This window comes from Megascapheus bottae, chromosome 3 (genome assembly GCF_031878675.1).
Source record: "Megascapheus bottae isolate mThoBot1 chromosome 3, mThoBot2.hap1, whole genome shotgun sequence".
In the NCBI taxonomy this organism is placed as follows: Eukaryota; Metazoa; Chordata; class Mammalia; order Rodentia; family Geomyidae; genus Megascapheus; species Megascapheus bottae.
Window position 1 is genome coordinate 60580112 of NC_143511.1, and position 144179 is coordinate 60724290.

Consider the following 144179-nt stretch of genomic DNA (forward strand, 5'->3'; position numbering starts at 1 on the left):
CTAAAACCCCATCACATGGGATCTGTCCTCATTAGATCTACAAGAAGTTTTTGTAGTTCATAAACACAATGCATACTGGTAAAATAAACCAATGCTGATATAGGTACAGGAGGCTCATGCCTGTAATTCTAGCTACTCAGAAGGTTGGGGTCTGAGGTTTGAAGCCAATCCTAGTAGGAAAGTTCATGAGAATCTCCAATTAATCACTAAAAAATCACAAGTGGAGCAGAGGTCCAGGTGGTAGAGCAACATCTTTGAGTGAAAACACCAAAGGAAAGTGCCTGGGCTCTAAGTTCAAACCTCAGTACCCCCCCAAAAAAGTAGTAAACTAAAGACAAAAACCAACAATTGGAGTTCAAGCCCATGACCAGCAAAAACAAAAACAAAAAACGAATGCCACATCTAAATTATTGAGCCCCAGAAGCTTATGCCCATACTTTCTTTAATTCTCACAACATCCAGGGATATTAAATTATGTATTCATAGTAAAACAGAGGGAGGATAGCTTTTAATGTGAAGACATGTTCTCATAAGTATTTCTGTGTCTGCTGTCTGCTTCATTTCCTATAGGTTTGTAATGGAGTCATCTGCACTTTTTTTTTTTTGGCCAGTCCTGGGGCTGGAACGGCCTGAGCACTGTCTTTGGGCTTTCTCAAGACCAGTGCGCTACCACTTGAGTCTAGCACCACTTTTGTTTTTTTTTCTGTGTGTGGTATAGAGGAATGGAACCCAGGGCTTTGTGCATGCAAGGCAGGAGTCTACTACTAGGCCACACTCCTAGCCCCAGTTTCTCTGCTTTCTATCGCCACAGCTTCTTAAGTTCAGTCCAATTTATTGTTCTTGCCTCTTCCTACTTTGCTGTGATTTTGAGCCATGGTCTTCATGGCTTTCAACCAATTTCAGTTAATACAGTTTTTTTTCCCTCTTGTCCCTCAGATCCCAATATTTCCTCTCATACCCTGAGATCCATCCTACCTACTTCAGGAAGAATGCTTTAAGATTTTTTTTCTGTCAGTCATGGGACTTGAACTCAGGGTCCTGTCTGAGCTCTTCTGCTCAAGCTAGCTCTCTACCACCTTGAGTCACAGGAACACTTCTGGTTTTCTGGTGGTTAATTGGAGATATGAGTCTCATAGACTTTCCTGCCCTGTCTAGCTTTGAACCTTGATCCTCAGATCTCAGCTGTGTAGCTGGGATTATAGGAATGAGCCTCTGGCTCCTGGCCAAGAAGTTTCTTAAAAGAAACCATCTATTCTGTGCTCTGGGATTCACTCATATACTTCATTCCTGGTTTTATAGGAATACAGTGAAGGTCTTACACTTCACTGAAGGTTATCACAGTCCCCATTTTTCCTGTCCAATGACTAACTCCACCCTCTGTAATTTTCCATCCATTGACAGCTTTTGATGTCTTCCTCCTTGAAACACTGCCTTTGCGAGGCTTCCTCTGTGGTATCATCTCCACACGATGCCTTTCTCCTCTTATTGCCCTCATCATAGTGATGTGATACATGTTCAATTCACAAACCTCACCTTCATCTGTAATCTCTTCCTGTTCATTCCATCTGGTCCCAGAGATTAAATGAATACCTCATCTATGTCCTTAGTCCTCAAACTATCACCCGAGTTTGAGAATTTTAGATCAAGCTCTCTACCTCCCATCCCTTACCCCTACATAGAACCATCTGGGTTAATGGTGGCATAGAGACCCATTTGTTCCAGCAAAACAAACAAAATCAAATCCTGTGGTAATGTGCTCACCTAGCATGCACAAAGCCCTGGGTTTGATTCCCCGGAACCACATGGACAGAAAAAACAAGAAGGGGCACTGTGGTTCAAGTTGCAGAGCACTCGCCTTGAGCAAAAAAAGGTGTCCAAGGACAGTGCCCGGGCCCTAAGTTCAAGCCCCAGGACTGGCAAAAAACAAACAAACCAAACCAACCAACCAAACAAACAAAAACAAACCGAGGGCCAGGATTTGTCCTAATGGTAAAGTGCTTGCCTAGCATGCACGAAGCCCTGGGTTCAGTTCCTTGGTACTACATACACGGAAAATGTTGGAGGCTCTGTGACTCAAGTGGTAGAGCACTAGCTTTGAGAAAGCAAAAGGACAGTGACCAGGCCCTAAGTTCAAGCCCTAGAATTGGCAAAAAAAACCAAAGATAAACCAAACCCATGACTGGCATCAGTGGCTTGTGCCTGCAGTCCTAGCTACTCTGGAAGCTGGAATCTGAAGATTGCACTTTGAAGGTCCCTGGACTCTTCAATTATCTGTCAAAGATTTGGAAGTAGAACTGTGGCTCAAGTGGTAGAACTTTAACCTTGAGCACAAAGCTCAGGGATTGTACCCAGTCCCTGTGTTCAAGCACCAAGACTGGCACCATAAAAACAAACCAGACCAAACAAATAAAAAAGAAGTAACAAAAAAAAATAAAATAAAAATAACAACAAATCAACCTTAAATTTAATCACTGACTCTTATCTTCTCATTCTCCACAATTCAATGCCCACAAACCTTGCGGATTCTTCCTTCTCTGAACATCTTTTATCTTCTTGGTATTCATCAGTCCCCAAGGGGGCACCAATATGTATAAGCTTAGAGGCTGGTAATGTATATGCATATCGTTTCTACCCTACCCTAGGGCTCTTTTTTTCATATATTCTTATTGTAATTGTAATTAATAGAAGGGTTACATTATATTCACCAGATAGAAGGTACATTACTTCATAAACATTGATACCCTTTCTCATATCTTGGTCCCTCTTTTTTTTTTTTCAGCCCTGGAGCTTGAACTCAGGGCCTGAGCATTGTCTTTGGGTTTTCTCAAGGCTAGAGCTCTACTACTTGAGCCATAGCACCACTTCTGGCTTTTTCTATGTATATGGTACCGAGGAATCCACCCTGGGTCTTTGTGCATGCTCGGCAAACACCCTACCACTAGGCCAAACTCCAAGCCTCTTTCCCTAGGGCTCTTAAAGTAAAGACAAGTTCTCCATTATAAAACGGGATTCCCACTGCACTTCCCCTCTCAGTACTAGAGATTGAACCTTTGCATGTTAAGCAAACTTTCTATCACCAACCCATCCATCCCCCAGTTAACTTTTTACTTTGATAGAATTTGAAACCTTGGAAAACTGTAAAAATAGAGCAAGAATATCAATGTACTTTTTCTTTTTCAGATTCACTTTAATTACTTTTTTTTTTAAAGTGGCAGTACCAGAATATGAACTTGATGCTTCATACTTGCTAGGAAGGCACTATACCAGCTGAGCCACATCATTAACCCCTTTTTTGACTTTAATTTTTAATTAATTATTTTAGGGTATCAAGATTTTGCCTAGAAAGTCTTAGGATATGATCCTGTCTATGCTTCCTGAGCAGCTGGAATTACAGGTGCATGCCACCATGCCCAGATTAGAAAGACAAAGTCTCACTTTTTGCCTGAATTAATCTCAAATGTCAATCCTTCCAATCTCCATCTCCTGAGTATCTGGGGTTAATTCTGTCTGTCTATTTATCTATCTGACTGTCTGTTTTGTGTGTATTATATTTATGTGTACATTATATATGTGGAATATGTATATATACAGGTATAAACTATATTCTGAATTATTTGAAAATAGTTGGTGGACAATGTGTTTCTCCTGTGAAGAAGGACATTGCTCAAGGCTAATGCTCTATCACTTGAGCCACAGCTCCACATCTGGCTTTTTGGTATTTGAGGTAAGAGGCTCATGAATTTTGAACTACCATTCTCAGATCTCAGTCTCCTGATTAGCTAAGATTATAGGCATAAACCACTGGTGTCTACCCATGTTAGCTATTTTTGAGAGTGTCTCCTTTTATGTCTAGGCTGGTCTGGACAGTAATCCTCCTATATATACTTTTAGGTATATTTGCCCCATTTTAGAGTGACAGTTTTCATCTTGGGCACCCACAGGCTAGGTCCTGCTACAGTTGCCCGTTCCCACCCAAAAGTTCACATACCCTCAACCCCAACTATGTCACGCTCTGTACCTATTCCCGGTCACACACTATCTCTAGTGTCCAGATGCAAGGTGCCTGGACCTGACTATGTGTCCCAGTATAGAATATTTCCTAATGATAAGCCAGATATAGGATGTTCTGCCTTGGCTCAGAATGTATTGTCTCAGCTATGTGCTATATACAGGATGTTTTCCAGGAATAAGCCAGCTATAGGATGTTTGGCCCTGGTCAGCTGATATCTCCAGGGTCCTGTTGCAACTTCAAAGATTTCCTGCTTTCAGCCCCTTCTCTGGTCTCCAGCCCCCCAGCACCCTCCCTAAGAGCAATTTGCTCTTCTCTGTCTTGTGGGACATTAGATCTTGCTTTTTTCTATGTGATTTGTGTCCATGTGCTTTTCTGGGATGGTTCTTGCGTATTTCCTCCTATTACTGGTAATAGGCATGCACCATCAGGTCCAGCTATTGTGCTTTTCCTATAGTCATCACTTATGCATCCCTACCCAGCCACTGATGGAGAAATGGAATGTGGTGAATTTTTATGCCTGGACTGGCCTCATACCACAATCTCTGGCTTGTAGGTAGCTAGGAGTATGGGCTCCATGCCTAGTGCTTTATTGTCTCCCATTTTTTCCTTCCTCTCTCCCTCTCTTCCTTTTTTCTCTGTTTTAAAGCCATCTTTTTCTAGCAGGAAGGACTATGACCCAAAGCATATTTTTGCATGGCTTCCTACTTGTAGTTGGATTGGATGTGAAAATCAGGGCAGGTTTTATCATGTGAGGTCAACTAGCAGAGATTGCTGTAAGAGAAGCCTTCCAGGCTGGACTGCAGCCTACATTTCCTGTTTCAAGGATGACTCAGCTACACACAGTTTGAAAACCCATGGCCTCCATTCTGCCACCAGCCATGTACAGCTCTTCTCCTGACTTGGTAGGCCTGGTTTTGTCCTTTGCTGAAGGAGTGGCTGCTCTGACTTTATTCTGAAATGCAAATCCACTTATGCAAATCCTAATCAGCAGGTCCCAATTCTAGCTTGATACAAAAAATCTTTTCCACTGAGTCCCTGTATCCCAGCTCTTCCTTCCTTGTCACACTCCTCCCTATATCCTGTGCTCCATTCAACTTGCCTTTGTTCACTGAGAATTGTGCTTGTGTGTGTGTGTGTGTGTGTGTGTGTGTGTGTGTGTGTGTGTGTGTGTGTGTGTGATGTGTCCTTTCAATTTTCCCTGTGTGGGGAATATCTTCTATCATCAATTGTTTTTAAAGGCTAAGTTCTAGAATATTTCATTCCCCTGGTTAGAATGAATTTGCTTTCTCTTTTGAGCTATAAACTGCATGGCTGCCTGCACTTGTATATAGCACTCTGACTTTGGCCTTTATTAGGGTTGATTGTCTATGGGTTTGGCTTTTCTTATCTTTGAATCCCCTTGGCAAAAGCTATGTCTTTTCTTCCTTTCTCTGACATTGCCTTTAAAAGGGTCTGGAATAGTGTAGACACTGGTAACTGCTGGTAGAATGAATGGCATATTCTGCTGAGTGAGCAGAGTGGGCTTTGGGTATGGAGATGGTCTACTGGATTTATATTGGGTATAGAGATGATTACCTCTTGAACATTGTTACCCCTTCTCATGTTTTTCTCCCACTTGTCTCTGAGAGCTTTTGCTCAAGGCACTCTACCGCCTCAGCTTCACTTCCAGTTTTCTGGAGAACTGGAGATAAGAGGCTCATGGACTTTCCTGCCTGGGCTGGCTTTGAACTGTGATTCTCAGATCTCAGCCTCCCTAGTAGCACTGAGTAGTGCTCAGTGGCATCTAAACTTTTTAAAATCATAATTTAGAATTGTAAAGGATATAATTTCTGTGTCTGTGTATATATTTTCTTTCTTTCTTTCTTTCTTTCTTTTTTTCTTCTTCTTTTTTCTTTTTGATCAATCATGGGACTTGAACTTTGGACCTGGACGATGTCCCTGAGCTCTTCAGCTCAGGGCTAGTATTCTACATCTTTTTTTTTTTTGTGGGTCATGGCCTGTCCCTGAGTTCTTCAGCTCAAGGCTACCTCCCTACTCTTGAGCCAAGCCCCCCACTTCCCATTTTCTTGAGGTTAATTGGAGATAAGAGTCTCAGGTCCTTTTGTGCCCAAGCTGGCTTTGATCTTTGATCCTCAGATCTCAGCCCCTGAGTAGCTAGGATTACAGGTGTGAGCCACTGTGTCCGGCTAGTGTTCTACATTTTAAGCCACAGTACCACTTCTAGTTTTCTGGTGATTAATTAGAGATAAAAGTCTCATGGATTTTTATTATTTTATTTTATTTTTTTTTGTCAGTTGTGGGACTATCTCTGGGCCAGGGCATGTCCCTGAGCTCTTTAGCTCAAGGCTACCGTCCTACCCCTTGAATCACAGTTCCACTTCCTAATTATTATTATTTTTTTTTTGCCAGTCCTGGGGCTTGAACTCAGGGCCTGAGCACTGTCCTTGGGCTTTCTCAAGGGTATAGCTCTACCACTTGAGCCACAACACCACTTCTGGCTTTTTCTGTGTATGTGGTACTGAGGCATCAAACCTGGGTCTTCATGCATGCTAGGCAAGCACTTTACCACTAGGCCAAATTCCTGGCCCCTCTCATGGACTTCTGTGCCTAGGCTGGCTTTGAACCGTGATCCTTAGATCTCAGTCTCTTAAGTAGCTAGGATTGCAGGTGTGAGCCACCGGTGCTCAGCTATCTTTTCTTTCTTTTTAATTTTTTTATTAGAATATTTTATTAACACTGATTTTTTACATCATATTTCAAATATCATGTTTAGCAAACAAGTATTCAAGAAGGGAATCTGTATATGCAATCACTGGCACATAAATTTTAGAACATAATTAAAATTAAGCTGAGTTTGTATGTCATAGATACATATCGATCTACATAAAATTATGTCTATAGAATATATATCCCATCATAGATTTTTATGTCTATGTAGTTATATCTCCAAGATCGTGTCAATGACCTTGAGTACCCAATACTGAGTCATCACTCTTGTACTGTTTGGATCTAATATCCACATATCATGGAGACCATGAACCTTTTGATCTTGCCTTATCTCACTCAAAATGATTTGCTATCTTTTCTTCTTTTTTCTTTTTTTTCTTTAACCTTCTTTTTTCATATATTTTTTATTGTAATTAATAGAAGGGTTACATTATATTCACCAGATAGAAGGTGCATTATTTCACATACATTGATAGCCTTTCTCATGTCTTGGTCCCCATTTCCCTCTCCCCCTATCTTTTCTTTTCTTTTTTTTTTTACTATCTAGTTTCATTTTTATTTTATTTTACTTTTTTTATTGTCGGGGTATTAGAGAGGTTACAGTTATATTCGCCAGGAAGTAGGTGCATTACTTCTCATACACTGATACCCCTTCTCATGGTTTTTGTCCCCATTTCCCTCCCCCCACCTGCTATCTTTTCTTTCTTTCTTTCTTTCTTTCTTTCTTTCTTTTTTTTTTGTGTGTGGGTGATGGAGCTTAAACTCAGCCTGGGTGCTGTCCCTGAGCTCTTCAGCTCAAGGCTACCTTGAGTCAAGCCCGATATCTTTTCTTTTTAAAAATAAAATCTTGCTATACAACTCAGAGCTGATCTGTAACTTGCTACATAGCCCAGGCTGGCCTTGAATTTATAATCCTGCCACAGTCTCCCAAGTGCTGGGATTATAAGCAAGCACTCAGACAATGAATTTATAATCCATCCAGCTTGAATTGTATGTTTTTGTTCTTTTTTTTTTTTTTTTTTTTTGCCAGTCCTGGGCTTGAGCTTAGGGCCTGAGCACTCACTGTCCTTGGACTTTCTCAAGGCTAGAGCTCTACCGCTTGAGCCTCAGCACCACTTTCGGCTTTTTTCTATGTATGTGGTACCAAGGAATTGAACCTGGGTTTTCATGCATGCTAGGCAAGCAGTCTACCACTAGGTCAAACTCCTGGCCCTGTATGTATTTTTTTAAAGTGTGATTGTTGTAAACGTTTAAAAATAAATCAATAATATCACTGACTGGAACTATCAGGATGTTTTGGTATCTACCAGCATTTATTTCAAAATTATATAAATCAGGCAGCAGGTGTGTAATCCCAATACTCCTGTAATCCATCACTTTAGAAGTAGAACAGGAGGAATGTATGTTGGAGATGGGCTGTGCTATATAGTGAATTAATTCAAGGCCAGAATAATCTACATAATAAAATCTTGTGGAAATTTAAGGATGGTGAACTAGTTAATAGGGCAAATACTTCGTATGTGGAAAGCCATTGGTTCCATCTCTTAACACTGCAAAAATTTTCTTCAAAATAACCTTTTAAAATTAATTAATTTTGGGGGCCAGGAGCGTGGTCTAGTGGTAGAATGCTTCGCTAGCATTAATGAAATCCTGGGTTTGACTCCCGGGTACCACATACACAGAAAAAGCCAGAAGTGGTGCTGTGGCTCAAGTGGTAGAATGCCAGCCTTGATGCTGTTCCTGAGCTCTTCAGCTCAAGGTTACCACCCTATCACTGAGCCACAGCTCCACTTCTCTTATTTTTTTTTTTTTGTGATTAATTGGAGATAAGAGCCTCAGGTCTTTTTTTTTTTTTTTTTTTTTTTTTTTGCCAGTCCTGGGCTTGAGCTCAGGGCCTGAGCACCTTCCTTGGACTTTCTCAAGGTTAGCACTCTACCACTTGAGCCTCAGCACCACTTCTGGCTTTTTTTTTTTTTTTCTATGTATGTGGTACAGAGGAATCGAACCGGGGTCTTCATGCATGCTAGGCATGCACTCTACAACTAGGCCAAACTCCCTGCCCCTCAGGTCCTTTTGTGCCCGGGCTGGCTTTGAACCTGGACCCTCAGATCTCAGCCTCCTGAGTAACTAGGATTTCAGGCGTGAGCCATCGCGCCTGGCTTGAAAATATTTTAATCAGCATTTTATGTGTAAAATTTTGCTGTAGCTCTAAAAATGTCCTCTAGTTTGAACTATCACTATAAAATTGATCAAAATTACACGAATGACAGAATAATAAATATATCAGGAAACTTCTCTTGTGATGCAGGGCCAGTGTTAGAAGGCCTTGAATTAACTAATGAACAATTCATTTGGCCTTTTGGGGGTTTTATTTTTCGTGGCAACCTGTTTTAGTAAGATTCAGATTTCTGAAAGATTCTGTTTTCAGTAAATTCTCCGGTCTTTGTAGGGTGGGAAACCCACCATTGGGCAAGGGGAGAGCAAAATTAAGAACTTTGCCTACTAGAGACTTCTCTGAAAGATCGCTTTAAGAAAGCTTAAGAAAGCGGAGTATCTGTAAACTTTGCAAGTCTATCCACTCTGGAAAATCTTCACGTGTCCTCTGGAGAATGTATATGACAGTTGCTAGAGTGACATTAAGTTACCCCAGGGAAACCTGAGAGCCACCTACTGGGTGTGCCCCACCCTGCCAGAACTCACGGAGAGCCCCGCCCCCCGCCCCGCCCCCTCCTTGGGATTCTCTGTGCAGGCCCCGCCTCTTCCGGTTTGGGAGGTTTGATTCCTTTGGCGGGCGGAAGCGACCGGAGCCCGGCGACCAGCAAGATTCCCAAGTCTTTCCTCACACCTCATCTTCGCTTGGGACAGCTGGCCGAGTCTTCTGTCTTTCTGTCTGGCCCTCCCGTCTTTCCCCCGCCATCGCCCCTGCCCGCGCCCCTCAGGTCAGTTCTCCTTCAGCCGTCAGCGAGGGCCCGGTGGTGCGGGGCGCGAGCAGCAGCGCTTCATCCCAGGGCTCTGGGCTGCGGTGAGACGGAGTTCCCGGAGCCCCGCCCTGCCGGCCCCGTGCCCGGGGTGGGGTTCGGCAGTCTGTCCCACCCAGGTTTTCTTGTGTGTGGGGGAGATAAACAGTACCGGCCCAGGGGTACTTATGAGGTATACGGGCAGAGCATTTGCCAACCAGGGCTGCCAGCCGGGTGATTCCTGTTCCGTGACCCTCACTATGGGAGGAGGTCCTTCCTCAGAGCCCACATCCTGCCTCTCCCGCCACTTCTTCAAAGGAGCACAAGAGGCGTCTATTAAACTGCACAGAAGGCTATGCCAGTAAAAGGAGCAGCAAGGTTGCACCTACCTAGAAGCCTGTATGGTAGAGGAAAATTCCCCTGAGAAGTCATCCCAAGACAGCGATCCGCCCCGTGCACCTAAGATACCATTGGGTTTTCTCTATAGTCAGTTCAGTAAGCAGGCAGGGGGATTAAGATACTCAAAATGGCTAGAGTCTTACATTCCTAACTTTTCTAAAACGTTTTGTTTCCGCCTACCTATGAGGTGTGGAAGAAATCCGAAAATCCCTTATGGCACCACCATAGGTATTGGTGGATTTTCTCTTGCATTCAGCCATTGTAGAACAACTAGAGATGCAAATCAAGTACTTTGTGCCTTTAGGAATAAATGAGTATCTCTTTGTGGTGCCCCTAGAAACCTGAGTAAAAGGGCAGGGCAAGATGCCATTTAACTCCTTTATAAAGCTACATTATGAACCATTGTTGGTTTTTTTTTTTTTTTCGTGTGTGTGTGTGTGTGTGTGTGTGTTGTGTGTGTGTGTGTGTACATCTAGCTGTACTGGAGATTAGACTCGGGGCCTACCACTTGAACTACTTGTACCATCATCGACCCCTGCCCCCAGCCAGTATGTATTATTATTTGAAATTATGCTTGGCTCACATTTGTAGTCCTAGCTACTCAGGAGGCTGAGATCTGGGAGACTGAGGTTTGAAGCCATCATGGGTAGAATAGTCCATCTCCAAAACAACCAGTTGGTGTGGCTAAGTGGCAGAGTGCCAGCTAAGCAAGCTCAGTGTGAGGCCCTGAGTTTGAACCCTGGTACCAGCAAAGGAAAAGAAAATTTCTTGTAAGCCTTTATGTTCTGATCATTTTACTCAGATTTTTCTCCATCTGATTTAAGAAGATGACCTAGCTACATTATTGCAAGACCTACCTTATTACACTGTTTGCCTTTATGAGCTCACCATACTTCTGAGGTTATAATCTAGGTTTTCAAAATTCAAGACCATCATTAAGGTTTGGTAATATGCTGGTTATTCCACTCTGGAATAAGATAGGATGTACAGAGAACTTGAAGGTAGTGAATATTTTGATCTACCATTCATCAATTACAGAGGGTTTTTTTGTAAAAAAAAAAAAACAAAAAACAAAGCAACACATTATTGTACATATTAACTGTACAAAGGAGTTTGTTTCATTATAGTATTTCTATTCATGCATACAATATACTTTGATAGATTCATTCCCTATATATTAGTCTTTTTAATCCTCTTTTTTTTAAGAACATTTGTTTTAACTTTTACTCATTTTTTTGAACTTCAAAAATTGTACAAGGAATTACAGTTTTAACATCCATTTACATGTTAGTGCTACTTGATAAGTAACTTCCATTATTCTCCCTAACCCATCTGTTATTTTTCCTGAGACTCATTTCCCACTTCCTTAATCACATAGGTACTTTGAATTTTTGTTTTTTGATTCAAGACTGGGATTTGAACTTGCTACCTGACACTTTTTGTTTTTTTTGTTGGTCCTGGGGCTTGAACTCTGAGCCTGGGCATTGCCCTTGAGTTGAAGGCTAGTGCTTTACCACTTGAGCCACAGCACCATACAAGTTTTCTGGTAGTTAATTGGAGATAAGAGTTTCACAGACTTTTGTGCTCGGGCTGGCTTTGAACTGTAGTCCTCAGATCTCAGGCTCCTGAATAGCTAGGATTACAGGCATGAGCTAGGATTATAGGTGCCTGGCTGGTTTCTGATACTTTTGATCATTGGCTAGTGCTCTGCTCACTGGGCCATACCTTCAATCTCTGAATGTTTTTGCTATATTTACCCTGGTCATTCACCCTCTCCCATTTATTTTCAGTTTCCTGGTGCTCATTTTGCTAAATCGTTGTTTTACTCCTGCATATATTATACCTCAGTCAACTAAATTGTGTATATAAGCATGTGTGTGTTTACATGGGAGGTTGTATTTTTGTCTAAGATCCATATATGAGAAAAAATGCGCTTTTTGTCTTTCTGAGTCTGGTTTACTAAGCTTAGTATATTTTTCAGGTCCATCCATTTCCTAGCAAATGACATAATTTTATTCTTCTTGATGTCTGCATAAATTCATTATATATCTATATCTGTACTTGATCATCTCTATCCCTATGTTTACATACCTATGTATCTTTTTTATTATTTATTTATTTTTTTTAAATCAGTCGTGGGGATTGAACTCAGGGCCTAGGTGCTCTCCTTGAGCTTTTTTGCTAAAGGCTAGCACTCTACCACTTTGGGCTACTACACTACTTTTAATTTTCTGGTAGTTAATTGGAGATAAGAATTTCATGGACTTTTCTATGCAGACTAGCTTCTAACTGCAGTAATCAGATCTCAGCCTCCCAAGTAGCTAGGATTGCAGGCCAGAGCCACCAGTGCCTGACTGTGTACTGTGTGTGTGTGTGTGTGTGTGTGTGTGTGTGTGTGTGTGTGTGTGTGTGTGTGTGTGTGTGAATGAATGTGTGCTAGTACTGGGGCTTAAACTTGGTCTGGGCTCTGTCCCTGAGCTTTTTTTTTTTTTTTTTTTTGGTTGTGGAACTTGAATGCTGGGCTTAGGTGCTGTCCCTGAGCTCTTCAGCTCAAGGCTACCACCCTATCACTTGACTACCACTTGAGCTGCTGTGCCACTTTGCCCTGAGCTTTTGTGGTAGTTAATTGGAGGTAAGCATCTCATGGGATTTCCTGACAGGGCTGGCTTGAACCTTGATCTTCAGATCTGAGACCCTGGCACCTGACTTAAAACTGTAATAATAATAATAATAAATCAATAACAATGATTTATATTACCTTATTATGCTGTATTATTATTATTATTATTATTATTATTATTATTATTACCATTCCTGGGGCTTGAACTCTGAACCTGGGCTCTGTCCCTCACTTTCTTTTGCTCAAGGTGAGTACTCTACCACTTGAGCCACACAACCACTTCTGGCTTTTTCTGAGTAGTTTATTGGAGATAAGAATCTCACAGACTTTCCTGTCTAGGCTGGCTACTAGCCTCAATCCTCAGATCTTGGCCTCTTGAGTAACTAGGATTACAGACATGAACCCTTGGTGCCTGACTGTAATTGTTTTTGTATCTGATTATTATTGTTGTAACTCTTATTGGTGTGAGATAATAATTCTTATTGGTGTTGTTTTTACCATATGCTAACCAGTTGTCTCAGCTTCAAAAGTAGATTTTCAGGGCCAGGGGTTTGGCCTAGTGGTAGAGTGCTTGCCTAGCACGCACGAAGACCCGGATTCGGTTCCTTGGTATCACGTACACATAAAACGCTGGAAATGGTGCTGTGGCTCAGGTGAAAGTGGTACAGTGTTAGCCTCAAGAAAGACCAAGGACAGTGCCCAGGTCCAGAGTTCAAGCCCCATGATCAATGGGGGAAATATAAGACCTATGACTTCACAGCTGGTTTTTTAATTTGATACATGCTTAGAATATATAGTGCTAAACTGTATAACGTAGTAGTTGAGTATGCATTTCATACTTTTTTTTTTTGAGACAGGGTCTTTTTTTGTGGCCCAGGCTGGCTTCAAACACCCTGTCTTCCTGCCCCAGCCTCATTAGTGCTTGAATTATAGGCACATACCACCATATATGTATACATGTTTGTGTATATACATATATATGTCATTACAAGTTTTGTTTTGTTTTTGATTGGTACTAAGATTTGAACTCAGGGCTTGTGCACTGTCTCTTACCTTTATTTGTTCAAGGTGGGAACTCTGTCATTTCTGACTTTTTGGTGGTTAGAGATAAGAGTCTCATGGGCTTTTCTGCTTGGGCTGGCTTTGACCCTCTGACCTCAGCCTCTTGAGTAGCTAGAATTACAGACATTAGCCACTGGTTTCCTGTTTATCATTACAGTCTTAATATACCTTTCTTTGATGAACAAATGTTTTTTATATCTTTATTGATTTTGTCTATTGATTAGCTGTATTTGTTAAAAAAGCTTTTTGATATCATTTGCTCATATTATTGTTTTCTTCTTGTATCAGGATCTATTAATACAAACCCATTACTTAATTTATTTTATTTTACATTTTTGGTACTGGGGATTGAACCCAGGACATTCCACTTGCTAGACAAGTGCTTTGCAACTGAGCTACATCCCAGCCTATATTACTTATTTTCTAGTGTCTTCTCACATTAATGTTTTTCTTTTTTATTTATTTTCTTTTTTTGCCAGTCCTGGGGCTTAGACTCAGGACCCGAGCACTGTCCTTGGGCATTCCTCAAGACTGGCGTTCTACCACTTGAGCTGCAGCACCACTTCTGGCTTTTTCTGTGTATGTGGTACCCAGGATTGAACCTGGGTCTTCGTGCATGCTAGGCAAGCACTGTACCACTAGGCCACACTTGGCCCTGCTTTTCTTTTTCAATAGTATCTTTTAAATGTCTTAATTTTTTTTTTCCTGTCCTGGGGCCTGAACTCAGGGCCTGAGCACTGTCCTTGGGCATTCCTCAATGCTAGTGCTCTCCCACTTGAGCCACAGCACCACTTCTGGCTTTTCTATGTATGTAGTACTGAGAAATTGAACCTGGGTCTTCATGCATGCTAGGCAAGCACTCTACTACTAGGCCAAACTCTGAACCCTGAGAATGTCTTAATTTTAATATATATATATATATATATATATTAAAGATGAAAGTCTTTGGGGCTGGAAATGTGGCTTAGTGGTAGAGTGCTTGCCTAGTAACCATGAAGCCCTGTGTTCAACTCCTCAGTACCAAATATTAGAAAAAGCCAGAAGTGGCGCTGTGGCCCAAGTAGTAGAGAGCTAACCTTAAACAAAAGAAGCTCAAGAACAGGCCCTAGACCCTAAGTTCAAGCCCCAGGTCTGGCACAAAAAGGAGGGGAGGGAGGGGGAAGAGGAAAGGAGGAGATCTCCCTGTGTTGCCCAGGCTGGCCTTGAACTCTTGGGCTTACATGGTCCTTCTGCCTCAGTCTCTTAAGCCTCTGTGTCTATTTTTTCCCCCCATTCTTGGGGCTTACACTCAGTGCCTGAGTATTTTCCTTGGGCTTTCTTAAGGCTAGGGCTGTACCCCTTGAGCCACAGCACCACTTCTGGCTTTTTCTCTGTATGTGTTATGTTACTAAGGAATCAAACCCGGATCTTCATGCATGGTAGGCAAGCACTCTACCACTAGGTCATGCTCCTGGCCCCTATGCCTGTTTGTTTTTAATGATTAGCACTGTATTTAAAAGATTATCTCTTATTCTGAAATCATATTCTTTTAAAAGTTTTGAAAGTGTATTTTTTTGTGTTTAAGACTTTATCTGGAATTAATTGGTGTGTATGATGTGAGATAAGAACTCTTTCATTATGGCTAATCTGTTTTTGTAGCATCATTTTTATCATTTATTTGGTAGCGTTTGTATCTGTTACAAGTGGATGGGATAATCTGGATAATGTTCCTTGTTGATCATGTACTATTTCTGCCGTCCAGGTTTTTTCTATCATTTTGCATAAACTTCCAAGTGGACTATGAAAGATTATGATGAACTTCTCAAATACTATGAATTATATGAAACTATTGGAACAGGTAATTGTTATTTTTTTTTCTTCTTTGAGACAAAGGACAGATCAACTGTTTGATAATATAGTGTATTTGGGTTGTCATGAGCTCTTTGGTTAATATATGGTGTTTAAAATTTTTTCTCCTTTACTTGAGTAGGAAAAAGTAGCACAAAGATGAGAGAATAGTAGGAGAGCTTTGTAGGTCATTGCAAGGTCTTTGACTTTTATACTAAATTACTATCAGTAAATCTTTTTTTTTTTTTTTTTTCCTGGTCCTGGGGTTTAAACATAGGGCCTACAGGCCTAAGCCTCTGTGTTCAAGGCTAGTGCTCTAGCGCTTGAGCCACAGCACTATTTCTGACTTTTTCTGAGTAGTTTATTGGACATAAGAGGCTCATGTACTTTCCTGTCCAGGCTGGCTTTGAACTGTGATCCTTAGATCTCAGCCTTCTAAGTAGCCGGGATTGTAGGTGTGAGCTACTGGCACCCAACTTTATTAGTAATTTCTGAGCCAGAGTATTTGACCTTTTTTTTCCCTTTCATATGGTCACTCTGGCTGCTAAGTGGTGAAAAGATTGGGTGGCAGTTTAAAGGAGGGGGAGAGATATTAGCAAATCACAGCAATTTAGGTGGCTTGGATAAAAGATGGTTGTAAAAGTGCTATGATAGTTATTTATGGAGGTATACATAACATATACTAAAAGTATGCAAAGTAGACAGATCTCAACATAGACCATATATAAATGCTCAGATAAGACAAGCTATTTCTAGTCAGTACCTGCTTTATTTCCCCCATTGTAACTAATCACAGGTTTGTTGTGGTTCCAGGGTTTGGGGCTGGCATCTAGGAAAATAGAGTGGTTCTTTACAGAAATAAGGAAGTCCTCAGGAGAGACAACCAGGAGCTTCTTTTTTCTGGCATTGTTAAATTAAACATTTATATATCAATATATATTATTCAGCTTTGACCCAATTTTGAAATGTAATTCCTTATCTTCACAGTTTAAAAATTGGTGGAAGTTGTTTTATATATATATATATATATATATGATTTGTTTTTTATCTAAGCAACTTAATGTTGTGGCCTTTCATTGTTAATTAATAAGAAAGTTTAATTGCAGGGTTAATCATAGAGCATTACTTCTAAAGAGTGAATACTGCTTTTCTACTTTATTATAAAATTAGAGGCATTCTGTTGTGATTGGAAAAGTAATCTTCAGTTAGACATTGAATTAGAAGAGGATGGAGTCATGACTAATAGTTTGAGAGCAACAGAAGAATGTATGCAGACTTCTAGGAAAATGTGGTTCAGTAAAGCCTTTTTAGAAAATATGGATAGGTATCTATGCTTGGGTCATTGCTTGTATTTTTCATACATTTTTCTTTACTTAGGTGGCTTTGCAAAGGTCAAACTGGCCTGCCACATCCTCACTGGAGAAATGGTGGCTATAAAAATCATGGATAAAAGTGCACTAGGGGTAAGTCTGAAATTATGATTTTTTTTTTTTTGTGCTAGTGCTGGCACTTAGAACTCAAAGCCTTGGACTATTAGCTTTTTTTTTTTTTTTTTTTTTGCTCAAGGCTAGTGCACTACCATTCAAATCATGCTTTCACTTCTAGTTAATTAGAGCTCAGAGTCTCTTGGGTTTGTCTGCCTGGGCTGTCTTCAACCCATGATCTTCAGATTTCAGCCTACCATATAACTAAGATTACAGGCTTCAGTCACCAGTGCCAGGGCAAGTTTTTCCTTTTCCTTTTTTTTTTTTTTTTTTTCTGGTCCTGGGTCCTGGGCACTGTCCTTGGACACTTTTTGCTCAAGACTAGCGTTCTGCCATTTGAGCCACAGCACTACTTCTGGCTTCTTCTGAGTATGTTATACCAAGGAATCAAACCCAGGGCTTTGTGCATGCTAGGAGAGCACTCTACGACTAGGCTATGTTCCTGGCCTTTTTTTCTTTTTTTAAGACAGGGTTTCACTGTATGGCCTGAAAAAATTGATCTGCTGGGATTACAGGTGTGCACTGTCTGACTTTTTTTTTTTTTTACCAGTCCTGGGCTCACCTGGGCTCAGGTGAGCATTGTCTTTGGGCTTTCTCAAGGCTAGAGCTCTACCTTGAGCCACGGGACCACTTCTGGCTTTTGTCTGTGTGGTAGTGAGGAGCTGAACCCAGGTCTTCGTGCATACTATGCAAGCACTCTACCAGTAGGCCAAACTCCCAGCCCCCCTCTTTTTTGGGGGGAGAGGTTGGTCGTGGGGCTTGGACTCAGAGCCTGGGCACTGTCCTTGAGCTCTTTAGCTCGAGGCTACCACCCTACTCCTTGAACCTTAGTGCTCCTTCCTGTTTTCTAGTGGTTTATTGGAGATAAGAGTCTTATGGTCATTCGTGTGTGGGCTGGCTTTGAACTGTGATCCTCAGATCTCAGCCTCCTGAGTAGCTAGGTTTATGGGCCTTGAGCCACCGTGCCCGACTCTTAGTTTTAAATATTGAATATTTTTTCATTGTGACATTTTCATCTATGTATATTGTGACCTTGATTTTCCTTTCTTCCTTTCTTTCTTTTTTTCTTGCTAGTTCTGGGGCTTACATTCAGAGTCTGAGCACATCCTTGGGCTTTCTTAAGGCTGGAGCTCTATCACTTGAGCCACAGTACCACTTACAGCTCTTTTTTTTTTCTCTGTGTATGTGGTACAAGGAATTGAACCCAGGTCTTTTTTTTTTTTTTTGCCAGTCCTGGGGCTTAGCTCAGGCCTGGGTACTGTCCTTGGGCACTTTTTACTCAAGGCTAGCACTCTGTCACTTGAGCCACAGCACCACATCTGGCTTTTTCTGAGTATGTGGTACCGAGGAATTGAACCCAGGGTTGTGCATGCAAGGTGAGCACTCTACCACTAGGCTATGCTCCTGTCCTTCCTTGGGCACTTTTTGCTCAAGGCTAGTGCTCTGCCACTTTAGCCACTGTGCCACTTCTGGCTTTTTCTGAATATGTGGTACAGAGGAGTTGAGCCCAGGGCTTTAGCATGTTAGATGAGCACTGTACCACTAGGCCAGACTCTCGTCCCCGACGCATGTAAATCAGAGGAAACATTGGAGTTCTGTTAGTGCGGTATCCTTCACTTTTTATTGAGGTCTTTTCAAAATATATGCTAAAAATTCAGTGACCTTATTTATGAAAATGATAAAGCTTTTTTTTTTTTGCAGTTCTGGGGTTTGAACTCAGGACTTGGGCACTGTCCCTGACCTTCTTTTGCTCAAAGTTAGCACTCTACCACTTGAGCTATAGAGCCATTTCTGGCCTTTTCTGTTTATGTGGTAATGAGGAATTGAACCTGGAGCTTCATGCATGCTAGGCAAGCACTGTACCGCTAAGCCACATTCCCAGCCCTATAAATCCTTTTTAATTTAACAAATACCTCAGGTTTTTTCTTTCTTTCTTTTTTACTATTGTTAAATAACATTTATTATTCTAGTAAAAGTTAATAAAAAACCAGTTGCTGGTGGCTCATATTTTTTTTTTTGCATTGTTGGGATAATGTATAGAGGGGTAACAGTTACATTCGTCAGGTAGTAGGTACATACTTTAAACACATTACTACTCCTCATGTTCTTGTCCCCATTTCCCTATCCCCACTCCCTCCCAATCATCTTGTTTTCCTCCTTCCCTTTCCTATTTCAAATGACAAATACACGTATATACAATATACCAGGTGACAAAGTCAGATACAGTAACAATATGTGGTGGCTCATACTTGCAATCCTAACTACTCAGGAGGTTGAGATCCGAGGGTTATGGTTCAAAGCCAGCTTGGGCAAAACAGTCTGAGAGACTCTAATTCTAATTAACCACCCAAAAGAACAAAGTGGAGTCATGGCTCAAGTGGTAGAAAGCTCATTCCTTGAGTAAAAAAGCTAATGTACAACATTCAGACCCTGAGTTCCAGCCCAAATAGTGGTTAGAGTGTGCGTGCTCATGCACATACATGAATACACACAAACAAGAGAAGTAAATTTTGATGTATTTTTATATGTGTGTTTTTTTATTGTTGTTGTTTTGTTTTTTCCAGTCCTGGGGTTTGAACTCAGGGCCTAGGCACTGTCCTTGGGCTTTCTCAAGGCTAGTGTTCTACCACTTGAGCCACAGCACCACTTTTGGCTTTTCCTGTGTATGTGGTACTGAGGAATTGAACCCAGGACTTCATGTATGCTAGGCACGCACTCTACCCCTAGGCTATGCTCCCAGCCCCTGTATTTTTGTATGTTTTGAGTAATTTAAGAGGTTGTTGATAGCTTTTGCTGTTTACTCTTAAAGTTGTTGATATTGACACTTAGAAAGTTCCCAGTAAATTTATTGCTCATTTAAAATGCTCTTTTGTCACAGAGTGATTTGCCCAGGATCAAAACAGAGATTGATGCTTTAAAGAATCTTAGACATCAGCATATATGTCAACTCTACCATGTTCTGGAGACTGACAACAAAATATTCATGGTTCTTGAGGTTAGTAGTATGTTCCAGAGGACTAAAAGTGGTTGGTCATTTTATCAATAGCTAAGTGAAAATTATGTTTCATTTGGAAAGTTGGGAGTAATTTAAGTATTTTACTTGTTTGGATTCTGTTAAGATTTAGATCATAAAAGTAGACATATAATGCATTTTTGACTGATTACAAATGAAACTTTCTAATATCCTTCTAATATAGTGGTATAGTTTAGTGGATAGAATGTGTTAGAATTTGTTTTTAAGGGGAAATTCCATTTTGGTTTTACATCCTATTGTTAATTATTATTATTATTATTTTGGCCAGTCATGGGACCTGCACTCAGAGCCTGAGCACTGTCCTTGGACTTTCTCCAGGCTAGAGCCATAGCATAACTTCTGGCTTTTTCTATGTATGTGGTACTGAGGAATTGAACCCGAGTTTTCATGTTTGCTAGCCAAGCAGTCTACCACTAGGCCAAACTCCCAACCCCTGTTGCCAGTCCTGGGCTTAAGCTCAGGGGCTGAGCAATGTCCTTGGATTTTTCTCAAGGCTAGAGCTCTACCACTTGAGCCTCAGCACCATGTCCGGCTTTTTCTAAGTATGTGGTACCCAAGGAATCGAACCTGGGTCTTCGTGCATGCTAGGCAAGCACTCTACCACTAGGCCAAACTCCCGGCCCCACCCCTATTGTTAATTTTCTATGGCTAACAAATGACCAGTTTAAACACCAAAAAGTTACTCAGAGTTTTGGAAGCTAGAAGTCCTCCAGAATCAAGGCATGGGTAAAGTTGTTTCTACATTGTATAGGATAATCTGATGTGTACCTTTTTCTTAATCCTGGTGGCCGTTGAGCTTACATGCGTATCACTCTCGTTTCTGCTTCCATCTTGAAACAGCATTTTTCTCTCTATGTGTCTATTTCTTACTTCAATTTCTATTTTTTTCCCTAGTGCTGAAGATTATATGTGGGCATAGATATACTAGCCACCAGGACCCAGAGCAGTAATTTTTTGTTTTTTTGGTCAGTCATGAGACTTGAACTCTGGGCTGGTGCTGTCCCTGAGCTTTTCAGCTCAAGGCTACTGCCCTACCCCTTGAGCCACAGTGCTACTTCTGTTTTTCTGGTGATTAATTGGAGATAAGAGTCTTATGGACTTAGTTGCCCAGGCTGGCTTTGAACTGTGATCCTCAGATCTCAGCCTCCTGAGTAGCTAGGATTATAGGCATGAGCTACTGTGTCTGACCTTGTATTTTTTTTTTTTTTTTTTTGATGCCAGTCTTGAGTACTCTCCTTGGGCTTCCTCAGAGCTAGTGCTCTACCACTTGAGCCACAGCACCACTTCCAGCTTTTCTATGTTTGTATGTGATACCGAGGAATCGAACCTAGGTCTTCATGCATGCTAAGCAAGCACTGTAACACTAGGCCAAACTCCCGGCACCTAATTTTATTTTATTTTTTATCCTTTTAACATTTCCCAGTGTAAAGTATTTGTTACATAGCATCATGAACAGCTAAGATAATTGTTTCTAGTCTTTTGCTTTTTAAACAAGGCTCATCAGTGCATGACCTTTAATGTTCTCCTTTTCCATGTAAATAGTTCTACTTGTACTATTCCTAAATGTGGAACTATGAGGACATTTATAATTTTTCTACACTGACATAAAATTTGAAATGAAAACTTAGTTTACAGAGAGCATTATAGTATTGCTTGGACAAAGGATGGAAGCCTAGAGCTTTGTGCTCTGGTCTCTATTTTCCTCCCCACCATTGAGATACCTGTGTACATGAACCCCTGTGCAGATGGGAAATTGCTGGTCTTTGGATAATGACCAATAGTAATCACTGGAAGAATAATAATTATTGCTATTTTTTCTTTTTTAGTTGTAGGAAAATATATTACATGTGAGTATGTTAATTTGGTTTTTAGTGCTTTGCTATAAAACCCTGAGTGAGCGTTTTAAAATCACAGTGGTAGTAGGTTCGATTTCTGTTTTTTAGTTGTAAAACTGTTCAAGGAAAGAGTTACTGTTCTCATTCCTGGAATAATTATTGCCTTGTTTGATTCTGAGAGTATTTTTGTTGTTGTTGTTGCTCTAGTCCTGGGCATGGAACTCAGGACCTGGGAACTGTCCATTAGATTTTTTGCTCATGGCTAATTCTCTACCATTTGAATCAGAGCTCCATTTCTGGCTTTTTTAGTAATTAACTGGAGATAAGAGACTCATGGACTTTCCTGTCTGGGCTGGCTTAGAAATGCGATTCTCAGATTTCAGCCTCCTGAATGCTAGGTTTACAGATATGAGCCACTGGCGCCTGACCTAAGAATGAATATTCATGTATATATTATTTATTAATTTTCTTTATTGTAATTATAGAGATGATATACAGAGGTATTGCACTTATATGTGTCAGATAATAAGTACATTTCCTTGTGTACAGTGTCATCTGTTCATTCATTCTCTCTTGAGAATCTGTATATAGCTGGGCATGGTGGCTCGCACCTATAATCCTAGCTACTCAGGAGGCTGAGATCTGAGGATCTCGGTTCAAAGCCAGCCCTGGCACTAAAGACCATGAGACTCTTATCTTTAATTAACCACTAGAAAACCAGAAGTGGTGCTGTGGCTCAAGGGTAGGAAAGTAGCCTTGAGTGAAGAGGTCAGGGACAGTGTCCTGGCCTAGAGTTTAAACCCCATGACCCAGTGGGGGAAACGTGTATATACATGTATTTATTTATTGCTACTCTTGGGGTTTGAACTCAGGGCCTGGGCACTGTCTCTGAGCTTCTTTTGCTCAGGGCTAGCACTCTACCACTTGAGTCATACATAGTGCCACTTTGGGCTTTTTCTGTTTAAGTGGTACTTGAATCTGACCCAGAGCTTTGTGCATGCTAGGCAAGCACTCTAACATTAAGCCACATTCCCAGCCTGTAAGAGTATATTTTTTGATATACTTAGGCAATTTCTTTGCCTTTAAGTTTAGTGTGTATATCTCTGAGTTTGGTATAATTTTTTACTTTACATTTCATAGAAGTGATTTTGGTAAGATTTTGGTTAGATAACAATATCTGTGTGCCTGTTGTTGTTGAAGTACTGCCCTGGAGGAGAGTTGTTTGATTACATAATTTCCCATGATCGTCTGTCGGAAGAGGAGACCCGAGTTGTCTTTCGCCAGATAGTATCTGCAGTTGCTTATGTGCACAGTCAGGGCTATGCTCACAGAGACCTCAAACCAGTAAGTGACCATGCATGTTGTGCTTAGGATGTTTACCTAAGAGTTCAACAGCATTACTTGGTGTTTTCATTTTCACATGTGTTTACATATCTAGTGCTGTTGCTGCTGTTGCTCTTCCTCTTCTTCATCCTCCTTCCTCCTTCTTCCTTCCTTTTCCTGCTTCTTCAGCTTTTGCTTCCTTCTCTTCCCTTTTCCCATCTTCTATTTTTGTTCTAGTTAGAATATACCACATTTCTTTTTCTTTCCTTTTAACTTTGGTAGCTTTTTTGCATAGATTTACTAGCTGTCAATTGTATGTGATGTTATAGATGTCTTTGTAATCAGGATTTTATTTCTGAATCATTGAGTATTTTCCATTTAGCCCTTTTCCTACCCTATTTCCTTTTTTCTTGAACAGTGTCTCCTGTGTAACCTAGATAGTCTTGGAACTCATGATCTTCCTGCTTTACCTCCTAAGTGCTAGAATTATAGGCATGTCCTGATTTTAAATCTAGTACTCTTTAAGAGAACTGTCAATAGAATCTACAGATTCCACTTATTGAGGACTGAATACAAATTTGAATTTTTTTTTCAGTATGATACTAGGTTTGAACTCAGGGCCTTATATTTGCTAGGTGCAGTCCTTAAAAAGTGAATACTTTTTTAAGTCTGTAGGCTCTGACTATTGTGAATAATAATAAGTGCGGATTGATTGATTGTCACTATTGGGGCTTGAACTCAGGGTTTTATGCTTTCCCTTAGCTTTTTAACTTAAGGCTGTCAGTGTACTACTTGGACCACACCTCTGCTTTTGAATAGTTGAAAGGAAGAGTTATTATCCAAGTCCAACACCTAGAATTGTATGAGACTATAGGACAGTATTATCTCTCTGTCTGTTTTTTGATCCCTTGTGGGGCTTGAAGTCTGGGCATGAGCGCTGTCCTTGATCTCTTCAGTTCAAGGCTAGTGCTATACCATGTTGAGCCACAGTGCCTTCTGGTTTTGATGGTTAATTGGAGATAAGAGTATCACAGACTTTTGTGCTGGCTGGCTCGCCTGGTGTTCTCCCCCTGCCCCCATTCTCTCTCATCTGTTTATACCCAGCTTTTCAATTGGAGCCCACTTCTTAAAGTTAAACTTCTCTTTACAATTATAACAAATATAAGCAGACAAACTGTTTGCTTGCAGTTGGTAGTCAGAGTGCCAAGGACGAATGGTTTATGCTATTATGTCTCAAGGGTGAAATGCTATAGTTATCAGCATTCTTTTTTCCCCCTTTTTACTTTAGTATTTCTGCAGTACTGGGGATCAAACTCAGAGCCATATTCTTAGTAGGCAAGTCCTCTACCAATAAGCTATGTTCCTGTCTCCTTCCATTTCATTAGTTTTTAGTGATTTTTCATTCTTGACAGATCCAAGCTTTCAAATATAAACAACCTTAAATAATTTTTAGAAGTATCCATAGGTTAGATGTCATGATAGGAAGTCACAGTGTAGTTATCAAAAATGTCTTTGTTTTCCTAGGAAAATTTGTTGTTTGATGAATATCATAAATTAAAGCTGATTGACTTTGGTCTCTGTGCAAAACCCAAGGTAAGTGCAGATATTAAGATGCCTTCATTTCTTTATAGATGTACCTCTTAGTGTGTTATCTTGCATTGTTTCCACTTTTTTTTTTTAATTGTTGTCATTGGTCATGGGGCTTGAACTTAGGGTGTGGGCACTGCCCCTGAGCTTTTTTGCTCAAGGCTAATGCTTCACCATCTTGAGCCACTGTTCCACTCTTGCTTTTCTGGTGGTTAGATGGAGATGAGAATTTCATGGACTTTCCTGCCAGGGCTGGCTTTGGACTACAATCCTCAGACCTCAGCTTCCTGAGTAGCTAGGATTATAGGTACAAGCTACCAGCACCTGACCACCACCTTGTTTTCACTGAGCTTGGTTACATCCACTGGGAAGAATGTTAATTTTAATCTCTGGCATCAATTTTTGTACCTTCTCTAGATGGTTCTAATATGTAGCCAAAATTGAGAGCCATGTCTGTAGGTTTAATGTTGGTCATGTTCAAGACTCCCTGGTTCAGCTGTGAGAAAATTTGTAGTGTTGAGGCCCAGGATGCCAGTGCATGCAGTATGAATTGCATTGAATTGTCCTTGCAGTTTGAATATGGTGCCACTAGATGATGCCTTTGTACATTTAGATAGGGGTTGCAAATCAAGTACAATTCTATCCTTTAGTATCCAAATAGTTGTAGAACTAAAGTTACATTTTGTGAGATAATTTTTTTCCTTTTGAAGGAAGAAGGAAAACGTTCATCTACACTTCTAAATTTATACTGTTGGGCATCTTCCTAATTTGCATTCCAGTTAAGCACTGGTGTTCTCCAGCATAACTTCTCTGTGAGGTGACTTTGAACTTGCCAGCTTTGCTGTCTGTAGCAGTCTCCTGTGTGGCTGCTATTGGAAGCTTCCTCCTGAGTTCTCTAATGATGGTACTCAGAGTTTCTAAAATGAGCTGTCTACACTCATTAAGAATGTTGAAATTACAGACTTGTCTCAGCCTTTTGTAGTCCCCTGATTATTTCCTGCCCCCATCATGATCAGCTAGGTGCAAAGGGAAGCAGCTATTGCCTCTTCAGTGTCTGATTCTTTCTGATTCTCTTCCTTCCATAATTCTTCAGGTTGTCAGTGGATCTTTGTGTCTAAGAAGTATATGCTCTAAGGCAATTTTATCACTCCCAGATATATCAAAGCATAAAGATCATACTTTGAGCAGATGAACTGGCTTAAGTCACACAGGAGGCAGTGGAGGGAATGTTTGACAGTTTCCATTAGCTCAGATTAGATACCTTCTAAGAAAAGGGTGGCCTGTGAGAGGATTGCCTTAGCTCTGTATGGAGCTCGCTTTCAACATGTTTCATTTGTAAACAAAATTTTGTAGTTCTTCAAGTCCTTTGCTCATTATAGGGTTCTACATAGGAATTGGACAGAAACATCGTTTTCAGTATATCTTGTACTTCCGTGGGTGAGCAGAGAAGGATGAATAGATTTCTCATTTTATCAGATCTTGAAGCCACGGTAGTGATTTTTCTTAGAACTGAGTCTGGGAAATAGCTTGTCATGACATTGTTCTATGTACCATGTTGCTTTCATCCCACTAAGGAAAAAAGAAGCTATTCTGTATTTGTAAAGATTTGATATTAGAGAGTGTAACTTACAAAAAAAAATAATCTAGGCTTATTACTCTGCAATGGTTGTCTAGGGTAGTATGAACCTGGCTTTACTGAGCTGTGGGAAAAAAGGTTTTGTTCACATTCAGGTTATAGTTGGATTGGAAATGTGGACATGTGAAGTGCATATATCTAAGCAAAGAATGTATGTGGACAAGAGCATGCATGCATATAAGCATATAAGCAGAGATTATTGGGTTAGCTGCAGAAGTCTGATTATTTGGGGTATTGCTTTATTTACCTTCTCTTTATATTCATAAAATGTTTATCAAAGTTTACTACTCCTGAGGGCTATAATTGTTAAGTATTTCATTTTTATCTTATTGGCAGGGTAATAAGGATTACCATCTACAAACATGCTGTGGGAGTCTTGCTTATGCAGCCCCTGAATTAATACAAGGCAAATCATATCTTGGATCAGAGGTAATTATTCATTGATGTAGTCAACATTCATTTATTGGGGACCTATAATGAATCACTTACTGTATATTGGGTATATAACATTACAATAAATAATTTAGTTAATTAAAAAGTTTATGGGACCAGGGGTTTGGCCTAGTGGTAGAGGGTTTGCCTAGCATGGATGAAGACCCAGGTTTGATTCTGCAGTACCACATACATAGAAAAAAGCTGGAAGTGGTATTGAGGCTCAAGTGGTAGAGCTCTAGCCTTGAGAAAGTTCAAGGACAGTGCTCAGGCCCTGAGCTCAAGCCCAGCACTGGCAAAAAAAAAAAGAAAAAAGTTTATTTATAAACTAATAGGGTAAATCACTTGCATTAACAACTTGTTGTTGTTTTTGGTCTTGGGGCTTTAACTCAGGGCTTGGGCACTGTCTCTGAGTTTTTGTGCTCAAGGCTACTGCTCTACCACATTGAACCACAGCTCCATTTCCAGCTTTCTGTCGGTAAATTATCATGGACTTTCTTGCTTTGGCTGGCTTTGAAATGCAGTCCTCAGATCTCAGCTTCCTAAGTAGCTAGGATTATAGGCATGAGCCACCAGTGCCTGATATATAAAGATTTTTTGGGGGGTGGTGGTGGTGGGGGGGACTATAGGGTCTGCCTAAGATGTCCTCAAATTCCCAGTTGTCCTACCTCTGTCTCCTGAGTGCTAAAATCATAGGTTTGTACAACCATTGGCTAGATATGACACACATTTCGAAGAAGGAATGTCTTTTTTTTTAAATTTTTTTTATTTTTATTTTTTTACTGTATTTTTTTAATTGTAATTAGTAAAAGGGTTACATGATATTTGCCAGATAGAAGGTGCTTTAATTCACATATATTGATTCCCTTTCACATGTCTTGGTACCCATTACCCTCCCCTCCAAGGAATGTCTTTTTTTTTCCTCCCTCCTTCCCTCTCTCCCTTCCTTCCTTTTATTATTGGTTGGTCATTGGGCTTGCACTGTGGACCTGAGCACTGCCCATGAGCTCTTCAGCTTAAGGTTAGTGTTCTACCGCTTGAGCCACAGCACCATTTCCTGTTTCTCTGGTGGTTAATTAGGAATAAGAATGTCAGACTTTTGTGCCTGTGCTGGCTTTGAACCGGGATCTTCAGATCTCAACCTCCTGAGTAGCTAGGATTACCGGCTGGTGAGCCACAAGCACCTGGTGAGGAATATAGATATCTATATATAGATGTCTGCAAGCCCACTGTGTTATTTAGTTTAGACAGGTTAGCTGGATAGAGTGCACACCTTGGCCTGACATCTTTGGTGTTGATTAGCACAAACCTATCCTTTGTTCATAACTGGCTCTCTGAGGCTAGAAGTTCCATGTAAAAGTCTGTTCAGAAGGCGGAAGCTTACTCTATTTTCCACTACTCGTGGCTTCTAGTTGGCTAATTTCTTCGCTGGAGTACTAGTATTGCTGGTGTTAATGTCCTGAAGTAGACAAAACAAAACAAAAAATCCTCAAACCAGTGAATTGTCAAAGTGCAGGAAGTTCTGGGCTGAACAGTTTTCTTATTTTAGGACATTTCCAAATCTTTCATATGCTCTTGTACAGTATGACCTTTTGGGAGGGATATACCACAAGTAGAACTGGTCCTGATTTTGTCTTCCTATTTAGTCTACTTTTCATGAGGAATATCTTCTGAAACTAGTGCTATATGGGAGAGATTTTGAAAAGTATTAAGTTATATTCTTGGTGCCATGAAAACATAAGATTTAACTTGCTATTGGATAATAAGTAACCTTTAATTTTGACAGGATCTCATATTTAGAATGTAAAAATAGAATTAAGAATTTTGATGTATTTTTGTTTAAATTCATTTATTTATATTTTTCTCTTTGCTTTATTCTTTTTCTTGAATATCTACATATATATGCATTTTTTTGGGGGGGGATCATGGGGCTTGAACTCACTCTGGGCTCTGTCCCTGAACTCTTCAGCTCAAGGCTACCGCCCTACCCTTGAGCCAAGCCCCACTTCCCATTTTTCTAGAGGTTAATTGGAGATAAGAGTCTCAGGTCCTTTTGTTACCAGGCTGGCTTTGAACCTCGATCCTCAGATCTCAGCCTCTTGAATACCTAGAATTACAGGCGTAAGCCACAACACCCGGCATGTGCACATATTTTTTTTGAACTGGAAATGTCATATCTCTCTATACAGAATACTTACATACATTTCCTACAAACAAAGCCTTTCATAAACTTTTATAACTTTAGTTATCAAAATCAGAATTTAATATTGATACAATATATTTAACCCACATTCATATTTAATGGTGTGACTTGTAACAGTGATGTCTCTTATAGGTTTATTTTCTCCTGGTTCAGATCACACATTTCATTTAGTTCCTATGCCTTTTTAATATTTTCTAGTCTGGAAACCTTCCTTAGGTTTTGTTTTTCTTAACTTTAATGTATTTCAGTTGTGGGCCAGGAGTGTGGTCTAGTGGTAGAATACTTGCCCTGGGTTCGATACCTTGGCTCCAAATACACAGAAAAAGCCAGAAGTAGTGTTATGGCTCCAGTGTTAGAACACTAGCCTTGAGAAAGCCCAAGGACAGTGCCCAGGCCCTGAATTGAAGTTTTTTTAGAATATGAGTTTGAGTTTGGTCCTTGGTCCTTCCTTATGATTGGATTTATGCTGTACATTTTTGGCAGAAATATCACAGAAGTAATACTCTGGCTTTCTTTGTTCATTATAGAAAAGAGAATGAACTGTCACTTTTGTCAAAGTAGGTCTAGTCATACTAGATACTTTTTATGTTCTCCCTGACCCCCGCCCCCAGTATTGGGGATAAAACTGAGGGCCATACACACACAATCTGGGCAAGTACTCTAACTCAACCCATGTTTCATCTTTAATGGTTAAATACATATAACATACAATTTTTCATGTTGACTAACTATTTTTAAGTATACAGTCAAGTGGTATTACGGTTGCATTGTTATGCAATGAATCTCCACAGTTCTTTTCATCTTGCAGGAGAAAAGTTTATACCTTAAACAGAACTCTGCCTTCCTGGCTACTCCATTTCCCTGGCAATAGTCAGTCTACTTCCTGTGTCATAGAAATAGAACCTTATTACAACCTTTGGGTTTTTTTTTTTTTTTTTTTTTTTTTTTTTGCCAGTCCTGGGCTTGAGCTCAGGGCCTGAGCACTGTCCTTGGGCTTTCTTCAAGGCTAGAGCTCTACCCTGAGTCACAGCACCACTTGCAGCTTTTTTTCTAGTATGTGGTATCGAGGAATTGAACCGGGGTTTTCGTGCATGCTAGGCAAGCACTCTACCACTAGGCCAAACTCCCAGCCCACAACCTTTGTTTTTTGTGACTTTATTTCACTTAGTATGTCTTTAAGGTTGTAGCACGTGTCAGAATCTCTTTTCTTTTTAGGCTGAAAATATTCCATTGTATGTATATATAATATTTTGTTGGTTTATTCCTGTTGATGAACACTTGGGTTGTCTAGCTGTTGTGAATTATGCTACTAGGAATGCAGGTCTATGAATATCTCTTAGAGAGACTTTTTCATTCTTTGTGTATAGTGAAAAGTATAATTGCTGTTAACTCTATTTTTAATATTTTTTCAGTAAATCTCATACTGTTTATCATAGTGGTCACACCATTTTTTTTTCTTTTCTTGCAGGGGAGGTGGGGTTAGTAATGGGGCTTGAACTCTGGGCCTAGGCACTGTCCCTGAATTCTTTAGCTCAGGACTAGTGTTCTATCACTTTTTTGCCATAGCACCACTTCTGTTTTTCTGGTGTATTTTAGAGGTAAGAGTTCCGTGGACTTTTATGTCTGGCTGGCTTTGAACCATAGTTCTAAGTAGCTAAGGTTATAGGTGTGAACCTGGTCATCCCACTATTTATATTCTTATGAAGTAAATACTATTACCCCATTCTGTAAGATGAAAAAGTGAAAAGACTCAGGCCGAGATTAGGTATGTTTGCAGAGTTGCATAGCTAGTTAGTACTGGTCACAATTTGAGTGAAGAGAATCACTCTTACTGCTGCTCCATCTAGTCTCTGATAAGTGATGACAGTATGCTGAACTCATTAGATTGTTAGAGGGTTGGTGAGAATGACACTGTTGGTCTGAAGGGTCTGACTTTTTCCCTATGTGATATTTTTTCTCAAAATTATATATTATCTTTAAGTAGTTGTACAAATGGGTTAGTATTCAATAAATCATTGTATAAATACAATGCATCTTGATTAATGTTACCCTTTCATCATTTTCTATCATTTCTCTTAGCTCAACCCCTCCTATCAGTTTTTCTAGTTTCCTTGGATATGCATTAAATATGTACCCTTAAACCCCTTTATTTGTTCTATCCTCTTCTCTGCCAAGTTGGTTTCTTATTCTTTTTAGTTTGGCTTTCTATCTTTCTAAGACAAGTTAAATTAGTATACCATGAAATCATCTGGGGCACTTGTCAAATATCCTTGGAAATTATGTTTTTTTTTTTTGGCCAGTCCTGGGGCTTGAACTCAGGGCCTGGGTACTGTCTCTGAGCTTCTTTTGCTCAAGGCTAGCACTCTACCTCTTGAGTCACAGTGTCACTTCTGGCGAGTCACAGTGTCACTTCTGGCCTTTTCTGTTTACATGGTACTGAGGAATCAAACCTATGTATGCTAGGCAAGTACTCTACCACTAAGCCACATTCTCAGCCCCTTGGATTTAAAAAAAATTACTATTTTTTTGTTTGTCTTTTTTTGGGAGGGGATCATGGGGCTTGAACTTGGCCTGGACACTGTCCCTGAGCGCCTCAGCTCAAGGCTACCATCCTACCCCTGAGCCTGGGCATTGTCCTTGAGCTCTTCAGCTCAAGGCTACCACCCTACCCTTGAGCCAAGCACCAATTCCTCATTTTCTAAGAGGTCAATTGGAGATCAGAGTCTCAGGCCCTTTTGTTACCAGGCTGGCTTTGAGCCTTGATCCTCATATCTCAGCCTCCTGAATAGCTAGGATTGTAGGTGTGAGTCACCACGCCTAGCTTGGTTTGTTTTTAAGGGGAAACTTAACCTTCATTTAAAAAATAAGTCATTTAGGCTCAGTGCAGTGGCTTACCCTAGTAATCCTACATACTTACTTGGTGGTAGAGATTGGGAAGGTCATGATTTTAGGGCAAAACATTTTTGAGACCTCATTTCAGCCCCTAAAAAGTGGGACATAGTCGCAGGAATATTGTCATCCTCTCTATGTGGAAAGCACAAATATGAGGCTCTCAATCCAGGCTGACCTGAAAAATAATGAAAAGCAAAAAGGGTTAGGTGCATGACTTAGTGGTAGAGTGATTGCCTAGCAAGAGCAAGACCCTGAATTTAAACCGCTATAAAAAATGGTTTAGATAATTCTAATATTTATTGTCTAGATCCTGCCTTAAAGACATGTTTTATATTATTATCTAATTATGTAATTTCTTAAGTAATTTCTCATAAGAAATGGTTTCAAGCATTTCTCTAGTTATTTTTGTTTTATTTGGCACTTGGTAGCTTATGGATTTACTTGCACTTGCTTTGGCTTAGGATTGTACTGGTTTGTTAACTAATTTGAAAGTGAAGGTACTTAATGAGTTACCTGAAGAATACTTTTCTCCTCTCAAGAAGAGTAGATTCCTATAGATTTTTCTCTTCTTAAGTAATTTGCTCCTTTCAAGTAGATTTCTTTTTCTCCACATATTCCTATGGAGTTTTACTCTTACTTTTTTTGTCTCTTAGGTTTCTAAATTTTATTTTAAATCAGGTTTTGGGCTACAGGTGCTTTAGCACTTAAGCAATATCCTTAACCCTTTTTACTTTTACTTTTTATTATTATTTTTAATTTTTTAATTTTTTTTTTATTTTTGTCAGTCCTGGGGTATGAACTCTGGGCCTGGGCACTCTTCAGCTCAAGGCTACTGCCTAATCCCTTGAGCCATACCACCACTTCCAGTTTTCTGGTGATTAATTGGAGATAAAAGTCTCATGGACTTTTTAGTGCTTGAGCTGGCTTTGAACCGCAGTCCTCGATTTCAGACTCCTGACTAGCTAGCTAGGACTATAGGTGTGAGCCACCATTCCTGATACACTTTAATTTTTTTTTTTTTTTTTTGTGGGTCATGGGGCTTGAACTTGCCTGGGGCTGTCCCTGAGCTCTTCAGCTCAAGGCTCCCACTCTACCCTTAAGCCAAGCCCCACTTCCCTATTCTAGGGGTTAATTGGTGAGAAGAGTCTCAGGTCCTTTTGTTACCGGGCTGGCTATGAACCTTGATCCTCAGATTTTAGCCTCCTGGGTAGCTAGGATTATAGGCGTGAGCCAACTGCGTGGCCACTTTTAATTATTTTTAAGGTAAGATTTTATACTTTTGCCCAGGTCTTTACTCATGATCTTCTTTCTGTGCCTTCCGTGTGTCTAGGATCACCTGCATATACCACCATGCCAGGCTTGTTTATAGAAACTAGGTCTCACTAACTTTTTGCCTTGACTAGTCTTGAACCATAAGAAGCTAGGAATATAAGCATGAGCCCACTGTATCCCACCTCTTAATTTTTGGTTTATAGCCACAGATGTATCTCTTTCAGCATGCCTTTACTTATAGAAAAAATATTTACAGCTCTCAGACATAAATGGTTAATTCTGATCTACAACTTGGAACAAAATTCAGGTATTGGCTTAAAAAGCAAATTATTCACTTGAAGTGTTATAGTGAGATTCTAGTAATTTGGTATGATTTCAAAGACAGGACTGAATTTTCTGAGTTACTAGTTTAGGTACTAGCTAGATGTGCAATGCTGCCCAAGTTATTGTAACTGTCTATGCCTTTGTTCCCTTCAAAAATTACTATCTTTCTTATCTCTTAAAATTTTCCTAAGAATAAAATGAGTGTAGGGAGCTATGATTTCTAATTTTCACCCAGGCCAAATGCTGTTTGAATAAACAGTTACTGCTTAGGACCTATGGGGCACCTTAGTATCTCATGTAAAGGTTAAAACTCCTTTTGGATTTTAAGATTTGTAAGGTTATTTGTGCTGGCAGGCTAGCCTTATGTTTGAAAAGCCAATCATTGCATATTATTAAGATATCTGTGCAAAGGGAGGGTTTAACAATGCAGCTTAGTCACATTTCCAGGTCATCAAGATGTTTTTGACTTGTTTTTGACATGTCCATACCTGTTTATATACTAATATATAACCTAAACTTTCAGTAGCCATGTAGAATTGCCTTTCAGAATCAGAGACCTGTCCTCATTTCCTTATTATGCCCAGTTTAGTTCAGGTAATTGGGAATTATCTTCTGTCATGTATTAGTATATAGCTAGAGTATACTGAACCAGAACTCAAGATGCTTTCCTTGGTGGCCTGCCATAGACTGGCTTTTGATAAGTCATCTTTTCTGGGCTTCATTTTCCTTGCCTGTAGAATGAACAAGTTGAATGGCATGCTCTCTAAGCACTGGTCTAGGTTTGGGAAAAGACTGTGATTCTTTTTTTGTTTTAGGACTTGAATTTAGAACCCAGGTGCTGTTTGTGAATTTTTGTGCTCATGGCTAAAATGCTGTCCTCCTTGAGCCACAGTTCCACTTGTGACTTTTTTTTTTTTTTTTTTTTTTTGTGGATCATGGGGCTTGAACTGGGTCTGGGTGCTGTCCTGGCCTTTTTAGCTCAAGGCTACCATCCTATGCTTGAGCTATAGCCCCACTTCCCATTTTCTAGTGATTAACTGGAGACAATAGTCTCATGGCTTTGTAGTGTCTGAGCTGGCTTTGAACTGTGCTCCTCAAATCTTAGCCTCCTGAGTAGCTGGGATTACAGGCATGAGCTACTGAACCTGGCTGTGATATTTTTTTTTTAGTTGGTTGTTGGGCTTGAACTGGGCTTGGGTGCTGCCCCTGAGCTCTTCAGTTCAAGGCTAGCATGCTCTACCACTTGAGCCACAAATCTACTTCCAGTTTTCTGGTGGTTAATTGAGATAAAAGTCTCATGGGCTTTTGTGCTCGAGCTGACTTTGAGCCAGCATCCTCACATCTCAGCCAGTAATTAGGATAACAGGTGTGAGTCATTGGTGCCTGGCAAGACTTTTATTTTTGGTGGTTAATTGGATATGAGTCTCATGGACTTTCTTGTCTGGGCTGGCTTTTAACCAAGATCTTCAGATCTCAGCCTCCTAAATAGGATAAGTGGCATAAGCCACTTTCTCCCAGCTTATTTCTATAATGATTTTTTTTTTCCACCCAGGCAGATGTTTGGAGCATGGGCATACTCTTCTATGTACTTATGTGTGGATTTCTACCATTTGATGATGATAATATCATGGTTTTGTACAAGAAGATTATGGTGAGTATTACTAGGCATAGAATTTCAATATGAAATTTTCCTATGCTGTGTATGTATGCTTCCATTTATAAAGTGTAAACACAGGCAAAAGTAATCTGTGTTGTAACAAATTAAGACTGTGTGAGTGGTTAAAAGGGAGTTGGTGGCTTCTGTTTCTTGAACTGGGTGCTATTTAGTTATATATTCAATTTTTTTTGTTTGTTTGATGCCTATACTGGGACTTTGAGCTATCGTTTGGCTCTTTTGTTCATGGCTGGCACAAGAAAAAAAAAAGTGGCTGCTGCTTGAGTTAGGCTTCCAGGTCCAATTGTTTGCTGGTTAACTGGAGATAAAAGTCTTACTGACTTGTCTGTCTGGGCTGGCTTTGAATGTCAATCCTTAGATCTTGGCCTTCTGAATAACTAGGATGATAGGCCAGCCACCGGCACCCAGCTGTACTCAAATGTAGAAAACTTAGCAAGATGTGCACTTATTTGCATTTCTACATAGTTAAAAAAAATAGAGTAAGTTTTTATTTGTCCCAAAGTAAGGTAAGTAAGTATATATGATCATTCCTTCCAGTAAGAGTTTTTGTTTTCATTTTAAAGTAATACCTTGAGCCAATTGCTGTGTTTAACTACATTTTTCTATTAAGGTTATAGTAAATAAGAATCATCATTTCTCCCAACTTTTGGGAAGGTAAAATTTTAGCTTTGAGCTGTAAGATTATAGTTGAGTATTACTATTGCTAGAGTTATGGCTCCAGATAGAGTAAGACTTTGATTTCAAACTCTAGTTCTGCAATAGAAAAAAGTTAGAAGAGGGGCCATGAGTTTGGCCTAGTGGTAGAGTGCTTGCCTAGCATGCATGAGGGTCTGGGTTCAATTCCTTGGTACCACATACATAGTAAAAGCCAGAAGTGGTGCTCTGGCTCAAGTGGTAGAGCTCTTAGCCTGGAGAAAGCTCAAGGCCAGTGCTCAGGCCCTGAGTTCAAGCCCCAGGACTGGAAAAAAAAAAGAAAAAGAAAAAAAAGAGTATTGTAAATGTTAGAATCATCTGTATATTAGAAACAAATTGTAATGCGTGAGGGTAAGAAGTGACTGCTAATGGTAATGAAATTTCTTTTGAGTTAATGAACACATTCTCAAACAATGTGGTAATGATGGTTCTCCACCTATTTATTTTTATTTTTTTGGTGCTGCATATTCAACCCAGGGACTTATGTACACTAAGCATATGTTCTATTACAGAACTATAGCTCCATCCTCAAAAACTTTGTTAATACTAATATCTACAGAATGGCATACTTTAAAAAGAGTAATTTTAGTTGATATGACAATTACATTAAGGTAAAAAATTCAGAAAAATCACACATAGCAAAGAAAAATAGTAAGACTCACAGAGTTAATATTCAAAGCAAATGAATAAAAGAAGATATGTAAAACAAACAACAACAGGAGCTGGGAGTTTGGCCTAGTTGTAGAGTGCTTGCCTAGCATGCATGAAGACCCAGGTTCAATTCCCGGTATCACATACATAGAAAAAGCTGGAAGTGGTATTGTGGCTTAAGTGGTAGAGCTCTAACCTTGAGAAAGCCCAAGGACAGTCCTCAGGTCCTGAGTACAAGCCCCATGACTGATAAACAAACAAACAAGAACAAAAAAGTACATTGTGTCAGGCACCAGTGGCTCAGGCCTATAATATTAATTGAGAGGAAACTGAGATCTGAGAATCTCAGTTCAAAGCCAGCCTGGGCATGAAAGTCTGTGAGACTTCTATCTCTAATTAACCACCAGAAAACCAGAAGTGTTATGGCTCACGGGGTAGCCTTGAGCTGAAGAGCTCAGGGACAACGCATAGGCCCAGAGTTCAAGCCCCACGACCGACAGAAAAAACAAAACAGAAAAAAGCCTTGTATTGTGTTTCTATGTTTCTTAGCAAACCAAGCAGACCTCTTTATTCTCAACATTTCAAGTTGATTATATATATATATATATATATATATATATATATTTGTTCCAATGTCATGGTTTTAATTCAGGGCCTCATGCTTTTGCTCTGTTTACTTTTCCATGGTTGGTGCTCTACCACTTGAGCTATGCCTGCAATCACCATTTTTCTGGTTAATTGAGAATGGAGTCTTGATGACTTTTCTGCTCACCAGGCTTTGAAACAAGATCTTCTGATCCGTCTAAATAATAAGACATATAGAAAATGTAATTAAAAATTGGCTACAATGCATATGTGTAGTTCAGATTTGATAACTTTCATGAAATAGAAGGGAGGGAGAAATAGAACTGTAAAGAGAATGGGTGAGAGGGAACAAAAATTTTTATATGTTAGGCATGCAAAAAGAAGAGGAGGAGGAAGAGGAGAAACAAAAAAACCAAAACAGTGTTGGGAATTGGCTTAGTGGTAGAATGCTTGCCTAGCATGTGTGAAGCCCTGGGTTTGATTCCTCAGTACCACATAAATAGAAAAAGGCCAGAAGCTGTGCTGTGGCTCAAGTGGTAGAGTGCTAGCCTTGAGCAAAAGAAGCTCAGGGACAGTGCTCAAGTCTTGAGTTTAAGCCCCAGGACTGGCGAAAATCAAAGCAAAACAAACTAAAACTGTAATATAGGCAAATAGAATTATATAAAGAATATATTATTTCTACTTTAATTTTTGTTGTTGTTAGGGCTTGAAGCTCTTATTTAGCCTCAGCCTTTCTTTTTTTTTGCTTATATATCAAATTCTGCCACTTGAATCATACCTCCAGTCCAACCTTTTTGTTTGTTAATTGGAGTCTTCAGGACTTTTCTGCTTGGCTTGGCTATGAACTCAAACCTCAGATCTCAGCCTCCTAATAGCTAGGATTGCAGGTGTGGGTTACTGGTGCTTGGCTTAATACTTCAGGTGTGTGTGTGTGTGTGTGTGTGTGTGTGTGTGTGTGTGTCTGTCTCTGTCTCTGTCTGTCTGTCTGTCTGTCTGTCTGTCTGTCTGTGTCTGTCTATCCACATATACTTCTCTGGGGAGACTTTGTAAATCGTAATTTAGGGCTGGATGGGAAAGGTCTGTCCTATTTAGCAGTCAGTAAGTTGAGCCAGGAGACAGGCTTAGAACAGTGAGTACTGCATAAGCCTCAGACTCAAAGCTCTGTTGCTGCTGTGATCAGATTTTTTTCCTAACCAGGGAGTAGACCTGTGCTCAGCTGCCACATTGATGCCATCAAAGTCCTAGCTGCCTCTGATGGTTGTCTCTGTTAAGTGTTTTAAGCTTCAACTATGCACTGCCGTTAGTATGGCTATCACACCATCACCTCTACTGTGTTACTCAGTAAAGAATCCCTAACCTCCATTGTTCCAGAACTGATGTCTCTGGCATCTAACCTGACAGTGTAACTTCCTGTAGTTTAAAATTTGCTGTGGGGCCTTGTTCCTTGATGGACATTCTTTTTTTGTTTTTTGCCAGTCCTGGGCTTGGGCACAGGGCCTGAGCACTGTCCCTGGATTTTTCTCAAAGTTAGGGCTCTACTACTTGAGCCACAGCACCACTTCTGGCTTTTTGCTACGTATGTGGTACCAAGGAGTCGAACCTGGGTCTTCGTGCATGCTAGGCAAGCACTCTACCACTAAGCCAAACTCCCGGCCCGATGGACATTCTTTTTATGATTGTTTTGTACCCAGATTCTCTGGCAAGGTGTCCTGTGACTCCTCCAACGGAGCCACGATTGCTCCTTATTCCAGACCTCCAGAGTAACTCTGTTTCTAAGAAAAGGCATTCTTTCAAGTTGGTATCTTGTGGTTTCCTTCAGAGAATGAGAAATAATATTTTTCTTTGCGAAGGCTAGTCTCCCACTCCAGAGCACTTGCTACCTCATAGATCTCTGTTCTGGGATTAAGTCTTGCTTTTCCTATGGGTAAAGTTGGCAGTCGGTCAGCAGGCTCATTTGTTTTACCTTATCAAAGTGTCTTTATCTTCCTTTACCTCAGTCAAGAAGCTGGGGACTCAATAGGAACTTGTTACTGCTTTTTTTTTTCTTTGCAGGGTTTCGCTATAGTTTTTGGTCTCCCTTCTTCCCTCACCTTTTTACTAATCTCTTACTCTGGTTTTGAGAGTGTCATCAGAATCTTCCCATTCATGGAGTAAAAATGGCAGATGTTCCTAATCTAGTTTTTGCTTAATTAACTTATTTTTTCTCTATTGCATACTGGAAAAGCCTTTAAAATCAATGCCTCAACCATAAAGAGTAATTTAGGGATGAGATGGAATTGCAATGATTTTGAACCTGGGGGTTGAAGAGCCCTAATTCTACCAGGTTAACATTAAGTTGTGTTTGCAGTAGCCGTGGGAACTGTGTGCACAGTATTCCTGTTTGTTCTTGAGAGGGGAGATAGATGACCGTGGAGCTGGAGACCAGCTTTCTAGAGCCTTGAAATATAACCAAGATAGACTATATAATATCCTTCCATCCTTTCTAGAGTCTCTGCTAATCTTTTCTAGATAGTAGTAGTTGCTTTGGCTCATGTTTGTTGACTGTGACAGCAGTTCTTGTGTACATGGAGTCATACACTGTACCAGCAGCATGAGACAGAGGAGAGTAGAAGTGGAACCTTGGTCTTTGGGCAGCTCACTAACATTTTCCAGTTAAACTTTTAATAGCTATTACATTGGTCTCTTGAATTTGTCCCTCTTTTTGCTACTCTTTTTCTGTAAGATAGCACTATGTTTCTTGTTTTGAAAAAATAATTTTAGTTTTATAAGTTACCAGGATTCTTCATTTTTTTTTTAATTTTAATTTTTTTTTTTGCCAGTCCTGGGCTTGAGCTCTGGGCCTGAGCACTGTCCTTGGACTTTCTCAAGGCTAGAGCTCTACCACTTAAGCCTCAGCACCACTTCCGGCTTTTTTCTATGTATGTGGTACCAAGGAATCGAACCCTGGTCTTCATGCATGCTAGGCAAGCACTTTAACCACTAGGCCAAACTCCTGGCCTTCTTCATTTTTTTTTAAGTTAAAAATTTTCTTTTTATTATAACTGGGGTGAAGTGGAACTCAGAATAGCCATTATCAAGAAATTTACTAACAACAGATGCTGGTGGGGATGTGGCCAGAAGGGAATGCTGCTATATTGTCCGTGGGAGTGCAAACTTGTTGGACGACTCTGGAAAGCAGTATGGAGATTCCTCAAAAAGCTAAACATAGAGTTCCCATATGACCCAGCAATCCCACTTTTGGGCATTTACCCAAACAACCCCAGACAAGGCCATATTAAAGCCACCAGCACAACCATGCTCATTGCAAAATTATTTACCATAGCTAAGATATGGAGCCATGCCCTCAGTAGACGAATGGATCAAGAAAATATGGCATATGTACATAGTGGAATTCTATGCTGCCATCAGGAAGAATAACATTACCTCATCTGTAAGGAAATCAAAAGATTTAGAAAAAAATCATATTAAGAGAAGTAAACCAGAACCAAAGAAACATAGACTCCATGATTTCCCTCATTTGTGATAATTTGTATATTACTAGCATTGTCCTAGCAGAAGATCACAACAGTTCAATAGCTATGTACATATGACTATATATAAGATATTTCTAAGTGAAATGAACTCCAAGATATGGAAATGAAATTTTTCTTTTGGTTGTTGTTTTTAATGTACTATGTGAAGTTATGTCTTTTTTCTTTTTCCCTCCTATGCTTTATCTTCTGCTGTCATTATATTTGATTTTGGTACTGGGTGTCTTGTATGTACGTTTATCTGAATTAGGGAAGGGAAGGGGGAACAACAAAATGGTGAGACAAACCAATGCAATAGCAATATTCACAAGACAATATGTTGGAAATGAACTTTCTAACTGGCTGGGGGAGATTGGAAGGTGGTAGGGGGGTAATGAGGTTCGATGAGAAATGTACTCACTACCTTATGTATGTAACTGTAACCCCTCTGTACATCACCTTGACAATAAAATTAAATAAAGAAATGATTAAAGAGCAGATGTAGACTTGTCACAGTTACATAAGTCAGGTAATGAGTACAATCCTTTTGAACAGTCACCTCATTCTCTCCCAGATTTTCCTCTCCCAACTCCCCCCACCCCCCACCAAGTTGTATAGTTCATTTCCAACAGTATCCAGTGGGTTTCCCAACAGTGTCTAGTGGGTTTCCCAACGGTGTCTAGTGGGTTTCACGGCTGAATTGGGTTCACCCTTTGTCCCACCATTTTTGTGCTTCCTCTTCCTCTTCCCAAATCAGATAATATTATATACGAGAAAAGGGGTACAGAAATCAAAATCAGCTACAGAAAGGAATAAACCAAAGAGAAGAAAAAGAACCAAAAAACAGTACAATAGGTACCAGGAATTTGGCCTAGTGGTAGAGTGCTTGCCTAGCATGCACGAAGACCTAGGTTTGATTCCTCAGTACCACATACATAGAAAAAAGCCAGGAGTGGTGCTGTGGCTCAAGCGGTAGAGCTCTAGCCTTGAGAAAATCCAAGGACAGTGCTCAGGCCCTGAGCCCAAGCCCAGGACTGACAAAACAACAACAAAAAAACCCAAAAAACAAAACAAAACAAAAAAACCCAGTACAATAAAAAAACCTCTTGTTATGCTTATTATGCCTATAATCCTATCTACTAAGGAGACTGAGATCTGAGCATTGCAGTTGGAAGGCAGCCTAGGTACAAAAGTCCAGGTGAGATTCTTCTTACCAATTAAACACTCAAAAATTGAAGGGATACTGTGGCTTGAAGTGGTAGAACACTAGCCATGAGCAAATGAGCTCAGGGACAGGGCCTAGTTCAAGCCCCAAAATGACCAAAATAAACCCCAGAAGTCCTTTGCTTCTATTTATGCTTGGATTTCATTTTGGTAAACATTTTATATGATCATGCACATAGCTGTTGTGCCCATTTTGATAAACATCATTTTACATGATCATATGCACATAGCTGTTGTGTCCATGACAATTCTCTCCTAAGAATATAGGCTACCTTATTCTACAGGAACTCCACGTCAAATTTATAAACTTCCTGGTTTCTCAAAAGATTAATCAAATCTCTTAGCTAGTATAGTACAGAGTATTATACCTCATAGAACTCCCAAAATTCCAGGTAAGCACTTTACTACTAAGCTATAATCTCTACTCTCATCTGGAATTCTAGGAAGAACGTAGGGACACATAATCATAGAATTTTGCTGTTTAAAATAATAGAAATCATGTTTTCTTATTGTTTCTATTGGTTTAATACTTAAATCTTTATTAAGACATCTCATTCCTTGGTTATGTGTCTGTAAATTTTTTTTTTTCGGTCAGTCATGGGACTTCAACTCTGGGCCTGGGTGTTGTCCCTGAGCTCTTCAGCTCAATGTGTCTGCCCTATCTCTTGAGCCACAGTGCCACTAATGGTTTTTTAGTGGTCAATTGGAGATAAGTCTTGGGGACTTTAGTGCCTGGGCTGGTTTTGAATTAGAATCCTCAGATCTCAGTTTCCTGAGTAGCTAGGATAACAGGCGTGAGCCACTGTGCTCGGCTCCTGTAAACTTCTTTACTATGGGGAGAAATCTTAGGTAATTGATTTAGAGCTGGTATTCATAATGCTAGTCCTATGGTAGAATTACTTGAGGAACTTTAAAAAGTAGTAATTCCAAATCAATTGAGTCAAAATATCACTTAAAATTAAAAAAATTTGGGCCGGGAGTTTGGCCTAGTGGTTAAAGTGCTTGTCTAGCATGCATGAAGACCCGGGTTCGATTCCTTGGTACCACATACATAGAAAAAAGCCGGAAGTGGTGCTGAGGCTCAAGTGGTAGAGCTCTGGCCTTGAGAAAGTCCAAGGACAGTGCTCAGGCCCTGAGCTCAAGCCCAGGACTGGCAAAAAATAAAAAGCCCCATTGCTGGGCTGGAAGTTTGGCTTAGTAGTAGAGTGCTTGTCTGGAGACCAGGGTTCAATTCCTTGGTACCACATACATAGAAAAAAGCCAGAAGTGGTCCTTGGGCTTTCCTCAAGGCTAGTGCTCTACCATTTGAGCCACAGCACCACTTGTATGTGGTACCAAGGAATCGAATCTTTGTGCAGGCTTGGCAAGCACTCTACCACTGGGCCAAACTCCCTGCCCTAAACTTTCTGAAGTTTGTGTGCTATGTATCTTTGTAGCCTTTGCACTTTGTTGTTAAGAGAAAAATTAAATACTTGCTGGCATTCATATTGTTTTCTTGGTACTAGTCTTGGAACTTAAACTTAGGCCTTGGCACTGTCCCTGAGCTTTTATGCTCAAGGCTAATGCTTTACCACTTGACCCGGTGTTTCATTTGTCTTTTTAATGGTTAATTGGAGATGAGTCTCACAGACTTTGCTACATAGACTGGCTTTGAACTGAGATCTTTAGATTTCAGCTTCCCTATAGTTAGGATTTATAGGGGTGAATCACTAGCACATAGCTAAGTATTGGGCCATTTTTATATTTCTTAAATATCTCTAATCTAAGTTACTGATTTAAAAAATGGACTGATTCTTGCTTGGTGTTGCTGATGGATGTGGCAGTTACCTTCAGAACCCTTGTGAAGTTGAAATTGTCAAAAAGAGGACCCAGAGATCATTTGTCACTAATTGGACAAATGTGTCAAAAGTTAGCATAATTTACAGAAATCAAGAAGTATTATAACAGTGTTCAGAGAAGATTTAGGGGTGGGTCTTGATGGGCAATATTGGTTATGATTAAAAATAAGAAAACAAAGCACCTGCTGCCTAGTATCTTCAGAACTTCTTAATTTACAGGGTCAAGGAGCTGGAATCATACTGTGCTGAGATTGCTCATGTTGCCTCTAAAATCTCAAAGCCACTGAAGCCATTAGAGTTGCTATTTCCAATGCCAAACTGAATGGTGAAAAAAAATGAACAAACAGATTGTGTATACATTTTTTTGTTTAAATAAAGCATAAAAACAGGAAAGGAAAAGCTGAATAAAATTGGGCTTTTAGTCCTACATCAAAAACACCTATGACTTCTGTAGTCATCCTCAGGTAAAATAAATATCTGTATGGAAATTGAGTTATATTATCTTCTTGATTTTCCTGATTTACTGAATTAACTCTGTTTTATAATATTTTTACTTATATAGAGCTGAAACTGCCATACTGTTTGTCTTCATGTGCATTTGCTGTGAATGTCATATTCATATTATTATTTTAATATGTAAGCATATTAATAATGTTTCACCAATGTATTTATTTGAATGTATTAGTGGGTCTTGAATTAATACTTTGGTGATAGGAGCTTACTTTAATATAAAAGTGTTAAATCCTAATGGTAGATGTTACATCCAAACTTTAATGTAATATTTTTTGCAAATCTAGTATTTTTGCAGTGGAATGAATATGATAGAAAATGTCTAATTCTTGTTCAACAGAGACTTGGCTTCCCTAATTAATATTATTTATTAACACTATATATTCTTTGTTTCTCTTCTGAATTTCATTTTTTAGTTTTTCATGTATTTGCAAGTTGAAAATTGATTCAAATTAGGACTTTTATGCATTATTGTGAAATTTAATTTCACACATTATAGATTTTGAAATTTATTGTAATCTTGGCTCAGAACTATTGTTCCGAGTCACAGTGTAATACAGTCTGCTGGTTGAATCTAATTAAGGTGTCGTATCACTTGCATGCAGTATGTATCTTTGCCTAGAATGTTCTAAATTCCTCACTTGGGAATAACATTTCCCTCGGTTCTTGGCTTGATTGAAAAACCCAGCAGTGTTTGACACACTGTATGTAACTCTTGTTTAAGAGGCAGACTTCGTTTATCTTTTGCATTTGTTGACTATTTTAACAAAAATGCTCAACTGCAATTTCGAGCATGGCTACTAACAGATTAAGGATTGATCTTATTAATGTTACCTATATTCATTTGCTATCATTATTCAGAGGCAAGCATGAACATATTCCTGTTTTGGTGTTAAATATATAGAGTAGTATAAATAATTAGTAAATGAAGTTGAATGGCTTGAAAGTAAAATTGCTTCTTAGAGTTGTCAGTTATAATTTTAAAGAATTGAGCAAGGTATCTCTGAGATTCTTACATTTACAGAGGTGACTTATAGTACTATGATTATGTTTTGGAGAGATGGCTTGCCTTTCTTAGAGCCATATGGAGAATGAATATTTCATCATTTCATGCCTACTAAAATCCCTAGAATTATCTTGCATAGCCCATAAGTCTTTCCTGCTGTTGCTTTTGCTCTCATTTACAATGTAATTTTCCTTTGAATAAAGAAGTAAGAATTTGCTGGTGGCGCACACCTGTAATCCTAACAACTCAGGAGGCTGAGATCCAGAAGATTATAGAATGTGAAGCTATCGCAGGCTATCTCTAAAATGACCACCAAAAAAGTAGAGCTGGAGGCATGGCTCAAGTAATAGAACACAAGTTGAGTGAGCAAGCTGCACAAGTGTGAGGACTTTTTTTTTTTTTTTTTGCCAGTCCTGGGCCTTGAACTCAGGGCCTGAACACTGTCCTTGGGTTTTCTCAAAACTAGAGCTCTACCACTTGAGTCACAGAACCACTTCTGGCTTTTTTTATGTATGTGGTACCAAGGAATCCAATCTGGGTCTTTGGGCAAACTCCCAGCCCTGAGGACCTATATTCAAACCCTAGTACCAAGGGAGGAAGACAAGAATTCTCTAAAAAGACTGAGCAGAAACCAGGTAAGGGACACAGCCCTGGTTGTGGAGATGCTTGCTTGCTTTTCTTTCTCTCTCTCTTTCTTTCTTTCCCTCTTTCTTTCTTTCTCTCTCTCTCTCTCTCTTTCTTTCTTTCTTTCTTTTTTTAAAGTGGGTCATGGGGATTGAACTCGGGGCCTGGATGCTGTCTCTGAGCTCTTCAGCTCAAGGCTACTGCCCTACCCCTGGGCCTGGGCATTGTCCCTGAGCTCTTCAGCTCAAGGTTACTGCCCTACTCTTGAGCCAAGCCCCACTTCCAGTTTTCTAGGGGTAAATTAGAGATAAGAGTCTCAGGTCCTTTTGTACCCGGGCTGGCTTTGAACCTTGGTCCTCAGATCTCAGCCTCTTGAGTAGAGAGGATTACGGGCATGAGCCACCTCGCCCCACTGAGGAGATGCTCTTTTCCAGCAGAATTTTCCCCTAACATCTCTTCTAGAGACCTTTTTTGTGTGTCCTATTCCTGGGGTCTTGTTCAATTATAAGTGGCTGTGCCACCCTTTCTTTTTTAGTATTTGTTCTTATCTCCCTGGACTTGTATTTCTAACTTGAAATTCTTATTCAGTGCATTTTGCCTTTTTTCATTGGTTTTGGAGAGCCTCTGAAGTATGCCACATTTCTTAATTGTTATCATTTCCAATTTTTTCCCAAGTCTTTCCATTTCCTTATGAATGGAGCAATGTCATTCTTTCTTATGGCAATGTAGAATTCCATCATGTATAAATACCCCATCTTCTTGATCCATTCATCTACTGAGGAGCATCTGGGTTGCTATGGTAAATAAAGCTGCAATTAACATGGCTGTGCTAGTAGCTTTAGTATGTTCTTGTTTATGAACATTTGGGGTAAATGCCTAAGAATGTCCAATATTTTATTTATTTATTTATTTATTTATTTATTTATGTCAGTCATGGGGCTTGAACTTGGGCCTGGGAGCTGTCCCTGAGCTCTTCAGCTCAAGGCTCCTGTCCTACCCCTTGAGCCTCAGCAACACTTTCAGTTTTTTCTAGTGGTTAATTGGAGATGAGTCTCCTACTCTTTCGTGCCCAGGCTGGCTTTAAACCTCGATCCTCAGATTTCAGCCTCCTGAGTAACTAGGATTACAGGCATGAGGCACCACCCCCAACCCAATATTTTATTTTATTTTATTTATTTTTATATATTTTTATTGTAATTAATAGAAGGGTTACATTATATTCACCAGATAAAAGGTACATTACTTCACAAATATTGATACCCTTTTTCATGTCATGGTCCCCATTTCCCTCCTCCCCTCCCCCCAATATTTTATTTTTTATTAACTATTTAAAAGTTGTTTTTTCCCCCTGCTTTTTTCTGGAACTAGAGCTTGATCTTATGGCCTTGTGCTTTCACTTGGACTCTTCCCTCACAGATGGTGCTCTGCCACTTGAGCTATAACTCTACTTTGAGCTTTTTACTAGTTAATTGGAGATAGCAGTCTCACAATGAACTATGATTCTCACATCTCAGCCTCCTGAATTACTAGAATTAATAGCATGAGTCATTGTCATTGGGCTTCTTGCCCCCTCCCCTTTTTTTTTGCCAGTCCCAGGGCTTGAACTCAGGGCCTGGGTACTGTTCTTGGGCTTTCCCAAAGCTAGAATTCAACCACTTGAGCCACAGCACTGCTTCTAGCCTTTTCTGTGTGTGTGGCCCAAGGACTCAAACCCAGGGCTTTGTGCGTGCTAGGCAAGTACTTTACCACTAGGCCATGCTCCCACCCTCTTCACATTTTTCATTATCCTCAATTATTATACAAAGAGATTTCATTTTGATATTTCCATATATATCTATATCGTATCTTGAACAACTCAGTGCCTCTGTCTCCCTCATCTCCCCTTCCCCTTCCCAAATCAATTTCAACAGGTTTTATTTTTCTGTTTTCACGTAGGTACATAAAGTAATTTGGTCATATTCACCCAAGTCTTTTTTTTTGTTTTGTGGGTCATGGGCCTTGAACTAGGCCTGGGCACTGTCCCTGAGCTCTTCAGCCCAAGGCCACTGCCCTCCCCTTGAGCCAAGTCCCACTTCCCATTTTCTAGAGGTTAATTGGAGATAAGAGTCTCAGGTCCTTTTGTTCCCTGGCTGGCTTTGAACCTTGATCCTCAGATCTCAGCCTCTTGAGTAGCTAGGATTACAGGCATAAGCCACCATCATAGTCTTTTTGTTCTTTATTTACACTCCCATTAGTTTCTATACCCTGGATAGGACCTGATTTATATTCCTGTCATTCATTTTTTCTTTTACAAGTGCTTACTTGGGAATCAGTTGATATATTGTTTATTCATTTTCTTTGGGAATGTATACTCTTAATCTCATTCCTTCACTTACGAAAAAACATTTATTGAGCACATTTTACATATTAGGGATAGACAGTGTTCTAGGTGAACAAACAATAGTAACAATCTTGATTAAGGAAATTATATTTGAGTATAGGGAGGCAAACAAAATATGGCAGAAGTAATAAGGACTGTGAAAAAGGCAACAAACACTGTAAGGAACATTAGAAATGATTGTGGGGGTGCAATTATAATGGTGATCAAGAGAATTCCAGTGGCATTTAAGTGAAGGAGAACTGAAGCACAAGCTCTTCTCAGCATGTGCTAAGCTGACAAGCTGAGGGAACAAGACCTGAGACAAAATTACTTTTCATACAGGACTGTACTTTGCTGATAAGGAGAAGAATGAGGAGATGAGTTTGAGAGTAGCAAAGATTGAAGTAGAAGTAGGGGCACAAGACCAGAAAGGGTCCTGGAGCCAAGGTAAGGAATTTACATTTCATTCTGGGGTGAGGAGCCACTGGAGAGTTTTGAGTATTGAAGGGACATGTCTTCACTTAATGTTTTAAAAGAACATGTGTAGTGGGCTGGGAGTTTGGCCTAGTGGTTAAAGTGCTTGCATGAAGACCCGGGTTCGATTCCTCGGTACCACATACATAGAAAAAAAGCCGGAAGTGGGGCTGAGGCTCAAGTGGTAGAGCTCTAGCCTTGAGAAGATCCAAGGACAGTGCTCAGGCCCTGAGCTCAAGCCCAGGACTGGCAAAAAAAAAAAAAAAAAAAAAAAAAAAGAACATGTGTAGTGAGCTGATCACAATGGCTCACGCCTGTAATCCTAGCTCATCAGGAGGTTGAGATCTGTGGATCACAGTTCAAAGCCAACTGGACATTAAAGCTGTGAGACTCTTTATCTTCAGTTAATCACCAGAAAACTGGAAGTGGTGCTGTGACTCAAGGGGTATGGCAGTAGCCTTGAGCTGAAGAGCTCAGGGACAGTGTCCAGGTTCAGAGAGTTCAAGTCCTACAACGGACCAAAAAAAAAAAAAAAAAAGAACATGGGTAGTTATGAATGGAAAACAGACTTTGGGAGTGTAGAATCTGGGAGACTAGTTAGAAGCTCATTGCCACAAGCTGCTTGAGAGATGCTAGTGGTTTGGGTGAGCTGGTTGAACAGGTCATGATGAGTGATTCTGGTTATAGTTTGAACATAGAGAAAATAAACATTGATGAATATGGTATATGAAAGAAAGGTAGTTGACTCAAATATTTTTGGCCTAATTAGCTGGTACAGTGCTGTTGCTATTTACTGAGATGGGGAGAAATGTAAAACAAAGTTTGATGGTGGTAGTGATATTTTAATGATATAAGACCTTTTTTTTTATTAGAGAATTAACGTTGATTTTTACATCACTTTTTTTTTTTTTTTTTTGGCCAGTCCTGGGCTTGAGCTCAGGGCCTGAGCACTGTCGTTGGATTTTTTTAAGGCTAGAGCTCTACGACTTCTGGCTTTTTTCTATGTATGTGGTAACGAGGAATCGAACCCGGGTCTTCATGCATGCTAAGCAAGCACTTTAACCACTAGGCCAAACTCCCGGCCCTTTACATCACATTTTAAATGACAAGTTTAACAAACAAGTGTTCAAGGAAGACCTTTTTTTATGTGATGAAGTGTGTTAATTTTTTTCTCATTTAGGCAAAAACTGATTTTCTTCAACTTATTGTTAATCTGCTTAGTGATGTTTTGCAATACAGAAACGTCAAGTCTTTTATTTGGACATATGTTAGTCTTTATAGTTTTGGTTTGTGGTCATGCCTAGAAAAATTCCCAAAACAATCTTCGTTTAAATATTTTTATGGTTTCATACTTGTATTTAATTTGAATGAAGCTAATTTTGGCATATACTATGAAGTACAGTTCAGCCTTAATTTTTCTCAAATAATTATCTTGTTATTTCAGCATTATTAAACAATTTGATTTCTGCTGTGAGAAATTATTGTATCATTTCCTCTGAATTGGGATAAAAGGAGGAATATGTGGCAGAGTTTGTAAAAGAGTATTTTAGCATGCTTTAGGATTTAACAATGCCCTCGTTTTATCTTTGGTTAATGGTGTAGTGACCATAATAGTAGGTTGTAGACATTGTCTCCTAAGTTTTCTCTGTACTCCAAAACTGTATTTCACTTAGAAAGTTGCTTTTATTGGTAAGTTTCTTTTATTGATATGTCTTAATGATTGTGAATTCTGCATTATGAATCATATATTCTTAATCACAGTCTTGTCCTGATATTAAATATACGTTTATACTGCTTCATTGTGCTGACAATTGCTCTGAGATAAAAATTCCAATGTGCGTTGGCAATACAAATTGAGTACAGTGATATATGTAGATATATGTGCTGTCCATGTAATCATATTCTGGATTCCCAAGCCCTTTAACACTTACGTTATGCACTATTAGTTTCTCTGATTTAGTCTTTCTCTGATATATGGACAACTTAGGGATAATAATAGAATTTAATTTACTGGATTTTTTTTCCTTTTGGGTAAGTGGATTTATTATTACAACAAAACATTTACTGAATCTTATTGTTGGGTGAAGTTGTCAAGCTTAGAACTGAGTTTCTAGCATATTATTACCTTAGAAATTTGTCTCAAGAGCTGGGCGTGGTGGCTCATGCCTATAATCTTTGCTACTCAGGAGGCTGAGATCTGAGGATCCTTCAAAGCCCTGCCTGGGCAATACCAAGCCTGGGTAATACAAAGCCGAGAGACTCTTATTTCCAATTAATCACTAGAAAATGGGAAGTGGGGCTGTGGCTCAAGGGTAGGGTGGTAACCTTGAGCTGAAGAGCTCAGGGATAGCACCCAGGCCAGAGTTCATGCTCCTTGACCACCCCCCCCCCAAAAAAAAAAGAAAGAAAGAAAAGAAATTTGTCTTAAGTCTGGTTGAACCTAAATCTCTTAAATATTTTCTTTGCTTTTTTTTTTGTAGAAAGGGAAATATGATGTTCCCAAGTGGCTCTCTCCTAGTAGCATTCTGCTGCTTCAACAGATGTTGCAGGTAAACTTTGTTATTTATTTTTAATCTTTTTTATTTTTTTGCCTGGGCACTGTCCTTGGGTTTTTTCAAGCCTAGTGCTCTACCCCTTGGGCCAAAGCACCACTTATGGCTTTTTCTGTGTATATAGTACACAGGAATTGAATCCAGGGCTTTGTGCATGCTAGACTAGCACTCTACCACTAGGCCATACTCCAGGCCCTGTCTGCTGGTATTATTTGGTCCAACTTTTTTTTACTGGGGATTGACCTCATGTTTGCAAGGCAAGGTGCACCTCTTTTACTTTGGTTATTTTATGCCCAAGTTGGTCTGGGCTGTGATCCTACTTGTGCTTCCCTGTGTCACTAGGGGTAGAGATACCTTCTCCCAGCTAATGTGCATCCCTTATAGTTGGGAAGACATGTATGAGCCCACTCTGCTCAGCCATTGATTGAGATGAAGTCTCATGATTTTTTTTTTTTTTTTTTTTTTTTTGCCAGTCCTGGGTTTGAGCTCAGGGCCTGAGCACTGTCCTTGGACTTTCTCAAGGCTAGAGCTCTACCACTTGAGCCTCAGCACCACTTCCAGCTTTTTTCTATATGTGGTACTGAGGAATTGAACCTGGTTCTTCATGCATGCTAGGCAAGCACTTTAACCACTAGGCCAAACTCCCGGCCCTCATGAATTTTTATACCTGGGCTGGCCTTGAACCTCATCTCCCAGTCTTTGCCTCCCAAGTATCTAGAATTACAGGTTTGAGCCATCATGCCTGGCTTATTTGATCCAAGCTTTAAGGTATTTGTGGGCCTTTTACATTGACTATTATTTGTTAGCTTGAAAAAGATTCTATTTTTCATATCTGTTTTGAGAATTTCTTCTACTAGATCCTTAATTATGTTGTAAACCTGTCTTTCTTTTAGATCAGGAAAACTTTTTTTTTTTCACTTTGTTTTGAGCATTGTCTATTTTTTTCTAACTGGCATATTCTACTCTCTACCCTTCTTGTTCCCATTCTTGTATATTAGGTTTAAAGTAGATACTGAATGAGTTGATGCCTAATTGATTGGGCCTTTCTAAACTAGCATGTGTCCAAAAATTGCTGGGTGGTTGTTAAAACACAGCTTGATAGACTCTTTCTCCAGATTGTCTGATTCAATATATCTGGGCATCTATATTTCACACACGCTCCAAGATGTTGCTGATGCTGCTAATCTTAGGGCCATATTTTGAGAATGACTCAATCAATGGAATGATGGTGAAAGGAAGGAATTCTGGAGTCTTGGTATCTACTTTATTCATCAGTATACCTATTGCCTATAAAATAGTAATGTTAAGTATAAAATGAGATTAATAAAAAACACTTCGAAAATATAAGTACCTTTTTAGAGAAGTGTTTTGTTCATTATGTATTCAGAATAGCTTGCAGTTTCTCTGTCTATTAAGCATTCTCTCCTTTTATTCAAACTTTACCTCAGGCTCACCCACCTTGATTAAGTAGGGCCAGACCACCGAATCTCCATAATGAGATTGAAAATGCCTCCCTCTTTCTTCTTGACTCCAAAAAACTTAATCTTTGTTGATTAATTTTTCTCTCCTCACATTTGAAAAGTACAAATGGAAAAGAAAGGTATGCTTTTCAACTTGTTCTATGTGATTGTAAGCTCATTGGAGGTAGAGATTGCATATTCAGGATGAATGCCCTGCACTGTGGCTGCTTGAATATTAAATTGGTGAATATTTCCTGTGAATAGGTTTTCCAGCAAAAAGACTATTACATCATACAATAGATTGACTGAACTTCATGAATAATGTCCATACCAATGAAGTTCATGTTTGTTAAACATTTATCTTCTAAGCCTGTGTTGCTCGCTATAGTTTTCTTGCCCCTATTACCTTTTTGAAAGAATGTATTCCAAGGCCATTTTAAGGTCTTTGACAGCATTTTTGTGATGATAAAGTTTACATCTGTTTTGGTGCATTTTTAGTTCTCAGTAGGGAAGATGCTTGTATATTTGAAATGTTAATCTCTAGCTTCTTCTTAATGGCCACTAGGTGGACCCAAAGAAACGGATTTCTATTAGAAATCTGTTGAACCACCCCTGGATCATGCAAGATTACAACTGTCCTGTGGAATGGCAAAGTAAGAATCCTGTAAGTAAAATGAAATCCAGTAAAAAAAATTTTCTAAAACTTGATGTGTTTCAGGACTTACAATGAAATGGTTTAGATATAAATGAAAATACATTTTGTAGACTTACTCATCAGTTGATGTTTGGGAGATTTAGAGTAATCATATACTTAATGGTTAATCTCTACGACAGTGAGTGGCTATTTTACCTAGGCCATCAGAGAATCACTTGGGATTGCTTTTTGCAATGCCATTTCTCATCCTAGAACACTTACATGAGTACTTTTAAAAGCTCCTAGTGTTTCATGTGTAGTTGGGGTTGTGATCAGGACTCTGAGAATTTGGGGCAAGTGACTTAACTTCAGTAAACCTACTTATTTATCAGTAAAACATAGATTAAATCAGTCTTGCTTGTCTGATTAGTTAGGACATTATATTAGATCTCACATATTTTAGTCTTAAGAACCTTTTTAAACACCTAATATTTATTAATTTAGTAAGAGCTGGCTATGGTGGTATATACTTGTGACCCTCAAACTTGGGAGATTTCCTGTTCTGGGCTAGCTTGAGCTACAAAAAAACAAAAAAAAAACCAAAAAGTAGTAGTGGTAGCAGTAAACCCACCATATACCACAAGTAATATATTTATGAAGAAAAATTATTTGAGAGTAAAGTTAACAAAAAGAGTGACATGTTTTATATCTTCTCAAACTTCTGGTTTTGTTGGTATTAGGCTGGGAATTTCACCTCAAGCATGTTAGATAGGTACTCCACCAGAGCCACAGTTACAGCCTGATTTTTGCTTTAGTTATCTTTCAGATAGTCTTGCATTTTTTTCCTATTCCCCTTAAACTTATTCCTGTTCGTCTGTGATCACAGGCATATAGTCTATACCTGTTTGTTCAGATGGGATCTTGTGGCTCAAGGTGTGGCTTAAAGTGTTAGAACATCTGCTTAGCAAGGTTGGGGCCCTGATTTACTGAGAGAGAAGAAGAAAAAAGGTGATACCTTGCTAACTATTTTTACGTAGTCTGGCCCTGAGTTACATTCCTTGTGATCTCTACCTCCCAAGAAGCTGAGATTATAGGTATCACTTATTATGCCTGGCTGAAACTTTCTTTGAAATCTGGTTTGGTAAAAAATATTTGTATAGTTAGTTGCTTCTGTATTACTTCTGTAATACATGAATAAAATTGAGTCATATGCAGACATATAGTCAGAAAAGGGACAGGTAATTTAGATATGTCATTAAAACTTGACAAGCTTTTTTTTTTTTAAGGATTAGTTGCATATAAAATCTGAAAACATACTATGAACTTACAAAATCTGTAGCCTGTCCATTAGCTGTTTTCCCTGTAATATTATGTGACTTGGAAAGTACTTGTTCATTGTATTGTGCAAATCTTCCAGATGGTAACACATCTCGCTATATAATACTACCAAACAAACAAACAGAAACCCCACATTAAGTAATGGAAAGCTGTTGATTTCATGGCGGCAGATGCAAGTCTTCTAAAATGGAATTTTTGCTTGAAAGATTGAATTGTCTCTTTGGCACCAAGTACGCAAGTACTGTTACTTAATTTCCTTAAAATGTCATGTTCACTTTGTTCAAACTATCTGCCAAATATCCAAATCTAAATAATCACAGATATTCTTTCAATTGTGTTCTTTGAAAAAAAAATGGTTAGTTGAGCCTATAATTCAGTTACACAGATTCTTTTCTCCTTCTAGATTTCTATCACACTTTGGTATGCACTGTGGATACTCCCTATTTTGTAACATAGAGTAGTAAGAGCACATGTACTCAAGGTTGAAATTTAATGAAATCAATATTGTATACTGGTTCATCAAAGACTTAGTAGAAATACCTGTGTTTTAAACTGTGAGTACATGAGAATGAATACAATGTCTTTGGTACCATTGGATAGATTTGTAACAAAGTGTCATTTACACATTGCTTTTGGGCCACCAGTAAAATTGTTATCTCTATGAAAATGGAAAAATATTTATTTATTTATTTACTCATTTATTCCAGTGTTGGAGTTTGAACTCAAGGCCTTGCACTTTTTAGTCAGGTACTTTACCACTTGAGCCATGCCCTACCTCTTTTTACTTTAGTTATTTTCCAAATAAGAAATACTTGGAAATAAGTTCAGCCTGTCCTATTTATACTTCCCATATAGCTGGGATATAGTGCATGCTACTATACCAGTTTTATGAGACAAAGTCTTACACACTTTTCCCCTGGGTTAGCTTTGTGATTTTTATCTCTCAACTAGTTACTGGCATGAACCTCAGTACCTGGCGTGAAAAATATTTTTAACCTTGAAAGCCCTCAGGAGTTTGAAAATGACCTAATACATATGTTAAAATACATATAAACACAAATGCTTATTGTTTAAGGAGATAATTTAATTTTCTTCCCACACCAGTATCTAGAAAATACTTATATATGTAATACTTACATAAGAAAGTAATGGCACTAAAATGTAGACATTATGAAAAAATACATATGCTTTTATATATCATGTGATACACAAAAGATACTCTTGAAATCTAATGACTTAAATCATCGGTAATTTATAGTTTTTTGTTTTTTTTTTTTCCCCTTCTGTGTATGTAGTACCTAGGAATTGAATCTGGGTCTTCGGGCATGCTCAGCAAGCACTCTACCATTAGGCAAAACTTCCAGCTCTTGGTAATTTGTAGTTCTGTGAACTAGTGTTCTTGTGTAAGTCTTGAGTGGGTTCACTTATGTGTCTTCAGTCATTTGGTAACTTGACTGGAGGTGAATGTTCTAAGCTAGACTTAGAAGACTGACTGTTATATTGGCAGTTTTATACTGTGTGTGCAGTAGGCTATTCTGGAACAATTTATATGGTGTCTGGATTCCAAAAGAAGGAAGAAAGAGGGCAAATCCTAATACCAACCATTATATCAGTAGTCAAAACAAGTCACATAGCTAAGACCACTATGGGAAGTGTATCCTTTGAGATTAGTGCAATTCTTTTTTGTTGTTGTTGTTGTTGATGGGGCTTAAACTCTGGGCCTGAGTGCTGTCCTGGAGCTCTTCAGCTCAAGGCTATGGCTCTACAACAGTGAGGCAGAGTACCACTTCTGGTTTTCTGGTAGTTAATTGGAGATGAGTCTCATGGACTTTTATACTCTGGGATGACTTTGAACCATGATCCTCAGAGCTCCGCCTCCTGAGTAGCTAGGATTACAGGTGTTAGCCATCAGCAGGCCAGGCAGATTAGAGTAATTCTTATCTCTTACTGAAGATAAGGAAATAGTGTGTGTGGGGGGGGTTCAAACTAAGGCCTTGTACTTGCTAAGCAGGTGTTGTATTGCTTGAGCCATGGCCCCTCACCCATTTTAATCTACTTATTTTTCGAATAGGATCTCACCTTTATGTCTAAGCTGGTTTAGATCTTGATCCTTCTATTTACATTTCCCACATAACTTGGATGGGCATGCCACCTTGTTCAGCTGTTGGTTGAGATTGGAGTCTGATGAACTTTTTGCCTGGGCTAGTCTTGAATTTCAATCCTTCCATTTTCTGCTTCCTGAGAATATAAGCTTAGACCTGAAAATTAAGGAATAAATTAAGGTAGAAGAGTGGTGTTCTTTACATCTTTGCAGAAGATACTTGAATGTTTTACCTGCTTATTTATTCAGCCTGTTTTGATTTTTGTCTTTTCTTGTTATTTTGAATCAGCATCTTATATATAGTTTGGGTTTTCTTCTTCTACTTCAGTCTTCCAACTACTGGAATTATTGGCATGTGTCATCATTCCTGACCCTGATTTTCTTTTCTTCTCCCAGTCCTGGGCTTGAGCTCAGGGCATGAGCACTGTCCTTGGACTTTCTCTAGGGTAGAGCTCTACCACTTGAGCCTCAGCACCACTTCTGGCTTTTTTTGTGTGTATGTATTACTGAGGAATCGAACCCAGGTCTTTGTGCATGCTAAGCAAGCATTTTACCACTAGGCCAAACTCCTGCCCCCTCCTCCCCCTTGTCTGTCATGGGACTTGAAGTCTGTGCCTGGGTGTTGTCCCTGAGCTCTTCAACTCAAGGCTGCCACCTACCCATTGAGCCACTTCTGGTGTTCTGGTGGTTAATTGGAGAGTCTCATTGACTTTAGTTCCTGGGCTGGCTTTGAGCTGCGATCCTCAGAACTCAGCCTCCTGAGTAGCTAGGATTACAGGCATGAGCCACCATACCCAGCTTTTATTTTTGAGTATTTTTTTTATTAAATAATTTATTAACATTGATTTTTACATTATATTTCAGTTGATTTTTTTTCTAGTGCTAGTGCTTGAATTTAGGGCCTCATACTTGCTCAAGCTCATAGCTGACACTTTGCCTTTGCTACTTGTGCCATACCCAACATTTTTCTGGTTAATGAATTGCAGGCTTGCAACGCATTACCTGGGCCTGCTTCAAACTGTGATCCTTCACATCTCAGCCCCCTGAATAGCTAGAATTACAGCTTTGAGCCACTGGCAGCCATCTCCTATGTTGTTTTGACAGAAGCATGTGAAGACAACAGTCTCACACAGATATGGAACAGAAAAGAGAAGTATTTTAATAGCCTTTAGGCAATTGGAAATATTATCTGATATTCCATAAAAGCAGCTTTAATGGAGTACAGTATGGACTAGGATCAACAGAATAATTTGCAGTTGTGTCTCAGATAGTGAGGTATTTCCTTTCTAGCCTAATCACACAGAAATAAGTAATCTTCCCAGTGGCCAACTAGTGTTAGAAAAAGACTTTACTGTGTCAAATCTCTTTTCACTTTTCTTTTTACTGAGAAAGTCATGCATCCTGAGCTGAAATCATTCCAAATTTCCTTTGACTACCAACCCCTAAGGCTTTTCCTACCCCCTTTTCACCTAGGCCTCCGTGATATACTTGTGTCTGATGAGTACATGTAGCACCATGAATGTGGGTGTTTGGGCAATGCAGCATAAGGGCCAGGAAACCTCTGTGTGAGATGGGTGGTGCAGATGCCTATGTTCAACCATTGGGGGTCATTGTTTCCCCATTTGTGGAGGGCTTCTCATACCTTTTCAGCCATGAGCCTAATAATACACTACTGTGATAGAGCCCATACCTAGATGAAGAAAGTCTGACTTTTAACAACCCAAAAGGTTTCATTTTGTTGTTGTTCTTTTTAACTTGGGGAACAGTATAAAGTTTTAGATGTTTTGGCATAGTATGAAGTATAGTAAAGTTTTCAGTGGTCTCATAGTGTACAATATCCTTTGCATCTTGATATAATTATTGCTGGATATGGAGGCACATATCTATGATCCCAGCCATTCAGGAGGCTGAGGTAGGAGGATGGCAAGTACTAGACTAGCTTGGGCAATATAGCAAGTTCCTGGCAAAAGAAAAGAAAAAAAAAATTAATAGTATTTGTTGAGTACTTAGAAAAGTATATGGAAAAATAATGTAGATAGAACTGTTGGTATAGGAGCTCTGGGAGCTTTGCCTAGTGATAAGATGGTTGCCTAGCATGCACAAAGACCGGAGTTTGATTCCTCAGTATCACATACATAGAAAAAGCCAGAAGTGATGCTGTGGCTCAAGTGGCAGAGTGCTAGCTTTGAGGAAGAAGCCCAAGGACAGTGCTCAGGCCCTGAGTTCAAGCCCCAGGACTGGCAAAACAAAACAAAAAGAAAAACAAAAACCTGTTGATATAGTTCTTTGGGGAAGGACATACTAGGACCAGGGCCCTCTGCCTTAGCTTTTTGCTCAAAACTATCACTGTACACTTGAGCCACAGCTCCACTTCTGGCCTTTTGCTGGATAATTGGAGATTAAGAGTATCATATACTTTATTGCCTGGGCTGGCTTGGAGTCACAATCTTCAACTTCCTGATTAGTTTGGATTATAAACATGAGCTACCAGCTCCTAGCTTAGGATAGTACCTTTAAGTTAGGCAGTGGGCTTGGCATTTTTTATTTTATTTTATTTTTGCCAGTTCTGGGCTTGAGCTTAGGGCTTGAGCAGTGTCCTTGGACTTTCTCAAGGCTAGAGCTCTTCTACATGGCTTTTTTTTTTTTTCCTATGTATGTGGTACCGAGGAATCAAACTCGGGTCTTAGTGCATGCCAGGCAAGCACTGAACCACTAGGCCAAACTACCAGCCGGCTTGGCATTTTTTAAACTCTTCTAATTCATTTAATCCTCATAGCATCTCTGAAGTAGACACTCTGAAGTTAGTCAGTGGGCTTGATGTTTGTTCTAATGCTTCGAACTCATTTAATCCTCACAGAATCTCTGAACTAGATACTGTTATTCCTCTATTTTGTAGGTGGAATGATTGAGACAGAATCCCCCACCCTCCTTCTTTCTGGTTTTGTTTTGGTGATTGTGAAGCTTGGATTCAAGGCCTGAGTGCTATTTTGGAGCTCTTTTGCTCAGGGCTGGCTTGCTTATTTATTTAGTCAGTCATGGGGCTTGAACTCTGGGCCTAAGCCCTGTCCCTGAGCTCTACAGCTCAAGGCTTCTTTCCTACCTCTTGAGCCATAGTGTCATTTCCTCTTTTCTGGTGATTAATTGGAGATAAGAGTCTTTCGTGCATGCCTGGGCTGGCTTTGAAACAGTGATCCTCAGATCTCAGCCTCCTGAGTAGCTAGGATTATAGATGTAAGCCGCTGTGCCTGATAGGGCTTATTCTTAACCACTCTGAGCCACAGCTCCACTTCCAGTTTTTGAATGGTTAATTGGAAATAACAGTCTCAGTCTCATGGGGACTTTTTTGTTTTTTGTTTTTGGGGTTGTGTGTGTATGTTTGTGTTTGCCAGTCCTGGGCTTGGGCTCAGGACCTGAGCATTGTCCTTGGGTTTTTTCAAGGCTAGAGCTCTATCACTTGAGCCATAGTACCATTTCTGGCTTTTATCTATATAGTGGTACCGAGGAATCGAAACTGGGTCTTCATACATGCTAGGCAAGCACTTTACCACTAGGCAAATTCCTGGCCTCATAGGGACTTTTATGCCCTGGCTGGATTTAAATCACAATCCTCAGATCTCTGCCTCCTGAGTAGCTAGAATTACAGATGTGAGCCACCAGCACGCGGAGACTAAGACAGAATCCTTAAATCACTTGGTGAGCCACCAGTGCCTGGAGATTGAGACAGAACCTTTAAGTAACTTAGTCACAGTTAAATGACTAGGGAGTATAGAACCAGGATTTATATCAAGCCAGTTAGGCTGCAGCATGGGATAGATCTGATAGGTCTAGCTTAGAGTCTGATCCTGCACATTCTCAGCTTTTTTTTTTTTTTTTTGCAAATATTATTTGTCTAATCCCTCCTGAAGCAGAGTCATAGAGAGTAGCATTGTGGCATGGGGAAAAAATTCTTGGGCTAGGAATGAATAATGTCAGTTTTGGATAGGTAACCGTAACTTTTCTGAGCATTTTATCACTTCAACTTATGGATATTTTACTATCAGTCTCCTATGCATGTTTGGATCATGTCTTGCCTTTCATAGAGCACCTTTACATATTGGGCCACTTATCTAACTTGCCTGCCTTGCAGAGCTGTTGCAGGATACATTATGTATAGAAGAACATACGGGATTACTCTTGCATTTTGAAGTGCTAGCCTTTTTCTTTTAGTGGTTTGTGTTTTACCAAGAATGAAGAATTCAGATTTACTTGGATATTTAAGGAAGAGATACTATAATAACTCTATACAATCTCCTCCTGTCATTTTCATGCACAGCTCTAGTACCCAAGTATTGTATCAAATAGAAGTAATATTCAGTTCCATTTTCTGCCCTAGTGAACAGGAAATGTAGCAGGCACAGATAATCCAAAATAATTGGCTGGTTTTGGGTATGCATGCATTTCCCCCCTCCCCCCCCCACATAGCCTAAGCTGAGTGGGTGAGAATTTAGAACATACAAAACAAGTATTGAGCTTCTTTGGAAAACTCAACTTGAGATAGTCATGATTTTCAGATCTTGCCATGTTTGTTTCCTACTCTTTTCATTCTTTCTAGTCTGGGAGGTCAGTTGAACAACTACTACCTTTCTACCTTTCTCTGCTTTAAGAATCTACAGGGAACCATAAATACATTTTTCTTCTTACTTGAGCATTGATTATATCCAACTGAGTGTGAAAGCATTTGGTCTTCTGAGGTTAAGATCATCCTGATGAGGGAATGTACAGTTTTGGGTCAAAGTTATGCTTGGGAATATTTCCACAATATAACCAATATAAACCTTTGTGATCTTTACTTTCCCTGTAACCCATGAGTCTGTGCTTGTGCCAGCTGATAGTGCATGTTGGTTTCAGTTTGTTCCATCTGCTGTAACAAAGTACTATAAATTGAATGGCTTAAAAAGAACAAACATTTATTCCTTACAATTCTGGAGGATAGAAATTTCAGGATCAAGGCACTAGCCCATTTTGTGTCTGGTGATAATTTGAATTCTTATTCATACTTGGTTTTTTTTGAATTATATCCTTCCATAATGGAAGGAATGAGGAATCTCTTTGGGTCTCTTCTATTAAGGTATTTATTACATTCTTTTTTTTTATTTTTATTTTTAGTTTTGGCCAGTGTGGGGCTTGAACTATGGGTCTGGGCATTCACTGTTCCTGAGCTCTTTAGGTTAAGGCTAGCGCTCTATTACTTGAGCCACAGTGCCACGTTTTTATTCCATTCTTATCCTATAGATAGATCCCACTCATAATCTAATCATTTGCTTAAATTCCCACCTCCTAACACTACAGCATTGATGATTAGGTTTCAGGATAGGAATTTTAAGGGAACACATTATGATAGCAGGATGACTTTTCTTGAGCTCATTGTTATAGGTGTGGTGTCCTGAATTAGTGAAGGGTGCGGCACTGTTCTGTCTTGTTCTGAATGAACCTCTTTCTTATATTTCTAAACATTTCACTTTGAAGGTCAGTGACAGTCTGTGGTATGTGTGATCTAAGGAAAGTGGCAGAATAGTGAGAGGACTTAATCATATAAAGAAGATTGAAGAAACTAGAAAAGAGAATACTTGAAGAGGAAAGCTGCCTGTAGTTGGAATATTTAAATATCAGAACAGTTCTACTATCAAAGAGGAAACAATTTTGCATATTACTAAAAATAGTTGGTTTTTTGTTGCCCTAATTTGTTTAGATATATTAAGTGTGTCTCATATTACATATATTGTAAGATGTAGATGTCTGTGAGCTCTGTTACAGCTCGGAGAGGTGTGATATGCTCAAGGTCCTTTGGTTATAAAGTGATGTCACAATTAAAACTGAGGTTTGTCTCTGTTCTTAAAACCTGGTAGCTGTCAGGCTGCACTAATTCACAGTGGATAGAGATCACAGGGACTCAGACCTCAGCAACAGGGGGAAGCTGGCTGTCCCAACTGTTCTGAGTTCCCTGCAGAGGAGGACGTGAAGCAGAAAGTAAAACATCACTTCCTGGGGCTGTTGGGAAGAGAATGTCTTACTTTGGAAAGATGAACTTTAAAATAACACTCCTTATGATTCTTTTTATTTGTAATCATTTGAACTCTGTCTGAGGACCATCCCAGACCATTTCTGCCATTTCTTCTCAGTGATCCTCACTCCATTCATTACTGGGCCCCATTTTTAATTAGGTCTCATCATAAAGGGGATCTGAATATTGGATGATTTCTATCCTTAAGTGAAATTAAATTTATACAGACAGTCTTCAGTGTTTTTTAAAAATACATTTTGTTATGCCTTCTGCATGATTATCCTTGTTCAGTGTCTATGGTTCTATCACGAGGACTCCTTTGTGCTTCCCTGATAAGCTGAGATGTAAATGTTACAACTCTGAGCTTCACTTACAAGTTGAACAACCACTAATTTTCAAGACCTAGGTGACATGTTTGATGAAGATGCCAATGCAGATTTTGTAGGGAAGAAGTATGGGACTCTTTTCTGCACAAAGGGACCTTAACTACTGATCACCCCTACTGGTGATGTAGGGGTATAAAGTGGGAGTTTATCTTCTTGAAATGCTCATTGTCATCGGATTACATCGTTAAAAAAAATAATGAAGCTGGTCACTGGTGGTTCACACCTGTAATCCTAGCTACTCAGGAGACTGAGATCTGAGGATTGCAGTGCCAGCCCAGGCACCAAAGTCGGTGATACTCTTATCTCCAATTAACCACCAGAAAACTGAAAGTGGCACTGTAGCTCAAGGAGAAGAGTGCTAGCTTTGAGCTAAAGAGCTCAGGGACAGTGCCCAGGCTCACAGTTCAAGTCCCATGGCTGACCCCCCCCCCAAAAAAAGTTATAAGGAATATTGAGCTGAGAATTTAACTTAGTGCCTAACATGACAGAGGCCACAATAATATAAGCCTATAATATAAGTCCTAGCTATTCTGGAAGCCGAGATCTGGAGAATTATAGTCTGAGGTCAGCTTGGGCAGAAAAGTCTGGGAGATTCCATATACAAAGTAACCAGCAAAAGGCTTGTCTGTAGCTGGGTGCCAGTGGTTTATGCTATTCTAATCTTAGCAGCTCAAGAGTCTGAAATCTGCAGATTGTGGTTTGAAGCTAGCCTGAGTAGGAAAGTCCATGAAACTTTTTTTTTTGATCCCTTGTGGACTTGAACTCTGAACTCGGGGGGCCTGGATGCTGTCCCTAAGCTCTTTATCTCAAGGCTACAGCCCCTCCCCTTGAGCCACAGCACTACTTCCAATTTTCTAGTGGTTAATTAGAGGTAAGAGTCTCACGGACTTTTAGTGCCCAGCTGGCTTTGAACTGCAATCTTGAGATCTCAGCCTCCTGAGTAGCTAGGATTACAGGCATGAGCCACTGCACCTGGCTTTTTTTTTTTGGCCAATCCTGGGGCTTGAACTCGGAGCCTGGGCACTGTCCTTGGACACTTTTGCTCAAGGCTATTGCTCTGTCACTTGAGCCACAGCACTACTTCCATCTTTTTCTGAGTATGAAGTACCGAGGAATCAAACCTAGGGCTTCATGCATACTCTATTACTAGGCTACATTCCTCAACTCCATGAGACTCTTATCCCCAATTAACCAGCAAAAAAATCAGAAGTAGAGCTGTGACAAGTGGTAGAGCACCAGTCATGAGCAAGTCCCAGTAGTAGCATATGTGTACATACACATATACACATGCATACACTCGCACTTATACATGCACACACACCACACAAACTAAGCTGGAGGCAGGGCTCAAGTGGTGGAATGCTTTCCAAGTGAGCGAGCTGAGCAAGTGCTAGGCCCTCAGTTCAGATTCTGATACTGCAACCCTCACATCCTAACCCCCAATAGCAAAACACCAATATTATAAGAAATGTGGGTTTGTACGCCCAAAGTTTGACAATCTGATGTTGTTTTTGCATATTGCTTTTTTATTTTATGAAGTAATCATGGTAATTTTTAATTTTCAAAACAAATTTGTGGATAATTTTGTTAATAAAATGTGTAATATTCTTTTTTTAATAGTTTATTCATCTTGATGATGATTGTGTAACTGAACTTTCTGTCCATCACAGAAACAACAAGCAAACAATGGAGGACTTAATTTCATTGGTAAGAAATACATGTGAATTTGAGAGTATTGTCTTTTGTTTTATAGTACATTACAAATAACATAGCATTTTAGGCCTCATTTTATCATGAATATAAATATTACTTATTACATTTACAAATGATTTTAATGCAATTCTTCTCCGATGTTTACTGCATGTCTTTAAACAGTTCTATACTTGAGACATTTAATCAAGGTATTTATGAGAGAGAAACAGTAAAGTAATTCATAGTGAAATGATAGTTTAAATTTTGAGATTTCAAGATTCTGAAATAAATATTTACAAATATATAATAATTAATTTAGATAATTCATATCGAAAATTTCTTTCTCTTCCCCTTTATTTTTTTTCCCTTTTCCTTTCCTTCTTTTCTTGAAATAAGTTAAGGTCTTGATACGTTGCCCAGGCTTGCTTGCTTCAAACTCAGCATTTTGACTCAGCCTCTAGAGTACTGGGTTTATAAATAGGTACCACCATGTCTGCCTTGTAATTTCCAGCTGGGATAGCCCAGTAAAGCCAAGTTTGTGATCAGTGAGAATGTTACAATTTTTTTTTTTAGCCAATTAAATTTATTGTAATCAGAGACAGAGAACCATGGGGTCCAATTAGCTCCAGCTTTGGAAGTGATTTAGGAAGGAATATAAAGGTGATTCATGAGGTAGATTATACAAGCAAGAAGAGGTGAACTCAAGACTTTTCATATGAGATTATGCATTGTTGTATATCTGGCCCCTCTCACAGTCTTAGTCACACAAGTTATAAATTATACATCATGTTTAGAAACAACTTTAGACATATGACAGTTGATTTTCCAGATGATCTTGATAAGTAGTATCAAAATAAATGGCAGCAGAACACATGGACCAGGACAGAGGAGTATATCTATACATTTTGGGACACAGAGAAATGAATGGAATACTAGGTAACTCAAATAAAGCATTAAAGAAAGTTTCCTTTCATACCTATCCTGAAAAATAGGAACACAATAGGAGCAGCTATTTGCTTTGAAATGGGAGCTAGACAAGACAAGAAGTCGGACAAAAAAAGGGCTTCTACTTCTCTTTCTTTCTTTTCTTTTCTTTTCTTCCTTTCTCCCCCCCTCTTTCTCTCTCTCTCTCTGTTTCTCTCTCATGTTACAATTTTTAAGTTCTCTTGAGACCTCTGCTTTCATATTTGGTGTTGGTTTGATAATACACAGAAGGAGACCAGCATAGAATGGTGCTGTTAATCTTTGTACAGACAGAAATAATAAGATTCAACTTGTATTCCATTTTTTATATGTATATGTGAGTACTACTAAACTGCCTTATTTATTCTCTTTCTGGTAGCTGAGTTTGAACTCGTGTTAATGCTTGTTTTGCTTGCTCTGTTGCTGGCCTTGTATTGAGCATGCCTCTTGCCCCTAAAGTGCTGCTGCTGCTCCTGCTGCTACTTTTCTTCCTCCCCCTTCTCCTGTCTGGGTTGTGGGAACAGTTCTTTCCCCCATTCCTGCCTGTGATACAGATACCCAGATGTTTAAAATAGAGTGTGTTTGGAAGAAGGAAGGTCAGATGGAGGATAGTGGGCCAGTTCTGTTTTTCTAATCCCCTGGTACCACTGACTTGCCTCTTTAGGCAAGGTTCCTGTGAACCTAAGAGTTAACTTAGTATCTAAAAATACTTTTATTTTCTAGAAATGGAAGCTTCTTTCTAATAAGTAAAACTATCACCTTTAGACATTTGACTTTCAAAAGAGGGAACTGCCTAAAAGATAAGGGAGACATTAGTGTATTATACTTGTGGATTGAAGGCGTAACTAATGTGTTGATTTATCTGTTATTGAACATAAAATTCCCTTGTGCATTTTACTGCAATGAGAAGTACACAGTAACTATGGTAAAAAAAAAAAAAAGTTATAAAAAGGATGTTCTCCCCTCCCTGCCAGCAAGGAAAAAAGGGATGAGGAACTTTTCAAGCAGTAGCTCTTAAGAATTTGAACAGAAACAAAAAGCTCAATAATAAAATTTGAAAATGAAGTCAATGTGAAATCTTTCAGAAGTAGAACTCAAAAACAGAAAAATGTAAAAAGGGGTTATAAAAATCCAGCATAGAACCAACAAAAGTTGCAGGAAGATAAAACAGAGGAGTGGAAAAAACTGTCAAATGTTTCCAAATTGAAGTATATGAGTTACCAAGAGTGAAACAGTGAATGAAACAGTGAATGAAACTATCGCTATAACAAAGCCTCTTCTAAGCTGGATGTTGATAGCTCATACCTATAATCTGCTACTTAGGAAGCTGAGATTTGAGGATTGTTATTAAGTAGCTTGGGCAGACAAATTGGAGAGACTATCTCCATTTAACCAGCAAAAATTCAGAAGTGGAGCTGTTGCTCAAGCAGCAGAATGCTAGCCTTGAGTGAAAAAGCTCAGAGCACCCGAAACAAAACAACCAAAAAAACCCATATCTCTTCTAGTAGGATTTCAGACAATTTTGTCAAAAGAATCAAAGTTTTCAGAAATAATAATGGAAGATCATATACAAAGTATTGGGAGTCGGAAAGACCACATTTTCCATACTCTGCTATAACCAAGAGGACTATAATACCTTCAACACTAAGAAAGCTGTTTCCATCTAGAATTCTGTACTTGTCCAAGCTAGAGTTAAGTGTGAGAGGATGCTGTATTTATCAAAATTTATTTATCAAAAATTATTTACCTCATCAGAAAGTTACTAGAGGATGTAGTCCATCAAAACAAAAGTGTAAATGAAGAAATAGGAATACTTATGATATTGAAAATTGGGGGATACATTATAGGATATAGATGAGAGGAATTCCTAGATTGACATTTGTGTAGCTGGCTAAGAAGTCTGTCCAGGGTGGAGCATAGAATGTAGACATGTAATATCTCCAGGGAGGAGATGTACTGTGAACATGTTAAGGGAGAGGGGGAGAGAGGGGAGAGTGAAGAGGGGTCATGGGAGGCTGAGATGAGACAACTTGGGAGGGAGGGAAGATGGGGTTTGAATTAGCAAGAATGATAATTGAGTCTTAAAAAAAATTAGCTTCAGTAAAATAAAAGTCTAAAAGAAGGAAACGTGAGAACATTGATTCTTCTTTCTTGTGTGGGGGGGAGGTAGGGCATGGGGCTTGAACTCTGGCCTGGGTGCTGTCCCTGAGCTCTTCAGCTCAAGGCTACCGCCCTTGAGCCATAGCCCCATTTCTGTTTTCTAGTGATTAATTGGAGATAAGAGTCTCAGGGCTTTGGCTTTGTATTGCCAGGGGAGGGGGGAGGCTTTGAATCATGATCCTCAGATCTCAGCCTCCTGAGTAGCTAGGATTACAAGCGTGAGCCACTGCCAGGCCATTGATTCTTCTGAGTCTAGGACATAAAGTGAGATTTTCTTGTTTTTTAACTCAGGGCCTGGTTGTTATCTCTGAGCTTCTTTTGTTCAAGGCTAGTGCTGTACCACTTGAGTTACATCTTCACCTCTGGCTCCCCTACCAGACCCCTGGGGGCAGGTGTGGGTCAGTAGTTTTCAAACTTTTTTTGCTCAGGCTGGCTTTGAACCTTGATCTTTAGATCTCAGCCTTCTGAATAGCTAGGAGTATAGGTGTAAGCTACTAGTGCCTGAGACCTTATCTGAAGAAAATGAACAAGCTGGGTGCTGGTGGCTCATGTCTGTTATCCTGAGCGCTCAAGAGGCTGGGATCTGAAGACAGTGGTTTGAAGCCAGCCTGGGCAAAAAAGTTTGTGAGACTTTATCTCCAATTAACCACCAGAAAACTCAAAGTGAAGCTGTTTCTCAAAGCTCTAGAGCACTAGTGAAAAAGTTCAGCAATAGTGCCCAGAACTGGATGGAGTTCAAATTTCACAACTGAGGAAGGAAGAAGGAAGGGAGGGAGGGAAAAACGAGCTTGATGCCAGTGGCTCATTGCCTGTAATTCTAGATGCTCAGGAGGCTAAGATCCAAAGATCATAGTTCAATGCCAGCCAGGGAAGAAACTATATGAGACTGGAGTGGTAGAGCTGCCAGCCTTGAGCAAGAAAGCTCAGAGAGAGCACCCGAGTCCTGAGTTCAAGCCCTGATACTCACCCCCCCCCAAAAAAAAGGTGGGAGGGACCAAATGAATAAACAAAGACAAAACCTAAGAATTTGGGATTTTTAAAAACATTTTTCCTTCTGCTCTCCCCTCCCCCGTCTTTTAGTCTTTGGTCCTGTGTAGTTGAGCTGTTGGACTGATATTCAATCAGTATCACTGTATGACTGTATTGGCCGTTAAAATATTAGGATATTTGGATAAGTATACTGTTGTGTGTACTCTCTTTGTTGACTATTCGTTTCCGTATGTATCACTTCCCACAATTACTTTTTTTTTTAATTGTTGGGAATTGAATCCAGGACTTTACATAGAGCTACACAAGCACTCCACCACATCCTTAGCCCTACATTTTTCAATAAAAATGTTAATAATTGACTTGGTAGAAGTCTTCTAGGTCTTCACTCGTTCTTGGCCTCTATTCTCATTATTTGTCAGAATACCAATTAAATATTTATTGCCCTACTTGGTTATAAATACTATTTATATAATCATTGGTTTAGTTAACAGTTATGATAAAAATACAGTTATGATAAAAATGCAGGGAGATGTGTAGGAGATCTGTAGAGGGAGTTTTAGGGTTAAAATCTCATTTTCCACACTAGAATACAGATTATCTCGCTGAAAAACTTAAAGCTGTTTAAGCAAGTTACTTATAAATATGAACTCATAGAGGAGATAGCTGAAAAGTCTTCAGATGTTCTTTTGGTGAAGTGGCAACTGTAGGTATGGAAAGATGCTTAGATGATTGCTATTTGTCATTAATATCTTTGTAAAGCCGCTGACGTATAAGATTCTGAATTCTTATTTAGTCATGGGGCTTGAACTCTGGGCCTGGCACTGTCCCTACGTTCTTTAGCTCAAGGCTAACACTCTACTCCTTGAGCCTCAGTGCCACTTCCAGCTTTTTGGTGGTTAATTGAAGAGTCAAGGACTTTTGTGCCGGGCTGGCCTTGAACCACGGTCCTCAGATTTCAGCCTCCTAAGTAGCTAGAGAACTAGAATTACAGGTGTGAGCCACTGGCACCCAGTTGAATTCTTTTATAATGAGGGAAAAAATAATGAAAATAATATTTCAATAAACAATATCAGTCTTCTAAACAGAGTGATTTCCTTTTCTTCCAGTGGCAATATGATCACCTCACAGCAACCTATCTTCTGCTTCTAGCCAAGAAGGCACGGGGAAAACCAGTTAGATTACAGCTCCCTTCTCTTTCTTGTGGACTTACCAGTACCACCCCAAAGGTAAATGTTGGACTCTTTTGTCTGAATATTTGTTAGTGTTACCATGAACCACTGTGTTCTTCAGGGGACACATCATCTTGAATGTTAGCAGTATCAGGGAGGCAAGGCAAGACCTTTTATCTTCTAAACATTTTATTGTTACTAGTTTGTTTAGAGGCAAAGTCTTACCTGCCTCAGCCTCTTGAAACCTGGGATTACAGGGGCACACCACCAGGCTTCCTGATTTCAACTTTGTCAGTAAGCAAATGTCGGGGTCCTTCATCCCTGGTCCCTCTCTACTAGTAGGGGGGATGGGGAAAAACACACCCCGACCAGGCCAAGCCACGAGAGGAGAGGGCCCACTGTCCTGTACTCAGCCTTCTTACCCCGGAGCACGAACAGAGACGCCACACAGCTTCATCAGGGCAGGAAAATCTCTATTCCTCAAATCCCTCCTCCTCATATTCAGTGCCGTAGCCTATCAGCACAACAGGTGGGCAGGACAAAGAGGTCCACGTGTTTACCCCTACTACAGGTCTCAGCAGAAAGTTATTAGACATGGCATTACTCGGCCCCCAACATCTCCCCCGTCTTTTAGGGAAAAAAAACGTAGGATATGTGGGGCTACCATCATAGCAGATCGACTGTGCCTGTCTTAGGTGTCTCCAAGCTCATTAGTCTTCTTACCCGTCATGGGATCACCAAGTCCTACTTGGCTCCTGTCTTTAGGTTGATAGGCTAACAGCTGGGGCTTGCCCATCTTTGACTACCAGCCGTCCATTTAAATAAACCAGACCTGAGGGGATGCACCTATTTCCATGGCCAAAAATGCCTGTCGTATTATCATTCACTGTCTACGTTGACTTTGTATTATTTTCCTTGAGTCTTCCAATCCCCTTTTTGTTTTAAAACTACTATTTCCCATGTTTCTAATTTATCCTATCTCACTTTTCAAAAATGACTCTGGTCCCTTCATTTTAAAGGGGATGATGGGCGAAGATCCGTCTTCTATAACTTCAAGCTGACTCAGAGGCATTATTTAGTTAGGGACTCTAAAAAGCTTTAGCCTGTTTTCAACTATGGGCGGTGGCTCCCTATTTTGCAATTCTGCACCCGAGCACAGGCTTTCTAAAGCACTACCACTTAATTCTTCCTCTTAAGTATTTTTCCAAGCGTCTCTGTGCTTTTCACCTGTTCTTTCACATAGCATGCTGACAATTTTAACCTTAAACATGTTCACTCACACACATTCATACTTAAAGATCTTAAAGCGAGAAAAATTAATATCAGCCGTTCATTTTTCCACATAAGCCTCAACCATGGCTTTTACTGCAGTACCATTAGCTTTAAGTAAAACTCTTTTATAATTCTAACCATCCGGTTCTTAGAAACTTCTGAACCCATCATTCCGGTTCTTTTTCCAAACCCCTTAACCATCTGGTTCTTAGAAGCTTCTGAACCCATCATTCTGGTTCTTTTTCCAAACCCCTATTGCCTCACCCTTATACTGCTCTGGCCAAAGACTTCCGTGAGGTTCCTCAGTGACTCCTCACCCTGCCAAAGTGACCTGCGCTTCAGAGGCAGACTGGGAATGATCTATTAAAATCTTTTAAAACACCTGCCTGCTTCTCTGTGTTTGACACAGCTGCAGCTTCTTTGTCTTTTTTCTCCTTAGCTTTCGGAGGAGTTTTTGGTTTTTCTTTTTCTCAATTTTCTCCTTGTGGGTTGCTTTCTTTATGGGTTTTTCCTTTGCTTTCTTTATGGGTTTTTCCTTTTCTTTATCTTTTGCCTTTTTTTAATGGGTTTTTCTTTTTCTTTATCTTTTGCCTTTTTTAGTATGTATTTTCATTTCAGGTTTCTCTGGTTTTTCAGTCTTTGAGGAGTTTTCTTATTTGACTTTTGCAGGTAGTTGCTTCCCTTTCTCCTGTTTACCACCTTTTCTTTTTCTTTCTCTTTGTCCCTCTCATTCTCCTTGTCTTCCTCCCTGCCTTTTTCTTTTTCCCTGTGAGCAATTTCAGCCTGCATTTTCCCTTCAGGTTTCCCTGGCCTTTCAGTCCCTCCTTCATGTATCTCTCGCTTGGCTCAACTCACCATCATGACCCTTTCGTGCCCCATTTCATGCCCCACGTTGGGTGCCAGAATGTCAGGGTCCTTCATCCCCGGTCCCTCTCTACTAGTCGGGGGGATGGGGAAAAACACACCCCGACCAGGCCAAGCCACGAGAGGTGAGGGCCCACTGTCCTCCCGTACTCAGCCTTTTTACTCCGGAGCACGAACAGAGACGCCACGCAGCTTCATCAGGGCAGGAAAATCTCTTTCTCTATTCCTCAAATCCCTCCTCCTTATATTCGGTGCTGTAGCCTATCAGCACAACAGGTGGGCAGGACAAAGGGGTCCACGTGTTTACCCTACTACAGGTCTCAGCAGAAAGTTATTAGACATTGCGTTACTCGGCCCCCAACAAACTTGAATTCTAAAAGTTTAAATGTTAATATGGCATTAAGGAAAATTCCTCTCTTTTCTCTTTTTATTTCTCACTAAAGTACTTCCTAGTTATTGTGGAAATAGTAAGCTAAAAAGAAGAATTTATTGAACCCACAAACATACCACTTATAGATTATATAGTTAATATTTTATCATACCTTCCCTGTATTTTTTTTTTTTTTTTTTTGCCAGTCCTAGAGCTTTAACTCAGGGCCTGAGCATGTCCTTGGACTTTCACAAGGCTAGAGCTCTAGCCTTCTCAGCTCCACTTCTGGCTTTTCCTCCGTATGTGGTACCAAGGAATTGTGAACTTGGGTTTTTATGCATAAGGCAAGCACTCTACCACTAGGCCAAACTACTGGCCCCTTCCCTGTATTTTTTAAGAGTGCTTATTTATATAATTCAAATACATACAAAGGTTTTTAAAGGACACAGTGTTATTTAGAGGACAATTTAAAAATGTCTTGGAAATAAAACTTATGAAGGAGACTACATTATACTTCATATAATAAAACTTTTTTTTTTGTCAGTCCTGGGGCATGAATTCAGGGTCTAGACACTGTCCCTGGGCTGCTTTTGCTCATGGTTGTCCATCGTGCCACTTTGGCCTTTTCTGGTTACGTAGTACTAAGGAATTGAACCCAGTGCTTCATGAATGCTAGGTAAGCACTCTCCCATTAAGCCACATTCCCAGGCCATTTATAAGATATTTTAATGTCTGCTTTGGTATTTATTTGTGTGTGTGTGTGTGTGTGTGTGTGCCAGCCAGTCCATAGGGCTTGAACTCTGGGTCTGGGTACTGACCCTGAGCTCTTCAGCTTAAGGCTAGTGCTCTACCACTTGAGCCAAGGCCAAGCATCACTTCTAGTTTTCTGGTGGTTAAGTGGAGATAAGAGTCTCATGGACTTTAGTGCCCAGGCCAGCTTTGAACACGATCCTCAGATCTCAGCTTCCTGAATAGCTAGGATTATAGGCATGAGCCAACAACATCTGGCTGGGTTTTCTTATATCTGAACTGATTTGGTCTCACATGAGCTACTTGTGTAATTTGTCTTCTATCTACTACATAATAAAATTTTACCTAATGATTGCATTATTTGGCAGTTGTGTGATTGATAGCAGTAGACAGACATTTTAATCTCGAGAAATGAAGGTAGAAGTAAAATTTTAGGTTCTTTTCCTATCTTTGTATAGGCCATTGGATCTTGAAATAATAGCTTCTTTAATACTGTTCTCTATCTTGACAGAGTTATCCTGTTTCTTGTGGGTATTATTTATAAGAAAGTAATTCTGAATTATCATTCACTTGACAGTGTTTCCAGTCAAACCATGTATCTACCCCAAGAGTCATAGAAGACTACACAATTGTCAACATCACTAGCATTTTCGGGCTCCATTCTGGATATTACAAAAAATATCTGTATGAAATGAGATACTCTGCTGTCTTTCTAGTCAAGTTGAGATAAGTGTCTCTCTCTCTCTCTCTCTCTCTCTCTCTCTCTCTCAACCTCTCTCTCTCTCTCAAAATAGATGATGGGTATCAGGAAGTGACAGGTGATGTGTCATATCACTGTAGAATAATAGTGCAGATCTGCACCCATGGCTCTCGCCTATAATACTAGCTACTGAGGATCAGTTTGAAGCCAGCCTAGGCAGAAGAGTCCCTGTGAGACTATTATGTCCAATTAACTACTCACAAACTGGAAGTGACACTGTGGTTCAAAGTGATAGAACACTAGCCTTGAACAAAAGAACTCAGGGATAGCATCCCAGCCCTGGGGTCAAGCCCCACAACTGACCCTCCCCCCAATATTTTTTTTTATCATGATACTGTTATCACTTAACTTTCTTTGTCTTTGTATAGTCAAAGAATCTAAGTCTGGAAGATATGACAAGTGATGAAAATTATGCAGCTGGATTAATAGACTGTGAATGGTCTGAAGATAGTTTATCAACTCCACAAACAGTACAGGTTGGTGGTGTTTATTACTATTTAAAGCAAAATATATGATTCAATTACAAAAAACATCTAAACTAACATGAAATCTAGTGTGGGCTTGAAAATGTATTGACTTTCTAAACCACTGAAAACATTATTAAGAGATTATTGGTATATGCATCAGAAAAAAGAAGTGGTGCTGTGGCTCAAGGGTAGGGCAGTAGCTTTGAGCTGAAGAGCTCAGGGACAGTGCCCAAGCCCAGAGTTCACGTCTCACAACCGAAAGTGGGGCGTGGGGGGGGGGGGAGATTATTGGTACGTGAATGAAAGGAAAGACGACTATTTCCAAGTTAAAGAAAGTCGTTTTTGTTTTGAATCGCTTTATTGTTCCTTTATAAAAACAAAACAGAACAAAAAGTAAGAAACAATATACATGTGGCTAGATAGTTAAATAGACCCTTTTTTTCCTGTATATTTCAGTGTTTTGTGTTTTTTTTTTTTTTTTTTGCCAGCCCTGGGGTATGAACTCAGGGCCTGAGTACCATCCTTGGGCTTTCTCAAGGCTAGAGCTCTACCATTTGAGCAATAGCACCACTTATGGCTTTTCTTATGCATATGGTAATGAGGAATCCAACCTGGGTCTTCATGTGTGCTAGGCAAGCACTCTGCTACTAGGCCAAACTCCCAGCCCTAGTTCAGTGTGTTTTGACAGTAAGTAACCATCATAAAAAATTAAGATATGGAATAGTTTTGTTGCCCCTTCCCCTAGTTCCTTCAAGCTCTTTTGTGGTCATTTCTTAACTCTGGAAGAAACTCTTTTTTTATCCCCTTTCCTTTAAACAATCTTTTTTTTTTTTTTTTTTTTTTTTTTTGCCAGTCCTGGGCTTGAGCTCAGGGCCTGAGCACTGTCCTTGGACTTTCTCAGGGCTAGAGCTCTACCACTTGAGCCTCAGCACCACTTCCGGCTTTTTTCTATGTATGTGGTACCGAGGAATCGAACCCGGGTCTTCATGCATGCTAGGCAAGCACTTTAACCACTAGGCCAAACTCCCAACCCAGTCCTTTAAACAATCTTTTAATCTTGAAATTTGTTGAGTTTCCTGGGTGTATGGGTTAGTTCAAATAGTCTATTCCTCTTTCTTCTGGGACTCCTGTTATATTAGCACATTTGATGGAATCATTCAGTTCAATGAGGATCTTGTATAATTTTCTTTTCTTTTCTTTTCTTTTCTTGTTTGTTTGTTTTATCTTCCTTAGACAAAATCATTTTAATTAACCTAACTTTATTTTCCAATTTCTTCATTCCCTCCTTCCCTTCCTTCCTCCCTTTCTTCCTTCCTTCCTTTTTTTGCCAGTCCTGGAGCTTGAACTCAGGACTTGAGTAGTGTCCTTGGGCTTTCTCAAGGATAGAGCTCTAGAGGCACAGCGCCATTTCCAGCTTTTTTCTATGTATGTGGTACCAGAGAATCGAACCCGGGTCTTCATGCATGCTAGACAAGCACTCTACCACTAGGCCAAATTCTGGTCCCCTCTTCCTTCCTTTTCTTACTGTTGGAAATGATGTTGATTTTTCCTCATAAATATTGTACTTCTCAACTTTAGAATTTCTGAGTGGTTTATTTAATTTTCCATATTGATACTTTTTATTCATTATGTCTTTGTCCTTATACTTTGCCTTAGACATGTATTCTTTTGTTCTTTGGAGATATTTAAAAATTGATGTAGCAATAGTACTCCGTAGATACTGTGTTGAAAATGAACTATACAACTTACCATAGGAGAGAAAAACTGGGAGGGTGAGGAAGGGGTGACATTTTTCCAAAAAGAAATGTATTCTTTACCTGTCTTAGGTAGATATAATCTTGCTCTGTACATCACCTTTATAATAAGTTTAAAAAATTCAAAAAATTGTTTTAAAGTCTTTGCCTAGTCTACACTTGAAACTTTTACTATAGAGCTATAATAACAAAACCGCTTACTGCAGGTACAAAAACAGGCCTGAAGACCAATGGAGCAGACTGAAGACCCAGAAATAAAGCCGTATACTTAAAGTTATCTGGTATTTGAGAAGAGAGCTAAAAATATACAAAGATAGTCTCTCCAATAATTGGTGTCAAGAAGACTGGATATCCATATGTAGAAAACTGAAATTGGATCCCTGCTTTATAGCCTAGTGTGTCCTTGAACTTATGATCCTCCTGTTTTGTACTACTGAGTTACTGCGATTTCAGATATTCAATCCTTTAATATGTTTTTATAGGCTTAGTTTTCTTTTCTTCTTTGTGCTGGTTGTGGGGCTTTAATTCAGGGTCTGGGTGCTATCCCTGCGTTTTTTTGCTCAAGGTTAGTACTTTACTACTCTAGCTAGTCACAGGTCCACTTCTAGTTTTTTGGTGGTTAATTGGAGCTAAGAGTCTGATGGATCACTTCCAGTACTGGTTGTGGGGCTTGAATTCAGGGTCTGGGTGCTGTCCCTGAGCTTTTTTGCTCAAGTTTAGTACTTTACCACTCTAGCTAGCCACAGCTCCACTTCCAGTTTTTTGGTGGTTAATTGGAGCTAAGAGTGTGATGGATTTTTCTTGCCTAGGTTGGCTTTGATCTGAGAGCCTTAGAATATCAGCCTTTGAGTTGCTAGGATTACATGCATGAGCTACCAGCACTTGTCTAGGCCCATTTTTCTTTGAAAGTCTGAGATTTCTTTGAGGTGTTTGTGTTAAGGATTAGATTAGGTTGGATTGAGCCTGTTCTTTCAGATAGAAATTAGGTTTGCTTCTATTAGCCCTTTGGGCTGAACTAAATTTAGAATTAAAGATTCTGAGCTGGGTGCCAGTGAACTCAGAAGGCAAATCAAAGACAGCCCAGGCATGAAAGTTGGTGAGACTTTTTTTTCTTGGCTGTGGGACTTGAACTCTGGGCCTAGGTGTTGTCCCTGAGCTCTTCAGCTCAAGGCTACTGCCCTACCCCTTGAGCCACAGTGCCACTTCCTGCTTTCTGCTGGTTAACCGGAGATAAGAGTCTCATGTTCTTTAGTGCCCAGGCTGTCTTTGAGCCTCTATCCTCAGATCTCAGCCTGCTGAGTAGCTAGGATTACAGGCCTGAGCCACCATACCTAGCTTCTGTGAGACTCATCTTGAATTAACCACCAGAAAAACAAAATACCCTCCCCCCACAAAAAAAAAAAAAAAAACACCAGAAGTGGAGCTGTGGCTGAGAGTGGTAGTGTGCTAGCCTTGAGTAAAGGAGGTCAGGGATATTGACCAGGCCCTGATTTCAAGCCCTAAGACCAACAAAAAGAAAAAGTTCCTGGTACCACACAGTTACTTTGAATTTGAGACCTAAACTTGTGTGCAACTGTCCTGTATACTCACATATTAAAGAAGACTTGCCCTCTTTCCCTACCTGGAGCCACTGCTCAAAACTGTCTTACTGACTTCCATGAAGGACTTATTTCTATCTAATTTGCCCCTTCATCTTAGTTATGTCCCTGCTGGCTTTACATGAGAGATTTAGTTCTAACTCACCACATTGCAATCTTAAGTTCTTATGGATATTTAAAACCAAGGCTGCAGGTGATCAGAGGTAGTAAGTAGATACCCTTTGGGCAGCATACAGTTTCAGTCTTGATTACTTGTTTGGATTTCTGCTCCTGCTTTTAGTTTGACTTCTGAGGATTTTTCTTATTCTTTTATAAACTCAACTTTAACTTTTTTTTTTGGCCAGTCCTGGGGACTGAATTCAGGACCCGAGCACTGTCCTTGGGATTTCCTCAAGGCTATTGCTCTATCACTTGAGCCACAGCACCACTTCTGGCTTTTCTTTGTATGTGGTACCAAGGAATCAAACCCAGGTCTTTGTGCATGCTAGGCAAACACTCTACCATTTGGCCAAACTCCTGGCCACAATTTTTGCCAATGCCTTTTTTTTTTTTCTTGCTGGTCGTGGAGCTTGAACTCAGGGCCTGAGCAATGTCAGTGGGCTTTCTCAAGGCTAGAACCCCACTACTTGCACCACAGCACCACTTCTGGCTTTTTCTATATATGTGGTACCAAGGAATCAAACCCAGGTCTTCATGCATGCTAGTCAAGCACTCTTACCACTATGCCACACTCCCAGTCCCTTTTTTCAACTATAAATTTAAAATAATTACATTAAAATTCATTTCTGGGCTGGGAGTTTAGCCTAGTGCTAGAGTGCTTGCCTAGCATGCATGAAGACCCGGGTTTGATTCCTCAGTACCATATACATAGAAAAAAGCCAGAAGTGGTGCTGAGGCTTAAGTGTTAGAGCTCTAGCCTTGAGAAAGTCCAAGGACAGTGCTCAAGCCCAGGACTGGCAAAAAAAAAAAATTCATTTCTGTTAAAGAGTATTATAACATGCTTTCTGCCCTGATCACTAAATAAACTTTTGTTTTTGGTACATACTAGAGGTAACCATAACTGTCTAGGTACTGGAGTCATTCTTAGGAATTATTTGGGCTCTGTTTCTTAGGATTCTGAGTATGTTTAAATACTTAGAAATGTGTTGAAAATTACCTGTCCATGAAAGAGACTAAAGTGGTCAACTTGTACTAGAGAGAACAGAATATACCTTTTTAAAATTTCCTGGTGTTTTGAATAATATACTCTTGATGGTACTTAATTTTAATAAGAAAAAGTTAAGGTAATTTGTAGTGATTAAGTGATGTTATAAAGAAATTGACTTTTCTTCTTCAGTGTGCTTTATCTAGTAACTTTATTTTTCCAGTTTACCAAGCAATGGACAGAATCAAATGGTCTGGAATCAAAATCATTAACTCCAGCATTATGTAGAGCATCTGCCAATAAGTTAAAGAACAAGGAAAATGTATATACTCCCAAGTCTGCTGTAAAGAATGAAGAGCACTTTGTATTTCCTGAGCCTAGGACCCCAGTTAATAAGAACCAGCATAAAAGAGAAGTACTAACTACACCAAATCGTTACACTACGCCTTCAAAAGGTATTTGCATTTAATAATTTAAAAGCTCAAATTTCATTCTTACTGTATTAAATACTGTATATGGGATGGAAAATTACTAATAATACTATTTCTAGAAGTCAGGTTGCCTTATTACATTAGTTTGAAGTATATTACTTAGCTTTTAATTTTCTTAAATGAAACTATTTTTCATACTCCCACAGTTGAATCATAGCATCATGGGCTATCGAAACTGAAGGCAAACCAGAGCTTATCTATTTCAACTTCAGTATTCAACAGTTTAGAAATGTGAGATTCAGATAAATGCAATGATTTGCCCAAGGTCATGTGTCCAGATTTAGATCTTGCTTGACCATTTACCCCCATGTAGAATGACTCAAACCCAAGTCTCGGCGTTAAATAGTTGTATAAAGGAGTTGCCATTGAACAAAGTCATTCATTATTGTAATGCATCTTGATCAATGTCATCCCTTTCATCATTTTCCCCCATCTCTCCCAATCTTATCCCTCCACTCAATTGTTCCTTTAATTTTTGGTGGTTTTTATTTTTTAAGTATTCATGAAGATTTTAAAAGTATGGTAGTTTGGTATTTATTTTGTAATCTTTGAAGTACTCTCAGTTTACATATGCTGTTTTTACAAGACTATGTTGGCCAAAAGCAATTACTGACCATTTTTCTTTGAATACAAGAGCTGTCTTAGGGAGCAAGTAGCTGAAGCAGTAATTGACAGCTTTCATCAGTACATTTTACTTTTGCTACAGGGATGAGCCACTGACTGTGCCCGGCTTGCTGTTCTTTTCTTTTCTTTTCTTTTCTTTTCTTTTCTTTTCTTTTCTTTTCTTTTCTTTTCTTTTCTTTTCTTTTTTTGATAGTCCTGGGGCTTGAATTCAGGGCCTGAGCATTGTCCTGGCACTTTCTCATGGCTAGAACTCCTCTACCACTTGAGCCACAGCTCTGCTTATAGCTTTTTCTATGCATGTGATACTGAGAAATCCAACCTGGGTCTTCATGTATACTAGGCAGTCCCAGTCTTGGGACTGGGCATTTTCCCTGAGCTCTTCAACTCAAGGCTATCACCCTACCCCTTGAGCCACAGCACCACTTCTGGTTTTCTAGTGGTTAATTGGAGATAAGAGTTTCACAGACTTTTTTAGTGCCCGGGCTGGCTTTGAACTGTGATCCTCAGATCTCAGCCTAGCTAGGATTACCGGCGTGAGCTACCATGCCCAGTTTTCAAGGCCCCTCTTTAAGATTTTTTTATTGTTATTATAAAGGTTATATACAGAGGTGTTACAGTTACCTAGGTTAGGTAACTGCTATTTTTATTGTTAAAAAATTTGGGACAATAGACTTTATAGTTACAAACCAAACCCTTAATTTCTTTTTAGAAACACAACGTAAAAAGCTATTCCCTTGCGGCTGGGAGCATGGCCTAGGGGTAGAGGGCTCGCCTAGCATGCATGAAGACCTGGGTTCAACTCCTTAATACCATTTACATAGAGAAAAGCTGAAAGTGGTGCTGTGGCTCAAGTGGTAGAGTACTGGCCCTGAGTTCAAGCCCAAGGATGGGCAAAAAACCCACCAAAAAACAAAAAACAAAAATCAAGCTAGTCACTTGATTTACATCTGTAATCTTAAGCTACTCGAGGAGCTAAGATCTGTGATTGTGGTTCAAAGCCAGCATAGGCAGACAAATCTGAGATATTCTTATCTCTGCCAGCAAAAAGCCAAAAATTGTAGAGTAGTTCAAGTGATAGAGTACCAACAGAAAGCCAAGCAAGAGTGTGAGGCCCTAAGTTCAAGCCTTAGTACTGTCACAAAACAACCCACCTTCAACTTGACGTCATACTTTGTTATTATAAAGTAAGTACTTCTAAAGTGTATAAAACTTTCAGTTAATCAATGGCAACCAGATTTCTTACAGCCTATCTGTGGAACAAATACCCTATCCGCACAAAATTCTAGAATAGGGAATAAGAATAATGAAGCTCACACCTCAGATAATTTGTCAAGCTATCATAGGGGATTTCTTTTTTGCCTAAGGAGTTGAATAGAGCTATGATTTGAATTAATACCTTTTAGTGGTGGTAGTGGTGTTGGTTGTAGGGCTTGAACTCAAGGACTGGCTGCTGTCCCTAAGCTTTTTCTCACAAGGCTAGCTTGCACTCTTACCATTTTGAGCCACAGTTCACTTTTGGTTTTCTGGTGGTTAGTTGCTGATAAGGGTCTCATGTATTTTTCTGCCTGGGCTGGCTTTTAATCGTGATCCTCAGATCTCAGCCTCTTTTACAGGTCTGAGCTACCAGTATGTGGCAATTAATACCTTTTAATGTAATATCAGGGATATAAATGGAGCCCTTCTATAATACAAATTGACTTTAATGTGTAGAGGAGAGCCATTAATCATGAAATCTATATTTATATGATATATGTGTATATAAAATATTTTTTTTTTTTTTGCCAGTCCTGGGTTTGAGCTCAGGGCCTGAGCACTGTCCTTGGACTTTCTCAAGGCTAGAGCTCTACCACTTGAGCCTCAGCACCACTTTCGGCTTTTTTCTATGTATGTGGTACCGAGGAATCGAACCCGGGTCTTCATGCATGCTAGGCAAGCACTTTAACCACTAGGCCAAACTCCCGGCCCTATATAAAATATTTATAGTATAGTCCGGGAATGTGGTATAGTGGTAGAGTATTTGCCTATCATGCATGAAGCCCTGATTTCGATTCCAAGTACCACATAAACAGAAAAAGCCAGAAATGGTGTTGTGGCTCAAATGGTAAAGGGCTAGTCTTGAGCAAAAGAAACTCAGGGACAGTGCCCCGGGCCCTAAGTACAAGCCCCAGGACTGTGTGTGTGTGTGTGTGTGTGTGTGTGTGTGTGTGTGTGTGTGTGTACACCTCACTTTATAATAGAGAAAAAGAGCCTTATGTATGAGAGAGACAAAATAATTTTGTTTTTACTAGAATTCACATGGGAACATTTCTTTAAGTAGCTAATTTAATTTCACTAGCTAAATAATCAGAGTATTTCTAAGTCATTGACTAAGGTTATGTGTTCATTATTATTTTGGGGGGTCATAGGGATTGAACTCAGCCTGGGCGCTGTCCCTGAGCTCTTCAGCTCAAGGCTACCACCCTATCCCTGGGCCTGGGTACTGTCCTTGAGCTCTTCAGCTCAAGGCTACTGCCCTACCCTTGAGCCAAGCCCCATTTCCTGTTTTCTAGAGGTTAATTGGAGATGAGAGTCTCAGGTCCTTTTGTGTCCGGGCTGGCTTTGAACCTTGATCCTCAGAATTCAGCTTCCTGAGTAGCTAGGATTATAGGCATGAGCCACTGCACCTGGATTGTATTCGTTATTGATAGAAATTTGGGGACCACAATATTGCCAACTATATATAGTCTGTATTTGTTTTCTAATAGCTAGAAACGAGTACCTGAAAGAAACCCCAGTTAAAACACCAGTAAATTCAGCAGGAACAAACAAGCTAATGACAAATGTCATTAGTCCTGAAAGGCGGTAAGTATTGTTTTTCAAGACTCTTGATTCTTTAGTTGGCATGATAAGATTTTTATTTACATCTATTATATGCCTGATTAAGGAAAACCATGGCATAGATGCTGTTGAAGATTTGAGAAATGTCTGTCTGCCTTTAGACAGTCTGAGATCATTACTAAAGTCATTGCCCCTGCTTTAAAGGGTAGAATCATGAAACTGAGCTCCAATGTTTTTGGCAAGTTAAGGACAGCAAGCTGGGACTAAGTGGTCTTCCCTCTTTCTACTTTCTGCTGTATAGAATAGGCATTGACTAATAGACACCATTCCTTAAGTAGTTGAGACACTGTCCAACTGATCTTGATTGGATTAAGAAGCGTCTAGATTAGACAAACTTAGAGTATGTCTGTGAGGATGTTTCATGAGAAAATTAAATGGGGAAAGTACCCCACTGTCACAGAGGTTGGAGGCCCAGATGACCTAAAAGAGGAAAAATAAGAAATTCACTTCTGTAGGCTCTCTTTGTACTTTCCTAGCTACCATAGGGCAAGCTGCTCTGACGTATCACACCTTCTCTGCCATGGTGGACTGAAAACTGAAATTGCAAGCCAAAATATAATTCCTTCCTTCCTTTTCTCCTGCCCTCCCTCCATGATTGAGTGTTTGGGTTGCGCTTGCTCGGAAGGTATTATACCACTTCAGCCATACCCCAGTCCTATTTGCTTTAGTTGTGAATTTTTTCCCCCCTGTGTTGGTACTGGAACTTGAACTTGACCTGGGTGCTACTATCCTTAGCTTTTTCACTTAGACACTGGCACTCTACCACTTGCCACACTTCTACTTTTGGCTTTGTTGATGGTTTATTGGAGAGTCTCATGGACTTTCCTGTCTGGGCTGGCTTTGAACTATGGCCTTTATATCTCAGACTCCTGAGTAGGTAGGATTATAGGCATGAGCCACCTCAGTCTGGCTGCTTTAGTTTTTTGATTTTATTTATTTATTTTTTAAGATGGTCTCTCGTATTTCTTTTTGTGTGACTGGTCTTGACCACTATCTTCTTTTTTTTTTTTTTTTTTTTTTTTTTGCCAGTCCTGGGCTTGAGCTCAGAGTCTGAGCACTGTCCTTGGACTTTCTCAAGGCTAGAGCTCTACCACTTGAGCCTCAGCACCACTTCCAGCTTTTTTGTATGTATGTGGTACCGAGGAATTGAACCCAGGTCTTCATGCAAGCTAGGCAAGCACTCTACCATTAGGCCAAACTCCTGGCCCCAACCACTATCTTCTTAAGCCTTACACATTGCTGGGATGGGGGGGGGGTGAGTTGTGGGGTTTGAACTCTGGGCCTGGGTGGTGTCCCTGAGCTCTTCAGCTCAATGCTATTGCTCTACTACTTGAGCCTCAGTGCCACTTCTGTTTTTTCTGGTGGTTAATTGGTGATAAGAGTCTCATGGACTTTCATGCCTGCTCTGGTTTTGAACTGCTATCCTCAGTTCTCAGTCTCCTGAGTAGCTAGGGTGACAGGCATGAGCCACTGGTGCCTGGCATATGAGTTTTAAAGCATGATCCATTTTGGGTCCTCTCTAGTGGGAGATGACTTTAGTCCTCCCTAAGGAGGAGTGAGCTGATCTGGCTCTGCACATCTGAATGAAGTACACTAGAGTATAGAGGGACAAAAGCAGGGTCTTGAGGGCCCTAGCAGGCAGAAGGTCCAGGGCTACTTGTGCATTGTTGTTTTAAGGTGCCGCTCAGTGGAACTGGGTCTCAACCAAGCACATCTGGAGGATACTCCAAAAAGAAAAGGAACCAAAGTTTTTGGGAGCCTTGAAAGAGGACTGGATAAGGTCATCACTGTGCTTACCAGGAGCAGAAGGAAGGGCTCCTCCAAAGATGGCCCGAGAAGGCTAAAGGTAACTGGACTGTAGTTCCTTAACATGAGTTTCAGAAAACTACTTGCTAGTTTTCCTCCTCTCTTCCTCTTCCTCCTCCTTCTTTTCCTCCTCTTCCTCCTCCTCCTCCTCCTCCTCATCCTCCTTCTCTTCCGCCTCCCTCTCTTCCCTCCCCCTTTTCATTCCCCCTTTTCTCTCTCCCTCCCTCCCTCTCTCTCCTTTCTTCCCTCCCTCTCACCCTCCTTCCCTTTTCTTTTCTCCCTTCCTTCTCCCTTCTACTTTTTCCTTCTCCATCCCTTTTATTTTGAAAAAGAAATTGTTATTATTATTAATTTACCTATTCATTCAGTTAACATGCATTGTTATTATTTTTTGTGGAGGGATTATGGGACTTGAACTCTGGGCCCCTGGGCTCTGTCCCTGAGCCCTTCCACTCGAGGCTACCGCCCTATCCCTGAGCCACAGCCCCACTTCCTAGTGATAAATTGGAGATAAGAGTCTCACGTTGTTTAGTGCCTCGGCCGGCTTTGTCCTATGGCACTCAGATCTCAACTTCCTGAGTAGCTAGGATTACAGGTGTAAGCTACTCCGCCTGGCACATGCATCTTTTGTGTGTGTGTGTGTGCATGCTTAAGCCAGTCCTGTGCCTTGAGCTCAGGGCCTGGGCACTGTCTCTGTTTTGCTCAAGACTAGTGTTATACCACTTTTAAGCCACTGTACTATTTCTGGCTTTTTGGTAGTTAACTGGCGATAAGAGTGTTACAGCCTTTCCTGTTCCATCTGACTTCAAACCTTTATCCTCAGATCTTTGCCTCCTCAGTAGCTAGGATTACAGGTGTGAGCCACACACACCTGGCTAATGTTAATGTGCATTTTTTAGCATTATATATATGCCTATTCCTATGCAATGAGCATTAAGTTCAAGTAGTCTTAGTGTTACTTAGTTACTTAGATACTGAGATAGGATATGTTTGAGGTCAAGTCTGGTCGAAATGTTAATGAGATCCTATCTTGACCAATAAAAATTTGAGTGCATGCCTGTCATGTAACTTACATAGAAAAGCAAGAATCAATTTGAAGATAATGAAAGCAGTAATAAAAAATTTAAAAACCTGAGTGTAGGGCTGGGAGTTGGGCCTAGTGGTAGAGTGCTTGCCCAGCATACATGAAGACCTGGGTTCGATTCCTTGGTACTACATACATAAAAAAAGTTGGAAGTGGTGCTGTGGCTCAAGTGGTAGAGCTCTATTTTTGAGAAAGCCCAAGGACAGTGCTCAGGCCCTGAACTCAAGTGCATGACTGGCAAAAAACAAAACCTAGGTGTATGGCTCAAGTAGTAGAGCGCCTGCCTAGCAAACCATAAGACCCTTAGTTTAAACTATAGTATTAAATTTTACAAAAAAGGAAGAATACAGAGGTAAATTGGATAGTTACTCTCTTCTAAGAGCATGTAATGTAGTTCACATATTCAAGATCAGATGGAAGAATTAATCACAGAGGCAACATGGAGATAGGCTAGCATTCAGTGTGTATGGGGAATTGAGAAATGCCTTAAGGATGGAAATTTGCACTTGATTGTTCTATATCTGACACACAGAAGAGTTCCCAAGAGATAGATACCTTTGTATGGGATCTTACGAAACATGTGCATACCTGGAAAGCTATTTGGAACCTTTAGTGTAATATGTGTTCAAGGAAGATATTAATTGGGAAGATAGCCTGGGAAGTTTTCAAAGACTTGGCTAAGTGGTTTGGATTTTCTTTAGTAGACCTTGTAGCTTTAAAGGTTATGTCAGCTGGGCATCAGTGACTCATACCTATAATCCTGGCTAAAATTCAGGAGCCTGTGATCTGAGGATCCTGGTTCAAAGCCATCCCTGTAAGACTCTTATCTCCAGTTAACTACTCTAAAACCAGAAATGGCACTGTGGCTCAAGTGGTAGCCTTGAGCACAAAGAGGCCCTGAATTCAAACCTCACAACTGACCAAAAAGAAAAAAGGTATGTCATTACTGTGGATTTGGTTGGGAAGGAGGGGAGAAATAAGGTATTAGTAGATATAAAATACTTCTTTCCCTCTTGAATTCTCTGTGAGCATTCACTCAGTCCTCAAATGTGTGCCATTTTTTGTTTAAGTGGAGGAAGTAAGAGGTAAATGGATAAATCAGATAAAGCTCATGTCCTTGAAGAACTCATAGAGTCACAATGAAATCAAATCAGCAGGGATAGATCATTGCTTTGACACTCTGGGAACATGTTCCAACATAGTGGCTTCCAGAGGTGGGAGAAGGTAGTATTGCTTTTATGATTTGGTGACTAGGTCTGTATTTTTTAGTTTTTATACCAAGACTTGGGCAATTTGAAATGGTTTGGGGAAAGGAAATTTGCTAATCTGCTGAACAGAAGGGTGATTAAGAAGAGAATATTTTGAGAACCCATCTATGCCTTGTCTTGAAGTAGAAGATGGCACCTATCCATTAGTATCTGTTTCCTTGTTGACTTGCACAGTACACAGGGAAATTTTATGTCGTATGTGGCTTTATGTTGGATATATGTTACCTTGGTTTCTAATTTTTTTGTTGTTGTTGGACACCTGAAATATTCAAACCCTAACATATAATAAATAAAATTAAAGAAAACTTGTTGAACTGTGTACATGATTGAGAACACAAGGAGTTATCAGATGCTAATGGGTAAAATGTTCACTTGTGTAAATTGTTTGGGACCTGAATACATTGTTCAATAGGGTCTGCTATGGTGTTACATAGGCTTTGTGTAGGTAGTTGCTCGGTGCTTTCCACAGGTAGGAAAAAAGTCCAAAAGATTGGGAAGCAGAAGGTCCACAGGCTAGCCCCAGTTTTTTATACTTGATTTTCATTTGGGAAATCTAAAGATACTGATGTCATGGCCCTTTATATAGATAAGCCTAGAAAGAAGCTCTACAAATGGGAGACTACACGGCCTATGAAGTGATTTATTGATATAACATGTTTCAACATTAAGGGTCATTATCATCATTTTAACCACAATGTAACAGAATGACAGGTATTTTGTTGTTGTTGTTGTTTGTTTGGCCAGTCCTGAGGCTTGAACTCTGGGCCTGAGCACTGTCCTTGGACTTCCTCTAGGCTAGCACTCTACCACTTGAGTCACAGCATCACTTCTGGCTTTTCTGTGTACATGGTACTGGAGAATCAAATCCAGGGCTTCATGCATGTTAGGCAAGCACTCTACCACTAGGCCGTACTCCCAGAATAACAGTTTTAATTAGCACAGATTTAAAGTCTGAAACTTGATATAATTTTTGATTCTTTTTGGAAGGCATAGGGATTCAGCATCTTACTATGTGGCTCTCTGGCCTTGAACTTTGTAGTCTGACTGTATCAGCATTCTGAGTGCTAGGGTCACAGGTGTGTACCTCCATACTGTACACTTGAACTCAGGACCAGGCTCTATCCTTGAGGGCTTTTTTTCCCCCTTCTTAAGGCTAGCACTTTACCATGTGAGCCATAGTTTCACTTTTAGCTTTTTTTTTTTGGTCAGTCCTGGGCTTGGGCTCAGGGCCTGAGCACTGTTCCTGGATTTTCCCAAGGTTAGGGCTCTACCATTTGAGCCACAGCACCACTTCTGGCTTTTTGCTATGCATGTGGTACCGAGGAATCGAACCCAGGTCTTCGTGCATGCTAGGCAAGCACTCTACCACTAGGCCAAACTCCCGGCCCCATTTTTAGCTTTTTTGATAGTTAATTGGAGGAAAGTGTCTTATAGACTTTCTTGCCTGGGCTGGTTTCAAACTGTGATCCTCAGATCTGTCTCCTGAGTAGTTAGGCATGAGCCATAGTGCCTGGCTGTGTTCTTTTTTTTTTTTTTTTTTGCCAGTCCTGGGCTTGAGCTCAGGGCCTGAGCCCTGTCCTTGGACTTTCTCAAGGCTAGAGCTCTACCACTTGAGCCTCAGCACCACTTCCGGCTTTTTTCTATATGTGGTACCGAGGAATCGAACCCGGGTCTTCATGTATGCTAGGCAAGCACTTTAACCACTAGGCCAAACTCCCGGCCCTGGCTTTGTTCTTTTAAGAAATAGATTTGTAGAATTTATTAAATTTATGTCAAAGTACTATAATTGATAACATAATGAACTTAGAATTATGCTTTGTATTACACACACGCAGCACAAGCACAAAAATCTTAACATAATCAAGATAGCTAACTTTTTAAAAAAACTTAAAGGAAACTACATGTCTTGCTAATTATATTTTTTATATATTTATGCACAACATATGTATCACACTACCAGAAATTTTTTTTTTTGCTGGGCTTGAAGCTCAGGGCCTAAGCACTGTCCTTGGGATTTCTCAAGGCCCGGGAAATTCTATTTTAAGAAATTTACATCTCTTAGAGGAGTCCAAAGATGTAACTCCTCTGAACAACAAATGAATTACTTATTAAAATGAATTCCAGGTAGCAGAAAGATGTTTATATAGAGCAATGTAAGGAGGAAGGGTGAGCAAATGCATCAATATACTCAATGTGTATTATGTAAAAACTGAACTACATCGCTTGAGGGCAGGATTCGGAGGGAGAAGGGGTGACACTGACCAAGATGCAGGGTACTCATAACTGACAAGGGATTGTAACTCATTGCATAGCTACTTAATGTTAAAACTAAAAAAGAAAAGAAACTTCTTGAAGCCACAGGTTCTTATTTTTAAAAGTAAGGTAATAGGGTCCTTTTTTATCTTCACATTTTGTTATTTATAAAAAGAACTCAAATCTGGGCCATGAGTTTGGCCTAGTGGTAGAGTGCTTGCCTAACATGCACGAAGACCCGGTTTGATTCCTCAGTATCACATATATAGAAAAAAAGCCAGAAATGGTGCTGAGGCTCAAGTGTGGTAGGATGCTCCCTTGAGAAAGTCCAAGGACAGTGCTCTGGCCCTGAGTTCAAGCCCCAGAACCAGCAAAAAATAAATTAAAAAAAAAATCCAAAAAGAATTAAGGACGTTTGGGGAACTAGACACAGCAAACTTCCTGCAACATTTATTTCATATTTTCATAGTTTCCATTTCAGGACTATTAGTGTATGTCCTGGTAGGGGAAAAAAGGAAGTAGAGTTCTAATACATAAGTTGAGGCTACCTAATTAATAGCTGTTTCCTTAAAAGGATTGGTAGGGGAGGAAGATGAAGGTGTAAAATAGATAATATGGGTATAGTTCCTACTAAATATTATTTCAGCTGACTTTCCTAGTTGGCCTAACCTAACTCGCTGAGAATTGGCTATCAAGTCTTTCAATATTTCCTTGAACTTTTTTTTTTCTTGTGCTTGAACTCAGGGCCTGGGCACTGCCCTTTGGACATTTTTTGCCAAGGCTAGTGCTCTGCCACTTGAGCCACAGTGCCACTTCTGGCTTTTTCTGTGTATGTGGTACCAAGGAATTGAACCCAAGGCTTCGAACATGCTAGGCTAGCACTCTACCACTAGGCCACACTCCTGGCCACACTTTGGAAAGGTATTATGTTGAGGAGTTTTATGACAGTTCATTTCTTTGTGTACTTAGCTCTAATCAGTAGTACAGGTCCAAGGTCCGTCTGACCCCACACTGGCTCCCAGTGCGGGAGGGTGGGGTTTTTGTTGTTGTTCTTTTGTTTTGGTTTTGGTTATCCCTGAGCTCTTCAGTTCAAGGCTACCAACCTACCCCTTGATCCTCAGTGCCATTCCCAGTTTTCTGGTGGTTAATTGGAGATAGTCTCACGGACTTTTTAGTGCCTGGGCTGGCTTTGAACCATGATCCTCAAATCTCAGCCTCCTGAATAACTAGGATTACAGGTGTGAGCCACAGCTTCCAGCCTTGGGAGGGTGGTTTTGTGTGGATATAGATTGACTTCTCATTTCTTCTTTTCCTTTTTAAGCTTCACTATAATGTGACTACAACCAAATTAGTGAATCCTGATCAACTCTTGAATGAAATAATGTCTGTTCTCCCAAAGAAGCATGTTGACTTCATACAAAAGGGGTGAGAACTACTTTTTACTTCTTGCTTTGTGAATTTTGAACATATGTGCACTGCTTTGTTTTCTTCTCCTACCTTGCTAGTTAAAACAAAACAAAAAAAAATCCGTACTACTTTGCAGAATGCTTTCATAATAATGTCATTGCTCATAATTTATTCTCTTTAAGTTTTAAGCACCAATCTTGTCACCACTTTCAAAGTTAGACTTTGAGAAAAGGAAAATTTAAACTTCCAGGTCTCCTTTAATTTTTAAAATGTTTATTTTTTTACAAGAATATTTGTAAAGTAGGGCCGGAGCGAGCGGGGCGGAGCGAGCGGGGCCAGAAAGAAAGAGAAGGGGGCCAAAAAAAAAAAAAAAAAAAAGAATATTTGTAAAGTATAATTAAATGGGTGGAACAAATCCATGATTTATAAGTAATCCTTCTCTTTATGACTGGCTGTCTTGCAAGATTAGGTTTTCAGTTCATAGAGGAGGTTATTCTATACTTAAACATCACTTGCTTTTGAGTAAACACCCATCAGAGGCTTCTTGGAGACAGTCTAGCCAGACTTTGGGTGATCTTTCCTTCAGCATGCAGTGTCTCTCTCAGGAGATCATTAACTAGATGTTAACTAATACTTTGTCCTACTGAGGACTCTGTCTTGACTTTTTCTTTTCCTTTACCCTGTTTTAGTGTTTATCTTCTTGTGACAAAATGGGAGCACAAAAGTTGTTTTTCAGTGGTATGGTGTTACTAATCTCAGCAATATTCCATTTTCTCCCCCAGCTGGAATGAATGGCTATTAATCCTCTTTATAGTGGAATTATTTTCATTGAGATTGCTGCTTTTTCCTGCCAAGAACCTTAAGGACAGCATGTTGCTTTTGTATTTCTGATGTTTGACTGTTGATTTTTAAGGGATCATACCCTTTCCTTAAACATAACTAAATATGCAGACAATGATATTTTGTTAGTGAAACCTCCTTATATATAACAAGTAATTTCTGTTCACTTTTGAGGAAGAGTACCCAATCAAATACTCCTTGTGTGTGTTTGTACAGATGTGCACGTGCCTATATTGGGGCTGAGGCTAAGTTTACTCGGGACCTGGCTACTGTCCTTAGCTTTTGTACTCAAGACGCATTATACCACTTGACTATCCCTTAGCTTTTGCACCCAAGATTGGCATTTTACCAAATGGAACAACACTTCCACTTCTAGCTTTTTGGTGGTTAATTGGGGGAAAAAAAAGAGTCTCATGGACTTTCTTGCCCAGGGCAGCTTCACACTGTGATCCTCAGATTTCAGCCTCCTGAGTATCATATGCTTTAAAATATGTAGGAACTGTAAAATCACTTCTAGTATGTATTGCTTGGGTTTGTTGTTTATTTAAGATCAGTAAGACAAAATTATAATGTAAAATAATTTTATTTATGTGAGTTAGAAGTTTATAATTTCCTCTGTGTGTGTGCTTGCACATACACAAGTATTGTGTGTTTGTACTGAGGCTTTGAGTTCACTTGGCTTTCCTGCTCTTGGCCAGTACTCTGCCACCACTTGAGCTATATCTTTAGCTCAGCTTTTGGCTGATAAATTGGAGATGGAATCTCATAGACTTTTTTTTGCCTAGGTTGGCTTTGAACTAACTGAGATTCTCCAGGTCTCAGTCTCTTGAGTAGACAGGATTACAAGCATAAGCCACCAGTGCTAAGCTATTAATCTAACTTCTTAAGCTGAGCTTAAAGCTTCACTTGGCTGGGCCTTCCCACTGTCAGGGGAGGTAATGTGCACTTGTGACTAGGAATGCCATATGTTTCAACTGTGGGAATGTACCATCCTCTTGGATTTTTCCTTTGCTTTTCTTTCTGCCATAAAGTGCTTTAGTAATCATAACCTCTTACTATTTTTTTAAAAACAGCTAAAGAATAGATGTCTTTCTGATAGGGTGGTGGCTTTCGTTTGTTTATATGGAATTTATATTTCAGACAAGGCACGTGAACACAAAATGTTCTTAGTCATTTCTGTTCTTTCCTTTGTTATGAGTTTTGTTATTTGATTACATTGTTAAAAGGGTTGCATAAAAAATGCCAGATTTCCTGAATGCAAATGGCATGTTCTGCTATGAAAGAAGAGCTGTCCTTTGGAGCAAGGGAGAATTCTGGCAACACCTTTCATCCTTATTCTTTCTTAGGATCCCCAACTCAGCTTGTGAGAAAACACCAGTCATACTCTGTCACTAAAGCATAGCAAGGCCATTTGGAAACTAAACTAATACATTGCTTCATGTGAAATCACAATGGCTCATTTCCTCTACTGCCTCCAAGAAGCTTAAAACCTCTGTCTGGTGTTATCCAGAATATTCATGGTTCTTTTACTAACTGGTATCTTATCTTGTTCTTTTCCAGCTATACACTGAAGTGTCAGACACAGTCAGATTTTGGCAAGGTGACAATGCAGTTTGAACTAGAGGTGTGCCAGCTTCAAAAACCCGATGTGGTGGGTATCAGGAGGCAGCGGCTTAAGGGTGATGCCTGGGTTTACAAGAGATTAGTGGAAGATATCCTGTCTAGTTGCAAGTTGTAATTGATGGATGGTTTCCATCCTGCCAGGATGAATGTGGGGGTGAGATTGGGGTGATTGGTTTGATTTTCAAAGTCCATTAGAACTACAGACTCGTTTCTAAAGACCAGTGCTTCTTGTTTTTAAATAAAAAGTATTATTTCCTAGGTGAATCTAAGGCAAACCCATCTGTCATTATCTGTTACTGTCTTTTTTAATCAGGTGGCTTTGTATATTAATAACTGTTGACTTTCCTAGATTCACTTCTATAAGAGAATGTAAGCTCTTATCTATGTCTCCTTTTGATGTATGATTTCTTTCTGAAATAAAAAACATTTGTGAATATAGCAGGCGTCTTTTCTTTGTATTTGATTTCAATCCAAATAAAACCTCGAATGTCTTCCTGACTATTAAATAGAGACTATTTGGAGTATGTTTTATCTGTTATCAGATATGCCTTGGGCAGAAAAACAGATAAGAATTCATTTGCATAATTTTTTCCTGTCTCTGATTTAAGTAGGATTTATTGAGATCGTTAACTAAGTCACAGCTGTGGTTACCAGAGTTAAACAACACATTTAATATGTTGAATAAAAGAGTATTGACTTCAGTAAGTATGTTCAGTCAACAATGATAAGTATCCGAACTGTGAACCCCCATGAAATGTTACTTTATGGTAATTTTCTAAGTCTCAATGTTGGCATCAAATTTGTATTTTTATTTCATTTTATTGGTCTCTAAAGGCCAGAACTCAAGTTACATTTGTATGGATTTTTACCAATTAAACTAGTTGGAGGAAAAATAGCACAATTTCTGGTCAGCAGTGAGGGAGTGTTTTGTCATTCATTTATTCAATAAATACTTACTAAGTGCTTTACAAGCATTAGGTCATGGAGCTGAGGGTGAGACTGGCTGTAAACTCAGGGAGTTCAAGAGTGCTGTTAGGCTGGATGTATAGATCAATATTCACAGTATATACAAGATTGAAGGTGGGAATGATTTCTTGGGAGGAACAGTATTTGTTCTTGAACAGTAGTTTGCCAGAAAGAGAAAAGGGGAGTGAAACTTTTTTTTTTAAATTTTTATTGCCGGGGTTATGTATTAGAGGGGTTACACTTACATTCGTCAGGTAGTAGGTGCATTACTTCTCACAGATTGATACCCCCTTTCTTGTGTTTTTGTCCCCATTTCCCTTCCCCCAAGTGAAACATTCTTAACAGTGGCAGGATTGTGTACAAAGGCCTGTGGTTGTTAAATGGTTGAGGTGACATAGAAGGTGGTGTAGGAAGGAAATTGGAGATTAGAGTTGAGTTTATTTGAAATAAATCATCCCCCGTGCCCTACTAAACTAGGTGCTTTGGTAAAGGAGAGCTAGCAAAGGATTTCTATTGTTTAGAAGCTGATTCCCTAGTTACAATTCACATGCTATATGATTCACCCCTTTAAAATGTTTACAGTTCAGTATTTTTTCTTCCCTCTCCTCCTCTTCCTCCTCCTCCTCCTCTTCTTCCTCCTCCTCTTCCTCTACCTCCTCTTCCTCCCCCCCTCCTTCTCTTTTTTTCCACTCAAGTCTGTCCTGGGGCTTGTACTTGCCTGGACTGGCTTTGAACGGTGATCCTCAGTTCTCAGCCTCTTGAGTAGCTAGGATTATAGCCATGAACCATCAGCATTCAGCTGCACTGATTATTTTTAAGATAGGATCTTGCTTGCTGTCCTGGTATGTACCTGACTGCAATTCTATTTTTTTCCTTCCTACCATAGTTGAGATGACAGGAGTGTGCCACCACATTAAGCTTCTTCCATTGAGATGGAGTCCCACTGACTTTTCCTGTCCTTACTGGCTTTAAGGCCATTATCTTCCCAATTTCAGCCTCCCAAATAGCTTGAATTACAGGCATGAGCCACAAGACTCATCTGGTTATTCAGATCTCTTGCCCATTTTCAGTTGGGTTGTGTTTTTATTGTATGAGTTCCTTAAATAGTCTAAATGTAAGTCTATCAGCTATGTCATAGTACACAATATACATAAGATAGTAAATATGCATGAAAATACTTCTTTCCCCCAATTCCATGAGTTTTAGGCTTAATTGATGGTGTGGTATATCTTGAACCAGTGTTAATTACCTGAAGTCCATTTTCTCTATTCTCATAAGGCAGAGGGAAGAATCACTTTTCTGACTGAGAGAGATGTCATGGTCTGCACTAATGATTCTCAGCTTGCTTTGCCCCCCTCCCTTACCCCCTTGGCCATAGCCACAGCAAGTACATGTAATGTTAAGCACATTAGTAGCACCTCATTTGGGTTTTGATTTGCATTCTCCTTAATGCAGAGCTAGTTGCTGGGGACAAGGGGATAAGAAATAGTGTTTTCAATGCAGGCCCTTTTCTCTTTTTTGTAACCTTACAAATATATTTATTGATTTAAAAAAACTGTGGTAGCCGGGCTTCATGACTCACACCTGTAATCCTAGCTCCTCAGGAGGCTGAGATCTGAGGATCAAGGTTCAAAGCCAGCCTGGGCACAAAAGGGCCTGAGACTCTTATGTCCAATTAACCCCTAGAAAACTGGAAGTGGGGCCTGGCTCAAGGGTAGGGCAGTCGCCTTAAGCTGAAGAGCTCAGGGACAGTGCCCAGGCCCATAACTCACACACACACAAAAAGAACAACAAAAAAACCCTGTCAGGGGGCCGGGAGATTGGCCTAGTGGTAGAGTGCTTGCCTAGCATGCACCAAGACCCGGGTTTGATTCCTTGATACCACATACATAGAAAAAAGCCAGAAGTGGTGCTATGGCTCAAGTGGTAGAGCCCTAGCCTTGAGAAAATCCAGGGACAGTGCTCAGGCCACGAGCTCATGCCCAGCACTGACCAAAAAAAGAAAAAAAGAAAAACCCTGTCATATAAACACAGATAATATAGACATTACATAGCCTTACTATAAATTATATTATTTTCTATTTATCTACTTGTTTACTTGAGAGCTAGCCTCATTCTATAGCCCAGCTCCCTCCCTCAGATTTGGAGTGCCAGTGTTACAGGCATGTGCAACCATACCCAGCTAATAATAGTTTCTTTGTTTTTATGATTGTTATTGCTGTGCTGGGAGTTGAACTAAGGACCTGATTACAGCCAGATGCTACCATAGTCAGCTTTTGATAGTTTCTTTGTTTTTATGGTTGTCGTTGTTGTTATTTTGGGATACAGAGGGTTGAACACAGGACCTAGTGCTTGTTAGGCAGCTGCTGGACCACTTAAGCCACATCTTAAGCTGAAAACTAATGATATTTTTCTTTTAAATATGTCGTCTGTCAGTTGTAATACTTAAATTGGGCTATTAAGTTTACTTTAAAATTTAAAAAATAGCATTGGTTTTATTGCTATAATGTACATATGTACTAGTTTTCTTTTTTATGTATATAGTTTGATGAACTGACAAAAATATATGTAGTGGGGTAACTGTCTTCATGATCAGGAGATTTCTGTCACCTCAAAAGGTTTCACCTTGCCCTGTCAGGGTTCATTTTCTCCCTTTCATTACCTAGCAATCTGATCTGATTTCTTTTTTTTTTTTTTCTGATCTGATTTTTATCTCTATAGTTTGTTCCATTCAGAGAATAATATAAATGGACTTTGAGGCTTATTCATAAAATACCTCTATTAGTAGCTTTTTGGTGGTACTAGAGTTTGAACTTACCTCACACTTTCTAGATTGGTACTGCTGAGTCATGCCTCCAGCCCCTTCTATCACTAGCTATTTTGGAAATAAGACCATGTTTCCTATCCAAGCATGTACCAACTCCACTGTGCTCAGCTTTTGGTTGAGAAGGGAATCACTTAAACCTTTCTCCTTGGACTGGTCTTGATCACCAGTCCTGCTGATCTTACCTTCCAAGTAGCAAGGCTTATTATAGGTATGCCCAACTTGTTTTTTATTGTTGAATTGTCTACCCTTTGGGTATTCAAATTAAGCACCACTGATTTGAAAATCTAAAATGATCTAAGATGGGAACGTTTTTGAATATTATTTCAGTGCTTAAATAGTTTTGGAGCATTTCATGTTTCTAACTAAGTGCTTTTGTCTAGACACTTTATGTAGATATTTCACACATACTCCACCCCCCCCCCCCAAATATGAAATGCTTCTAGAGCCAATTATTTCAGATAAAGGACACTCAACTGGTACCAACATGTGTTTACCCTTGTACACTGAAGGACTTCTGAGCTTTCATTCTTGGGTTTTTATAGGCTACAATAATCAGTGTGCAGGCTTTGACTTTTTCTTTGTTTGGTTGGTTGTGGGACTTGAACCCTGGGCCTGGCGTTGTTCCTGAGCTCTTCAGCTCAAAGCTACCGCTGTATCCCTTGAGCCATAGCACCACTTCCAGGTTTTGGCCTTTTATTTCACTTGGGTATATAGGTAGGAATGAATTTTCTGAATCTTGTGCGTCAGTGTGTGTATAAGGAACTATCAAAAATTAGCTGAAGAAATGAGAAAAATTCACGCACTGAAACAGTTATAGTAGGAAAAATCACAAATGAACTGAATACCCTAATACAGTATTGGCTGAAAGGATTTTGACAGTGTAGTGCTAGCTAGCTATAAAAAGGAATCAGGAAGATTTTTACTGCTATGGAATACATTTCTGAGATGTAATATTAAATGAGAGGAGCAGGAATAAGACAGTGCTGGTAATGTGCTTGCATTAACTTTTTAAAGTTACAGAGACTAACATGCATACATACAAAGTCTAAAAGGAAGTGTAAGTATAAATGTGATGACACATATTGCATGCATGAATAAAGCTGAAACAAACTAATTGGTTGCCTCTGAGGAGCAGAGCTAGGCATTGGAGACATGAGGATAAGAAAGTGTTTCCAGTGCATGCTCTTGCCCCCTTTTTTGCAACCTTATGAATATATTTTTTTCTAAAATGAACTGTAAATTAAAATTTACCTCAAAAGAGAAAAAATTACTAAATTGTTTGTTCCCCGGAGTGACTTTATCATTTGTTTGCAGCTCTATCAGCCATGTATGAAAGTTGCCATTATGCCACGTCCTTGTCAGCACTTGGTATTGTCTGTTTTGTGCAGTTTACCCATTCTAGTAAGTACATAGTAGTGTCTAATTTTAGTTTTAATTTGCATTTTTCTAGTGATTGTAAATTTGAATACATGTAAGCTGAGCTCAAACCCCAGAACTGCCAAAAATAGGAAGTAAAAAGATCACTTACAGAAGAAAAGAAAATAAACAGAACACCTATGTGCCAGGCACCAGTGGCTCATGACTATAATCTTACCTACTCAAGAGGCTGAGATCTGAGGATTGCAGTTCAGAGTCAGGCCAGGCAGAAAAGTCTGTGAGACTCTTGGTCTCCAGTTCACCACCAGAAAACCAGGAGTGGAGCTGTTGCTCAAAGTGGTAAGAGTGCGAGCTTTGAGCTAAAAAAAGCTCAGGAACAGTGCCCAGGCCCTGAGTTCAAGCCCCACAATACCCCCCCACACACACACATATGCACATGATAAATAACTTGCATATAAAGAGTTCTTAAAACTCGCATACAAAGAGTTCTTAAAACTCAGAAATAAGAAAATAATTTTAATACTAGGCAAGGATCTTTTTCTAGTCCAAAGCATTATGATTGGATACTTATATACTGGCATGGCATGTGCCTCCCTCAAACCTTGTTACAACATGGGCACAGTGCCTATGCTTAAATGATCAAAAGTCAGAAGTTCTGAGCAGATGATGGTGCATCAAAGAAGATAACACATAAAGGAAATAAACATAATTAGAAATGGTCAACCTGTGTCATATAGAAAAACAGGGTTGCTGGGAGTTAGGCCTAGTGGTAAAGTGCTTGCCTGGCATGCATGAAGACCTGGATTTGATTCCTCGGTACCACATACATAGAAAAATGCTGCCAAGGATGTGAAGCATCAGGACTCGTTGCTAGATAGACAAAACAATGCTCCTTTGGAAGGCAAGCTTTATAGTTCCTTACAAAGCAAAACATAATTTAATCATACAATCCACAGATTGTGCTCTTAGATCTTTGTCTCATTTATTTGAAAGGCTAGGTCCACACAAGGTTTGTATATGCAAGATTTTAAAATGAATTTAGAGTGGCTTTAATTCTAATTTCAAAAAGTTGGAAGCAACCAGATATCCTTAAATAAGTGGATAGATAAATAAACGGTGGGCCATTCACACAATGGAACAGTGCAGCCACTAGGGAAATCAGTATGGAGGCTTATAAAAAGCAAAAAATAGACCTCTCTTTTTTGCTCGCTCGCTTGCTCGCTCTTTTATTTTTATTTTTTGTGGGTTGTGGGGCTTGAACTCAGCCTGGGTGCTGTCCCTGAGCTCTTCAGCTCAAGGCTACTGCCCTACCCCTGGGCCTGGACATTGTCCCTGAGCTCTTCAGCTCAAGGCTGCTGCCCTACCCATGAGCCAACCCTCACTTCCGTTTTGTAGAGATTAATTGGAGATAAGAGTCTCAGGTCCTTTTGTGCCTGGGCTGGCTTTGAACCTTGATCCTCAGATCTCAGCCTCCTGAGTAGCTAGTATTATAAATGTGAGCCACTGCATTGGGTTCCACCCTACCACTCTTGGGCATATATCCAAAGGGATAAATAACCATACAAGAGAGATACCTGAACACCCTATTTATCACAGTACTGTTTACAATAGCCAAGCTATGGGATTGGCGCAGTTTATGAAGAGTTAACGAATATGTGGTGTATATGCACAATGGAGTATTAGTCAACCATAAGGGATGAAAGTGTGTGATATGAAGCTGACTCAGTGAAATCCACTAAAAATTTTTGGAAGGGGGGAAAAGGAACATAATGGAAGGGACAAACTCTTTTCAAAGTACATTGTAACAAGCCCTTTTGGACAGTTTTTTGTTTTGTGTGCCAGTCCTGGGCTTGAGTTCAGGGCCTGAGCACTGTCCTTGGACTTTCTCAAGGCCAGAGCACTACCACTTGAGCCTCAGCACCACTTCCGTCTTTTTTTCTATGTTTATGGTACCGAGGAATCGATCCCGGGTCTTCGTGCATGCTAGGCAAGCACTCTACCATTAGGCCAAACTCCCGGCCCCAGTGAACATTTTTTTACAAAGGTAAAATGAGCTATCATGTTACAAAAAGGCCATAGAGAAACTTAAAGTTTTTTTGTTGTTGTTTTGTTTTGTTTTAGTCATGGAGCTTGAACTCTGGGCCTGGGTGCTGTCTCTGAGCTCTTCAACTTGAGTGCTAGCACTTGAGCCACGGCACCACTTCTGGTTTTCTGATGGTTAACTGGAGATAAGAGTCTCATGAATTTTTGTGCCTGGGCTGGCTTTGAACCACAATCTTTGGATCTCAGCCTCCTGAGTAGCTAGGATTACAGGTGTGAACCACTGGTGCCTGGCCTAAGTTGATATGTACATATATATATGTGTGTGTGTGTGTATGTATATATATATATATATATATATATATATATATATATATATATATATATATCCAGTCCTGGGCTTGAGCTCAGGGCTTCAGCACAGGGCCTGAGCACTATCCTTGGACTTTCTCAAGGCTAGAGTTCTACCACTTGAGCCTCAGCACCATTTCCAGCTTTTTTCTATGTATGTGGTACCGAGGAATTTAACCTGGGTCTTCGTGCATGCTAGGCAAGCATTACCACTAGGCCAAACTCCCGGCCCTAAGTTGATATTTTTTAAAAATAGCAGTATTGAAGTTTTCACTGCAAGCCTTGTTCTTGCTGGGTATGAACTCTTCTACTTGAGCCACATCACTCTATCTTGTGATTTTTTTGGGTGTGGGTGTGGTCTTAGGTCATAATCTCCTATACTATACCAACTTTGTAGCTTAGATCACAGACATACAGCATTATACCAGGCGTCTGTGTTTGAGATGGCGCTCTTAGTAACATTTTGCCTGGGTTGGCCTTGTGCTGTGATCTTTCTGATCTTTTGAGTAGCTGATATCTGTATGTATCACCTTGCTTGGCTTTAAATGTACATTTCTAAATGAAAGAAGCCCATCTGAAAGATGATCTCCTATAGAATTTCAGTTACTTGGCATTGAAGAAGAAGCAAAACTTCTAGACATTAAAAGATCAGGGCTGAAGAGGTAGCTCAATGATAGTGTTTGCCTAGCATACTCAAGACCTTGAATTCAGTGTCTAATCCTGAAAAAAAGTTGGTATCAATTAGATCCAAACAGTACAAGAGCGAGAACTCAATATTTGCATACCCAATGCTATGGACATGGTATTGGAAATACACAACTATATAGACAAAAAATTGTGTCTATAGACATAATGTTTTATTACATAGATTAATATATATGACCTACGAACCCTCAGCCTAATTTTAATTATGTTCTAAAATCTAAGTGCCAGTGATTATATATAGAGATTCCCATCTTGAATACTTATTTGTTAAACACGTCATTTGAAATAGGATGTAAAAATCAGTGTTAACAAATTCTTTAATAAAAAAAGCAAAAAGGGAAAAAATGTTGATATCAGTAAAGTTCCGTGATTCTCGTAGTGGTGGTGGTATTTTGCAGGGGAAGCACAGTACTTTTTAGGGTTGTAAAACTTCAGTGATACTACCTAGCATTTTATTCATTATTACCCAGCAGATACTCAGGTTGTCAAAACCTATAGAATTTTATAGCACAAAGTAGACAATAGTATATAGATTAAAAAGTACCTAAAAGGTTGGGAGGTCCCAGAAGGGAATATGTACCACAACAAGAGAATCTAGCTATGTAGATCAGTGAAACTAACTCACTGAAAAGGGAAGAAAAGATAAGATACAGACCTAACTAACTTGTTAAAAATGAGTCTAAACAAAGAAGCCACATTGCCCTGTAGTTCATAATAGGCCAGGTGAACAATTTTGACACATACTAGTGAAACTGAGCAAAGTATACAGTACATAGGCTAGGAAATTTATAGATAACAAGGGAAGGGGCTAGAATGTTCCAGGGGGATGATAATCATAGTGGCCATACTATATATATATATATATATATATATATATGCCTATCTTAATATATAATAATAACATACACTATAGCTTAATATATATTTATATATATATAATATATATGGTGTACTCACACATGTTTGTTCTCTCAGGCTGCTGACAGGGCCTATCAGACATCCCAGTAATAATAATCACAACAGCAATAATCATACCGAAATAACTAGCTGTTGCTTCTAATACTGTTCTGAACACAAAAGGAAACGGGGCTCCTTAGAGAAATGACTAATTCTAGGACTATGGCAGGAAATATGCAGAGCAAGTCTAGAATACCTTTCTGGAATGCCAGAAAGTAGGGCAGTGATAAAACAGCAATTACAAAAGGACCCACATTGGTGGAAGTATGCCATAAATGGAAGAGAACTTGGATTGTTGCTAGGTGTTTAACTTTTTTTTTTTTTTTTGCCAGTCCTAGGCTTGAACTCAGGGCCTGAGCACTGTCCTTGAGCTTTTCCCTCAAGGCTAGGGCTCAAAGTGTTTAACATTTTAAGATGTTTGAAATGGTAGACGATATAAAAGCTCTTTTATATCTTAGCAGTGTGACTGAGCAGTTGGATAGCTTCTTAATGCTGCAGATTATCAACTATGTAATAGAAAAAGTAGTATCTTCTCAAAGAGAGGCCATAAGAATATGTGCAGCACGTGGCACAGGGGTTCCCAGAGCTTGCTAGAAGATCACAGTATCCTAGAATGGCTTGTTTTTGTTTTTGTTTTTGCTTTTTTTTTTTTTTTTTTGCCCTGTCACTTGAGCCACAGCACCACTTCAGGTTTTTCTTTGTAGGTGGTACTAAGGAATCGAATCCAGGTCTTCATGCATGCTAGATAAGCACTCTACTACTAGGCCAAACTCCTGGCCCTCTGTGGAATGGTCTTTACAAAACAAATTGTGTATGTACTTTCATCCTAGTCCTTCCATTACCAAACTTAACTGCCACTAACTCTTTAGCCATTAGCCAGTTATTTAAAATTCTACTTTTCTTCCTGTCTGTCCCCTTCCCTTCCCTCTCCTCCCCTCCTTTCCTTTTCTTTCTCTCTCCCTTCCTTCCTTCCTTCCTCCCTCCCTCCTTCCCTCCCTGCCTGCCTCCCTCCCTCCCTTCCTCCCTCCTTCCTTCCCTCCCTCCATCCCTCCCTTCTTTCTCTCTCTTTCTTTCTTCCTTCCTTCCTTCCTTCCTTCCTTCCTTCCTTCCTTCCTTTCCTTCCTTCCTTTCCTTCCTTTCCTTCCTTTCCTTCCTTTCCTTCCTTCCTTCCTTCCTTCCTTCCTTCCTTCCTTCCTTCCTTCCTTCCTTCTTTCTTTCTTTCTTTCTTTCTTTCTTTCTTTCTTTCTTTCTTTCTTTCTTTCTTCCTTTCTTTCTTTCCTTCTCCTTTCCTTCCTGCCTCTGTTTCTCAGCAGATAGGGTCTTGCTGTGTAGCCTAGGCTGTCCTGAACTCTTGATTTTCTTGCTTCAGCCTCCTGAGTTTGGGGATGGCAGGTGTATGCCATTACACCTGGTTTGACTCATTTCTAACTTCATTTATTCAGTCAACATTTATTAAATTTAAGGTGAGACATAAGAAGGAATACTCTAATTGTCCTGTGATCAAAATCCTCAAGGGCCTGAGAAGGAAAGACACTGGGAAGCACCAAAACATGCATATTCCCACAGGGCCTGCTCTGCCTCCATCCTACCAATCCTTCCTGTAAGCCAGCTTTCTAAGAGATATTTGTTTCTCATAGTGTATGAAGAGAACAGCTTGGGGTATGACATCCTACTCTGAGGAATGGTAAAGACTTCTCCAAGATCAGCTGTGGTGCTTTGCCTATGAGACTGCAGGTAAGCAGCAAGAGCACTGGATGTGGGAACTTGAGCACACTGACCCTGAGCCTTGTTCTACTGTTATGACCCTGGATAGGTCACTGTCTATTTCCAGGTATGTTTCTAGAAACATGATTCGCACGTACAAATGTGTATAGCCATCTCAGGTGATACTACACATGACATCAAGAGTTGAATTCAGTGTAATTTGGAATGACAAAATGTCAGCTAACATGAGCTTCAACAGGGTAACTCCAAACACCTCCTCAGGTGACATAAATCTACACTGCATGTACACAGCTCCTTGCATGGGACACTCCAGCCTAGATGATTCACCCATTCCACAGATATGCTTGTTATTCTGATTCCCCAGTTGGGCTCATATATTTTGAAAAACCCTCCATGGAGAGGAGTAGCTTGTATAGAAGCACAATCTATGTCACCAAACATAGAGTCACAGAGCAGAAAGATGATTTCATAGGAGATTTTCAAGGAAGTGTTATAAATGGGACATTTTCCACATTTGTCCTTACAGATAAGAACCATCCAGAAATCTAGGGTCTCCATTAAATCTGAAAAACCAGGGACTCCACTAAAAGCTGAAAATTTCTGCTTCCCTATTTTAATATCAGAGGCACAAAAAAGTCTTTGGGGAGAAAGAGCTATGTATCAGGGTTTAATAAATTAATTAACAAATGAATTAAATGTGAAACAGAGACTTACTTTGTAGTTCAGGGTAGCCTGGACTGCATAGTCCTCCTGTCTCCACTTCCAAAGTGCCAGGATTATAGGCCTGTGCTATCAGGTCTGGATTTCATTTTATTTTTCCATCTCATTGTATATTTAATGAAAAAATTGAATTTGTTTGTGGCTAGGTGTTAGAAGAAGGAAGCGTTGATTTGTAGAACTTGAGTCAAAAAAGGGATCCATGATATGAAAGTTGCATTTTTCACCCTCTCTTCTGTCTCAGCCACATCCTTACCTGGGAGGAGGGTTTTTTTTTTCTTTTTTTTTTGAGAGAGAGAAATGGAAAGAAATTATAGGGGACTGTGTCTGGGGTGACAAGATCTAACATCTATCATGAGTTCTGACCACAAACAGTTGGAGCCTTTCTCTTTACTTTGTGGGGTTTTTTTTAATTAACCTTTTTTCATTTTTCCTAGTTTAGAATTTCACATTATAGTCCTTTGTTCATTCGCCTCTTTTCTCTAGATAATGAAAATGGATATAATATGAACTTAAACTCACTTGCCCTGGGTCATTGCCAGTGCTTAATAAAAGTATATTAGTATTTGTAGTCATGATAATAACCCACAGATAATGATGTCGCTAAAGACCAAAGGGTCCCCTTGCATGTGGTGTGCCCCGCCTCCCACCTAGCTTTGCCAGATTTAACGAAGACCTTGACTGCTTTCGATAGTCAGTGTCCCCTTTAAATTATCAAGGTTTCATGAGACGAGCATTCTTCATTTAAGGGTTTTCCAGACTGTCTGATGTGCTGGGCTCCGCATAACCTTGTTCCTATGTCATCATATCTCATGTTGCCTCTCAGCAATTGTTCCCTGATGTTTGCAAATGTGGACTGCTCAAAGGAAAATGAAAAGAAATCCCCTTTGTTCACTACACACACACACACACACACACACACACACACACACACACACACACACACACACACTGGCAATGGTAGCACTTAGTTAAGAGGGGCACGGTTGTGTAGAGCTAAAGCTGTGTGGTGTGAGGGATGGTGGAAGGGCCATCATTCCAGAAGTGCTGCTGAGGAAAGTATAGCATCTTACAAATCTGAAAAAGTGTAGAAGAAGAATTTGGTGTCTTCTGAGTGGACCCATGCATATAAATGAGGACCAAACACAAATGGAGGGGCAGGAGAAGCCAGGTTGGCTCAATTCGAGCTTCTTCCTTAGCTGTCTGGGAAGGAAAGATTCCCTGGACTTGACAAGTCTCTGTTCCTGGTACTGACATAAATGAGACACGTCCCACAGCATGTCTCACTGGCAGGTCCCTCTACATGGGGTGTTGGGAAAGGTTTATAAAGTATTAGATGGTGTTTGGACTATGTAATTTGAGGTTTCCCTTAGACCTTAGTAATAGTTATCTGGGGTTAATTTAGTTTTGTGTATGTTTTGTTTTGAGATAAAGTCTCCTTATATAATTCAAGCTGCACTCAAAGTCCAGGTCCTTTTGCCTCTCCCTCTCAAGTTCTGGAATTGCAGACATGTACAGTTCTACCCAGCTTATTTGAAATACTGGGTTTGAAATGAAGATCTTGCACTTGCCAGGCAGGTGATTTACTACCTAAGCCTTGTTCCCAGCCCTTTTTGCTTTTGTTGTTTTTCAAATAAGGTCTTGTGTTCTGCCAGGACCATCTTGCATTGAGATCTTCCTATTTATGTTTCCCAAATAGCTAGGATAAGAGGCATGAACCACTTAACTCAGATTTTTTTTGTCTTTAGAGGCATGAACCACTTAACTCAGATTTTTTTTGTCTTTTCTTTTTGGTACTGGGGATCGAACCCAGGATGTTGCACTTCCTAGGCAAGCACTTTGCCATTGAACTTTTCTGAGCTTAGATTTTAAAAAATTGATTGAGGGCCGGGAGTTTGGCCTAGTGGTAGAGTGCTTGCCTAGCATGCACAAAGACCCAGGTTCATTCCTTTGTACCACATACACAGAAAAGCTGGAAATGATATTGTGGCTCAAGCACTAGTCTTGAGAAAGCCCAAGGACAGTGCTCAGGGCCTGAGCCTAAGCCCCCCAGGACTGGCACAAAAAAAAAATCGGATGGCATGGAATCTTGTAAACTTTTTGTCCTCAAATTGAGATTCTCCAAATTTCAGCCTTCGGAATAGTTAGGATTATAAGCAGTAGTCATTGTGTTTAGTAATGCTTTCACTTCCTTAACACTTCCTGGCACAGTTAAAATCAAATTAGATCTCAGAGAATCTTGGTAACACTTTTACCTTTTCAGCATTGTCAGAAAAGGTTAAAGTAAAAATTCGATTTCTTAGTATCTCAGGTGATAAGATTTTGTATGTGTGGTGCTGGGAGTGGCATATGCTAAACAAGTGTTTTACTGCTGAACTGACTGACATCCCCTATAGTAAGGGTGGTTAAGCCCAGATCCTTGCTCTTGCTAGGCAGACACATCACTCAGGTCACACTTCAAGCTTCTAGAATCAGAAGTCATGAAACACATCCTCAGAACAGCCACATCTCAGTGGGTAGCAATAATATAATTTATTAATTAACTGCTTCATCTGATACTTGAGCATTGGCAGATACGAGGACTTAAGAAAAAGGCTTTTTCAGCCTAATTGCTGGTTTTTTGTTTGTTGTTTGTTTTAGAATATTAGATACATTTTTTCTTGTGGGTCATGAGGCTTGAACTCATGACCTGGCTCTGTTCTTGAACTCTTCAGCTCAAGGCTACTGCCCTACCCTTGAGCTAAGCCCCACTTCCCATTTTCTAGAGATTAATTGGAGATAAGAGTCTCAGGTCTTTTTGTGCCTAGGCTAGCTTTGAACCTGGATCCTCAGATCTCAGCCTCCTGATTACAGGCATGAGCCACCATGCCCAGCAATTTATTAGATAGTTTCATGCCTTCTTCTATCCCTAAATTTTAGCATATTCAAGTTTCTCTTCCCATTGCTTGAGAAAACTTATTTATGTCTACCGTTTCTATCTCCAATCTATGTCTAGCAATATCAATACCAATAGATAAATGATTATTAAAATCTGTGTCTCAGCTTTGTTCTTGGCTATAATATGTATCTATCCTCTTCTTACACTTGCTACTTCAATTTGTCATCCCTTAGCTGTTGAATCTTTTCTCACTCTAATAAAGCTCATTATTTCAACCATTTATATTTAACATTAAATTTTAATCATGAAGTTGTTAACCATAGAAAATTATTAAATAAGTGAGTTTGGAATGAGCTAGAAAGAAATGAGTGAGTATTTCAGAACAAGCACTTTGAAAAAGAAATTTATGCATAGAAAACAATGGAGAATTACAATTAAGAGCTCTAGGGAACTCAAGCTGGTTTGTCCAGCTATTACATAGTCATTTCAATTTAAATTAAAATTGTAACTATTTTCTAGTCTACTAAAAATATGAGGTGTCACATTAAGAGTTTTAATGGTGTATTCTCCAGAGAATGCAAAAACACAGAATGTAGGACATAAATAACTATATGGTACACAGCGAATAAATTCTCTGCCAAAATGAATATGATAAAAACAGAAATGACAGTGGATTATTTTATTCCCTCTAGTGAAGCGCATCCCACACATTAGCGCAAAGAAACAGTTCACAGAGTATCTAACTTCATATCATTTTTGTCAGGGAAAGAACAACACATACAAAATTAACTGGCAGATAAACTCAGCCGTAAGTGAGTTAAGGCCATAAGTTTTGCTCCTAAATTATTTTCTCATCACAAAAAAGTAAGTTGATATTCATAGCTGATATTTTTTATTAGAAAATTAGATTAGTCAAGATTTTAACCACTATAAAACATGCTTAAGGCAATCAATTTTTCCTCTTATGGAAGAGAAGGAAAAAGATAAAAATAAAAAGCAGAATATGTGGCCAGACACTGGTTTGAAATCTTAGCTACTCAGGAGGCTGATATGTGAGGATTTAGGTTTGAAGTCAGAGCAAGCAGACAAATCCCTGAAATTCTTACTACCAATTAGATAACAAACAAACTGGAATTAGATATGTGGACCAACAGTAGAGAGCTAGCCATGAGTGAAAAAGTGTGGTGGGAGAGGGAACCATGTGTGTTAGTTAGAGGGTGTTCTAATGATAAGACACAGATAATTTGGGACCCTTTTGGAATGTAATGAACTAAGATAAAAAGAAACAGCACCTGAACATCTGGAGAAAGAAAAGATTGATGTAAAAACCTGACACAAAAGGGTAGAAATTTTTTTTATAAATCTGTTTTGTGTCCTAAAATATGTAACTCTACAAAATATAAATCTATACAATTGATTTTTATAGAAAGTTCTATGGGAGCCAGGCACAGTGGCTCATGCCTGTAATCCTAGCCACTCAGGAGGTTGAGATCTGAGGATTGCGGTTCAAAGCCAGCCCAGGAACTAAAGTCCATGAGACTCTTATCTTCAATTAACCACCAGAGAACCAGAAGTGGTGCTGGGCTCAAGAAGCTGAAGAGTTCAGAAACAGTTGCCAGGCCCAGAGTTCAAGCCTCACAACTGACCCCCCCCCCCAAAAAAAAGTCCATCTCATCTAAAGTGTCAACTCTGACATTTCTTTGTTGATTTGTTTGTTTAAATGACCCATCTATTGATAGAAGTTTGCTATTGAAGTCTTCTACTATAAAGTGAGGTCTGTCTATGTATGTAAGTCCAGAAGTGTTTGTTTAATAAAATTGGGTGTGCCAACTTTGGTGTATATATGTTAGCAATTGCTATATCACTTTGATGTTCCTTTTCATAACCTGAAATGACCTCCTTTGACTCTTGTGACTAATTGTGGATTGAAGTCTGTTTTATCAGACATGAATATAGCAATTCTCCTGATCTGCTGTGGTATGTATCCTCTTCCATAATACCATAACTGTCATTAAGTGACTGTATCATCCGGCAGCACGCTTGTTCACTGCCTTATCTCCAGTGCCCAACACTCACTGCTGCTAGCACATAGGAGATATTCAATATGTTTGGGGGATTTATTATTAATAATAATAATAATAATTATTATTATTTTGCCAGTCCTGGAGTATGAACTCTTCTAGGATTATTCCAAAGTCTCCTATTTTATCCACATGGGTATTCTCAGTGATAATTAGTCCTGAAGTGGGTACCTGGGCTAGAAGACAGAAAGAAAGAGAGAGAACAGGGAGAAAGGGAGAAGGAGCGGGAGAGTCAGAGAAACAGACACAGAGAGAGAAAGACAGAGACAGAGTCAGAGAGGTCCAGCCTCAGAAAGGAGATGAAGTGGATGTCCCTTTCTGAGATTTGTACCTTTTCTAGGGTACCAAAGATTCTCCTTCTTTACAATAGCTTTCTCTCTCCTTTTTGTTCAGTCATTCATTTGTTTTCTACTAGTTGGGAATCTCAAATGTACAAACTAAAATCATTGAGCATGGATCAAGTAGAGAAGGGAAGGGATATAGAGACATTTGGATTTGTAAATGTATATGAAGCAATCTGTTTATATACAAGGCAGTTTTGAGGATTGAATGAGTTAAGAAGTGTGAATGCGAACTGAAATAGAATAAGGGTAAAACTGAAATAGAGAGGATGTTACATATCCCTAAAGTTTAGCTGATGTGGTAATGCAGAAGGAAGCTGCAGGTGTATGGCTAAGTTCAAGGCCAGCTTGAGCTACATAGTGAAACCTTATCTCATAACAAACAAACAAGCCCAAAGAGTTCCTCTAGGAGCAAAGATTATTAAACAATCCAAGCACTAGCATCACAAACGACTGGCTGTCCACATTCTGTAGCTGTCACTGTCCCCTCGGATGCTTGGACTCCTTCTCCCTTCTCCATGAAGAGTCCCATGCTGCCAAAGCATCTGGCTCATCTGCATTCTGCAGGTGTGTTCAAAGTCATTCAGCTCCTTGTTCCTTACCTGCCCTACTTGGAGACACTCTCAGACGGTGTGAAGGACACTAGCAGGCCACTGGAGGGTGACTCTGGTGATTGAATAATGCATGAAACCAGCAGTAGCCAAGTGGGAGCCTTCCCAAGTGGGTGGGGAGTTGAGAGCAGGGCCTGGCCTCCATCTGTGGGACCCCGACTTTCCCATCCATGGGACCTTTCAGATTGACGGCTTGGATAAGTGTCCTTAGCATGCTTCCTTAAATGTTTCTTAGCTGGCTGGAAGGGGACTTGTACTGAAAAATGAGATAAGAGAGTGCTTCCTAGTTTATGAAGGTTGCTTATGTCTTATGTGGGCCTTGCATAGTACAGGGAAATAGAAGGGACTGTTACCTACCACCAATGGACAAGGAAAGTTGGGGCTTAGGAAAGTCTGACATAACCAAAATCAGTTTGTCTGCCTGTCTGTCTGCCTAATCTATCCTTCTGTCTGTCTTCTTGCCTGCCTTCCTATCTGTCTCTGTCTCTGTCTCTGTCTCTGTCTCACACAGACACACATACACACATACACACACACAGTCGTCCATGCAGCCCAAGCTTGCTTCAAACTCGATAACTTTCTGTCTCTGAGCCTTCAGACTTCTTGAATTATAGGTGTGTTTCACCATATCCAGTGAACCTAGAGATACTTTTAAGGAGACTGATTATTGTGATCCATTTCTGAACATTTGCATAAGGCCTGGCTAAGGTCTGGGAATTTGTGTTATTAGAAGTTTCCCCAGGAATTCTTAATGAGAAGTATGGTGTGGAAACTACTAGAAGCTGAGGGAGGCATGATATATGGGTGAAGTTTTATGTTCTAGTCTGGGTTTCACATTGATTCCTTGGAGCCTTGTGTCTCACTTGCTTCTTTCATGTAATAAAGAGATCGGGTAGGAATAGGTGATCTCCAAAGTCTCATCTAGTCCTTAAATTCTTTTTTTTTTTTTTTGCCTAGGTGCTATCCTTGGGCTCTTTAGATCAAAGCTAGTGCTCTACCACTTGGAGCTATAGCTCCATTTCCGGTTTTCTGGTGGTTAATTGGAGATAAGAGTTTCACAAACTTTTCTGCCTGGGCTGGCTTTGAACCATGATGCTCAGCTTTCAGCCTCCTGAGTAGCTAGGATTATAGTTGTGTAATTATAATTGTGTAATTACAATTATGTTTGTAATTGTAATTCCTCTGTACATTACCTTTATAATAATAACAACAAATAAGTGAAGTAAGCCACCCAAAGAAACATAGTCTCCTTGGGTTCCCTCATTTGTGATAATTAGTATACGTCTAGGATTCTCCTAGCAGAGGATCACAATAATTCAAAAGCTATGTACATATGGCCATATAGGATGATGCTAAGTGAAATGAACTCCAGGATATGGAAAACAAGAGGTTTGTCCTTGTGATTGTTGTTCTTAATGTACTATGTGAAATTATTTCTTTTCTCTTTTTTCCTCTTTTGGTTTATCTCATATTGCTACTGTATCTGACTTTGGTACCTGGTATATTGTATTTATGTCTATTTGTTTATCTGAAACAGAAAAGGGAAGGAGAAAAACAAGATGATTGGGAAGGGGTAGAAAAACACGTGAAGGGGTATCCATGTACAAGAAGTAATGTACCCACTACCTCTATACATCACCCCAACCCCCACCCCCTGAAAAAAAATGTTGCCCATCAGTTGGGATCTGGTGGCTAATGCCTGTAATTCTAACTACTTAGGATTCTGAGACCTGAGGCTCATGGTTTGAAGCCAGCTCAGGCAGGAAAGCCTTATCTCCAATTAACCACCAATTTTTTTGGAGGCCGGACAGTCAGTCATGGGATTTGAACTCAGGGCCTGGGTGCTATTCTTGAGCTTTAGTGCTCAAGGTTAGCACTCAACCACTTTGAGCCACAGTTACACTTCTTGTTTTCTTGTGGTTAATTGGAGATAAGAATCTTATAGCCTTTACAGCCTGGGCTGCCTTTGAACTGTCATCTTTAGATATCAGCCTTTTGAATAGTTAGGATTATAGGCACGAGCACCTTGCTCTTCTGTTGAACTTTCAGCCTTTTGTAAGTCTGTGGGAGAGATATTACAGATAAAATATTTAAAGAGGGATGATTAGTTTAGAATGAAGCTATTAGTCTGGGTCCTACCCTGTATGGCGAGTGTCCACATAAGAAGAAAGTATGCATAGGAAACCACACCAGGTATGTAGCCACAGGAGGGACAAAAGCCCATGTAAGGACACTTTGGTGGACAGTCCATCTGCAAATGAAGAAGAAACAAACATTCTAACACTCTGATCTTGAACTTCTAGCCTCCAGACTAGGAGAGAAAGTAAGTTTCTGTTATGCAGACCACCCTTGTGTTTTATTACTATAGCCATAGCTAGCTAATGCATGTAGTAATTCAGAGACTCAAGCTCCTTCCTCAGGGAATTCTCCCATCCCCTGGATTGTGAGGTTTCTACTTTGGCTGGCAAACAAGGGAAGGCACAATATATGGGGTGGTTTCTGTCAGGACTGGAAGTGGTGACTCTTGTACCTACCCTGTATTGTTGGCATTCAGTCTCAGTATCACACTCAAATGAAAGGGAGACCAGGACATGTCCTCTAGCTGTGTGCTCTAGAAAAGAGAAAATGGATGAATCCATTTTGGTGGAGTCCCGTCTCCACCAAAGATAGAAACGTCTGATGCTCTGAATCATCCCTGTTCATCCTCCAGATTCTAGTGTTTTCTTGTTCAGCCTGAGCCAGCTTTCCTGATCTTTTTCCACTGAAGAATCCTGACTCATCCCTCTTCCTATATTCTCTATTTTCCTCTTCTCTGTTGGCCAGAATAGTTCTCATTGCAGGATTGGGTGGGCAGGGGTAGGTTAGATATCCAGCAGTCGGGGCTTTTTCCCAGTAAATTCATGAGACTATGCAATGTCTGACAAGATGACTTGTATATCTGGTATCATAAAGCCAAGCAGTGGGGGAACTTACTGAGGGGAACTTTTTGTTTCGTATCACTCTCCCACTAATCCCAAGATCTGACCTGTCATAGTTAATGAATATTTATAGAGTCCACAAGCAAATGAATGTAAAACCTTTCCTCACCTCATTGTCTCTTCCTTTTTCTGGTACTATCCACTCCAGCCAAATGCTGTTTGTCAGACCAACCTTGGATCTTCCCCTTTGTCTGCATTCTTTTCTCTGTAGGAAGAACCTTTTACTGCTCATTTAGGCCAGGTTTTGCCAGTCCTCTTTATCCAGCTCAAGGTTCAGATCCTCTCTTTTAGCCCCTCCTCTGCATGCTGAGAATATCTTCTCCCTTTCCAGAGCTACCTTCCAGGTTCTGCAGAGTCCTGCTATTCTTGATGTTCTTTAGGCACGAGTTTCCTGTAGTAGAGAAACAGCTCCATGAGAGCATGAAAATTTGATTTGCATACTTCCTGTATCTTGGGCCTGGCTCTCCACCCACAGAGGAAGGCTGAGTGACTGCTTTGGGGGTTGGAAGCAGCAAGTGGACTGGCAAATCTCCTTTTTATCATTCCACATAGATACCTATGCTTATTAAAGAATAGCTTTTCATTCCTCTTTCCCTGAGGCCCTTGGCAACCAGTCTGCTGTCTTTTGTGTCTATGAATTTGATTATTCTAGATACTACATGCAAGTAGAGTCTTACAATATATGTCTTTTTAGGATTGGCTTATTTCCTTTAGTTCATCCAAATTGTAGCACCATGTATCAGAATTCCCTTCTTTTATTTATTTATTGACTATTCCTCTGTACTGTGTACATATTTTGTGTATTTTTTCATTGGTTGAGGGGACACTTGGTTTGCTCCTATTTTTGAAAATAGTGTTCCTGTGAACTTGAGTACACAAGCTTTGTCTGAGTCCCTGCTTTATATTCATTTGGGTTTATACATAGGAGCAGAATTGCTGGATTGTATGGTAATTATGTTTAACTTTCTAAGGGGCTACCATACTGTTTTCCATAGTGGCTACATCTTTTTCCATCCTCCCTTTCATATTTTTAAGCTAGAACTCATCCTCTGCCACAGCTCTCCAGCACCACCCATTCATCTCCACTCCCCACACCCCCAACATCTACCCTGTATACAGAGTGGATGTGCCTGTCCCACTTACTCGAGGAAAAAAAAAAGTTGCATTAATGGTTAAAAGTGTGGTATTATGGTTGGGTCTGGCAGTAGGTGATTGATGGCCTCCATTACACCCCATTAGATATTTTATTCTTGTTAAATGAAGAGCAGCCAACTTTGTCAAGTATTTTTAGTTCCCTCTGGTCTTCTTGGTCCGATCTATTCTTCAGGATGGCCTGTAAATGGCCACATATGGCTGAGTGTCTGCAGGACGGATGGCCGTGCAGCTGGCGTTCGTTGGCCACCAATTTACCCCGGCCCCCTTCATTGTGAGCCTGACAGCACTGGGGAGCCTTGTAGATCTAACCAAATATATCTATTTTCTAATTGTCTATTTATCACCTTCTGGGGATTTGTGGGCCTCCTATCTGAAGGCAAAGGGGGGATGGCCTTGAACAATGATCCTTGTCAAGGTTCTCGCTTGCTCTAAATTAGGGCCTAGTTGCTAAATAACTAATTTAGTCCTGCTATCAAGCTGAAAAAGTGGGTATTCAGCGCAAAGTGCCAGCTGGGGAATTGATTATGTCTTCTCTCAGCGAGCGTGATAAACCTGCAGCAGAGCCTCTGTGTAAGGACGGAGACGGCTCCCGTGGGGCATGGGTTTCATCACTGAGAAATGCCAGGCCCGTTTCCTACGAGGCAGCTGAACTCTTGGGCCACCGGCCTATCCACTACAGCACCACAGCACCCATGGGGGCCTGCTCTTCCTTTACCTTCCTGTTCTGTGGCTTTGAAGCTGGGGGGGGGGATGTTTGCATCTATCAGAGGCTCAGACCAAGGTGAGGACTGGGTGAGGGTGGATGAAGGTCATCCTGACAAGCCCCAATTTCCAATTAAGAGCAGATTATTGAAGGTGGCCCAGGCCTGAGGCTGGGGGAGGGGATGGAGGAAATAAATGGGATTAGGAGGCACTTCCAAGCATATATTAATAACAACAGCTGCTAGATTTTGAGCAGAGTAAGAAGGTAAAAGTAGGTGGCTGAAAATAGAGAGTTCAGGCTTACTGCTTGAGGAATCTAATAATGGAAACAGCAACCATCTTCACTCAGTCCTCCCCCCTGCAGGCACTGGGACATCTTGAGGTCCCAGATTTCCTTCCATTCAGCCTCCAGTCCAATCAGGATTCTATGTAGGTTTGTACTTAGGGAAAAGGAATTTCAGAAAAGTTACCTTATCACCTTGGTGAAGACTGAACTCCTTCCCCATTTCTTTCACAAATCCCAGAATACAATCATCATTCTTCACCCAGCTAGGAGTAGAGATCATAGTAGTGAACAACCAGACCAGGCCCTGCTTTCACGCAGCTGATGCTGGAGCCCCAGAAAGACTAAACCTTTGGTTCCCAATTGGACCACTAACAACCTATTTTTTTTTTAATTTCCCCATTAAACATCCTGAAATTAAATTCATAAATGCCATATTCCATTTATTCATGTAGTATAAAATCAATATAGCATTTTGCCTATCACTTAATGTAAAAAGGATATTAATTTTAATAAAAGAATATATGCCAATATTTAAGTGCCTGGTTATAACTACATAAGAAAGCACAGTGGAATACTCAAGGGGTGATTCTTACAATAGATGTTTGAATTTAAGAAAAAAGAGATACTATCTACTGGAATAGTGATGACATTTTCTCTTCATCCTTGACATTTGGAGATAAGGACTAAAAAAGTATATTGGTAAATACTGATATAGAAGTAGTATCAGTGACTCAAAGGCCATGAGTGGTGTTGCCAACAATGGTGATATTTTCCGAAATGATGAAACTCCAACTGGAGGAAATAAAACGATGTGGGTGGGAGTGTAGGGTGGGACGGGGGAGGGAGGGGAATGTAAGCTAGGGTCTATACTGGTTACATTTCTAGAAAAGTCATTATAAATGAAACCAACCATACCACCTTTTGTGTTTATGTGTAAGATGGAGTTAGAGTCTAAGTTTAGATAATTAAAATATTTTACCATAATTATACATAATTATAATGACAAAAGATCTTTCATTTTTGGTGGTACTGGGGTATAAACTCATGTGGTTGGTTCTGCTCCATTGAAAGTAACTGAACTACCTAAACGACAAGTAAGAAAATAAGTAACAGTAATTACAATAATCAAAATTAAACTGCCTTGGTTAGCTGCAGATGTAGCTCTGTGGTGCAGCACTTTCCTGACACTCTGGGATGAATCACCAGCACTGAGAACAAGAGGAGAGATATGAATAAAGAATAAAGAATAAAGAAAAGAATAAAGGGTGGGTTAGAGGGAGGACAAGCAGCTGCTTTGATGGGGAGGTCAGTTTCTGGTTTGGGCCAAATCCGTTCTCTATACCCAGCTGCTCTTGAGGAAGAGACACAGCATGCTCTGGACAGTCCATTCCTCCATGAGGACAAGTGAAGGGAGGTCAGGGAGTTGGCTGTGCTGTAGGCCCAGAATACTCAGTTGTGTGCTTGCCCTTCGTTCCTTTCTTTCTCTCTTTTGTCTGAGACCAGGGCTTAAACTGGGTGCCTGATTGGCTAGCACTCTACCAATGGGGCTATCCCTTAATCCTGTCTTTTTCTTTTATCCTGTCATAGGACTTGAACTTAGGGCCTGGGTGCTGTCTTTGAGTCCCTTTTAGCTCAAGGCTAATGTTCTACCACTTTGAGTCACAGGTCCTTCCAGGGTTTTTTTGTTGTTGTTGTTGTTTTGTGTTTTGCCAGTCTTGGGCTTGGGCTTTGGGGCTGAGCACTGTTTTGGGGTTTAAGGCTGGAGCTCTACCACTTGGGCCACAGCACCACTTCTGGCTTTTTTCTATGTATATGATACTGCAGAATCCAACCCAGGTCTTCATGTATGCTAGACAAGTACTCTACCACTAGGCCAAACTCCCAGCCCCCTTCTTCCAGTTTTCTGGTGGTTAGTTGGAGATATGAGTCTCACAGACTTCCCTTCCCCAACTGGCTTTGAACTGCAATTGTCAGATCTCAGCTTCTGAGGTATCTAGGTTCACAGGTATGAGCCACTAGTGCCCAGCTGGTTGCCATTTAAACTACATTCTTTAATGTAGTTCTGTGACTTTCAGTGGGACAGAGATATTTTTTAGTTGTAAGAGATTGGGAGACAGAGCAAGGCAGAGATAGCAGTTCCCAAGTGACCTTGGGCAAGCCACTGTTTTTGGTTTTTTTTTTTTTTGCCAGTCCCAGGGCTTGAACTCAGGGTCTGAGCATTGTCGTTGGGCTTTCTCAAGGTTAGTGCTCTACCAATTGAGCCACAGCACCATTTCCGGCTTTTTTTGTTTATATGGTACGGAGGAATCGAATCTGGGTCTTCGTGCATGCTAGGCAAACACTCTACCATTAGGCCAAACTTCTGGCCTACTACTGGTTCTTTATGTTCCTTGGTTTTCTCATCCATCAAATGGAGGGTGTGATCATTGCATTGTCCTCCTCCTAAGATAATAAGAGGAATAAGCTGACTGCCTTCTTTCCTGTAGTTTCACCTGCACAAAGGCAAGCAGTTTCTCACTGTCCTCCCAAGGTGATGAGGCAAGTACTTTAGTCCCAGACGCTTTGAAGAGGCCTTGTTTGGGAACAACTAAAAACAATTTGATGCCTCTAAAAAAAGGAGATTGATTTAAAAAAAAAAAAACAGCTTAGAACTTAGTAGAACTCACCTAGTCATTAAATTGTGTGAAATCATAGTTCATGCTAGAGAAGGGTGTTCAGGGAATGGTGAATCAGAAAAGCAATTGACAAAAATAATATGGATAATGTTAATAATACTATATGGATGATAATATATAAAAATTATGTTTATTTAAGAAACTATACAAAATGAATAAAAAATAAAAAACAATTATATATATATCAAAATAATAATTGATTATGCATTGAAATTATTGCTGATTTTTTTAAAAATTTTTATTTCTTGCCGGTTGTAGGACTTGGACTCTGGGCCTGGGCACTGTCCCTGAACTCTTCAGCTCAAAGCTAGAGCTCTACCACTTGAGCCACAGCACCACTTCCAGTTTTCTGGTGGTTCGCTGGAGAAAAGTGTCTCTCAAACTTTGATTCCCTGAGGCTGGCTTTGAACCCTGATCCTCAGATCTCAGCTTCCTTAGTAGCTAGGATTATGGACATGAACCACCAGTGCCTGGCTTGTAATTTATTTTCTTTTCCTATGTACAATCCACTGTCTCACTTTTTAAATAAGAGAAACAGGTCACAAACATGGCTCTGTGTGTGTGTGTGTGTGTGTGTGTGTGTGTGTGTGTGTGTGTGTGTGGCTTGAACTCAGGGCCTATGTGCTGTCCCTGAGCTTTTGTGCTCAAAGCCACAACTCTTCATCCAGCTTTTTGGGTAGTCTCATGGGCTTTCCTTCCTGAGCTGCCTTTGCACCTGATCCTCAGATCTCAGCCTCTTGAGTAGGTAAAATGTCAAGTGTGAGCTACGAGTGCCCAGACAAATATGACTTTTTTGAGACAGGTTTTGCATTGTTGTTCAGGCTGATTTTGAACTTATTATACAGCCTAGGCTGTCCTTGAGCACTCCATCTCCTTTGTCCCAGTCTCCTAAGTGATGAGCAGAAACTCAGAAGCAGATGAGCTGTGGTTAGTTGACTATCTTCTTTTGTCTGCACAAAGGTAAACAGATTGTTTCTCACTCTCCTCCCAAAGAGCAACAGACTATCTTTTTAATATTATGCTCTCTGCACATTGAGTCAAGCAGCTCCAGGTTCTTGCAGGCAAAGCTTATGATATAGTGACGGATGGACTACATCTATGCCATCATCTTAATGATTATTTTTGTGTGTGGTGCTGGGGATCATATCCAGGGTTTCATGTGTCCTAAGTGCTTCTCTTTCATGGAGATATATCCCCAGCCTGGGTATTGTTATTATTATCTTATTATTATGATTATTTTTGCCCGGGGCTTGAACTCAGGGCCTGGGTACTGTCCTTGGGCTTTCTCAAGATTAGCACTTTACCACTTGAGCCAAGAACTACTTCTGCCTTTTTCTGTGTATATGATCATATATCTTGTATGGTCGTGGGGCTTGAACTCTGGGCCTGGGTGCTGTCCCTGAGCTCTTCAGCTCAAGGCTACTGCCCTACCTCTGGGCCTGGGTGTTGTCCCTGTGCTATTGAGCTCAAGGCTTTCGCCCTACCCCTTAAGCCACAGTGCCACTTCTGGTTTTCTAGTGGTTAGATTCTCATGGACTTTAGTGCCCAGGCTGGCTTTGAACCACAATCCCCAGATCTCAGCCTTCTGAGTAGCTAGGATTACAGACGTGAGCCACTGAACCTGGCTAGAATAAGTATTTAAAACCACAATATCTCACTCCAAAGTTAGTTCTGAGCCTCTGGGCCAAACTTTTTAATCAATTGGGAGATTAATTTCTGGCCAGTTTTTCTTATCTTTATAAATGTAGTTGAAAAAATGGCAAAATGCAGAGAAACAGCATCTTAGCAGGCTGATTGGCAGGCTCCAGTGTGCCATGTGTACAGAGGAAGCTTCAGGGAACCACTGCTGCTTTTCCTTGGTTTAGGGATGGGTTAGGCCCTTGCCCCTGGCCTCTGCTCAAGCTGAAGTACAGTGTGTGCTGGGGTAGGCCTCTGGAGGTTGGGGGACAGCCCTTGCTAAGCCTTGGAAGGGCTCTTCTATTCTTTCCTTATCTCTCAGAAAGTAGACATTTACTGCCTATTCAAGTCCTTACTAAGTCCCTCATGTTTCAGGGCTTACATCCCATCACTTAATTTGCACTCATAAAACACCACTATTGGGGAACAGCATCTCAGTCCAAAATAACTTCAATCCAGTGTTATGTTTCAACTACTTATAAAGGTCACTTTCTGGAGCAAAAATGGAAACAAAACTGCTAAGCACAGATTTAGTCATTTTTCCTTATAATTGTGAGTGTTAGATGTTGTAAACAAACCTTTTAAAGATCCCTTTAAAAAACAATATGCAAAGTGGTGAGTTTGCAGAGTTCATGAATAGAGAATGGGTACTTGGGGCTGGGAGTGTAATTTCTGGTGACAGCATCATCCAGGCATATAAAATGTCCTGTACCCTAAATGGCTTAGATGGAACACTCTACCATTAGGCCAAACTCCCGGCCCCCCAAAGCCCATCCTTCCCACAGAGCCTCATCCCTTCCCATAAGTCCAAGTTTGGCCAGAGAAAAGTAGAGAATGACTGCCCCAGGGGGGACCCATGGTCTTTGCAGAGACTGTGGCTGCTGGCTGGGTTATGCTGGTGTTTAAAATAAGATGACAAGGTGCCGGGAGCGTGGCCTAGTGATAGAGTGCTTGCCTAGCATGCACGAAGCCCTGGGTTCGATTCCCTGCAACCACATTTACAGAAAAAGCCAGAAGTGGTGCTGTGGCTCAAGTGGCAGAGTGCTAGCCTTGAGTAAAAAGTGTCCAAGGACAGACAGTGCCCCAGGACTGGCCAAAAAAATGTGATGGCATCAATGGGGTTAACTACTCTTGTTCAATACTGCTGGAAATAATTTTGAAAATGTATGTCCCTTCTTGCTCCCCTCCCCTGCTTAAGATAGACTCTGGCTATGTAGCCCAGGCTGGCTTTGAACTTCCAGTTCTTCTGTGTTAGTTTCCCAGTCCCCAAGTGCTGGGAGTATAAGTATGCATTACATGTCTTGCTCAGTGTCCATTCTTCCTTTCCTCTCCTTCTCCTTTCACTTCTCCTCCTTTTCCTTCCCCTCCTTCTTCCCCTTCTTCTTCCCCTTCCCCTTCCCCCCCTCCTCTTCCTTTTTCTTCTTCTTCTTCTTCTTCAACTCAGGGACTGGGCACTATCCCTGAGCTTCTTTTGCTCAAGGCCAGCACCCTGACACTTGAGCCACAGCACCACTTTTGGCTTTTTTTCTGTTGATATGGTACTGAGGAATTGAACCCAGGGCTTCATACATGCTAGGCAAGCACTCTACCACTAAGCCACACACCCAGCCCCTCAATGTCCATTCTTGAACATTTAAAAGCAGATATTTGGAATATTTGAGAACATTTTTAAACAATTACAATGTCTAGTGCATTATGAATATAGACTTTAGAATATAAGACTCTTACATAGCTGTCTTAAATGTATCCAGTGAAATACAAATGTCAGAGTAATTTGACACCATCTTTTAAAAAATACACAAATGAACTCTTATTTAACAGTAGGAAATTGTATTTCCAATCTACTTCCCCCACAGAATTTTTTTCCTAATGTAATGCATTTTTATGCTTGAAAGTCTTTTATTGATTTTCCTATCATGTCTCTGTACAACAAAAAGATGTATATAAATTGGATTTAAAAAATTCCTCTGCACAGGTCTCCAAGTATAGAAACAAATTCTTCTGGATTGTGTTATCATCTCAAGAATTAGTAATACATAAAATAATAGAAATTTTGACAAATAATTATTAAGCAGCTAAAATTTAGACATATTTCCTTATGAGATGAGTGGGGCAGGGGACATCTCATACAAACACACACAGCCACAAAACTTTATGAGAAAGCCTGTCACTTAGAGTTTGATATACATGGTGATCTCTGAAGTGTTGTAGTGGACAGCCTGCACAACTGTATGTGGCAATGGATTTGGAGAATAGAGGTTCTAGTTTCCTAGAAGTAACATCTAGACATGGGCTTCAGGGGCTCATGCCTGTAATCCTAGCTATTTAGGAGATTGGAATCTGAGGATTGCAGTTTGATGCCTACCTAGGCATGTGAAACCACAATACACTTATCTCCAGTTAACCACCAAAAGAAAAACTAAAAGTAGAGCGGTAGCTCAAGTGGTAGAATGCTAGCCTTGAGCCCAGAAACTCAGAGAGTGTCCAGACTCTGATTTCACATACACAAAAATAGCATAGAGAAATATCATCTGTGGATTCTCTCTCTCTCTCTCTCTCTCTCTCTCTCTCTCTCTCTCTCTCTCTCTCTCTCTCTTTGTGTGTGTGTGTGTGTGTGTGTGTGTGTGTATATGTATGTGTGCGCGTGTGCGTGTGTGTATGTATGTATACGTGCATGCTAGTCCTAGGCTTGAACTCAGGGTCTGGGCACTGTCTCTGAGTTTCTATGCTAAAATCTAGCACTGTCCCATTTGAGTCATAGCTCCACTTCTGGCTTTTTCTGAGTAGTTTATTAGAGAATAGAAACTCATGGACTTTTCCTACTTGGGCTGGCTTTGAACCATAATCTTCAGATCTCAGCCTCCTGAGTAGCTAGGATTGCAGGCGTGAGCCACCATTATGACTGAACAGGCAAGGCACAGTAATGAATCAGAGTGAAAAGGTGAAAAATATCTAGGATTCAGAAGTAGAAGGACAGAAGCTAGCAGACCCAAAATAACTACCTCAAATGATGCAAGAGCTTGTGGAGAAGGAGCTTGTGGAGAAGGAGCTTGCAAAACTAGTCCAGCTCAGCCTAGCATGGCAGCCACTACCACCCTACCCTTGAGCTAAGCCCCACTTCCCGTCTTCTAGATTAATTGGAGATAAGTCTCAAGTCCTTTTTGTGCCTGGGCTGGCTTTGAACCTTGATGCTCAGATCTCAGCCTCCTGAGTAGCTAGGATTACAGGCGTGAGCCATTGCTCCATGTCTCCTAAAATGCGAAAGGACAATGAGCCAAGTGCCTTCCACATTGGCAACTTTAAATCCACTGACTGTAACTCACAAAGTTAATACAATTATGTTCTTATGAAGCGGAGGAAAATGAAGCCATGGTGGTTAGCAGTAGGGTTGGAATTTGACCCTAGGTCCATCCATTACCAGAGCCACATTTCTTGGATTGAACAATCTTGGATTTCTCTAGGAGGAACATCAAATATTAAGACAATAAATGCCTCTTGGAAAATTAGGCTTCTGAGCCCATTTGACTGAGCTCCATATTTCCCAGTTATTTCACTGCTGAATCTGAAGTGTTTAGAGAGCTGCGACCTCAAAGCCAGCATATAGTGCTGAGCTTGAGCCCACATGGGTTACTGATTAGGCTATGGCTCTGCAGACTTCTGAGCTTAACTGTTTACTGGGCAATACCAACTAAATACAGTTTGGCTTTTAATCAGATTAGAACAAGAATTACTTCTTGATCAGGTTAACCTCATCTCCCTTGCAGATGGCAGAGCTTAGAGGCACTGCAAAATGGAGCCACACCTGTGACCTACAGTCAAGGAGACTGATGCTCAGAAAGGTAGAGTGACTTGCACAGTCATTGGTAGACTCAGGATTGGAACCTAGGTTTCCCTGAGTGGTCTCTAGATGGTGACTTTAAGCAATCTCCAGGTCTGCTCCCTTCCTCTCAGCACCCTCTATAAGGCAGCACTGGCCACTAAAACTTCTAGACTACGTAGATGTATGTGACTCCCTTCCATATGTTCCATTAGTACAGAATAAGGTCGTGTGCCCACTAAGCTGTGTACCCTTGGCCAAGTCAGCCAATCTCTGGATTGGAGGCTCCTCATCAATAGAAAAATCTCACAGAATGGATGATTTCTCAGGGACTTTGTGCTTCAAATGCCTCCATATATGAGCGACTTCGTGGGAGCTGCTGCCTATCTGCTATTCTCCCCAACTTGACCTTTTCTTAAATTCATTTCATTATTCTCTTATTCATAAGAATGCATTTTCATTTCATGGTTCCTATGTTTAGTGCTTTCTCCTGATGATGCTCCTCTTCTCCGGCATAATTTTTTGTTCCATTAATTTCCAAGGACCATTTTGCCAAATCAGAGTGTTAAGAATCATTCACACCTCTTCCATTTGTCTAACCAACCGCTCATCCATTTCTCTCCAGAAATAATTGTATATGGTTCAATAAGTTTATTGTTCAAATCTGTTTACACTTCAGGATGCATCTCATCAGGATTTGCTATAGAGGGTGCGAGCCAATTTCTAATGATCATTATTATATCTATTTCTCTAATGTTTCCAAATATTCCTTTTATCTTCAGAAATGTTTTTAAATACATTTTTTCTTGATTATTTCTCCTGTTCTTTGGAGACAGACTTAAAAGAATAAAGCACTACTTATTTGAGATATTTCTTTGCTTCTGTTTCCCCACTCTACCTTGGCTAGTGAACTATGTTGTTGTGAGGCTGGGACTTTTCTGTTTCTTGTATGAGTCCGACTTTATTCTAAGGTGTTTCAGATAGTCTTTTCTGGTCTTTGTACTCTATTAGGCTATGGACATGGTGGGTGGTAAGGGCTGAGAAGGGGAAGAGGAAAGAAAAGAAAGTAGAAATGCAAGTTCAGCATCTAGCCCAGGGAGAGATTGTCCTGCAGTGCCCTGACAAAGACTGCCCAGACTCATGTTTTCTGCTCTTGAATTGCCAGGCTCTCAGCACAGTGGATAAGAGCACGGGGCTGTGAGGCTGGGATAAGGAGGTTTTCCTGTTTAGTTCTCCCAATTAGTAACTGAGTACTGTGAATAAATGTCTTAATCTTTCTGTGCCTCAATTCCTTGGTTATCAAACAGGATAACTATAGTTGATATTTCTTGTAGGATTTGTTTCTCTAGCCATTGATTCTGTTATTCATTAGGTTCCTAGAATAGGTATAGCTGCATATGAAACACTGGGGATACAATAGATGGCAAGGTCTATGGTATAAGTCAGACCCTGTCTATATTTCTGGGGTTGTGATGAAGTTAGGGCCACAGTGCCACTTACTAGTCTTGTAAAAATGTACAAGAAAGAGAGGCAGGCTGAGCACCAGTGGCTCACGCCTGTGATCCTGTCTACTCAGGAGGCTGAGATAGCCAGCCTGGGCACGAAAGTCTGTGAGACTCATCTCCAATTAACCAGCAGAAAACCAGAAGTGGCACGCTAGCCTGGAGCTGAAGAGCTTAGGGACAGTGACCAGGTTCTGAGTTCAAGCCCCCAGGACATCCCCCCCCACACACACACACAAAGAAAAGGAGAAAGAGAGGCAGAAAGGGAAATCCAACATGCTATTAATTAATACGTGATGCTTTCAACTGTCTGTTGCACCGGGATTGGTCTACTGCCACAGGAAAATATGTTGCCAATTATATTTGGATCTGTCACAGAACAATCTGAAATCCTAATTTCAAAGTTGTTTAAAAAAATACCACCTTACAACCAAAGAACCGGGTTTGGTGAGTAGTGCATGAGACTGCTGTGGCCTCCTCCTCTACGCCATCTGAGGCTTCCCAGTTTGTTACAAGAGCTTCCTATCAGTCACACATCTGACAAGGGGACAATGCCACTCACTGCCAGATATGTATTGTGTAGGCTGCTGTGGCAGGGGTAGGGCAGGGCAGCTCACACACTGTAAGCTCTGCTGGCACTGGGTGGGTACCAGTGAGAACATCTTGCTGGCTCATTCTCTTCCAGGGCTATTTTCTCCCACAGAGCACATATCCCTTGCATCATGGTTCCCTTTATAAGAAAACACTATTTGTTGAGCTCTACACTGTTCTCTCGCGTGAAACTCGAAACAGCTTCTCCTCCATTCTCGCTGTGCCCCACCTGCTCCAAATGAGGCTCTGGAAGCATCAGGTTGTGTGTTGTTCCCACCTCAGGGTCAAGGGTTAGAGATGCTTTCTACATAGTGCTCAGAAGCCTCATTGAGCTAAGTGCTCAGGGAGAAAACCCCAAGGCTGAGAAGATTGTTCACTAGAGATCGTTCCTGGGACCCTTAGGGTCTGCTCTAAGTGTCAGTACTAACCCTAAAGCCTAGAAGGGCAGCCCAGGGGGTGCTGAGGGTGGAGCTGTGTCTCCAGGTCCCTGGTATGCAAGTCTGGTGTTGGTTGTGGGGACCTAAACAGAATTAGAAATGTGTCCAGGCCCCTCGTTGAAGGTGGAAAGTCATTCCAGGTTGAGGTGGTGCTGAAAATGATTGATTACTGTGACACTTGAAAGAGGAATTTATTTCCTATTTTCCTTGAAAAAGGAAATTATTCCTTTCTAACACATTGTTTTTGATTGTACAGACTTTAGAAAAATACAAAGAAACAAAAGGAAATTAATCCCATAATCTAATCAATCTCCTTTTTCTCTAAACATTAGCCCAGGCAAGAGTATGTAGTGAGATTTCCACACACTATATTCATCATTTAATATGTAAATTATCTTCCTTCCTTCCTTCCTTCCTTCCTTCCTTCCTTCCTTCCTTCCTTCCTTCCTTCTTTCCTTCCTTCCTTCTGTCCTTCTGTCCTTCCTCTTCCTCCCCTCTCTGTCGGTCATGGGGTTTGAACTCAGGGCTTGGGGGCTATCCCTGAGCTTTATTGCTCAATGTAAGTGCTCTACCACTTTGGGCCACATTGCCACTTCTAGTTTTCTAGTGGTTAATTGGAGATAAAAGTCTCATAGACTTTCATGCATGAGCTGACTTTGAACCATAATCCTTGGATCTCAGCCTCCTTAGTAGCTAGCATTACAGGCATGAACCACCAGTGCTGAGCCTAGATATTTTTTTCTGAAGGGCTGTTTTTTTCATTCAAAACAGTCAACATTTATTTATCAAAGTGAAAATATAAAAATAAAATTATAATAGTTAAATATTAAACATTTAAATCAAGGTTATTTCAATAAAGCTGAGATTTTTAAATTTGTGTTTAAACATTCTATTAAATCCAATTAAATATTAAAAATATAAAACTATGCAATTTGATTGCTAGGGTCCATGTGGTTTACATCATAAAGAATTGGTATTATACTTCATGCATATTAGCGCTAGATCTATGTGTAGACAAATTTAAGAGTGAAATTAATTGTTTACTATTGAAAAATATTCCTCAGCTGTTATGTGCAGCTGTTGCAAATACCCTGCTAATTAGGGAGTACCTTTGGCACCAAGCATTGGAATTTGAAGAAAACAAGAAATGGACATTTAGCTCTACTGGGAGATGCTATTTTGTTATGCAAAAAAAAATCTTTCATTTCACCGAGAAGAGGTATTTGACAAATTAAATTGTCTTTTAGGTTCTTAAGCACATCTACTGCTCAAATCTTCCCTATAATCTGAAGCTACATTCATCCCTGATGTCATAAAGCCCAGGCCACACAGGGTGATACCACTGGGGTTTGGTCCACCTTGTCTGCAGACAAGAGGAGGAGAGCTGGAGACACATTTGCTAGGGAGATATTTATTCTTGGCTGATGTTTAAAGTTAGTATTTTGTAGGGCAACACCAGATTTTAAATTGAAAAAGGGCCCCTGTCTTCTGTAACCACAATGTATATTTATGAAGTACAGAGTACCCTAAACCTCAGCACCCACGGCAGGAACTGTACCTGCCCATGTCTAAAGACTAAGGGAATACGAATCTGCATGTATATAGCTTAAAATATGTATTTGTTTTTAAAATTCTATGGGCTACATTTCAACTAGTGCTAATGAATATATCTGGATATATATACACACATATACATACATACACATGCATAAATACTTTGAAAAGAATAAGAATGTGCTAGATATGTTCCACCAAAATTTCTAGTATGAACATTATCTTTATAAACCTTGTTTTAAAATTTTGTCCAATGAGTTGTGCATGATGGTTCACGCCTGTAATTCCAACTACTTAGGAGGTAAAGGTAGCAAGATCAAGGTCTGAATCTGGACTCTGCATGAGATCAACTAACTAAAAAAAAAAAATGAAAGAACTGGGGGCATGGCTAAAAGGGTAGAATAATGGCCTAGTAAACTTGAGGCCCTGTGTTGAATCCTCAGTATCGTCCAAATTTTTAATGAAATATTACACAATATTTCATAAATCAGATACATTACCATTTGTTAAGACGGCCCTGTATTATTTCTAAGTTTCATGTCTCCTACAAACAACACCACAATGAAAATCCAGGACCACATCTCTGGAAGGTACATCAGCAAGTCAAAGAAGAGGTCCACTGTGTACACGTACATAAATCAGAGTGGGGTCTCTCCCTGTGTTAAAGTGAGAAGCTCTTCATATACTAAGATGTCTAAGAGTTGGTCTCTGGTAGAGTGGCTCCTGAAGGTAGCTGAGGAATCAAGTCCAGAGGTCTGGGTCTCAACTCTGTAAACTTGGCCAAGCCATTTTCTTAGCATCTTTGCAATGAGAAATGACCTGTTTCTGGCGATGTGCTTGATATGAGAGTGGAGTCTGTAAATCCCAGCTATTTTGGGGGGCCCTGAGCCCCCCAGCAATAGAATCACTAACACTCAGTGAACCGTGTTAGGAGTCAGTTTAACAGTAGCACAGCAGCTCCTCTCCACCTTCAGACTGATAGCGAGCAGCCCTGAGCTTCAGTGGGGCTGAGCTTTTAAAGGTAAACACCACACACAGGTGGCCGTCACCGTACGATGTCACCTTATGAGGCCCACAGTCAATAACCACAAGGATGAAACCATTCACAGGTGGTTGAGCAGGTTAAGCATTTTTACAAAAACAAAAATGATGTGGCAGCTAAGTCTGCCAGGTTATTACAGAATCAAGTATCTCTCTCTCCGTAGACCACCTTGCCCATGTTGGTACCAGATCCCATCCTTGTTCCTGGTTCCCTCCTGGAGAATCCCCAGAAACCTGTTGGACTCAACAGCAAGTCAACTGTCTATTGAGAAGCAAGCAGGTGACAATAGGTTGAGAAGTGAGGGCCACCACTGCTACAATTCACACAGCTGCAGCTTCATTTCCTGAAACTACGTTCTTCCTGCTGCATTCTTCAATGTCTCATTTCATGTTGTTATTATTACTATTATGATTATGATTATCAACAAATGTTCTCAAGGTCTTCCCAAAAGGGGCTGAGTACTCACTCAGATTTTGTTTGTGAGGAATGTCTCAGCTACAAGGAGTAGAAGATTAGCCACATACTAATATATGATACAGAAAGAAAAACATGGAAACTAGGCTTGTTTAGTTACTTGGCATTGCTGGGCTTTCAAACCCCTGCTTGGATAAAGATCCCAAATGGCTACATGCTAGGTTGCATTGTGTCTTAACCCCAAATTCTTTTCCACCTAGAGCCTATGGATGGGATGTGAAGCAATTGCAGATGTAATCAATTTAAGATGAGGTCATTTTAGGGCCCTGATCTAATATGATTGATTACTCTTCCCTAAAGAAAACAGAGGCACGGAGAGAGACAGGGACAAAGCATTGGGAGCACCAAAGCAGGGAGATAGGAATGGTGAAGCCATAAACTAGGAGCACTAGGAAGTCTAGAAGTTAGGAGAGACAGGAAGGATTCCTTCCTTCACTGAAGCTGCCTGACACATTGCTTTTGGACAACTGAGAGAAAGCTTCTGCTATTTCAAGCTGCCTAACTTGTGGCAATTTGTTACAGCTGCCTACAGAACTAATAAAACAAGGACTCTCTGTGGATTCAGGGTGATGAATTTGCCTTATGCATCTAGGGGTGAAGTGGGGGAGCAAGGCCTGAGTGGAAGCTGGATGTGTGGTCTTGGGTGAGTCTTTTCTTCTTACTAGACATTAGGCTTCCCCCCTTCATGGTTTGTTTGTTTGTTTGTTTATTTATTTATTTTTGCCAGTCCTGGGCTTGAGCTCAGGGCCTGAGCACTGTCCTTGGACTTTCTCAAGGCTAGAGCTCTACTACTTGAGCCTCAGCACCATTTTCGGCTTTTTTTTTTCTATGTATGTGGTACCAAGCAATCGAACCAGGGTCTTTGTGCATGCTAGGCAAGCACTCTACCACTAGGCCAAACTCCCGGCCCCCCTTCATGTTTTAAGGTGTATTTTTTTCATGTGCAATGATGCATGTTACAGACAGTGACAGTTGATGCAGTTACAAAAAGTAGCTGATAATTCCATTTTCATTACACATTTTTGTAGGTCTAGAGAGTGAGACCTAGGATTAATCCAGTGGTATGTATGTATGTGTGTGCTGGTTCTGGGGCTTGAATTTGGGCCTGGGTATTGTCCTTGAGCTCCCTTTGCTCAAGGATAGTTTTCTACTACTTGAGCCACAGCTCTACTTCTGGCTTTTTTGGTGCTTGGATGGAGATAGGAATCTCATAGGCTATCTCCATAGACTATCTGTAATCCTAGCTAGGATTACAGATGTGAGCCACTGGTGCCCAGTGACTAATACAATGAATGTATTAGTCTCTTCTGGCTTTTGTAACAAATGATCAGCCATTCTTCTGGTAGCTTCAAGTAATTTCTGGAAGCCAAAGTGCCTTAGCTTCATTAGGTGGAAATGAAGGTATGAATGGGACTTTGGCTCTTCCGGAGGCTTCAGGGAGTGGTTCTCCTTGCGTCTGCCACCCCCTTGTGGCTGCTGGCATTCCTTGGCTTGTGGGTCCATCTGTGCAATCTGTATCCCTGTAAACACTTGTTTTAGTTTATGTAACTTTTCTTTCTTTTCTTTCTTTCTCTCTCTCTCTCTCCTTCCTTCCTTCTTCCCTCCCTCCCTCCCTCTGTCTTTCTTCCTTTCCTTTCCTTTCCTTTCCTTTCCTTTCCTTTCCTTTCCTTTCTTTCTTTCTTTCTTTCTTTCTTTCTTTCTTTCTTTCTTTCTTTCTTTCCGTTCTTTTTTTTTTGTCAGCTTTAGGACTTGAACTCTGGGCCTGGGTGCTGTCCCTGAGCTCTACAGCTCAAGACTATCGCCCTACTCCTTGAGCCACAGCACCTCTTTTGGTTTTCTGGTGATTAATTGGAGATAAGAGTCCCATGGACTTTAGTGGTTTTGAACCATGAGCGTCAGCTCTCAGCCTCCTGAGTAGCTAGGATTACAGGAGTAAGCCACCATGCCCAACTCCTCCTCCTTTCTTATAGAGACACTGTGACTATTTTTAGGCCAACTCCAGGAAGAGTGGAGGAGACTCAAAAGCTTAGCCACAAGCTTGGTCAAGCTATTCAAGAGGTTGAGATCTGAGGATTGCGGTTCAAAGCCAGCCTGAGCACAAAAGTCTGTGAAACTCTTATCTCCAATTAACCACCAGAAAACCAGAAGTGGCACTGTGGCTCAAAGTGGTAGAGCAATAGCCTTGAGCTGAAGTGCTTGCTCAGGGACAGTGCCTAGACCCAGAGTTTAAGCCCCATGACTGATAAGAAAAAAGAAAGCTTAGCCACAAAGGCTACTTTTCTATGTAAGTTAAGATTTACAATTTGCAGTCTTAGGAGAAGGGAGTTCAGTAGTTGAAAACATGGGAGAAAATGAGGGAAGGTGTAACACTGTTCAAAAAGAAATGTACTCATTACCTGACTTATGTAACTATCATTCCTCTGTATCTCACCTTTATAATAAAATTTAAGTAATAATAAAAAAAGAGGGCCTAGTGATAGAATACTTGCCTAGCTTGCCTGAAGCTCTGGGTTCAGTTCCTCAGTACCACATTCACAGAAAAAGCCAGAAGTGGTGCTGTGGCTCAAATGGTAGACATTAGCCTTGAGCAAAAGAAGCTCAGGGACAATGACCAGGCTCATGAATTTAAGCCCCAGGATTGGCAAAAAAAAAAGAAAGAAAAAAAGAAACAAAAAGTATTTACAGTCTTGTCTAGAGATGAGGATTTGATATTGGGGGTGGGAGCTCTTTTCAACCTATTATAAAAATGATGTATCTACCTGCAGTCCTTAGCAGATACCTATTCCATTAGCCTCCCTCTTTCTTATTGTCATTCCCACCCTCCTCACTGTCTAGTAAGAAACCTTAGAAAGAATCTGAAATCCTTTTCTGGGTGAGAGAAGGGAAATAGGGAGAAAAGATGAGCCTTCATTGGCTATCAGCCTTCTAAGCAGCTCTATGAGCTCAGGGCACATGGAAGGCAGAAACTTTCAGTGGAGTAAGAGGACCCAGCCTGCATCCATGTCTCAGGGAAAATCCTTGTCAAAGGTTCATCCAACCAGAGAGAAACTGTAGACTCTGAGTTGAGTTTCCATGGAAGGGGATTTTCCCCTCTGATAGATCCTTTCTATGACCCTTGGAGCCAGAGAGAATGAGGACCACTTTTTCAGATGGAGAACACTGAGACTCAGCCACAGACAGAGACTTCCCCAAACCTTGGGGAAGCTAGAGGCTGACAGTGTCAGGATCAAAACCAAGAAGCACTGTCCGAAGGCTTCTGAACTCATTTGCCTCTGAGATTCTACTTCTGAGCTCATATGAGCACAGGCTCAGAGTGGCGTACTTGAGTCAGAGAGTGCCTCATTCCAGTTCTCAGAGCTTCTAATTTATTATCTGTGTCCTTTAGCTAGAATCCTTGACCTGTCCTTGCTTAAGAGGCTTCAAAGACAACAGATCTAAAGAGCCTTTGAACACCACTGTCCATGGAAGAGGGGAGGCAGTTTAGGTGCTCTTGGCCCAGCAAGGCTGCAGGTGGAAGAGTGATGGTTAAGAGCAGGAGCTGAGGATAATACCATAGATGAGGTCACTTGTTGCCTCCAGAGGTTCCCAGGAGGCATGGTCATACCCAAGGCTACCTAGCTGTTATGGATGGATATTTGGGTTAATTGAGCAGGTAGTCTGTGGGTCATGATGGGATGGAGGCAGAGATGATGGTGGATAAAAGGATTGCCAAGTTCAGTAACCTCCAAGGCCATGAGGAGAGATGGGGACATAAATGACTATAGGATAAGGCAGTGCCTGGACACACATGAGTAGGGATACAGGAAGAAGTGGGGAGGGCCAGTGGAAGTCTAAGCCTCTATGGAGTTCAGCTTCCTTGGTAAGTCATAGTCACCCTGGGGAGACAGAGAAAGAAGAATTAGTATTGCCATCAATAACTCTCATTACTTTAAATATTAAAGATGTAGTGATCATTACAGAATATGTGCATGATACACATAGTCAAAGAAAAAAATGAAGAAAAAGAAAATAAAAATCTCTTACAGGATAACTGAAGGAGTAGCTCAAATGGTAATTCAGGCTAGAATGAAGAAGCCAGTGAGAACACAAGATTCTGAGTTCAATCCCCAGTACCAAACAACACACACACACACACACACACATGCACACACACACACGTGCACACACACAGAATACAATCCCAATGCCAAATTATCTATCTCATTGTTCCACTATTTCAGTATATTTTCTTTTTTTTTTTGGTCATAGGGCTTGGACTCTGGGCTGGGTGCTGTCACTGAGCTCTTCAGCTCAAGGATACTGCCCTACTCCTTGAGCTACAGGGCCACTTCTAGTTTTCTACTGGTTAATTGGAGATAATAGTCTCATGGTTTTTAGTGCCTGGGCTGGCTTTGAACTGTGATCCTCAGATGTCAGCCTCCTAAGTAGCTAGGATTGGAAGCATGAGCCACTGTGCATGGTGAGTGTATTTCCTTTTGATAAATCTCACACCCACCTTCCTACTACATTCTATGTACTATTTTATTGGAGCATGCTTTTTTAGGAAAAAATATTTTTGTGTCACTATTGGTTTTGGAAAACTAAAATTTAAAGTTATACGCATAACATTACATTCTACAAGCTGTGTCCTGCATGAGCTATGAGGCAATCCCTAACACTGAGATGCTTGGCTTTTGTGTATATGTGTATATGTATGTGTTTCTGGAGACTGAACCCAGGGTCTTATACATGTAATACAGGCAGGCACTCTACCACTGAGCTATAGCCCTAGGCCATCTTTTCCCTTGTGAGTGGGGAGAATTCTATAAGTAGAATCTGGAATATTCCTAAAATTCTTACATATTTGTATATACAGTTCATTATCTTCTCCAGATAATTTCTTGGTTTTGGAATTATAGTGATAAAATGTTCAGTTAATTTTAGCCACCAATCTTTGCCCAGTGATTTTGTTATGGTCCATGTTATCCAGTGCTGGCTTGGAACATCTTTGACACTGTCAGTTTGAGTAGTAAAAATAGTCTCTAACTAGTTTTCTACAATTGTTAGGAATTTGGAACTTTTTTCATATATTTTTATTGTAATTAATAGAAGGGTTACATTATGTTCACCAGAAAGAAGGTACATTACTTCACAAACATTGATAATGTTTCTCATGTTTTGGTCCCCATTTCCCTCCCTCCACCCAGGCCCCTCATCTTGTTTTCTCTTCTTCCCTATCCTATTTCAAATAATCAAATATACATATATACAATATATTAGATAACTGAACTTTTGTTTTTGTTTATGTGCCATGTGGATGGCTCTGTTTCCTGGGGAAAGTTTCCTTTTTCCTCCATCAGCGAGGAAAATCCTTCCCTGACAGAATTACCTGGTGTACCAGGAGAGGAGACGAGTGATTCTACTTCCTTGATGAGGATGCTGAGGTGTCCTGGTGTCCAAGGTCACCTGGGAAAATCAATGCTGCTACTGAGACCTCAACCTTGGTCTGGAGTCACCTCTAGTACTCTGTCCACTGTGTCATACTGATAGATGGCCCTCTGCTATGGCCTGCTTTGTTTCCATTTAGTCTTGATTCCTAAAATAATCTATCCTGTAACATATAGTAGAGTTAGCAGAGAAAATATGTTCTGCCACTTATTGCTAAAAGAGCTGGGAATCTATGGTGGGCTGTGACCCTTTAAGAGCGTGCCCTCCATTCTGATAAATCAGGTCCTGGAAGGCTGTGTGGGAGATTGGTGCTGGTGTATGTGGAGCAGATTAGTGAGGTTATTAACAGGGTAGAAGCAGGAAGATTATGCATTCTAGGCTAGCAAAAGATACAAAGCAAGTTCAAGATCAGTCTGGGCTACAAGACACTAAGCTGGGTGCTGGTAACTCATGCCTATAATCCTAGTTATTTAGGAGACTGAGGCTCTGAGGATCACAGTTAGAAGCCAGCTCAGGCAGGAAAGGCCATGAGACTCTTATCTTCAGTTAACCACCAAGGAACAAGAAGTGGCACTAACACTGAGCAAAAAAAGCTTAGGAAAAAATGCTTAGGCTCTGAATTCATCCCTCATGACTGACCCTCCTTGCCCCATCCCCTCCCCCAAAAAAGACCAGAAAATGCTGTGATATATTTGAATTTGGCTTGTTCCCTCTGAAACATATGGTAGAATTAAATCCCCACTGGGAGATAGGAAGAGGAAGGAAGCAAAAACCATGACTTCCTTCCTTCCTTCCTTCCTTCCTTCCTTCCTTCCTTCTTTTTTTTTTCTTCTTCTTCTCTCTCTCCTGTCCTGGAGCTTGAACTCAGGGTCTGGGCATTGTCTTTGGGCTTATCACTTAAGTGATAGCGGCACTTCCACCTTTTTCTGTGTATGTGATACTGAGGAATCGAACCTAGGGCTTCATGCATGCAAGGCAAGCACATTGCTAGGCCACTTCCTGGCTTCACTATGATGTTCAAGGTGAGGCTTTCAGAGGCTGTTTTTCATTTGCTATAATTCTAAAATCTTTATATTTTATTAAATACACTTATTTCCAATAGCCACATAGTATTCCAGTAGCACTGTAGGAAAGTAGCCAACCATCCTCCATGGGACACTTAGGAAATGTCTTCATTTTGGTCAGCCAAGTACTATGAAATTTCTAACATTTGATTCTTCTTGACCTAAGAAATGGAAGTTTCATATGCTTTGACCTTACACCTAACTCTGATGAATATCCTTGAGACAAATCTTTGAATAATGTTTTTTGATTGCTTCTAACGTTACCTCTACTTTTAAGCGGGCCCACACTTGGCACACTGATGGCTGAATGTGTGTTCAAGGCAGAGCAAGAGAGATAAAGGTGCAGAAGCTGATCATGACAAGGTGCCAGGCTTAGCTGAAGTCTAAACTATGCGTCTAACTATCTGGGGATCCGGACAGGAGCTGCAGACCAACCAGCAGAGTTGTCATATTTGGTTTCAGAGATATTGGTAGATTAACAACAAGCTTGATCACTTCAAATCCTGTTCAATTTCTATCAAGTTTTAGAACTCCTTTCTAAGCTTTGGGTCCTCAGACCCTTGCAATCAGAAGTCCTCTTTTTTTTTTTTAGGGACAGGTGAATCAGTCATAAGATGGTTCTTACTGATTCTTACAGAGAAAAGACTCCCAACTGCATCTGTGGTTTAGAACATGTAACAATGCACCTTGGCTGGAAGTATGGACCCCAGCCTGGCTCTGGTAGAAGATGCTGATGGATTCCATGGTGGCAAAACTTTCGAACCACCCAAGCATGCAGGCTGAATTTTAAAAAATAATTGTCCTTTTTAATGATGTAAAACATGTCATCTACATTAAAAAATAAACACACTTTATTATTTTCCCAGTCCCTTCTTCCTCCCTCCCAGGGCCAGATGGGGATTACTTGAATATTTCTGCCGTATTTCACATATTTAATAACGCCCTTGGAGGTTCTTCCAAGATCTGATGAAAATGTGGGATGGAACTCTGCTTACACACAGCTCAAAGCAAAGAAAGCCTGTGTGTGTGTGTGTGTGTGTGTGTGTGTGTGTGTGTGCGCGTGTGCGTGTGTGTGTGTGTGTGTGTCGGTAGGGCATCCTATTTTGAACGCAACTGGACCTCTCAATCCAATGGCTTATACTTTTTATTCATTTTTAAACCTTGAACAACAAAGAAAATTGCGCCCCTCCCACTCCACTGGATGCCTTTTGCAAGGGGTTGTTAGGGAGAGGTGAGAAAGAAGAAAAGAAGGAAAATGAACACAGCTAACTAAGCAACATAGAGGCTTTCCCTCTGGCTGGCTCTCCTGAGCTGCCACGCGAATGCCAGAAAAGGATTCAAGTTTTCATTTCTACATCTTCTCTATAGATATTAGAGATCCAACAACGACTGCTTCTTCACTGATGCCCATGGGGTAGTGTAAGGACCTGCACAGGTGGGGGTTCTCCAGGCCTCTGCCTGGGGGTGGGCCCCCCCCCCCACGAGGCGTGGACGACCCTGTCCTTGCGTGGGGGGGGAGGGTGAGCTCCAGCCCCCTCCCCCCCCAGGCCCTCCCTGGCTGTTGGCAGCGCCCCGCAGGCTGGCTGCACCTGGGTGATGGGCACCTCGGGGGACTCTGGGGACTGAGGACCTGACAGGCGCGAGCTGCTCCTTAATAGACTAGGGGAGCGAGCGTTCTCCGCCAGGAGTCGGCGGCCGTCCCCGAGGAGAGATCATCAGGCAGAGTGGTCCCCGGAGCAGGATTTATTAGCAGACAGGATGGGGAAGTTGATTAGCCTCCGCGGCTGAACGGACATCCTGCCAGACAGGCCTCTTAATCCAATCACTTACCTGTCCGGGGAGCGCCCTCCCCCCGCCCGCCCCCCCACTCTGTCCCCGCACCCCCGCCCGCCCGCAGCCACGCCGGCACGGCTCCGCCCCCGCCCCGCCCCCCCGCGGCCAGGCTGAGCTGGCCCCGGAGGCGCCCGGCCCAGCGTCCCTGTCCCTCCCTGGCCTCAGGCTTGATGCAGCCTCCCGGTGGTTTGCCTCTGTGACTCTCTTGCGCCCAGAAATCCGTGGTGCATTCCCAGGCCTTGCTTCTTTTAACCTTGAACCACCTTCCCAGCTTCACCCTCCACCAGCCCGGGTGACCCCTGCGGTGTCCTCCCTGAGCCTCTTCTGCCTGCCTCCCCAGTCCTCGCTCCAGTTCAGGGGTCAGCCTCCATCGTCGTTCCTCTTTTGTTCAAACTCTTTTTTTGTTTGTTTATTGTTGTTTTTTGGTGGGTCATGGGGCTTGAACTCAGCCTGGGCACTGTTCCTGAGCTCTTCAGCTCAAGGCTACCACCCTACCCCTGAGCCAACCTCCACTTCCCATTTTCTAGTGGTTCGTTGGAGACAAGAGTCTCAGGTCCTTTTGTGCCCGGGCTGGCTTTGAACCTTGATCCTCAGATCTCGGCCTCCTGAAGTAGCTAGGATTACAGGCATGAGTCTCAGTGCCTGGGTGCCCAGCTCAAACTCCACTTTTGTCCTTGGCGATCTGGCTTACAAGTGCCATGTACACTGTTCACATCTCTCCCCCTCCCTGGGGAAGTTTTATCTATGCCAGGTGAGGACGCTGCGGGTCAACTGTGTACCAACTCTGTGTGACAAGGGTCAAGTGACTCCATCTCTCAAAGGACCTGTGTTTTTTTTTCTCCTCTGGGAATAACAGCAGCAAGTTCCTTATAGGCTTGTCTGGTGGATTAAATGAGAGCATGCCCAGAGGGCTCAGTGTGGTGGCTGGCGCACAAAAGCACTAGGTGATAGTATTTGTTGTAAGCTGTACAGGGATAATTCCAGATGGTACTTCTGCTCCTCTGCTGTGCTGAGTTCCATGTGACCTCTTCTCGGCATTCCCATCTCCTCCCCTTGTGCCTTTATAGATAACATGGCTGAATGAAGTGTGGCAACTTCCAGCCACACTGTGGGCCGAGTGCAGCAAATCTCTGCCTGACTCCACAAGACCCCATCTCTGGCCTATCTGACTATACAGGAAACAGGAGGGAGAGGGACAAGGCTTTCTATCTGCTTTCAAGTGGCAGGCATTGACTTGTGTGTTCTCTTCAGCTCTTGTCAAGTGTTTAGGAATTCAGACTCTATTGATCGCTGCATCTTCAAAGCCATCAATCATCATTAAGAAATAGGACCTGAGCTCCAGATAGGGTGGCTGGTACTAGGTAATTTAGAGGACTTCACACACACACACACACACACACACACACACACACACACACACACACACACACAGAACTAAATGAAGTTGGCTAAGATGAGCACAACAGGGGACTTGGAGAAGCTAAAGGTAACTGGCTAAGAAGCGTAGTTCCTTTCTGGTCACAGATCTTTGTGGTTAACTGTAGTAATCTATGAACATTAGACTTTGGGAAATGTAAATACTGAAGCCTCACCCAAGTCCTGTCACCGCTAACTGATATCTACTTTTTGCCATTTACATCCATCATTCTTGCCTGGGAGAATACCAAGATCACTGGTCTATAGTTCAGGTCATCTTTCTTATTTCCCATTTATTTATTTTTAACAATATTTTATTATATAATAATGTATTATTGTTATTACTATTCTATTGATCCAACAGGGATCAAACCCTGGGCCTCATGTATGCCAGGTAAGCACTACTGAGTTGTACCTCAGCTTCTCATTTTCCTTTAAAAAAAATCCAGTATAGGACCTATAGTCCTAACTTCTGAGGAGACTAAGATCTAAGGATCACTGTTCAGAGACAACCCAGGCTGGAAAGTCCATGAGACCCCATCTTCAGTTAGCCACCATAGAGTGGAAAGTGGAGTTGAGGTGCAAGTGGTAAGAGTGCCAACCTTGAGTGAAAAAACTCAGGGACAGCATCCAGGCCCTGAGTTCAAGCTCTAGTATAGGAAAAGAAAGGAAGCACAGGAAAAAAGAAAAGAAAAGATAGAAGGAGGGAAGAAAAAGAAGAAGGAAGGAAAGAAAAAAAAGAAAGAAAACCAGAACATTAATTTTTAGGCAAGAGATGCCAGGCAACTTTCTCATTCCTTGGTATTTCTCAATGATATCTGACCATGCCTTGATAATCTCAGTGTGGTTGAATTTGCATTGGAAGGGGACCAACCAGGTCCTGTGACTGGTCAGCTGCCCAGTTCTGGGCAAGAGGTGGGGAGCTGGGCATTTGATACCACTGAACTTCAGTTTCTTTATCCATCCAGTGGGAGTACATTCAATCTACTATCATGGAAGCTGAAATTTAAAGGTAACAGGGAGTACTAGGAATATGCTTTTAAAAACATAGCACTAACCAAGATTAGGTCAGTTTTACTATGAGATGATTGTTCTGATTTCAATCACCCTCAGTGCTAAGTGCTGGGAAGGTAGCAGTCTCTAACTTTCCCTCTGTCTTTAGGGAGTTTATAGGCTAATGAAGCAAGCAAGAGTGAGGCCTGGGACACTGGCTATGGCCAGGCAGGAGGAAGTTTGTGTTATGAACTGGCACCAGTAAAGCAAAAGAGAGGGCAAAGGAGTCAGTGATGGAGCACTCATCCTTTCTGCAGGTGACTGGCAAGGTTTCCAAGAGGAAGGAGCAGCATCATGTCATCCCTGGAATGGGAAGGGGATTGGAATGGCTGGAAGAATATCACAGGCAGAGGGTCAGTGAGAAGGAAGGTGGTGGAATGGCAGGAGGGATGACAGGGGTAGAAAGGCACGCAGGAACCATTCTGCAGAGGCTTGGTGTCCTGGGTGAGGGAGTTGCCGCCACAAGGGGCTCTTAGCAGGGCTTGGACAAGGTCAGAGGTGCATTCTGGAAACGGTGGAAGGATATAGGCACTGAGGTGCCTGTGCATTGGTGACCCTGCTTCAGTCCCTCCCATCACAACATCCCTATCACCTGAAGAACGTGTACCCAAGAACTGTCAGTAGAAGAAGCAGACCTATTTCAAATTCGGGTTCTTTCACGTGCCAGCTGTGTAACCCTACACAGGAGATCAGTGTCTGTATTTTTTAAATGAAGACAATTGGGGCTGGGGTGTGGCCAAGGGGTAGAATGTTCTCCTAGCATGCACAAAGTCCTGGGTTCAATTCCTTGGTACCACATACACAGAAAAAGCCAGAAGTGGCGCAGTGGCTCAAGTAGCAAAGTGCTAGCCTTGAGCGGAAAAAGTGTCCAAGGACAGTGCCCAGGCCCTGAGTTCAAGCCCTAGGACTGGCAAAAAAATAAAATAAATAAATAAATAAATAAATAAATAAATAAATAAATGACAATTGATAATGCAAATATGTTAAATACTTGTACAAGTCAGGCACTGTCTTAAATTGTCTTTTTTGATCCTTATTGTTGAGAAAGGAGAGCATATTGGGAAACTGAGGCGAATGTTTGTAATTTATGTCATCCTTTCATGTGTGGATGTCTGGGAAATGCTTGCTGTGTTCCAGGCGTATTACACATAATACCTCAAGGTCATACAGTTGTATGACATTGGAATGTGTTTTTGACCTCACAGAGGAGGAAATGAGCTCAGAGGAGTCTAAAACTAGTAAGCCATGATTGGCAGAGCTGGCTTTTGCTCCAACCAGTCCTGATGTGCCTGTACTCTCTAATACATTTAATATGTGATGTGCCATCAGAGATGGTCGGGACCAACTCAAAATCAATTCAGAGCCAGTGACTCATCCTGTGGTTCTGTCCTTGTCCTGCTGCCTACTTCCATGGATGAGAAAGGAGTAAATAAATGTCAAGACTTACCTTTTTGGGGTGGTGACTTTGGGTGTGTGGGGTACCAGGCTTCAGAGGAATTGCAGATTCTGTTGAATTTGTTGTTTGACAGATTTTCTGCCAGTCACATCAGTAGAGTGCCATAGAGGGCACAGAGATGATACTTTGAATGTCTCTTCCCACAGATACATGTCATTTTTGCTTTGTCTGCAGGTCTTACTTTGGGTATCACTACTCAGACCTGCAGTGCCCTCTTCAGGGACAAGCTGAAAACCTTTTCATACCAGGAAGCTAGAGCTTGCCCCACAGGTACTGAATCTGTCAACTACAGCTTTCTCAGTCCTCTCTAAAAGGCACAAGGTCATATAGTCGTGATCTGGGATCTCTGGGTCGCTGCCAGTTGCAAGTTCTCTCTTAGTATACTCTGTAGGCAGTCCTCAGAGGGTATGGATCTGCTTGTCTCAACTCCCGTTCTGCTTCCTCTCCCCAGCCTGTGAGTGCCTCCTTAGGCAGGCAGGATGTAGCACCAATGAGGAAGGTGAATTTGCTCAGATAAAAATCCCACTGTTGAGGGAAACGGTTCAGGTTTCCAAAATAATATTGGTTTCAAAATTCAGAATTGTGGTGGTCAGAAAGTCTTGAGTCCATCTCTTAGATGTTGAGCTTGGGAGACTAAAGCAAAGGGCCAGGACTCAGATCTGAGAAGATGCAACTGAGATTTGACTGCTGTCATCAGACCATGATTGAGACCAGGGCCTGGCTTTTGATCTTTGACTCTCTTGAGGTGCTGAAGTGGCCATTGGTGAACTTAGGTCACGGGACTTCTTAGCCATGGCAGAGTCCACCAGAACTGCAATCTCTGCCTCCCCATGTTCTGCCTGCCCTACCTGAACCTGTCTTCTATTACTCTGAGTGACCGCAGGGGAGGACCCAGCAGCTCCTCATGCCAGGGATGGGTAGAACCAGAGACATTCTAGGCTGCACAGGCCTGTGAAGCTGGCTGGCTGTGCTCAGAGATCCCCATTCCACCCCAGTGATGGTGGGAGAGGAAGGTTGGGGTTTAGGAGCAGGGACACAATTTTAGAGATCTGTATCCCAACACAGACTCATAAAATGGGTTGTTGAATCCAAAGATTATGAAGTAGGGGTTCTTTGAGGAGCAGAGAAGGGGAAGGACTCCCTGCCTCCCCTCAGTCTGAAGGAAATTCACATGCCAAGGCATAGAAGCCTCAGGTGAAGGTGAGGATGAAGAGGGAGGGTCAGTGAGCCCAGGAAAGGACACTGAGAATTGCCTAGTTTGAGTTCCTTCTCCTTTGGAGGGGGAAGGCCTTTCTGAGGATATCCGGGCCAGACTTGAATGCCTGTAAGTCACAGTGAGCTCTTTCGCCCCTTAACCTCCCCGGTGTCTTAGGTCGCCCTTGATGACTATAAAGCAACTTTCTTCATCTCAGTGGGCACAGGTTTTCTCAGAGCTCCCATTGTTCCTCACACTGCCTGCTTCTTTGGTGCCATGCCATTCAGGCCTTGATTGCAAGGCCAAGGCACTTTGTGACTATTCTGCTTTTAGAAGGAGACAACAGCTGATAAGGACAAAGAGAACAATTAACAGGCAGCCATCACCCAGGAAGATGCTGTTACTGGCTGGGCTGGGCTGAGTTCTTAGTGGCAGGATACCCTGAGATTGCCGTGTCTCTCTCAGAACCTGCTTAATCCTACTGCTTTAATTCATAGACCTAGGGACAGAAAACCGGTGATAACTGGTTCTTTTTTCATGACACACAGGTCCAAGGATCATGAATACAAACTGGGAGAAGACAGAACGTAAAATGTCATGTCTTAAGGTGGTTTAAGAACTGGTACCAGAAAAGCCATTGCTCCGGAATTCCCTTTTCTTTCCAGAGCCTGACTTGCTATGGAACTAAGGTGGCAGGCAGGTATAAGAACCTGCTGTAAGGTGAAGGGGGTCTCCAGCGTACCTCTGGCCTTGTGGAG

At 40.6% G+C, this 144179-nt stretch overlaps 1 protein-coding gene and 1 non-coding gene across 2 annotated transcripts; both read left to right on the forward strand.

Moving 5' to 3' along the window:
• Nucleotides 1-9536: 9536 nt before the first annotated feature.
• On the forward strand, nt 9537-93841 carry Melk (maternal embryonic leucine zipper kinase). Its single transcript, XM_090329143.1, has 18 exons — nt 9537-9678; nt 15519-15614; nt 16982-17067; nt 19967-20083; nt 23158-23301; nt 24805-24873; nt 26840-26932; nt 35179-35277; nt 51255-51323; nt 53352-53450; nt 64906-64992; nt 70197-70316; nt 74644-74751; nt 79462-79693; nt 83098-83194; nt 84908-85076; nt 90963-91066; nt 93449-93841. Exons 2-18 carry the CDS (start codon nt 15557-15559, stop codon nt 93624-93626), a joined length of 1929 nt encoding a protein of 642 aa, XP_090185269.1. The 5' UTR covers nt 9537-9678; nt 15519-15556; the 3' UTR covers nt 93627-93841.
• Nucleotides 93842-99213: 5372 nt separating this feature from the next.
• Nucleotides 99214-99317, forward strand: LOC150065630 (small nucleolar RNA U13). The gene has a single exon (XR_016535061.1). It is a non-coding gene; the product is annotated as a small nucleolar RNA U13 (small nucleolar RNA).
• The last annotated feature ends 44862 nt before the right edge of the window (nt 99318-144179 follow it).

What these genes read in the sequence shown, in the direction of transcription:
- Melk (XM_090329143.1), top strand. Translation starts at nt 15,557, where the DNA reads ATGAAAGATTATGATGAACTTCTCAAATACTATGAATTATATGAAACT. An exon ending in TTTTGTACAAGAAGATTATG is followed by an intron (nt 35,278 to 51,254) that starts GTGAGTATTACT and finishes TTTTTTTTGTAG; the next exon opens with AAAGGGAAATATGATGTTCC. An exon ending in TTACACTACGCCTTCAAAAG is followed by an intron (nt 79,694 to 83,097) that starts GTATTTGCATTT and finishes GTTTTCTAATAG; the next exon opens with CTAGAAACGAGTACCTGAAA.